Genomic DNA, 134483 nt, shown 5'->3' with positions numbered 1-134483 from the left:
AGTGAAGCTTTTTTGTCCCGATCAAACCTCCACACAATTGGTAAACAATGATAGTAATCATAGAGGCAACAAATCAGACAATTAAAGTTATTAACTGAGACAATCAACAAATCAGACAATCAACAAATCAGACAATCAATGAAGAAGACTGAGACAATCATATAGTCAGACAATAACTCAGACAATCAAATACTAATTGTTTGTCAGATCAGTTAGAAAGGAAACTAAAAAAATCAATCAATCCGAGTATGCAAAAGAGATTATGTGGCATCTTTCATGATCAAACAAAGTCTTAGTACCAATTGCAATAAGAACGAAATTTATGTTTTAATTAACCGAACCAAACAATCTAATTCCACACAATTCGAAGGAAATTATCTGAGAAATCTTTAGATAAAAAATTGACTTAATTAACCGAAGTCTAATTGATAAAAAATCCTTTGTACCAATTACAATATCTATCGAATTCTAAAAAGAAGAAATACACATCAAGAACAAGATTGCATCTTGTTAGACTAAAAAATTATACAAAGACATGAAACTTACCAAGTCGTGTTGGGCAACCGTTTGGGAGAGAGAACGGTCGTAAATTTTTCACGGCCAGGCATCGTAAGGAGTTCTCTCAGAGATTGCATTGTGTCATCATGGATTTGAGGTTGAGGCTCGTAGTTGTTACCTTGAAAAGATGGTTGACTATGACCATGAGAGTGAGGTGGAGACAGCAGATGATCCTCCGGTTGATCCGGTGGATTGTTCTGAACTTCAGGTGTCGAAAGATGCGGCTGGGGAAGTTGATTGACGGAATTCTGGAAAAGCGTCTGTGGCGGTGGAAAGTTTCGGAAATGGGGTGTTGTCTGTTGGGGGTTAACACGTTGTTACTCTTGGGGTGTGTGAAGCGGAGGAATTGGAGCCGCCGCCGTAAAATTTTACTGAGGAGGAAGAGGATTGGTTCTTCCTACGGTTGCGGATGGGTTAGAGGGTCCAGCTATCTGAGAAAGGTTGGGTGCAACCTTTCTCATTTTCAACCTCTTAACCGCAAGATTCGAAGACATCGAATGATGAGAAAGAAGATGAATCAAATTATTGGTTAGGAAGATCGAAGAAGGACATGGGTTAGAGGTAGTTTAGGTTTAGGTTAAGATCAAAGAAAGAAGATGAATTAGAAATAAGATTTAGGATTAGAAGGAGGAAGAAATCGGAGATGTGTGAAGAAGGAAGAAATCGGAGATGGGTGAGTGTAAGTCGGCTTTTAGATTTAGGGTTAAAGAAGAAAGAAGATGGGTGATTTCTGGTTAGGAAGATCGAAATCGGAGATGGGTGATTTAAGGGTAAAAAAGAATTTGGGCTGCAATGGTTTTAGACCCAAATTTCTTTTGGCCTAATAATATTTTCGATTTTACAGGATATAATTTAAACATTTTGGTACTTATCTCAAAAGAGAAAGTGGCTGAGATGGTTAATGGAGTCCTCAAACTTGGGTTCGAGTAACCTCCGTGTTAAATGTTTTTTTTTTCTTTCTTCAACTAAAAAAAGATTTTGTAAACATGTCTGAAACCAAATATATTGAAAAACAGCTAGTAATTTAATATAGTTTGTAATTTCACATTAAATAAAAATTAAAGTACAGAATTTCTATTACACATATAGCTTAAAGCACCAATATGAAAATTTGATACTTTTAAATGTGTAATAATATCCAAAACCTTATATAAAAATTTACCCTTTATATTTATATTTCACTAAATAATATAACAGAGTTTTAGTGATCATATTGGAAGAAAAAAAATTATTTTTATTGGGCATTATAAAAATACAAGTTGTTATGGGTTTTTCCAAAAACTCATATGATCTTGACATGTCTCAAATCTTTCTAAAACAAAATTAGATATATACAACAAATTTAAAATTCTAAGTTAGTAACTCATATGATCAACTATATTTGCTAAATTCTAAATTAGTAACTCAAGCATTTACGACTATATTCGGCGACTACATACATTAGTCGCTAATTTAACGACTATTTGGGGACAATATTTTCAACTTCTTGGTTTCGTCGCTATTTAGTCGCCATTTACCGACAAATTTAGAGACTATGTTATTTTGTCACAATTTAACGACTATTAACCGACTACATTCGTTTTGTCACTACACAGTCGCCATATAGTAGCTATATAGTCGCTAAATTTGGTGACCATTGGTTTAGTCGCCAAATGTAGTCGAAAATACTTTGTTTTCTTGTAGTGATATGAACCAAGTTTTTTTTATAAATAAAATATTAAATTATATTTAAAAGAAAAATATATTGTTTTACATCTACATGTTTAAAAGAATTAAATAAATTTTCTACTTTTTCAAGAAAATTTTTTAAAATTTAAAAACCTCATAGCTTCGAGTGGAAAACCATGCCTAAAGCCCCAATTTGTAGCGGCAATTTCCCAAGGAAACAATAGCCAAGAGGTTTGCTCACACCTGCTTATCTATCCATCCAATCATAGTTATTTCTGAAATAGGTACTTTCCCATGTCGTCTTGTATTTCTCTTCTACCAAATAAAATGAATGGTAAGTTGGAAAGTGTATCTCATTAAAAACCATGTACTTGGTCAGATGGTCACTCTGAAACAGAAGCCACTAACTGCTGCTAGACTGTACAGAAATTATGCTGGTAGAGAGTCCATGCTATAGCAGACCAAACTGCAGCAGTGTATTGACAGGAGAAAAACAAATGTTCTCTAGTCTCAACCAAGGCAGAGCAAAACACACGGTTCACAGCACAACCATTATTCCAAAGTAACATTCCATCTCCAGTTGACAGTCGATTTGCACAGCTAGCCAAGTACAAAAAGAGTACTTTGGGATTGCACGAGCAAACCATACTCCTTTATGCCAAGCTACTCGGTTTGAAGTTATTCGTATATGGTTCCATTTGTCCAATGTAAAGAAATATAATATTTACCGTGTTTTATAATATAGAATGTTTTAGATAATTTTTTTCATTTCGTAATATAAGATGTTTTCAAGTTTTTATACAAATTTTAAATTAATTTAATATTTTATATTATGTAGTATTATTTTATGATTGGTTGAACTTTTTAAAAGTAAACAATTCTTAATCTGTTTGTTTTTAGTTAAAACATCTTATATTTTGAAACGAAAAAGTATACTATAATACTATTTGACATCGTTTTGACAAAAAAAAAAAAAATAATAGTATTTGACATCAAAATTTTATCTTTCTATTCTCCATTACTTAAAATAGTGCGCACCACGCGTGATCATTATTTCGTGCAAGAATGAATTATACTCAAAAGAGTTGTGGATATTAATTCCTGATTAATGATTAAGGAAGAAATAAATATATATTTCTCTTCTGTAGAAAATTGAACAACTTCTTAAAATGATAAAGAAAACATATATATATCTAAGATCCTAAAATTGATAATTTGATGAGAACAAGAACATAAATACTTTATTAGACTCCCATAAAAAGGAATTAAATACATAATACATTTATTTATATAGGGATGTATTAATTTTGAAAAATTTAAACAAATACAAATACAAATAGAAGAATATATTATAAAAATAAAAATAAAGATAAATTTCTTAAATTAAGACAATTTTGATCAAACTTCATTAAAAAAAAAAGATAATAATATATTTATTTTAAATTAATAAAACAAGTGAGTCATAGTAGTATATCCTAATTCTACAATCTACACCCCAATCTAGAAACAAGACTTTGGCGCAAGTCATCAACATATAGTCAAGCCGCCCCTACCTATCAAATTTATTAAAATCATATTAACATTCATTATCTAGATAACGTCGAAATTGTAAATACTAATTAAATAACAAAACTATCAAACTTATACGTAATCCCTTTACCTCTATATAAATTCCATAACAAATATTAACAAAAAGATCACACATATACACAAAATTGGTAGAACGAAAAAAATGGCAAACATCTCCCTCCCTACGTTCATATTCTCCTCACTTTTGCTCATCTCCACCGCGACGGCTGCCACATTCGACATCCTGAACCAATGTAGTTACACTGTATGGGCCGCTGCGAGCCCTGGAGGTGGCCGACGTCTAAACTCGGGCCAGTCATGGAGGCTAGATGTCGCAGCCGGCACTAAAATGGCGCGGATTTGGGGTCGGACCAACTGTAACTTTGACTCCTCGGGTCGTGGCCGATGCGAAACTGGTGATTGCAGTGGTGGACTACAATGCACCGGTTGGGGTCAGCCACCAAACACGTTGGCTGAGTATGCTTTGAACCAGTTCAACAACTTAGACTTCTACGACATCTCACTTGTCGATGGATTTAACATTCCTATGGAATTTAGGTAAGAAACATTATCAAAAATATTTTTCTTTACTGAAGCTGGTATTTACCCCATTTAGATTAGAACCGTACAAGCTCGATCCTGATATGTTTTTCTGTTATGGGCGATCTATCTCCAGCCCAACTAGCTCAAACTGTCACCGGATAGTATGCACTGCGGACATAAACGGACAGTGTCCAAACGTGTTGAGAGCCCCGGGTGGATGCAACAACCCTTGCACGGTTTTTAAAACGAACCAGTACTGTTGTACCAACGGTCAGGGATCATGTAGTGACACTGAATACTCAAGGTTTTTCAAACAGAGGTGTCCTGACGCCTACAGCTATCCACAAGACGACCCCACCAGCACTTTCACTTGCACGAACACTAACTACAGGGTCGTGTTTTGTCCTAGAGCTAGGGTCGGTGCTACTGGATCCTACCAGCTCCCGATCCAGATGGTCACCGAGGAAAATTAATAGACTCGCGAGTATGTGTGTGTGTGAGTACGCACGTAGATATGCGTACGCGTGTGATCATGTTTACGTGACTGTATATTCAACGCGTAATGGATAATAACGAAGTAATAATTACATTGGTCGACTCACGTAAAAGTTAATTGAGTGATTTTTAAATATTTTTTCTATGCCATTCGTTTCATAATGTTTATTTTCAAAAATATCGATTTTTAATATATAAAATGATTAAATTCTAAATTCTAAACCCTAAATATTAAACTTTACCATTTAAAAACTATATCTTAATTATAAAATTGAGAATCCAAACAAAAAATAATAATTTTAAAAATTAATTTAACATATTGTAATTGTGTAAAAAAAGATAAAAATGAAAATATTAAAAAAGGGATATTTTTGAAAAATGTATTTATAACAAATTCTCAAGTTAATTTTAAAACAATAATACTTGGAGTATGTTTTGACTAGGCTCTTATATGTCCTAGAGGATTTTGAAATTTTTAATTTTAGAATTTAATCTATCTAAAAAGAAATTAAGTGTTATCTTATATATATCAGAACAATGAGACATAATTAGCAAAACCATCCTATAATTTTCAAAAGAAAATGAAAAAGCATTATTTCTGCCTAATAACAATTTTACTTTTGACTGTTAATAATCTTCCATATATAAATTTAAGAAAAAGGGAAAATTTTGGACTATTACGAAAAAATTTTTGTGTTTTAGTATTTTTATTTTCTTTTGTTATCATTGAATTGATAAGGTCTGCTCCATGGTCAATTCTTACTACGTAGGATAACGCGATTTAATGGAACAAAATTATGGCGGAATCGATTATAGAGATGGTGCGGTAATCAGTTGATTAAAAAAACTTCCCTTGTGTTCTAGTATTTGTGGATGAATAACGAATAAAACCTCTGAAAATCTTAATATGGTGGATGGGGCATCAGTGACGGTGCTATTTGTTTGCTATATTTTGCGTTGGAATCTACTGAACTCATTAGTCACTGATTGTTCTAGTCATGACTCATTTCTCAGATTTTGTGTTGGTTTGAGATAGCTATTTTGAATTCGATAAGAAATGCGAAAATATACATACATATACAGAAACACAAATCTAATCGATCGCTACTTTTCAAGTCAAAATTATACAATAATGATTATAAGTTGTTGAATAAATTGACTATTTAATAAACAATAATAGATCCTAAGGCAATTCAATGTCGACTTGCGTGTGAAAAATCATGTAGACCAATTCGTGGCTGCTTTTAGAAGAAACACGTTACTGAAACTAATATATTTTAGCATCATGAAGTAAATTTTTAGGCGTAGTGAGGTTAACATATTTGATCGGTCTCCAATGAATCAATTAAATATTAGACGTAAAAGTATATACCACCGAAATATACAGTTCCGTAGACCTAAATAGACACACGATAACTAAAATACAAAGAGGTTAATTTGTAAACCAGCGATAGTCCTCAGTAGGTGCAGACCGTGCAGGACCCTTTGCTACACTGGTCCGACCAGTAAGGTCCATGGTAATTAAGTAAACTTTGGGAAGTCAAAGTTTTCCATAGGATGGGTGTCATATACCATATAGCACAGCGAAGTCACGAACGACAGACCCATGCGGTCACACTTTTTCAATTTCCAACAAATGTAACACATCAAGCACCAGAAAGATCTTCACCAAAACACCATCTTGCATGCTAATCCATTGGAACAGGGATGGATCATTGATTCATTGTGTCCGACCATCTGGCTAACACATCTAAAATATTGTTACTTGATACACGATATATATGTTTGGTTTATATACATTCTCATATAAGTGATTTTATTTAAAAAATGACTCAAATGCCCATGTTTTGATCTAATAGTTTAGTTTACTTTAATAGATCTTACCTTATTTCTTACCTTATTCATCCATCTCAATTAATTTCTTACCTTATTCATCCATCTCAATAAACTCATTTAACTACAAATCTATTTTGTCTAGAAATATCTTGATGGTATCACAACATACGAAGATATTAAACTTTGATGGCATAAACTTGATTAACCATCTAAATATAAATTAACAATAATTATATATCAAATAAACTAATTATAAACCATAGTTAGAAATTTTACAGTTTGCATTGGAATAATTAAACGTCCAAAATGCCTTGAGATTGAGTATTCGACAATAGTGTGATTAGGGAGTGAGTAGATTCATTTTCTGTGGTTTATTAAAGAGTTTCCACAATATATGACATTTTAGTTTGATCCCAAACTTTGTTTAACTGTTGATCGATCGTCCAAAAAACTAAAAATAAACAAATCAGGTAATTTATCCTAATTCTACACACCAATCTAGAGAGAAGACTTTTTTGTTAGTTATCAATAAGTACAGTAAGTCTCCCCATCGACAAAATTGGTACGAGTAATGAATGATATGTGGTTTTGAAAACCACGAATTGAAAAAATCTACGTTATTCAATTTGTCTAACGTATATCTAAGATTCGATTCATATCACTTTGAATATTCTCACATAGGTTCAAAATTACAGAAATAACCCCTTACCTCTATAAAACCCATAACAAATATTAACAAAAGATCACACAAGAGTAGTAGAAGCAACAAAAATGGCAAACATCTCACACTCTACATTCATGTTCACCATTATTATCCTCATCTCGACCGCGAAAACTGCCACATTCGATATTCTTAACCGATGTAGTTACACCGTGTGGGCTGCGGCAAGCCCGGGAGGTGGCAGGCGACTTGATGCCGGCCAGTCATGGAGGTTAGACGTTGCCGCCGGCGCCAAAATGGCACGGATTTGGAGACGGACCAACTGTAACTTTGACCCCTCCGGCAAAGGTCGATGTCAAACTGGTGACTGTAGTGGTGGACTTCAATGTACTGGTTGGGGGCAGCCACCAAACACGTTGGCTGAGTACGCCTTGAACCAATTCAACAACTTAGATTTCTACGACATATCACTTGTCGATGGATTCAACATTCCTATGGAGTTTAGGTAAGAATATCATCATCGTGTATGTTTCAAAAATTTACCAAAAGTAAATAAGTAGACCATAAACTTAAGAATCTAAATGTTGAAATTTCAACCTAAATACACCTACCTATGTTTCGAATCGAGAACGATTAATTTTTGTTGGTGTGTATCGTCTCCAGCCCAACAAGCTCGAACTGCCACCGGATAGTATGCAACGCAGACATAAACGGACAGTGCCCGAACGAGTTAAGAGCCCCGGGTGGTTGCAACAACCCGTGCACGGTTTATAAGACGAATGAGTATTGTTGTACGAACGGACAAGGTTCATGTGGCAGTACTGGGTTCTCAAGATTCTTCAAACAGAGGTGTCCCGACGCCTACAGTTATCCACAAGACGACCCGACTAGCACTTTCACTTGTACTTCCACTAACTATAGGGTCGTGTTTTGTTCTTAAGGCTATATAGCTCGGTGCTACGAGTCCCACCAGCTCCCGATATAGATGGTCAGCGAGGAGCAATAAATAATTAAGTGACTTTTCTTTATTTACTAGAAAATTACCCATGCGTGGGTTATAAAATAAAATATTTTGTATGTAAAAAAAAAATTTCATTAAATTATATATGAAATTTACATGATCTTATTTATATATGCCTTGAAATAAAATTTAAATATATACATTCATAAGTTTATAATTATGAAGTGTGCATGTTAAAAGAAGGACAATTTTCACAAATTGCATAAAAATAAGTTTTCGTTTTAAATTTAGCACATCATTTCTTAAATTATAAAAATACTAATATAGCATCATACTTTTAATCTTATACTCTAAATACTAAATCATATCTCTTCAACATTATATCCTAAATGTAAAATAGAAATTCAAACCAAAAAAAAATATAGATAACCATTGGAAATAGTGTAAGTTTTTTTTGGCATAATGACGGATGTAGCAAGGGTTACAGGAAAATAGACATGAGGTATGATTGGCAACTCAAACAATACCAATGTGATATAAAAGTAGTCTTGCTTTTGTACAAGTTAATCTACTTGTTAATTTATACCACTTTTAACGATCGACATATATCTATGATGAAAGTATTGAGATTACAATATGTATATATATATATATATATATATATAATATTTATAATAGGTTTCTGTAACATTTTTCCATGTAATGCGAAAAGATGTTGTAAAGTTTGGGAAGTGATTCCAAAGAGGCATAAAGAAGTACGTGATCTTTTGACCATGTATATTTGTAGTACACGGTAAAATTAGGCAAAGTAAAATATTTTGTTTGTAATGAGAATAAAAAACTTTTAAAAATGAAAACAAAGCAAATTTACGAAACATAAACTTAGAAATATATTGTAGTTGAAAATCAGAGGACTTAAGAGAGAAATCTAAGGGACCTACAACTATAATATTATGAGTGAATGTTCAAAGCCAAAGAGATTGTGCTTTAGGAGTCGAGCATTGGGCTCACCTTCGTTACTAAAGACTTCCAACTGTAGTTTGAAAGTTAAAATACCATGGGCAATGATGAGAAAAGAAAGACATATAGTGCATGATCGTTTTCTTCATTATTAGTTTAACAAAAGTAAATTACAGAGTTTTTTGCTATGAAATAATACTAAATAATATTGACATGTGAAACCGATAAAAATAGTTAATTAATAAAGTTACGGTTGTGATAAAGAAATTTGTGAAGATTTTATAAATCGTAAAAACAAAATAAAAGAAATATATTCTTTTTAAATAGATTACTTTTTCTTTAACAAAAGTAAACTATAGAGATTTTTGCTATGTAATAATACTAAATTAAAAACCAAAAATAATTAAAGATTTGGTAAAGAAAGAGTAAAGAAATTTAAAGGAAAATTAATGAGGAATTTATAAATTGTATAAATTAAAATAGATATATTTTTGTTAAATAGATTACTTTTTTTTTTACTAAAGTAAACTATATAGAGTATTGCTATGGAATAATACTACACAGTACAAATCCAAAATAATTAAAGATTTGGAAGAAGAAGATAAAAGAAATGAATACCTTTTTAAATAAATAAATTTAAATTTAAAAGATCAAATTTGAAATTAATGTAAAGTACAAAAAATAGAACGTCCAATGTCGCATCAATAGATAAAATTAGAAAAAAACTGGTCATATTATATAAGATATGTGGGGCAATAAATAATTAAGAGACTTGTCTTTACATATGTGGCTGTGCATGTGTGAGTATGTACGTAGATATGCGTACGCGTGTGATCATAATTACGATCAACAGCTTAATGGATAATCTTGTGACGCAATAATAATAACGTTGGTTAATTATGTGATGGACTCGTTTGTCTCTTTCCGGCCATACTTAACTAATTAGTAAAATAAAGAACACTCTCGGTAGAACTTTTCTTAATTAAATCAAGATCTTCAATAACAGATGATAGATCACTACTTTCAAGTCAATGAGGTGTTGATAATTTCAAGGCTTTATAGTAGACAGACAAAGTAAAAACAAAAAAAAAAATGTAATGGGAACATTATTGTTCAATTTCTTTGACAATTGCTTGTGGGGTTGAAGATGGCATTATTCTGATTTTTAGGGGATTGACTATAATGTGAGAATACAAAGAAAAATAATGATAAATTTGCCACAAAGATACAAATGTGTGTGTATCATATGTTTCTAACGCGTCCAAGCGACCAGGGCCCGCAGTTTAACTAAGAAGGGATTAAAAATTAGAGGAAACAAACTTTTAACAACAATTTATACAAAAATATGATAAATAATAACATATGATTTCTATTCATGAATATTGTTTACTCCATACTGGTCAAATACGAAGAAAAGTAATAAATCAAAATTAACCCCGAGTTAGATGAAAGGTTGGAAGATTGCATAATATGTGAACCTTCACATCACAATTATTGATAACAAGATCGAAAAAAGATTTTTACTGCGTCGTTGAGAAACTATAGATTGATAGGAGCTTGTGATATAGACCAGACATCAGGACTTTAGTAATGCATATGTAAATCGTATAACATCTCCTTCATTTTGAAAAAAAATATTTATAAAACATTGTATTTTTTTCTCGCGATATATAAAAGTTTGGTATGTATATACAAATTGGAACCACTCGTACGTGTTTGAAACAATAAATGTACTTTAGACTTTACCTGTACTAGATCAACTCAAATATTTAGATCCGTTTACGATGAACATAAAATTTAGAAAGAACATCTTGTGTGTTCTTTTAGAAATTAAAGCTATGTACTGTAGTAGAGGCGACCGGTCTTGGACAAAATGTAAACTATTGTGATGGATGTGGGTAATCAATAGATTGAAAATGTAAAACAAAGACACAAATTTGCGTGGTTTACCGACGAATTTATTGAATATGCCTAACGATTAGAACGAACAAAATATTTCTAGAAAAACATTGACTCGCTAACCATGCAATTTAGAATGCAATTGCTTTCTTACACCTTTAACTAAAAGCACCTCTCTATTCACTAGAAGTTCCACTTTTAATTAAGGGGACTTTCAACAAAAGTGAATTGTCTTTGTTTTTTAATTAGGAAGCAAACCATATGTATAAAATTATGTGGTGATAGATCCATCGACAAGAACTAAATCACTCCTATTGACTCCAAATTTGTGGTCAACGCCTATATATATATATATATATATATATATTTTTCAGATTAAGATTTTTTTTGGTTGAACACCGGGTGACCAAGGCCCCCCAAAATTAAATTAACTTATGAAAAAAAGAAACTACAATCGGACTCGTCTAGAGCGTGAAAGCCCCAAGAAATCATCCCCCAAAAAAGGTTCAACAGCATCTGAAACAACAATAAATGTATGCAAGCCTAAAAGTAACGAGAACGCATAGATAGCTAATCCATCAGCCAGACAATTAGTCTCTCTATACACATGCGAAATCCGGACTATCCAGTCCCTTGAAAGAAAGTCATGGGACAGCTGCACCAGGAAGAACAGCGGGTGACAATCACTTATCCCTGCCGTCAAAAAACCTACCACTATTTCAGAATCAACCTCCAATGCCACCCTAGGTACTTGCTGCTCCCAGGCCAAGCATAAACGGTAATAAACTCTCTATAGTTCAGCTAGAGGTGCAGAACATCGCCCAATATTCAGATTAAGATATTTTACATATGTTTCCAACTATTAATTTTCCATATGATTATTGATTTGCATAAGACACAGGAGCTCATATTAAACAAAAGACTGTATATTTCTTATGATGCATTTTTTGCCTTAAATGAAATAACTTCAATTTTTTGAGGAATTTTGACATGGTATAGCGTTAACAAATTTGATGAAAGTGACTACGCATTAAAACACAGCCTCTCAATTGTGGCAAGCTAAGCCTCTAGCGATCAAAACTAGCCGCACTACTTATAGTAGTCTACTATAATTAAGAAAATTCACTTTCTTCTCAGCGCAAAGCTTGCCTCGTTTAGATCGACTTCTTTTTTCGAAACAAGAACTCTTCTGCTGCCCAAGAGGTGGTAGGCGAGTGGTAGGGCCAACATGGGTGAAAGAGTGAAACTTCCACATTCCAAGTTTGAACCTTCTGTGTGTTGTTCACAACATAAAGTCTGTCAATAGGACCCCAACCCAATTGGTTTATTTGATAATGAGAAATGTAAGCGGTCTGACTACCTCAAGGCATTAGTTGGAAAGCAAAAAAATTAGGATTAGGCAGTGTGGTAGTCCAACACCTAGGTGTTAGCGACCAGTACACATGGTAGTACTTTGGTGTGATCCCCTAGGGCAGACTGGATCAGCCGATCGGGTATATATAAAAAAAAGAACTCTTTTGCTTGAGTTTCTCCCAAGTCCCAACGTATTAGAAAATTACTTAGCCAGATGGTTTCGTTATTTCTAACAGTAAAACATCGAAGCGGGTTCCACGATGCTTTTTATTGCTTCACAAGAGTTTCTATTTCCCTACTTGCATGTATCTTCAATTCTTTCAATCTCTATGTTTTGCATTGTAATTTTGAAATTATGTAGCAAGATGAATAAAAGTATTATAAATATATAAAAAGGTCATGAGAGATGGGTGAACCTTACAATGTTCATGTATGGGTGTGTTGCTACGAACAAGAAGAAATTTTACGTATTCAAGCTTAACAAACAATGTACGCTATAAGGTTGCAAGTATATGATTCTATATGCTTTGATGATTATTGTATAGGTATATGTGATGGACTTTACTGAGTAATCCTCTTTTCTTTCTTTGTCAAGTTAAGATGAGAATTCTGAATAGTTATGTAAATCTTCATCTCACTGTGTGGTTCAAGGACTCCAGTTATTATTTGAGACCTGTTTTAGTATCTATATTGGTTTTATGACGACGTTTTTAAGAGTAGTGACTTGTGAGGAAGACAAGTTTAACCTAGTGGTTTTCAATGAAGAAAGTTTCTGAAAATAAGATTTAAAAAGGCATGTGGCATCCCATCTCTGAGGTAAAAGGAGACGGATGTCACTTATTTTAAGACTGATGTTTGTTAAGATTTCAGAATGTGTAATCTCAATTTTGTGTGGATCTTAAAAAAGTTCTGAAACTTTATGTGGTTTAAGTTTTGATCTAGAAACTTGGTTAAACCATAGATCCATCACCCCCAAAAACCAAGAAATCCACTTGTCATTTATCTTAGACACACCAATCTAAAAACAAAACTTTTGTGTTCGTCAATAACATAGTAAAGTCTCCCAATAGACAAAATTAGTACACATAAAGGTGTATGTGGTTTTGCATTATTGGAGCACAAATTGACTTAGAAGAAGTTACCTTAACTGAAGTCTTTGTATTCGGGCTTAGCCTAGTGGCTAGTGGACACAATGGTCCATATATCCCACTAACATCATTAACGAATGAAATCCAGGCTAGCTAAAATTTCTAACGTATAACTTCAGCTGGAATCATACAGTTTGAAAAATTTTACGTAGTTCAAAATTACAGAAATAACCCCTTACCTCAATATAAAACCCATGATAAATATTAACAAAAAGATCAGACACACACACATAAAAGTAATAGAACCAGCAAGAGATGGCAAACATCTCTCACTCGACGTTCATATTCTCCATCATTTTCCTCATCTCCACTGCGACGGCTGCCACATTCGACATCCTTAACCGATGTAGCTACACCGTGTGGGCAGCCGCTAGCCCTGGAGGAGGTCGGCGTCTAAATGCTGGCCAGTCATGGAGATTAGATGTTGCGGCCGGCACTAAAATGGCGCGGATTTGGGGTCGGACCAACTGTAACTTTGATTCCTCGGGTCGTGGCCGATGCGAAACCGGTGATTGTAGTGGTGGACTTCAATGTACTGGTTGGGGCCAGCCTCCAAACACGTTGGCTGAGTATGCTTTAAACCAATACAATAACTTAGACTTCTATGACATCTCACTTGTCGATGGATTTAACATCCCTATGGAGTTTAGGTAAGAGAATATATCATCATAAATATAAATATGAAAAATTTCCCAAAAGCAATTTTCTTTGTCTATATTTCAAAATGTTTCATTATGATAATCTTTTGTCGGTGTGTTGTATTGTTTCCAGCCCAACAAGCTCGAATTGCAAGCGGATAATATGTAATGCGGACATAAACGGACAGTGTCCGAACGAGTTGAGAGCCCCGGGCGGTTGCAATAACCCGTGTACGGTTTATAGGTCAAACCAGTATTGTTGTACGAACGGGCAAGGTTCATGTAGTAGCACTGGATTCTCAAGATTCTTCAAACAGAGATGTCCCGACGCCTACAGCTATCCACAAGACGACCCGACTAGCACTTTCACTTGTACCAACACTAACTACAGGGTCGTGTTTTGTCCTTAGGGCTAAGCCCCGTGCTCCTGGTCTCACCAGCTCTTCTTTGCTTACCAAGGAGCATTAAATAATTAAGAGCCTCGTCTATGTTGTATGTGTGTATGTACGTAGATATGCGTACGCGTGTGATCACTATCTACGATCATGGATAATAATGAAGCAATAATAATCACTCTGTACTCCAAATTTTATGGTCTACGTCTAGAGATGTTTGTCAACTGTAACACTCCATCTAGGCTAAAAGAGTAAAAGTATCCCTTTGGTTACAAAATCAACCTCAAATTAAATCACTTTTACAAACCACAAATAACAATAAACAAGAATCCGTGGTACAATAATCACTGATAACTAAGGAGAGCAGTGAAGCAAATGCTATAAACAAAGATGTTTACTCTGAACTCTTAAACGAAGCCCATAGAGAGCCTAAATCAACATTACCTCCGGAGAGGACAATTCCTATGTTTTTGCAATCACTCAAAGAAGGATTGCTACGGAAACTATTTGATAAAACAGCTGCTAGACCAATAGCCCCACTTGGTTCTATAGAGACCTTTAGTATCTCATAGCACATTCTCATTGCTTCAATTATTTCACAATCTTCCAAGGTTATCACATCATCTACCAGGTCTCTCACCACCGGCCTGATAGCATATAAGACGTTTTTAGAAGGAATGATACAGATTTTGAAACAATTTAGCCATTTAGGTTATAAGAGTAAGAATTAATTTACCATGTCAAATCTCCCAGAGAAGCTCGAAGGCCATCGGCTATTGTATTAGTCACAGGTAAAGTGATGATTTTACCAGCGACCTTAGACTGAGCCGCATCATCAGCTCCTTTAGGTTCAGCGGCTACAATTCGGATGCTAGGCTTAATCGACTTGGCAGCAAGCGCCACACCAGATATCAATCCACCACCGCTTATCGGCACAACTATAGCATCAATCTCTTGGATTTGCTCTAGCAGTTCCAATGCAATTGTACCCTGACCACTGTTACAAGAACCATAACCTGAACTAAATACTCACCATAATGCATTTAAGGCAGAAAAATGAGAGTTATCTCGTCAAAGAACAAGGAATCCCATATTAAAACAGAGATGATTCCTTCAACATAGTATTATTCCTAATATGCACTTTTGTGTAAGAAAATTGAAATAACTTTTAGAGGATATAGTTCCCTGTTGTGTGAATGAGCCCACTCAAGAGATTCAAAGTTCTATCTTTCTAGCAAAATAAGGCTTTAGTGAGTAACATACATTTGAGAACTGAACATATAACACCAACATAGAGAAGCAGAATACCTGATAATGCGTCCATCATTATATGGGTGGATGAGAACTGAACCTGTTTCCTGCAAAACTTTTGAAGCTACTGTCTCTCTAGAAGACATAGTTGATTCACTCCATATAACCTTACCACCATAACGGATCACATTATCAACTTTGCACTGTGGAGCACCTTTGGGTACAACAATATACGCCGGGATTCCCTGCATCTTCGCAGCCAAAGACAACGCAGCAGCATGGTTTCCACTGATAGAAGAAATCAACAGTAAGAGAGATGAACACTACTAAGTCTATCAGTTTCTATAAGGCACAAACGATATCAGTAAACAATAAAAGCATTAATCTTTCATAGTATGGAAACAAAACTCTTACAAAACCTGCTGTGTGTTACAACCCCTTTGGCTGCTTGTTCAGGATCAAGCGACAAAACAGCATTGCAAGCTCCACGGAATTTGAAAGCTCCACTGATTTTCACATTAAACAGAAATACAAAATGATCAAATATTCGAAACAGAGGAAAATGAGAGAATCTCTTCACTGAAATTAAAGCATTGGTGCTAAGTCAGCCCCCTCACCCTTTCTGAAAGCACTCACACTTAAAGAACAAGCTTCTTCCGGAGATTATATTCAAAGATTCAGATGTTAACACCGGAGTTATGTGTATATAAGGCTTAATACGCTCATGAGCTTCCTTTATGGTAGATATATCAGCAGCATACTTCTCTCTATTTGCTTCCATTTCTAAAAATATACAAACAAACTTCATCATCACTTAATCAACATCCTACTTATCAGAAACAACATATTCTCGCTCATCCAACATTACTTCAAATTTGAGTAAAAATGTTACCTTGAAACTGCAAAAGTGGTTAATTACAAAAAGCTTCTTGCTTGCTTACAAAAAGACTGAAACTTTTCAATGTCAAAAGCGTTTTGCTTACAAAAGACTGAAACTTTTCAATGTCAAAAGCTTTTTGCTTACAAAAGACTGAAACTTTTCAATGTCAAAAGCTTCAGCATATGACATTTGCAATTTACAGTTACAGTTTCGATTAATAAACCCTTAAGCATCAGAAACACACGAATTGAAAACAAAGGAGAGTCCAAGTCCCCAAACCTGTAAGTAATTGAAACGAAGAAAAGAGAAAAGAACAAACCTAGTTTCTCAAATTAGGTCTTAGAAATTGGGAATTTTCAAATTTTCCCAGTTTCAATGGAGTTACAGATTCGAGAGGACGTCGACGTTTCTTCAAAGACAGGACGATGTTATGGAACTATAAAATAGAACGTCATGCTGGTTTTTGTCACAAGAAACGTCATGCATTGTCTGTCTATATTAATAAAACTATCACACACTGTACATATTTTATAGTCCATGTGCTTTTTACGTTGACTGCTCTAGTAGAATAGGTGAGGAGACAACAAGTGGGAGAAGAGATGAGATCAGCGGAAATCCAAATCTTTCAAATTTCAATCATGTGAGTTAGGAAAAGAATTTGTTTACATTTTATATTGATCATCTGACCAAATCATTCAATCTCATATGATTTAAGTTGACTATTTTCTTCACTAAAACATTTTATATCCGTTCTAAACGGTTAACTGTCTACAAATTTTTTTGTTACTATGGTAATTTTACATACTTTGAGGCTTTGAGCAGTTCAAAGCATGAATGTTGGAAACTGGTATAATGAACTAAAATATACGTTTTCATCTTCTTCATTGCATGGAAAGAACTAAGGATCATAGGATGTCTTAAGATTAGGATTTTGATGGGACAGAAGTTAAATCGTTGTATGGGAGTCCATAAAAATCTAAAGTCCCGCTTCCTTAATATATATATGCATGCACACAAATGTATTTCGGATGATAAAATAGTCTCTTTAATCATCACTAGATTTTAATATGTTTTTTTGGATATTACAAATAATAGCTTCAAAATTCAATATTTATTTAATTGGTAATGATTTAATTATGTATATCTTACAAATAAAAAATTACTCTACCGAATGTATTCTGAATTAATAATATGGAAATTTTATTTACTTAGCCTAGTACTACAACTATCGGTGGAAATTTATATCCTATGAGCTCTGAGCTCAATACGTAAGTCAAACAAACTCATGTGACATCAGCGTTTTTCTAGGATCTTTACCTTAAATGGTGGATCAAATTGTTTCTTTTAGATATGCATGCATGAATGAAGTCTTGACCTTTTTGTATACGCCTCTGCATTTATTTCGGTATAATAATATGGTTTTTCATCTTTAATATATATTTTGTCTTGAATCCATCTCATCCGATCAACAAAAAGAGGGGAAAGAGTTGACCTTTTTTCTCTATGTTAGGTAGTAGTTCGTGTATATATATGCTGGTTTTGTAAAATTAGTTGTGTTAATGAATTTTAATTCATTTAATAATTATAAAAGTATCAACAAATAAATTTTCAAAATGTTCATAACATTTTTAACACTTTTATTTATTCAAATTATACAACACCAAATGTTTTAATTTACATAAATATTAATCATATTTACCTATCTCTTGAATTTATTCACTTTTGTTGTTAAATTTTGATAATAGTTTTTAAGTATTTTTGAACATTGAGGTAAAAAATTAGTGATAGAAATCAAAATATACTAAAATATTCAAAACCTTTAGTCTAAGTTGTTCATATAAACTAACACATTACATAAAATATCTTTTAACTAAAATTCAAATATTTTATATGTAACAAATTAATATATTTCCCATAAAATCATATGATGTACAATCAAAAGGTAACATTCTTAATCTATTTTATATTCCACTTAATTTAAGTTATATTGCTAGGTTTAGTTCTAATGGTTTCATCTTTACAGTATAAGCTAGACTGGAACTACAATATCAGATCGTTTTTTCTTTTAATTTAATTAAGAAAACCCTTAAACCACAAAATTTAAAGAAAATAAACATATAATGATTTTAATTAAATAAATGTTGGATCACAAAACATTGCAGTCAATCATCTTTAATCTCAGTTAAAATCCCAGATAAAAACGAAAACTTATTTTTCGTATATTCAATTGGAATAATGGAAAGAGAAAATAATCAAATTAATCAAATATGCCATGTATTGTATTATTTCTCAAGATAAATGCCATTTCAATTTAACATTCTCTAAAATGTCAGAGACACTTTGATTCACTGAACATGACAAAATTACCCTTATATTATCTTTCTTCTTTTCTCACATCTCGATCTCTCATATCTCTCTATCTTCTTCTCTCCTCTTTCTTTTTTCAATAACAAAGAAATCATTTCATGGATTTGAAAAAAAAATTCTGATGACCGTTTCATCAGAATCACTTCACGAGAGAGAGATAGGAACTGAATTGTAACAGCAAAGACCGAATCAGTGAAGAGGCGTTTACAAATGGTGGAGCAACAACGATATCCCATCTCTCACACCTTCAACTATTCATTTTCTTCCATCTCTCTCTCTCTCAAAACCTTCATATCTCTTTTAAGTTTCTTATGTTTGTTTCCTTCTCTATACAACTTTAATGGACCAGATCTTAAATCTGACCCGTTATTTTTTCTGATGGAACAAATTCGATGGACTAAAGAGTTGTATAGAGAAGGAAAGTAACAAAAAAAAATGTGAAACCCGCAGCAATCTACAACCAAACCAAACAGGGTTTAACACCAAGAACCAAATTCAATCAAACAAAAAAACGGACAAGAGAGTTTTCTCTGATTGATTAGTTAGAAACCCCAACTGATCACGATGGTTACGATCAGTGTTCTAGCGATCATGAGAAGGGCCATGAATATAGTTATGCTTGTTGTGTTGCTGCCTGGGAGGATCCCTGATAGAGCTAGAGTTGTTCTGTCCTTGCCTGAGAGTGAGAGTACTATAGTTGTAGTTCTTTCCAAGAGTGTTTGGATATTGACCAGGGTTATTGTTGGCATAGAGGAGGGTTATGGTTACGGCGAGGATCCCTTTGCCTGTTCTGTCCAAGGGTGTTTAGATATTTACCAGTGGGTTGTTGTTGGCTTAGAGGAAGGTTCTGGTTCTGGCGAATGATTTGCTTGTTCTGTTTTGGACCACCCTCATGAGCGTTATTTCCAAAGTTGTTTTGCCTTCTTTGATACTCGGAGTATGAAGCATCAAGCTGGTACATATAATGTTCAGGCACAATAACACATTTAAGCAACACATAAAACAGGAGACTAGTGGTGATACGTCTGCGGTAGTGAGACTACTACGGCGCTTGTGAGCATCATGGTGACCATCCATCTAGACATATGTAAAATTCAAATTACCCAAACAATTTACATTTCCAGACAGAAGCAAATGTTCGGTAATGGTACTAAGATGGCAGCGGCGGTAATCATCATGGCCATTCATCTACAGCATATGAAAAATTTCAGTTTACCCAAACAATTCCAGACAGAAAATGTTTGAAACCATAATCCTAATCTAGGCAGTAGTTTGTATATAGATATGCTGATTTTGTAAAATTAGTTGTGTTAATGAATTTTAATTCATTTAATAATTATAAAAGTATCAACAAATAAATTTTCTAAATGTTCATAACATTTTTAACAATTTTATTTATTCAAATTGTATAACACCAAATTTTTTAATTATATAAATATTAATCATATTTACCTATCTCATGAATTTATTCATTTTATTGTTAAATTTTGATAATAGTTTTTAAGTATTTTTGAACATTGAGGTAAAAAATTAGTGATAGAAATGAAAATATACTAAAATATTCAAAACCTTTAGTCTAAGTTGTTCATATAAACTAACACATTACATAAAATATCTTTTAACTAAAATTCAAAGTATTTTATATGTAACAAATTAATATATTTCCTATAAAATCATATGATGTACAATCAAAAGCTAACATTCTTAATCTATTTTATATTCCACTTAATTTATGTTATATTGATAGGTTTACTTCTAATGGTTTCATCTTTACAGTATAAGTTTGACTGAAAATAGAATATCAAATCATTTTTTCTTTTAATTTAATTAGAAAAACCCTTCAACCATAAAAAATTTAAAAAATAATCTTATAATGATTTTAATTAATTAAATGTTGGATCACAAAACAAAATACAATGATGAGTATGCTAAAAATATATATTACAAATTTTGTTGAGATAACAATTTAAATAGTTAAATATTGAAATTTTATGTGAGTTGACAAAAGAATAGTTGTTTGAGAAACTTCAAATATAAGAAAATACCACAAATAATAGATTTGCAAATGATTTTTGAAAAATGCAATGTACAAAAATGTCACTAAACAATCAATATTTTTAAAAATAGTTTTATAGTTCTCAAAAAGACACCAATAAGCTGTTTCGAAATGTGGTTGGTTTTGGCAGTGAGGCTTCATAATGAAGAAAAAAAACAATATCAATAATGGAGATGGTAATTTAACTTTTTACAATTTTAATGTTGTGTTCTTATGTAGGAAAGTTGATGCATTGTCGAAGATGAATAGTCCAAAAATCAGTATGCCTAATGTGAGGAATAATACATTGATTTAACATCCAACATTGTAGCCAATCATCTTTTAATCTCAGTTAGAATCTCATATAAAAACGACAGCTTATTTCGTATATTCAATTGGAATAACGGAAAAGATAAACGATTTGAAAATCTCTAACTTTTATAGCAACCCAATGTATATTATTTGAATTCAATACATGTATAGAATTTGTTTGATTAGCTTGTAACCCGAATCCATACCACTTATGAAAAAGCCGAAACCATTATCATAAAATAATTTTAACAAATTCCACCCAAAAAAAACAACAACAAAAAAAATCAATATTTTGCCATTGTATTTATATATACCATTTATGGAGGAATTATAAGTAAGGAATACTGTTAATCTATTGTCTTCAAAAATATAAAAACCTCTAAACCACTAGATCTGAATTAAATAATTATTATAATTATTTTTATATAACTATATGTTGGATCACAAAAGCTAAATCTAATGATGAATATACTAAAAATATATATTAGAAAAAATTAAAGATAAGAGAGAGTTAAGGATATTTTATCTGATAAATCTATTACATTTTTTTTTCAAAACATTGCATACTTATAAATAAAGAAACCATACATTAATATGTAAGAAAATAATAAAACATCCAAATTAAATAATAGTGGTAACTTCTTTATCTTGATTTCTTTATTGTGTGCATAATTAATATTTTTGAATCTGCATAGTCTTAATATTACCATCAAAATTGTATAATTGATATGTAACTTAAAATTAAAAGATATTGAAAAACAAAGAAGAGTGAACTATAAGAAGCCTTACTATTTTATATATAACTCTGTTAAAGAATTATTCTTTTCTTTGTACTTATTATTTTCTTCTATATACTTTCAAAAATTAACTATAGGTTGAGGTACACCATATCGTATTTATAACTCATGTCAATATATTAAGGCACACCATATCATATTAATTTATAAAATTAATATGCATTATTATACATGTATACAATAAAGTCGGTTCTGATTTTTTCCAAGATGAGAAACATTTAAGAAAATCCCAAGAAACTGTGTCTACCCTTACTTGAAATCTAAGTTGGTCTTTCCATAATTATTTAATTTTTCTCCACAACTTAGACATAATACTAATGAATGCATATGCATGTGCAAATAATATTATAATGTAGTATATAATTTCAAGAACCTTTTATCAAGATTGAAGTTGTGAGCTTGATTCTACTACAAGTTTCTCTTCACTTCAATGTGATTCTTCAACAGATCAAACAAAGTTTTCGACAAATTCAAGAGAAGAAGATCGACGGTCATGATGATGAGCAATCTAAAACTTGGCGTGGACGTGATCGGAGCACACAATCTCTTCCCAAAAGACGGGCAAGGTACATCAAACGCTTACGTCGAGCTTTACTTCGACGGTCAGAAGCACCGAACAACGATCAAAGATCGTGACTTAAACCCGGTTTGGAACGAGAGTTTCTTCTTTAACATCTCAGATCCATCTCGTCTTCACTATCTCAATCTTGAAGCTCAAGCTTATAGCCACAACAGATCTACAAATGGACGTTCCTTCCTTGGCAAGGTATCTCTCTCAGGGACCTCTTTTGTTCCTCATTCTGATGCTGTTGTTCTTCACTTTCCCATGGAGAGACGTGGTATCTTCTCTCGTGTGAGAGGTGAGCTAGGTTTGAAAGTTTACATAACCGACGAGGCTTCTTTAAAATCCTCTGCTGCTTCTAATGATCATCAAGATAATCTTGATCCGGGGCTCCCAAGAGGTATTAAATTCAGCTCTGATGATACCATTCGTTGATTGGGAAGGGCATTTGATTTTTTTTTTGTGGTCCGGATTTTGGTTCTTGAGAGTTGGGAGTCAAATTAAACCTTAGTGCTTTCTCAAAATTTTCATGAATTAGAAATAATTTTTATAAACAACATAATAAATACGAATTTCATGATTTTGTAATCAATTGTAATTAAATAAGTTAAGAAGTGGTGGGCATTTAAATAAATCTTTAAAATATGATTCTCCGTTTATTCAATTGTATTTGCTTACACTAAATTTTGGATCTTGTTTAATTTCGATCCGGTTTGTTCTGCTATAAAAAAATATACTAAAATAAGTGGTAATATAAACAAATACTTATTCAATTTAGATGTAAAATTTGGTTCAGTTTAGTTTGATTTATTTGTTTGTTACGATTGTTTAGAACAACAGTGTAGTTTACTTGAACTATTTTTTTTTAAATGTGTAACAGTTTCAGCAATGAAGGTAGAACATAGATCCGACAAACGACATGTCTTTTACAATCTCCCGAACAATGCTCAAGAACATCAACAACAACAACATCCACAAGGGTCTAACCAACCCTCTTCCTCAGCCGCTGAACCGGATCATAATAATGAACATCATAACCATTATGTGCCAAAGCACCAAGTAGACGAAATGAGACCCCAACCACCACCACCTTCAAAGCTAGTTCATGCGCATTCTATTGCTTCGGCTCAGCCAGCAGATTTCGCCCTTAAGGAAACAAGCCCGCATCTTGGTGGTGGAAGAGTCGTTGGTGGGCGTGTTATCCACAAAGACAAAACCGCTACGAGTACTTATGATCTTGTCGAGAGAATGTATTTCCTCTATGTCCGCGTAGTCAAAGCTCGTGAACTACCAATAATGGATATAACAGGAAGTGTTGATCCTTTTGTCGAGGTAACTAATGTATCATTAAAAAAAACTTTACTCAAATCAAGAATTGTTTTTTCTAAAGATATTTTGTTTTTATAGGTGAAAGTGGGGAACTACAAAGGAATCACAAGACATTTTGAGAAGAGACAACATCCGGAATGGAATCAAGTGTTTGCATTCGCGAAAGAGCGAATGCAAGCCTCGATGTTGGAAGTAGTGGTTAAGGACAAAGATCTTTTGAAAGACGATTATGTCGGGTTTGTTCGGTTTGACATTAACGATATCCCTCTTCGTGTGCCTCCTGATAGCCCTCTTGCTCCGCAATGGTATAGATTAGAGGACAAGAAAGGGGAGAAGATCAAGGGCGAGCTAATGCTCGCTGTTTGGATTGGTACACAAGCGGATGAAGCTTTCTCTGATGCTTGGCATTCTGATACTGCAATGCCTGTTGATTGTTCTCCAGCCATCTCTGCCGTTCTTCGCTCAAAGGTACAATGACCTTGATTTTATATTTTTATTGTTTATATTTATAGTGATGCATTCTTTTCAAATTAAAAACCAAGATTCTAATGTAAATTGTAAGCGTAAACACCAAACTCATATGAAAGAAAGAAAGAAAGAAAGAAAAAAAGTGTTTCCCATAATTTATCTGATAAAAATGCCAATGTTTAATATATTTATTCTGAATATTTAACACGTAAATTCAATGTAGCTAGATATTAATTTTGTGATTACAAATTTTATTGATGTCACGTTGCTTTTGTTGAATCTGAAGCAAATAATTTAATAGTGATTGTTCTTTGTTTAAGAATAGGTCTACCATGCGCCTCGTCTATGGTACGTGCGTGTGAACGTGATCGAAGCACAAGACTTGATTCCGACAGACAAAACTAGGTTCCCTGATGTTTATGTCAAAGCGCAGCTAGGAAACCAAGTCATGAAGACCAGGCCCTGCCAAGCTCGAACCCTTGGTGCGGTATGGAACGAAGACTTTTTGTTTGTTGTTGCGGAGCCCTTTGAAGACCATTTGGTTCTCACTGTCGAGGACCGGGTGGCTCCAGGAAAGGATGAGATAGTTGGTCGTACTTACATTCCTTTAAACACAGTAGAGAAGCGAGCTGATGACCATATGATACATGCCCGGTGGTAAGGCTTCTACTTACGATTCTAGACGCATAATAGATAAAATTTAAAGGTTTTATATATTTTGTGGTTTTGATAAAAATGTGTTTTGATAGGTTTAATCTAGAGAGACCAGTTGTTGTAGATGTGGATCAGCTCAAGAGAGAAAAATTCTCAATGAGGATTCATCTCCGAGTTTGTCTTGAAGGAGGATACCATGTTTTGGATGAGTCAACTCATTACAGCAGCGATCTCCGCCCATCCGCTAGACCGCTCTGGAGACAACCGATTGGAGTACTTGAGCTTGGGATTCTAAACGCTGTTGGACTTCACCCGATGAAAACTAGAGAAGGAAGAGGAACCTCTGACACTTTCTGCGTTGGAAAATACGGCCAAAAATGGGTTAGAACGAGGACAATGGTGGATAACTTGAGCCCCAAGTATAACGAGCAGTATACGTGGGAAGTATTTGATCCAGCTACGGTTTTAACCGTTGGTGTGTTTGATAATGGACAGATCGGTGAAAAGGGAAACAGAGATGTGAAGATTGGGAAGATCCGTATAAGGTTGTCTACTTTAGAGACCGGAAGAATCTACACACATTCTTATCCGTTGCTTGTTCTTCACCCTACTGGGGTAAAGAAGATGGGGGAGCTGCATATGGCTGTGAGGTTCACATGCATCTCGTTTGCAAACATGCTTTACCAATACACAAAACCGCTTTTGCCCAAAATGCATTACGTAAGACCATTCTCGGTTATGCAGCAGGACATGCTTCGGCACCAAGCAGTGAATATAGTGGCTGCACGGCTAGGCAGAGCAGAGCCTCCTCTAAGGAAAGAGATCATTGAGTTTATGTCGGACACAGATTCACATCTGTGGAGTATGCGTAAGAGCAAAGCCAATTTCTTCAGGATGATGACAGTTTTCTCTGGCGTCATCGCGGTTGGGAAGTGGTTTTCCGACATTTGCTCGTGGAGAAACCCAATCACGACAGTTCTCGTTCATGTTCTGTTTCTGATGCTTGTCTGTCTCCCAGAACTGATCCTACCAACAATGTTTCTCTACATGTTTCTCATCGGGCTTTGGAACTACCGTTTTAGACCGCGTTATCCACCGCACATGAACACGAAAATCTCTCAGGCTGAGGCGGTCCATCCAGACGAGCTTGACGAGGAGTTTGATACGTTTCCAACCACCAGAAGCCCTGACATGGTGCGGTTAAGGTATGACCGGCTTAGAAGCGTGGCCGGGAGGATTCAAACCGTGATTGGAGATCTTGCAACGCAAGGAGAGCGTTTTCAAGCACTTTTAAGCTGGAGAGATCCACGCGCGACCGCAATATTTGTTATATTTTGCTTTCTTGCGGCCATTGTTTTCTTCATAACACCGATTCAGATCGTTGTAGCGTTGGCTGGTTTCTTCACGATGAGGCACCCAAGGTTCCGGCACCGGCTTCCTTCTGTTCCAGTTAACTTCTTCCGCCGCTTGCCTGCCCGAACGGATAGTATGCTTTAGCTCTAAAAGTCCCCTTTTATATTGGCTGCATGTATTTTTATTCTAATATTCTCATTGGTGAATGATAGATATATGCTATTTTATTTTGAATTTCGATTTATTTTAGCTACAAGTTTGTTCATTTGAAAACGTTCTATAGTTTATTTAATGGATCGTATTCATGAGTGTGTTTCCTTTTCAAGAATAGTTTTAAGAATCAGAAAGCATCAACGTGTCCAAGATTCCCAGTTTGGTACGTACAGGAAACGAAATTCGCCTAATTAAAGTTTGTCTTCTTTATTTTTTTTTTTTTTTCATTTTTGTGAGCTTCTAGATTCGACTATTTAGATAGAGAACTCCAAATCCAAGTATATATATATATATATATATATATATATATATATACATTTTTTTTTTCAGATGTGAAGCATATTTTATATTTCACACCTATCCGGTCTAAAAGAAGTTCATATATATTTACTAATGCACAAAAAAATTAAATACGAACAACAATAAGAACATTTAAGTTTTTCAAAAATATAATATTTTTAAGTTTTATCAACGAAAAGTATAATTTAATTTATTTTTTTAAAATCATCAAAAAAAATTAGTTTTTAATTTTTCAAAAATAGTACAAACACAAAAGTTGTTTTTTTGTAGGTTTAGAAATTAATTTTTTGGATTTGTATTAAATTTTTTAAAATTTAAAGTATAATTTTAAAATTAAGATTTAGTGTTGAAAATTTAGCTTTGGTAAACAGTATTTTTGAGAAACTCCTCTTTTTAGAATTATGCAATAAATATCTGGGAAAAAATAAAATAATTAGTGGGCCAAAATTGAGGACCAGCGTTCACATAACACACCGCCACAATAAACGCAACCAATGACGTACGCGCACACACACACCCGAGTGTTTCCGACTAGTCTCTCCAACGTGGCTTCCTCATATGCATACCACGTGTCTATTTCATTCTCCAACCACTGAACGGTTCAAGCCAAAATAAAAATATCTAAAATCCTTGTGAAAAAAACGAATCTTCACTTTTCCGCAAATGTTTAGATCCTCCGTTCGTCTTCTCTATATAACCAGAATCAGTTCTCCTCTGCTTCGACGTTCATCATCGCGTCTTCCTCTGTTTTCATCTGCGAAACCTTTTCTCAGTTCTCATCGGATCACTATTACTTCTCTTCCGATCTTCGCAACGGGAGCTAATTTTTCTAGATCGGAGCATTCCATGGCTGCTTCTTCCGAATCCAAATCTATTTACGATTTCACCGTCAAGGTTTGTTTTGATTCTCTCTTACGATTGAATTGATTAGGTTTGTTTCTCTGAGTTTAATTTTGTTTGGATCCGATTTTTTGAATTTTGAATTCAGGATGCTAAGGGTAACGATGTTGATCTAAACATCTACAAAGGGAAGGTTCTATTGATTGTGAACGTTGCTTCTCAATGGTAACACTTTCAATTTTTTTTTAAAATTTGATTTTTTGATCTTTTAGGTTCATTGGTTTTAAGTGACTTAGTTTGTTTTCGTTTGCAGTGGATTGACTAATTCGAACTATACTGAGCTTGCACAGCTATATGAGAAATACAAAGACCAAGGTATATATATATAACTTTGTTGCTAGTTTGTTTGTTTGCTTGTTCGTAATCATGGTTTTGATGATTGTGTTTGTTGTTTATGGTTACAATTTTGGATTTTAGGTTTTGAGATTCTTGCGTTCCCCTGTAACCAGTTTGGGAATCAAGAGCCTGGTTCTAATGAAGAGATTGTTCAGTTTGCTTGTACCCGTTTCAAGGCTGAGTACCCCATTTTCGACAAGGTACACTAACGCAAGAAGTTAACTAGCCTTCTCATTGTGTACTATCTCAAACTCAGTCAGCCATTATATTTGAGAATTGTTGCAATCTTTTGTAGTATCAGTGAATCATTTTTTGGATCATATTGTTGGAACTAATAGCTTTTTCCTTTGAAAATGGGATGATGATGACTCTTGTTTTGAACTGTAACCGAAGTATTCAAGATCTTTTTTAGGAAAAGTGAATCATTTTCAAATCATATTGTTTTTTTTTTTTTCAAGTATTATTTTCTCTACCTGGATTTGATTCTACATTTTGCACTTTGAAATGAAGGTTGATGTGAACGGTGAGAAAGCTGCACCAATCTACAAGTTTCTGAAAGCAAGCAAAGGCGGGCTTTTTGGAGACGGCATCAAGTGGAACTTTGCCAAGTTCTTGGTTGACAAAGATGGGAATGTCGTCGACCGTTACGCGCCAACTACTTCTCCTCTCAGCATTGAGGTAATGTCTCTTGTCACTTAATCATCATCAAAATACTGTAGTCTGATTCAGTAGCCAGCCACATAGTTTTCTAATTGCTTGTTAAATCTTCATTGTTTTCGCAATTGCAGAAGGACCTGAAGAAGCTGTTGGGAGTTAAAGCTTAAAACAAGGAAAAAAAACAAACAAATAAAAGCTCATTAGTATTGTTGTATAACCAATACTGTGTAGTAAGCTGAGTTCGTGAGTGTCTGTAATGGTTATTTCCTCGTACTATAGTCCGGTTTTTAGCGGGCAAACCATGTAATAATCATAAAATCGAAATAAAATCAACAGTTTTTTTAGGGTAAATGGAAACCCCCAGCGTAAGGAAACTTATATTTTCGTAAAATTTGGCTGTGTTGGAAAGAAAGCTATGAGATCTTTCTTACTTGAAGTGTCTGTCTATGACGACCCAATAATCCAATAGAATTACTGAAATTTAGCAATGTGATTGTCAATAAATGGGAAATTCAACTTAAGGAAAGTGTCTACAATAACTAAAGGAAAAAGAAAACTAACAAATTTTAAAAAGTATATTTACTTGCCGTTAAAGAACTAAATAGACTAAATAGTTATGCTTCTAAACTTGAAATTTTGGAATGTGTACAAAATAGTTAGGACTGAGGTTTTTTTTTTTTTTTTAGGGATTAAATTTAGGAGTTAGGACTACAATTTCGTCATTGTGAATATGCAAACGTAAAAAATCACTCTCTTTTTTTGTTTTGTTTATTTTTTCAATAGATCTTCTTGATCAAGCTTTAACGTGGATTCAAGAATCTATCAATCTAAATTGTTTTTCTATCTTTTTCTCTCTCTCTTTTTTTTTTTTTTTTTAAATTTGTATGTAGTTGCAACGTGATGGTGAAGGCTAACAGCTCAAGAGAAGATTCAGAATGGTCAACTCTGGATAGAAACATACTTGCCATTATCTTCGATAAGCTCGACATAATGGACATTATCATGGGAGCTTCACGTGTATGCATCTATTGGTTCCTTGCCTTTCACAACAAAATACTGTGGAACACCATCGACCTCACCAAGCTCAATCACAAGGGAAAAAACGTCCTCTACAAATACCCGGTCGACAAAGAAGCCCTAAGCTTTAGTAATCTTTCAATTAAGATGAGCCGGTTCTTCTTTAACTTTTGTAGAGTAAAACACACAAAACTCAAGAATCTAATTGTTGAGATCACTAAGTTGAGCCGCACGGCTCCGTGTAATGTGTTCTTTAGCTTTAATTCCTATTTACAAATGGAGCACCTCATGTTTGTTGCTAAGAGGTAAATCTCATCTTAATATCTAAATAATAGAATATATATATCGCTCATATGTATGTTTTTTTTTTTTCCAGGATGGCAAACATAGAGAAACTTGCTTTACCAGTTTCATGGTCACTGTATAAAGGGCTGGACTCATTTAGGTTTGCGTTTAGTCAGTGGAAGAATCTTAAAACACTGATCATGGCTAATGACTTTACCTGGGGCTCATTCGAGATTCGAGTGTTGGGAGAGAGCTGTAGTAACCTCAACAACTTAAAACTTATAGGTTTTTATATTTTGGGAAACGACGCTGCTGAAGGAATCGTGCATTACCACCAGAGCCTCACTAGGTTGAGTTTGCGATGCTCTTTCATCGATGTTGAAGTAGTTATCCTGCTAATCAGAGGTCTTCGAAACCTCACAATCCTTAACTTGACACATTGCAAAATCTTGCGCTGGTATCTTATGATGAATGATGTTGTACAAGCTGCAACTCAGAATCTTGACAAACTTATCACATGTTCAGAATACGATTGTCAAGTTTGCAAAGATCGACCTCCCATGTTCCGAGAGCAGAAGTTTTACGAGAAGCATTGCCAAAACGACGAGATAAAGGAACTTGAATTCTGAAATTTTGAAAAGTTTTGTTGATGTGGTTTGAGAGAGTTATCGTATTCTATTTTCACAACCTTTATTATTCTTATATGTGTTGTTCTTCCATTTGATAGATCATAATATGCTTCATTTAATATGAACTGGAAATCATATAAAGTTTTTCAGCGTTTGATCCAGCGTTTGATTTAGGCAACATTGACATTGATCCAGCGTTTGATCCAGGGTTACTGGATAGTTACACTCTATTCATTTCTTTTAATATTGTTATATTAAAAGAAAACATTTCAAATACTATAGTCTATAGGTATGATGCATGAAAGCATGAAATTAAAGTGTCTTCCTTACAACAACCTAACACTCTCTACATAATCCGAAAATTGCTTTTGTCTCCCGATGCTTGAACTTGTAGTCTCCGTGTAAGTTAACCTTGATTCCTCTAAGCCTATTCGTGTCTGGATTGTAAAGGAAAACATAAAACTCATTATAATAGCACCGTGGTGCCAAAATTAACTCACCTCTATGAGTTGTGCCTCTGATATCTCCCAAATCATAATGTTTCCACTTCATCCCAATTTTGATACTGAAACTTTCCTTCATCCATCCTAGAGTCTCGGCTTGCTGATCCAAAACCCACACTTCCAAATCCGTCCATCTGGTAGTGGCTAAAGCTACTTTCCCCTTGTAGCTAATCAAAGTTGAAAGATATAGAAACGCAGTTGGAAAGTCCGCGGATACACTAGTAAAAAGATCCAACGTTTCTGACCCCAAATCGAATCTCATTAAGCTTAACCGCGACAAATTATCTGCCGTAAAAGCAAGATAATACAAAACTCCATCTATGCACACACTGTTAAGCACAGGACCATGAGGAGTTTTGTAATCAATCATTCTCCATACTTTGTTTTTATCTCCCAATGTGACTACTTGGTGTTCAGATGATAGTTGTAATATTCGATCCTTCATGCACAACACTAATAGTTTGTACTCATCATTAACCGGATCGTACCCGAAAAAACTATGTGCGACCGTACTGCTGGTTTCGACTCTAGGTATAGCTATGAATGTACCAGTACTAGGGTTAGCTACGCATTTATCTAGACCATATCTTAGGTTTATCAAACCATTGACATAATGAGAATGGTAGACAGACTCTGGAAATGGACATGTAACACTTGATAGATAAGACGTTGATGATGATGTAGACAGCGAGAAGAAGTGCCAAAATTCGCAGTTCCGTTGTATATCGAAGTCAATAAACGCGACTAGTAGACGAGGCTGCATCATCGAAGAGTACCTAACCTGGAAAGACGTGATGAAATCTCGACTCCGTATCACTCCGGTCCAAAACTTTGAGAGTAGGAGACACCTAGCTACGGATTTCAAAGGCAGTCTCATAAATATATCCATCGCTAGTTCCAAAGGAACATCATCGAAGTTCATCTCTTTCAAGATTTCAAGAGAATTGTTCTCAGTTTTACTCTTCTTCGATTGACTTGTCGCCATGATCCTGACCCCCGCTCACTCTTGTTTAGAGAAACCCTAAATATCTCTAAGTCTCCCTTGATGTTCTTAAGATCTATATAAGTTGAAATAGAGAGGCAACAGGCCCATATAGTCCAATATACATGGGATATTTTTGGTATTTGAACTTAATTGAAAAAAAAAAAACCCTAGCTAGTTAACTTTTTCACAAAACAAAATTTCCTCTTAGCAAGGTAGTTCTTCTAGGTCTATCACCTTGCTATAGATTATGTGACTTATTACAATATATTGTTTTTTTTTATGATGCTTTCGCTCTGGCTGTGCTCTGTTTGTTTATTGTTTTTGTAGAAATTTTTTTAAAATACTTTTTTCTAAGTAAGTGCTTACAAGAACTGACTATTCCTGATACCAAAAATTTTATTGATACCAAAAAAAAGAAAAAAGAACTGACTATTCGAATCTTTTTACCCTAACATAGCTTGTTTGGTTTTGTTTTTGTTTCTGTTTTTTTCCTAAACACAAAATTAAGTTAAAGATCGTGAAACTAGAGTTGCAGTTTTGGTGTTGTAAATATGTAGCATTATTTAGTAGGACACTATAATGTTTTGTTTCTATATGTTACCGTTGACATATTCTTGTTTTGTTTGATAATGAAAAGTACTCTATTGATAAGAATGTCCGCAACCGTACGAGCACACTTGAGGATGGAGGAGATACTCGCATTCAACTGTGGTTTGCCGCCAGATTTTATTCCAGATGAGTCAACATTCAGTTCAAAACATTTTTACATAAAGTCACAAATGTAACAAACAGTTTATTTTTTTTTTGAATATAATTTAACATTAGATTCAAAAAAACAAAAAGTACTCTATTTCTCTTATACAAGCTTTATGTAAATTCAAGAATCCACCCATCAACATTTTTTTTCTTCTCCTTTTTCCCCTTTGTATGTAGTTGCAACGTGATGAAGAAGGTAGAGAGCTTAGGAGAAGTTTCAGTATGGGCAGATGTAAACAGAGACATACTTGAACTTATCTTCAGTAGGCTCAACTTGATGGAGATTACCATGAGAGCTTCACGTGTCTGCATCTCTTGGTTCCTTGCCTATCACAAAAAGCTTTGTGGAACACCGTCGACCTCACCAAGCTCCAAGAATTAGATGTTTCCAACAGTTTTTTCTTTAAGAGTAAAGTACGACCAATCTTCTTTTACAAGCACCAGGTTGACGACAATGGAGGCCTTCATAAGAATCTTTTGTCTAAGATCATCTCCAGGTTCTTTCATGACTTTTTTGACGTAGATGGCGGCATAAGTCTCATGAATCTATTAATTGAGATCACCAAGTTGAGCCACATGGCCCCGAAGACATTGTTCTTTCACTTCAATTCATACAAGAAACAGGTCTCAATCATATTCGCTGCTGAGAGGTAAATCTCATCAATCATCTACTTAGATTTTCTTGCATGTGCATGGTGTGCCTCTCATACGTTTATATTTTTCTTTCTTGTGATTTTGTTTCTCAGCATGCCAAATATAGAGAAACTTGCTTTACCAATCTGGTCCTATCAAACCGAGAATTCATTGCGGTTTGCTTTCAGTCAATGGAAAAACCTGAAAACATTGATCATCGCTCATGAACATACTTTCACCGGGATATTTAGGTTTCAAACTGTGGGAGAGTATTAAATTCGGGTTTTAGTGTGGGCTTCCAACTCAAAACCAATTGGCAATAAGTAGAGAGGTTCTAACCCTTTATATATTACTTAAATCTCTTCACATATTTCTGATGTGGGATATTTTACACTAACACCTCCCCTCACGCTCAGGCATAACCATCTAAAGCGTGGGCATATGTGGGAACAACATCCACGGGGTGGCCCAATAATCAATCTGCTCTGATACCATATTAAATTCGGGCTTTATTGTGGGCTTCCAACTCAAAACCAATTGGCAATGAGTGGAGAGACCCTAACCCTTTATATATTACTTAAATCCCTTCACATCTTTCCGATGTGGGATATTTTACACTAACAGAGAGAGTTGTAGTAACCTATCCAACCTAAAAATATTTGGGTTATTTGGCATAATACAATACCAGCGAAATGGTACGTTACCTCCAAAGCCTCAAGAGGTTGAGTTTGCGATGCTCTTTGGTTAGTATGGAGGTATTTAACAAGCTAATTACCGGCCTTCGAAACCTGACGATTCTTAACGTTTCACATTGCAAAAATTTGTTTAGTTTTCTTCCTATCGAATAATCTATAGAAAAATTTGTAATAGCCGCTGCAACTCAGAAGCTTGAAAATTTTATCTGTTGTCCTCAAGATTGTATGATTTGCAAAGATAGATGTCGTTATTCCTAGTCGTATCTCGCTTAGGATTGGCTGAACGACGAGATAATGGAACTTCAATTCTGAAATATATGAGAAGAATTGTTTGGTGCTGATGCATGGTTTTGTATGTAGTGTGTGTTTATTTTCATTAATTTAAAATTTAAATTTGTTACTCAAAGATAACTTGAAAGTATATATAGTTTTCTGATCCTATTGTGTTGAAGCTTTCAATTTATTTCTGTAATTGTATATACACTGTATATGTACAATTTGTAAATAATGTATTTCTGAATGTAAAAGATTCACACTTTAAACTCCATTTATACATGACGATCAAAATTATGTGTCATGTACTTTTGTTACACACTTAATTACACTTAGACCATGTCTAATGGAGCAACCCATCTAAGTTGCTCAAAAATAAAAAGTACATTAGTGTATTAGACACTTTTTGAAAAATAATTGGAAAATAAGCAGTTTTTGTTAAAAAATTGAAGAATATACACTTTTTAGATTTTGTGAGATAGATAATTTGTGAGAGATTATAAGAAAAAAATAAATAGAAAGACTAATATACCTGTGACCATGTGTCATAAATAGAGAGTTTTAATTGTGCTCCCAATTTTAGAGGAAATAAGAGTGAAGATGTATTGGTTTGTCTAAAGTAGTGTCTGTGTGATTAAAGACGTGATACAGGATTGTTGTTGTTTTATGTGCGTGAGAAGTTTCTAGAAGGTTTAAGAAGGCAATATTGAAGGACAGTTTGAGGATGAATTGAAGCGCAAAACTACTATTTATTGGGTTGATAAAATTGGAGTTTTACAAGGAAAAGGAAAATAGCAAAAAGGAAAAAGTCATTTTTTAATGGAATTTGGAAATCTTCTCCTATGGTGATTAGGAAGTCTTGATGGATATATAAGGAGGTGTTGGGCACGTCCTAGAGAAGTAAGAGAGCTGAGAGATAAAGATAAAAACCCTAGAGAGCTTTTTCATTATGTGCGGCTTGGTTTCGCGGTTTGGTGCTTGTGTTGTTCAAGCTTCTTTGTTCGTCGGTGTGACGTGTGTGTGAAGGTTGCTCAAAAGAGTTGAAGATCTGAAGTCTAGGCTCAGGGGGAGTTTAGCCCAAGGTTAGGTTATCTTGGTTTAAATCTAGGCTTGGTGTGAGTTTAGTTAAGGGTAGAGATTTATCCTTAAGATTTCATGTTATAGAACAAAGCGGTGAATTAAGAGGGTTGTGCTTGATTTACGCATTTGCGAATAGGTTGTATTTGCTTTCTTGTTCTAGTGATCCCGGAGAGTAGGAAAAACCGAACCTCGTTAACAAAGCTCTTGTGTTATTTACTTTATGCACTTTATTATTGCCTCATCCGCATTTACAAGTGGTATTAGAGCGGGTTCTCGATAGAGATTAAGTCTAGTTTCGGGTAGATCACGGGTGAGGGTAGTTCAGGAAGTAAGACAATGCTTTGCATCAGTTGTGATGACTTCATACAGAGAAGGCACGTCTATGTCAAGACCATCGTTGCTTGATTCAACGAACTACGAGTATTGGAAGGTTCATATGCAAGCGTTTATTAGTAACCTTGATGAAGATTGTTGGAATTCGATTGAGCTTGGTTGGGAGCCTCCTAAAGTTTTGGATGAGAAAGGGGTTGAGAGTCTTAAGCCCAGAGATAAGTGGACTGCTGCAGAGAAAAAGATATCAAGTTGTAATTTGACAGCCAAGACAACGATTTACAATGCTATTGATTCAAGCCACTTCAAGTTAATTTCTCAATGTATATCAGCTCAGAAAGCATGGAAGTCATAGGAGAATATGTTTGAGGGTACTTCTAGTGTTAAAAGAACAAAGCTGGATATGTTGGCATCACAATTTGAGAATCTAAGGATGGAAGAAAAAGAAACTGTGGCTGAGTTCAGTGCTAAGTTATGTGATATATCTAATGAGACTTTTGCTCTTGGAAAGCAGTACAAAGACAAAAAGCTTGTGAAGAAACTGAAGCGATCTGTTCCTACAAAATTTGAGTCAAAAATTTCTGTAGTTGAAGAAGCTCATAATTTAGATGAGATGACTTTTGATGAGTTTGTTGGGATTCTAAAGGCTTTTGAATGAAGCAAAGCATATGAAGCTGAAGGAGTAAAGAAGAAAGATGATCAAGTTATGGAAGCAATAAAGAAGGAAGTTGACATTGGAGTAGCTCTTAAGGTATCATCTTGTGAAGATTCAATGACTATGTTATCAAGACAATTTGCTAAATTTCTGAAGCGTAAGGGCGAAGAGAAGAAAAGTAGAATGGGTGAAGAGATGAAGACTTCATCAAAGAATGTTCAATGTTTTGAATGCAAAGGATATGGTCATGTACGGTCTGATTGTGCCAATCTACAAAAGCATAAGAAGAAGGCTATGAATGTTGTTACTAGTGATTCTGAAACTGATTCAGATGAAGAAGAAGAACTGAAGAATTTTGTGGCGTTTACAACTTCTGAAGATAGTTCTGAATCAATGTCTGCATCAGCGTCTGCATCAGTGTCTGCAACTACTTCTGAAACTGCAACAAAACCTGCAACTGTATCTGAACATGAATATGATAGTGATAGTGATGGAGAGGATATGAGTTATAAAGAACTTGGTAAGAGTTATGAGAAGCTGTATGCACATTGGCTTAAGGTAGTTGATGATAATTCAATTTTGATTAAGGAAAAGCTTGAGTTAGAGGCTAAAGTTGTTGAAGCAGAGAAATATGCAACAGAGAAGGGAGAAGAAGCATTACAAGCTAAAGTGCAGCTTAAAGAAACTCAAAAGAATTTGAGGATGCTTAATAATGGTACAGAGAAGTTGGATCACATTCTAAATATTGGCAAGATTGATAAGTGTGGCCTTGGATATGAAAGAAAAGTCTCAAAATCGGATACGGTGTTTGTTTCAAGTGGAAAAATCACGTCTACTTCAAAAGATATGTTACGCGTGGGTTCAAAACCTAGTAACTATAAAGAATAAAAGTTCTTTTTTCAAAAAATAAACAACTTTGGTCTAAAGCAATAATAACTATATTACTGAAAAATATTATAAAACACAAAACTTAGTTTTTGCAAACAATCCCGCACGTACGTGCGGGTCCGGATCTAGTAGTAAATAAATGGAGAGAGAGATCAAGAGTAGAGGGGAGAGAGTTAAACAATGATGTTCTTCTAACTATTACTCTTTCTTCTCTTCTTCTTGTCTTCTGTTATTACATTAAAGCAAATCAACGTATATATAGGAAAATTAAGGATTAGAAGATAAGTTGTATTGGATTCTAATCTATGAAGATTTTTGAAGAGTTCAACAAAATCATTAAAAATGAATAAGTAAAAAATTGTTAAAAATTGTTAGAGAGTTTTGTTGATTAGTTTTCTAAAATCTTGTAAAGTTCTCCAAACAATCCCTATATTTTTATGATACTTTTCATGACTTTATTTTGTAAAGAAAGTGTCTAAAACCATGAACCAATAACATAATAATTGAATTTATTAACAATCTTAGATTCTTTTGTTTTAATTGAATAACACAAAACTTTTAATGATTACAAGTATAAATCCAATAAACCAAATTTGTTAAGATTTTCAGACTTTTTACAAATCACAAACTAATAACACTAAATTTTAACAAAGTTTAACAAAATCTTGTTTTAATAACAACAATTCTACATAACATTTAAAATCTTTAAAACTCTATTTAAATCTCAAACTAATAACCCCCTAAATACTACTTGAAAGCAAAGTTACTTAGAAGGGAAGTATGTGATGGATAAAACAAAAGTAATTATCCATTTTATAGCAAATGTAAGTTTCCTAAGCTAAAATAATTAAATGTAAATTATACATTTACTATTTTAGGAAAATTTCCTAATTGTCATATTGACAATATCAACTTGTTTGAAGATTGAAGAAAAAGTGAGAGACTCTGTGAGGACTAGAGGTTTCGAGAAGGCTTCGAAGCAACTCAAGAGACTCTCTTCTTGGGTTTTTCTCTTTTCTCTTCTCCTTCTTCTTCATGCTTTTAAGCTGTGATTCTCGTTGTTGTTGAGCTTCATTGAATCATTGATCTTTCATACAGATCTGATTTGGGTTTGTAGTTTCTTGAATTGGGTTAGATCTCTTCACATCGACGGATTGAAGGAAAACAAAAAAAGACTCTTGTTTTTACTTCTTTTGATTTGTTGTTGGATTGATTATGAAATTGGGTGAGTTGAGCTATTACACAGTTGAGATTTTGTAACATACTCAGCCATAAAAATGTAACAAAAATTATAACCTTTGTGTTTTTTTTTTTTTTTTGTCTTGCATAGAAGGTGTTCGACAGATTGCTCAAGAGAGATATTAATCTGTTTTGTATAGTGGTTTGAGAGTTTTACATTTCAGAGTTTAGTTTTTAATGTTAGTTACGATGGAGAGATCAGACGGTCTCAAGGGTCTACTTGAACATTCACTGCCTACGACAAATTCTACAATTCTTCTTTCTCGGAATTACGTTGTTCAACAATTTCCAAGGTTTGTTTAGGGTTCTTGACTTACTCTTGTTTTGCTTCTGTTGTGTTCAATCTTTAATGTGAATTCAAGAATCAATCTATCTAAAATGTGTTCAACCGTTTATTACTCTGTTTGTAGTTGTGAAGTGAAGGAGAAGGTAGACAGATCAAGAGAAGTTCCAAAGTGGGAAACTTTGCATAGAGACGTACTTGCTGTTATTTTCGATAAGCTCGAACTGATGGACCTTACCTTGGGAGTTTCACGTGTATGTACTTCTTGGTTCCTTGCCTCTCACAACAAAACTCTGTGGAACACTGTCGACCTCACTAAGCTCAAACAAGTGGACTTCTCCTATTTTATGGAGTTTGAGGATCGAGTCCGACCTGTCATCTTCTTTGAGCACCGGGTTGATGAAGAAGAAGTAGCGAAAGGCCTAAGCTTTAGGAGTATTTTTATCAAGATTAGTAAATTCTTTTTTGACTATAGTGTCGTACACCTAACCCTTATGGGATTACTCGATGAGATCACCAAGTTGAGCCGCATGGCCCCGAAGAATTTGTTCTTTCACTTCAGTTCCTATGTAAAAACGGAGGATCTCATGTTTGCTGCTGAGAGGTAAGTCTCATCTTTTTATGTAAATGAATTATAGTTGAAGTCATGTACAAAAAGGAGGATCTCATTTTTTTCTTTTTTGTTTTCCTTAGGATGCCAAACATAGAGAAACTTGTTTTACCGGTCTGGTGCTATAAAACCAAGGAGTCATGTCAGTTTGTGTTCAGTCAATGGAAGAATCTGAAAACACTAATCATTGCTCAAGATTATCAGCTACGTATCGGGACATTCGACTTTCAAATCGTGGGAGAAAACTGCAGTAACCTTACAAACTTCAAATATTTGGGTTTTTTGCAAGACAAGAATGTTGAGCAAATCGTGCGGTACCTCGAAAACCTCAAGAGGTTGAGTTTACGATGCTCTTACGTCACAATTGATGGAGTTATATCGCTAATCACAGGCCTCCAAAACCTCACAGTTCTTAATCTCTCACATTGCATATACTTGGCTTTGGATCCTGACACGGTGCCTGATGATTATTTTGTACAAGCCCCCATTCAGAAGCTTGAAGAATTCATCAAATGTACTCCTGATTGCAAGATTTGCAAACGTCGCTACTCCTGGTCGTATCTCTCTGAGGATTGAATTCTGAAATATTGAAAAGCTTGGTAGACGTTTTGGAACAAATGATCAGACATTTAACATATATGATGAATGTTGTCTCACAAGTATAGATTGTGACTGAATCTTGTGTTGCATAGTTCCTCCTCGAGACAGCTAGCTTATATGATCAAATCAAATGATACGTATACACACATAAAGTATAAAGAGTATAGGTATGAGTGTGTACATTTGTATTCATCACAAAATCTAGTGAATTCAATAGTTAGTCAATTATACATATTACATAACCCAACATCACACAATAACAATGTAAAATGTAAAGATTAAAAGTGCAATACCAAGCCCTGCAACTTTAAATTGAATCTTCGTCTATATACTGTCATGATCTCCATCGACTTCAGTCCCATAAACATGAAAGACTTTTACTGAGCATTACCCCACATTCTTTTATCTTTCTTTCGCTGCAGTAGATTTTAAAGTCAACGAGCAGCTCGTTAGATGTCACATCTCCTTCAAACTCAAAGATGTACAAATGCTCAGTAAAAGAGTGAGATAGGGAGTAGCCAATAGGTCTGCATGGAACATAGACGCCAGGATTATGTTTTTCCATGATGAGATATGTTATTCTCATCTCTTTACTACCAAACACCTTCTCCTTGTCACCACCTTCATCAACCAGCAAGATACAAGCCTTAAATCTCGAGGTTTTAGAAAGAGGCCTTTTTTCAAATTTACCACTACGGAACTTCCAGTTTTAGCTCGGTAAGTGAAGTTTGCAGGCACTTCTTCACCAGGTAAGACCGTACATCGAGTACTGGTCTGAACAATGAGTTCCCTTGCTTCTTTATTCAGTCTGAAACAGTTAGTAAACTGAAGATACTTTAGATTGTGAAAGAAGCAATCGAGTCTCACTAATGACTCGCAACTTTCTACCCTTAGATGATCTAAGGAATCTGGAAGCTGTGGGATTGATACTAGCTTCTTGCACCCTATGAGTATTAGAAACTGAAGACGGGAGACTTTATTAACCCACGGAGAGATCTCTTGCATTTCTTTATCTTCAAATACCAACGATGTGATGATATCAAGAGCGTGCGGGAACTCCTCAAGGTTTTCATGGAATGACATGCCCAAGTAAGAAAGGTTAGGCCAAGACTTTATCGACGAAGGCACTTCTTTTATTGCAGTTCTCGCGAGAATTAGGAGCCTAATATGTGTGGAAATCTCAGGAAAACTTTTCAGCATAAAACAGTCACGGAAATTAACTTCATCAAGAGATTCCAAGTTGATGTTGGTAGGAAGAACCTCTAGCTTTGAGCAACCTATTGCAATCAACTTTTGCAATTTATGAAGATTCCCAATAGAGGAGGGCAACTCTACAAAACTAGTGCACATATCAAGCTGCAATGTTTGGAGATTAGTGGCGTTTCCAATGGAGAACAGGAGTTCTACCAGACTTGAACATCCCATGAGATTCAACAAGGAAAGATTATTGGCATTTCCAATCCAGGACGGAAGCTCAACCAAACTTGAGCATTTGGAAATGTCCATTTTTTTAAGATTAGTGGCATTCAAGGACGGGAGCTCCACCAAAATTGAGCAGGAAGAAAGAAACATATGTTGAAGATTAGTGGCGGTTGAGAGGTCAGGTAGTTCCTTTAGGTTTTTCGAAAGACTCAAATTCACCCACTTGAGGTTACGAAGGGACTGTACAAATAAGCAAAGTAAAAACATTAAATTACTAACAGAGTGCTATAGATCAGACCTTTTTAAAACCTAACAAGTGTAAGAAAAAAAACTTACCCGATCTCCTTCCCACAGCTTATGCAGTTGGCTATCTACCATATATAATTCGACAAGGCACTCCGTACAAAAATTGGAAGGCAGACATGTCATTGGAAAGCGATCCCAATGTAGTAATCGTAGTTTTTGAGATAGATGGTTCAAACCTTGTGGTAAGCTCAAATTATGATTTTGATTACCATTCATACACTTGAATCTTAAGAATTCAAGATTAGACATCCCTTCAAAAGCTCTTCAACTTATACTTAATTCGCCTGACAACCCAGATGAGTCAAAATGTATGCCTATAACATTTTTACTACCCTGAATATAAAGAACTAGAGATGGTTAGTCATCAAAAATATTTTAATCTAATGGAAGCTTAAAACTAAAACTAACCGTGTCATTAGTGAATACTTCACATATATCTCTAGCATCAACCAAAAACTGACGCTTCCCAGGTTTTAGAATGGATTGGTTCCCAAGCTCACGACGGACAATTTCTTTACCCAATTGTACTAGCAGATTGTGCATATATACACATCCATTTTCAACAGATATGAGAGATTTCTCAGATAAAATGCGAAATTGTTGCCTCACATCCAAGAAATTCTTTCCGAGATGATCTTCCACTAGCTCAATCATTTGATAGTTGAAAAGACAAGCTATATGAACAAATAAATCTTTATCTTCATCACATAACGCATTGTAACTGAACATTAAAATGCTTTGAATGCTGGCATCAAGGCGAGTTCTTAGCCTTGGTAGTGCATCTATCCACTCCTGCTTAGACATTCCTCGGAAATGGGAGCCCATGACTCTTAATCCCAATGGCAGTTTACCCAAAAGGTTTGTAACTTCCCATGAAAGCGACTCAAAACCATTTTTGGGAAACTTTTGATCAAAAGCATACATACAAAAGATGTGAGAAGCTTCGTATACTGACGGGAAATCCACCTTGTAAATATGGTTGATGCCATGTGACTTCAAAAGTTTTTGGTCTTGAGTTGTGATGATAATCCGACTTCCATGACCAAACCAGCTAGTCTCTTTTGCGATGGCATCTAATCGTATATACTGATCAATGTTATCAAGAACAATCAACACTTTCTTGTCGTTCAACCTGTCTTGTACAACTCCAAGATGAGGAGTCTCAATATCCTTGTGGTTGAGTATCTGGGACAAAAACTGTTTCTGTAAGTACAACTTTGCACTATAGTCATCAGAAGACACTCGCCTTGTAGAGGTTAACTCTTTGATATCCTCCATAAAGACGCTCAAATCGAAACTGCTAGAGAGTTGGCTATACAAATATCTAGCTATGGTGGTCTTCCCAATCCCAGACGGACCCCAAATCCCAATCATCCTAACCTCATCAGATTCTAAGCGTAACATTGGTCCCATATTTTTCATATGAGCTCCCATTCCAACTAAGCTGTTGAAATCTCTTGATGGTGTGGAATTATTCAACTTATTTGAAACATCCATAGCTATTTTTTCTATTATGGCAGCTTCACTAACCCTATAACAACAAATAGAGAGAGCACTATATTTAGTCATGACAGATTTTCATACATGTGTTTGTATCAAAAATGAATTAGTTAGCGCAAGTAGAAGTTAAGAGGGCAAACCAGTTGCGTGAATGCTCTCCGGCGATTGTGGCCACGCCCTCCAAAGCTAATCTCCATCTCTTAATCTCTTTCTTTGGTTTACCTTTACAAGTTTTGTTGAATACTTTCCCAAAGGCTCCCATCTGTTTCTTGACGTCAGTTGGATCTACATCATAGAAAATGGTCATCACGATTTGACCCAACTCTTCTCTACACTTCATGATCTCCACCAACTCATTCAGGCACCAGGACGAGGAAGCGTAGTTCCTCGAAAGCAAGACGATGGCGATCCTTGATCCTTTGATAGCTTCTATGAGCTCAGGACCAATTGTTTTACCTCTCTCGATATCATTATCAATGAAAGGATCAATTCCTTTTCCTCTGAACTCTTTAAGGATGTGGGTAAGAAATGTTTTTCGGACATCTTCCCCGTGGAAGCTCAGGAAGACATGGTGTTTCCAAGTTCTTGACAAAGACGATGGAGGAACTGATGAAGAAGATGAGGAAGAATCTACTTCTTTGCTGTTTTGTTGGAATCTGAGTTTTCTAAAAAGCGTGGAAATGGAAAAAGAAGAATCCATTAGTAAGGTGAAGAGAGGATCTAGATCTAGAACATGATGGAGAAAGGATTAACAAAGATTGTATAGAACTATATTGCATACTAAGCGTTGACTGACGTTGTTGGTGAGCCTTCGTTTAATATTAAAAGGAAAAACAAAAATTGTGTTTATTAGGACACGGTTTGTCGGAAAAAGAGAGAGAGAGAGAGAGAGAGAGAGAGAGAGAGAACTAGATAGTTTTCAAAAGTAGAATTAGAAAATATGTGAAAATTGTGTGCTACCTCAAGAGGTTGAGTTTGCAATGATCAACGCCGCTACTCCTGGTCGCATCTCCTCTGAGGATTGGCGTAATGATGAAACAAAGGAATACGAATTCTGAAATGTTGTGATGTTTTGGAACAAATGATCAGACTTCAACATATATGATGAATGTTATCTCACAAGTATACAAGTCTAATGATATTTTAACGTATACAAACATTAAAACTAAGTAGGAACTAAGTATATGTATGAGTGTACATTTATATTTATCCCTCGTTTAAGCTTCTTCCAATTATACACAGAAACTAAAACATGTCGTGAATTACACGAGGAAGAATCCAAATCTCATAAGACTGTACAATATAACAGAAGATCACTTCCATCAGAAGATATCATCAACTGCTACAGCTGACGAAGGCCGCTCATGCTCATCTTCCTTTTCCATCTCCAATTCCGGTTCGAATTCCGTCAAATCCGTATCTGCAAGTTTCTTCAAATCAATAATCGATAACTCGTCTAGTCTTCTTACCACCAGCTCAGCTGCACCAAGCTCATAAATCGGGTGTTTACTAGCCACAGCCACACATTTCATCCTCCCATCATGAGCCGCTTCAATGGTCTGGTTCGAGTTTCCAAACACAATGCAACGTTCCGGTATGAAATCAAGAAGCTGTGCTGCGTAAATGAACATCTCAGGATCCGGTTTACCTCTGTAAACATCTTCAGACGCAACTATCACACTGAAGAACTTCCGTATACCAACAGATCCAACAGCATTCTCTAATGTCTCCCGAGGACGAGTAGACACCAAAGCCATTGGGATCTTATTATTCATCAAGACATTCACAAACTCCTGTGACCCGTCTCTTAGTCTATACACACCTCCATGTAAAGCTTTAAAGATCTCTTCTTTACGCTTAGCCATCCTTCTCACTTGAACAGGATCTCTCGACCAACACAGAACCTCTGAAATCGCCTGCTCGTTTTTCATCCCTTCGACACGTCTGAGCATAAAAGCTGGAGGAGGAGACTTCCCTTCTTCCTGAGCTAAAGTCAGCCATGACTTGTTATCAAGATCAGGGTTATCTTCAATCAACACTCCTTCCCACTCAAATATAGCACCTAACCAACCACAACCCATACGTTCCTGCCTAAGTAAAGGATTATGCAATGAAGGCTTATCAGCTTTGTTCTCAGGTGGCCATACACCGGGTTTATCATCTGCACCGGAATCAAGATAGTTCCAAGTTTTAGGTAACCTCTCGTCTTTCTTCTTCTTATACGCAGGCATCTCTTTCGTCAGTTCCATCGCAACAGCCCTGATCGGTAACACAGACCACATTCGACTCTTCATCACACTCTTCTGCATCACCAAACGATTCGCACTAAAATCTAACTTCACCGGAAACTGTGATCTCTGCGTTTTGGATTCGTTCTTAACCGAAACCCTCACAATCGAAGGTCGATGACAAACCAAAGACACAGCTCCAATAGCATCCACCATGGTTAACAGAATCAAGAAACTCAAATTCAATTCCAAATCTCTACCAACCTATCAAACCCTAAAACCTGTGAGAAAGCTGCAAGAGAACCTTAATCAAAGATAGAATCCAAGAATCCAAAAACAGCTTTCCCACCGCTAGAGAACACAAACCCTAATCCAATCAATTACCCAAAGTATCCATTTAGAAAAAAGAGAAACTTTAGGAAGTAAGAAACCCTAAAAGATTAAAACTTTACAAGAAACTTGAAGATCCGATCTATGTACACAAACACAAGAAACCCAAGATCAAAATCCCAAAATGTAAAAAGAGGGAATTTTCGATTGAAACCTGTAAAATGGAAACAACCGAGAGAGATGAATAAAAACCAAATCTTTTTTTTTTTTTTTTATCTTGTATTGAAAGTTTAATTGTGATTCTCTTTAAATTTTAATGAATTTTATATTTATTTATGTGGTATATAATAATTCACACATAATCCAGATATTTCTCATTTTATATTTTGACGGTGTGTATGATATCCACGTGGCAGTAATCGGAGGTGTCTACGAAAAAGTTTATTCTACGCTGGAAAATAGCGGTACAAGAGAGGAGATTACTGTTTTGCCACGTCTCTTCAAACTTTACAGTCACGTGTCTTTTAACGCAACACGTATCAGTTTTTTTACAATGCGAAGTCTAGGCCCAGTGTCGGTCAGGCCCATGTAGAAAATATACAACTCGATTTTAAAATTTTAGAGAGTAGAGAGATTTTCAAATGTCATTGGTACATGCAAAACCTCGAATTTGATAAGAATAAAAACTTTGGTCGAGTTAGAATGGGATGTTTACTGGAATGAGCCTTTGTTGGGCCAAAAATTTGAGATCGAGTATTATAGTCCAAACTCTCGGTTTTAGACATTTTAAAGACAAATGAAATGATGCTTTTAGCCCTATTTATATCTCCGTATCATCTTCTTCCTTCTCTTAGTTTTTACTTTATATCTTTTATTCGGCCGATCTTAAAAATTCATGGATTCATCTAATTTGTTTTAGATGAAAAAAAAACTAAACCCTAAATGATATTATCTAGAGAACCCAAGGGTTTCAATCAGAAACACTTATGGATTTTCTATTTCTTTACCATCGTTGGTTTATGTTTCTCCACCAGAAACTCCACCTCCAAGGTCTGTCGACCATTTTGTTTAGTGAACCCAAAAGCTTCAAATTCATCTTTTTCGGAAACTCTTATGATTCATCTTAAAATCGAATCCAAATTATAAATATTTTACATGTTCTGCGATTCACAAATCCAAAAAAAAATTAGTTGGTAATTGGTTCAATCGCTTAACGACGATAAGCTGACCATCATCAAGGTGGAACATACCATCGATGGCTGCAACTCCTTCTTTAATCAGAGATTTGAAAATTTGAAAAAAATTGTTCACGGCGCAGGTCGCAGAGAAAGAAAGAGAGTTAAGGGTTAATGTGAGAAGGTTAATTTAGTATTTTTGGTTGATTAAAAAGGCCTTAATCTGTAAGTCTGGACTATAAGTCCTAAATCTGTAAGAAACTTAGAAAAAAAAGCCTAATTCTGTAACTAATCCAGTTAGAATCCATCAACGCTTTCCTTTATAAATATTTTTATTTACAACATTAAAACACACTAGTCCTTCTTCGTAAGGAAAAAGGACGACATTGCAATTTTTTCTTCTATAAACAATTTCATTTATAACTTTAAAACACACTAATATTTTTTCAGTGAAAAGTGCAAGTACAAGTGTCTATGAATGTAACCAAGGTGGTGAAGTGATTTAAACCCTATGAAAATCATTCGTATGAACCATTCCACAGTGGCTATGGACAATCCTTTTTGATGCCTTTTAATCTCAGCATAAAAAGTCTCAGTTGTTGCATACTCCATGAAGAGCTCATAGACGTTATCCTTTTCACTAGTCTTGTGTATTGATTCTTCCATACACTGCACAATTCCAATTACACCTCTGAGAAAAGATAACATCTCAATGTTGCAGTTGACAACAAAGAAAACTCGTAAACTTTTATGTTCTTAATTTCTGGATTTACTTATCTTGCAACAAAAAGAGCAAATCGGTGTGAGCTATAATCCAATTTACAACAAGAATAATGATAGTTGGACAATAATTTTGATTAATAAAATTTGAATATTTTGGAGTAATTACTCACTACAAACATAACTCATTAGTGAAACGACCTGACCCGTTTTTTTTTGAAAATAATAATATAATAATAATAATAATAATAAATAAACTACGATTAGTGGTCCCATATCCACTAGCCACCTAACCACAATCGCAAACAACAGCGGAATAACAAATACCAATTAAATAACCAACAAACCAATATCCAATAATAATCCATAGTAGAATAACCAATAACCAACCCTAACCATTCCAATGTCAATACAACAGGAAACAAGAAACCGGCAACCTAGCAAGTTCTAGATCCTTCCTAGCTCCAAATCTCTCAAGAACAGCCAAGAAATCTCACCAATTTCTCTCAAAAACTCATGAACTCTCTTTTCTCCCTTTTCTCTCAAAAACCACAAAGCGGCAGACAAAATAAACCTCCAAAACCCTTATGGTCGACAATCCACTTATATAACCCGGTCCAATGGTTTTTCCTAAACCAAACCGGTTCAAATCGATAATTAAATCAATCTGGTCGAACCAGAATAAGTGGTGTCGACCGATACCAACATGGGTGTCGATCGACACCCACCCCGAAAACGCAGAGTTTTGGTTCGCGGCGTTACAATTAGTTATTATTTTTTATTGACAACATGCATTATGCAAATCAAATATATATAGTGGCACAACAAAGAATTTAACACAAATCACTAGACTATGTTATGGTCCAAATAAAGTTTGTGTAATACAAGTACACACCTTCAACTTTTTCCTTCAGAATTTGAGGAAGTGATCTACATAAGTTATCATGTTTGGAGTCTGGTCATACCATTGTACATATATGCGACATGTTCTCTTCCATTGTCATATCTGGTTTTACCAGAAGGAAAAAAAAATCAATACTATTCATGAACGTTTCCAATATTCTAAGGAAATAGATTTATTATAGTTACCTCTTTGAATACTATTCATGAATGTTTCCAATGTGATTGAGTGATGACTGATAAGTAATATAAACCATATGAAGATGGTGCTGTCACAATAAACCAAAGCAAAAAAAAAAAAAAATTGATCTCGATCCACACATGATAACTTCTAAACCAGTAACTCTAGCTTAAGCTGAAATATAAAAACATAAATCCATATTAGTATTTTTGAACTATATTTTTGAAATAAAACATCATTTTCAAAAAAATTACAATTTATGTCATTGCTTATATCCATATCCAAATAACTTTACAATAATTTATCTCTGTCATCCATATAACCCAACAAAATTAAAATATATTAAAAAGATATACAATGTTTTACAATTAATATATATATATTTAGAAGATATTATCACGATTTATTATTATGATTTTTCTATTATATTTGTTTGATTTTTTTTAATTGTTATGGATCACCATATAATACATATATTTAATAAAAATCTATAAAAACAATTTGAACATATTGTGATTTTTTTAACAAACAAATATTACTCAGTTAATATAAAAATTGTCTGTTTAACATCCACACATTGACTAAAATGTATAGAAAATGATTCAGAGTCATATTATACATAATATCAAAAATGAATTTAAATCTAAAGAAGTATCCAAATTTCAAGTTTGTATATGGTTTAGTTCGGTTTTTAGTTGAATTTTATAATTTTACCGTATATATATTAAAATTTAATTTTTGAAGAAGATAAAAATATTATATTTGATATATTTAAACTTAATAAAAAATTGAAATTATAAATATGTAAACATATGGAAAGTTTAAAATAACATGGACATGTTAAATATCGATATAATAAAGAATTAAAATATCATTAATTCGATACATCAATATGGGTTAAATCCTTATTTTTTGACAACATCAATATAAGATATATCGAATCAAACTAAGTTAGTTAAGATTGTGCTAAAATTTTTTTTTAGGCAGTATACCATGAGTTAAATTGTAGTAATAAGTCAAAAGTTTATACATATACAAATGTTATCATTTTAAAAATTTCTCAAATCATCACCTATATCTATAATAGTATTTTTGCATCAGTTTTTGCTCAAAAATGTTTTTTAGAAAGGTTTTACATTGAATGCTATTTAATGCTTATATTCATATCCAAACAAGTTTAGTTAACTTTCTCTACTATCCTTATAACCAAACACAATTAAAATATTTTAAATATTCATATATATTTTTCTATAATTATTGTAAAAAAAATGTTCTATAATTAATATAGATATTTAGAAGATTTATTCCAGATTAAAAAATATATTCTCCTATCATCTCAATAAAATATAATTTTTATACATGTGTTAGACAATATTTTTAGAAAATTTAGTTTTAATGATCCATATATCCTTAATTTCTATTTTAGAAACTAAGGATAATATAAGCTAATTCATGTATATTAAAAAGTTATATGTTTTTACATAAAACTTCTTTATCTAATTTGCTAGTAAAACCTCTAAAGTCCAAACTTAAGTAAACTAATTTTATAAGTAGTCATTATAAATAGGCAAACGCAGAGGAACCCTCATTACCTCAATCTGAAAGTAATAAAATTAAATAAATAAACATTAAATAAAAAAAATCCAATTTTTTGTATAAATTTACTAATATTTTTTATTTTCCGATTTCTCGAAGAAGAAAACGATGGTGTTGTCTCGGCGATTCGCTCAAGTGTCGAGTGACGAAGACGACGATGTACCGATCACGAGGGCTAAGGGAAGGAACTCGACGAGTTCTGAGGAGATTTTGGGGAAACGGAAGAAGCGTAAGACGGTGAAGCTCTACGAAGAGATAGAAGTGAAGGAATCGGAGAGGAAGAGGAAGAGAAAGGGGAAGAAAGGGGATGACGATGATGAGGATATGATGATGGAGGAGGAGGAGGAGGAAGAAACGCCTCCGGAGGCTGAAGAAGAAGAGGAAGAAGAAGAAGAAGAAGAAGAGAAGCCTGATGATGCGAGTCCTGTTGGTGATTCGGTTAAGGTTACGGGTAAAGGAAAAGGGAAAAGAACTCATTTTTTGCAATTTGAGTATGATGGCAACAAATATGATGTGGTGAGTTGTTGCGTTTTATCTCTAGGGTTTCTGATTTTGATTGGAGTTTTGATGTTTTTTTTTGGGTTTTAGATTGATGTGATCAAATTGAGCTTGTGGGTTTTGTTGTAAATGTTCTGATTTAATTTTGTAGATTTGGAATTGAGAGTTGGTTGAGATTTTTTTCGTTTTTGCTTTGCTGTTGTTACATTGTTGTGGACATTGAAATCTAGGGTTTTAAGGAATTTTGATGTCTGTATGACATTAGAATGTGTTAGCCGCGTTTAGTTTACTGGGAACCTCAGATGATGTAGAGTGTCAGCAATAGATGCTCTAGTTATTAGGGTTTATACTACTTGAACAGAAACTTTTGTTAAAAACTGGCCTTGTACGCTTATGGTTGTTGTCATTTGTTGGGCACTCATCGATGTGTCACTGTGTCAGAGGAATGTTTCTCTCTCGTTTTTTGGTGTGTTCTGACTGCATAGTCTAGAGACTCTGGAAATTTTACTTTCACATCATGTTTTTTTCTTGCACCTGAATGTTTAGGATTGTATACACGTTTGTCATGAGTGTTCATATATTGTCTGGTTGATTTAATGCTCGGGACCTTTGGGACATTTGCTTCTAGTCTCGCTTACACTCCCTTTTTGTGTAGGAGGATCCGGTGTTGTTGGTTCCTGAGGACAAAAGTCAAAAACCATATGTTGCAATTATCAAGGTACTGGTGTGTTAAAATTTATATTCGGTTTTTTAGTTTTTGTTGTATCATCCACTTGGAAATAAAGCTCCGGTTTTTTTGACAGGATATTACGCAAACTAAAGATGGAAGCATGATGATTCTGGGACAGTGGTTTTATCGCCCAGAAGAGGCAGAGAAAAAGGGTGGTGGAAACTGGCAATCGAGTGATACACGAGAGCTGTTCTACAGTTTCCATCGTGATGAAGTGCCAGCAGAGTCTGTGATGCACAGATGTGTTGTTTACTTTGTCCCGGCCCATAAACAACTTCCGAAACGCAAAAATAACCCTGGATTCATTGTCCGGAAGGTCTATGATACTGTTGAAAAGAAGCTGTGGAAGCTGACTGACAAAGACTATGAAGACTCAAAACAACATGAAATCGACCTTCTTGTCCAAAAGACGATGTCGCAATTGGGTGATCTTCCAGACCTTGAATCTGAGGAAATTCTTTTTGACCAGGAGAATATGTTGAAGGCGAAAAGATCTTTTCGAAAAGCTAACATAAGTCCTGTTGATGTTAGAAGGGAGGAAGATGCCTCTCTTAAGGCTGAAACGCCTGGAAGTGGTGCGGGTATATCATCAGAGCATTATGCTATCTTAGAGAAGTTTGATTCACTAACAGGTGATGCTCATCGTGACAAGTGTTTGGGGAAGCTTCTGGAGGCTGTCCAACACGTATGTTATATTCCTGAGAACAAACCAGCTGGCGACGATGCAAAGATGGGTTCAAATGGATCCCATCTTGAACATGATGAGAAAGATACGAAGTCTGAAAATGGAAAGGTATTAACTAAACGTCTCAATCATTTTGATCACCCTAAATATTCTCCCTCTTCATACAGTCACCTTTCACATTCTTTCCTACCAGAATTGACCAAATTACATATTAAGAATTCAGTAATTGCTGGAATAACTCTTTCGTTTAAACTGATTGGCAGGATGAGAATTTTCTCTGGCCAGATGCTGCTGTTCCTCCAGTGTGTGCTCTTGAGAATGCTTCACATGCTTCTCTTGCATCGGATTATCAGAAATATAACCAAAAGATGAGGACACTGGTTTTCAATCTCAAGGTTAGAATCTGCATTCATGCCATTTCATTACTTTTCTCCCCCAACTGACTGTACTGGTAAAGTTGTACATGTATGCTCCTTATTCATGAAAGTTGATGTATGAATTTATTATGACATGGTAAAATTTCAATATGTAATGATTGGTTGATTACTGGACTTCTCATCCGAACAGTAATATGTTTGTTCATATTTGAGTCTTTGTGGAGGTTCTCAATTTGCTGCCTTAAACATCACTTTTGCGTTTCTTCTAAGTATTTAATAGTAATTTGATTTTGTTTTGTCTGCAGAACACCGCACTGCTGGCTAGACGACTGCTCAATGGCGAGTTAGAGCCTGCAAAGATTTTGAACATGTCACCCACGGAGTTAAAGGTTACAGACTTTTTCTGTTACATATATGCACATATATTATTATCTCCCCCTTTTTTCTTCAGCTTCCTTTCTTAATTTCACTCGCATAGATTTCATTTCAGATTTCTTCTGAATGTTTTTACTCTGTTCCATAGTAAGAAAGTATTAGTGAGTATATCTTGCATGTTAAAATGACTAAAAAGTGAGTTTTTTTCTGGGATTCAGGAGGGTCTAACTGCTGACGAAACAACAAAGAAGGAGCCTGATGAGGCGGATCGCATGCAGGTCTTTTATTTTTCTGAAAATTTAGTTTTCAAATTGGTTTGCTGGATTTCAGTTAGGAATTGTCTATGACTATAATATCATGTGTTTGTTCCGGATACAGATGACTGATGCAAGATGCTCGAGATGCAATCAATTGACAGTGGGCCTGCGGGATATCATCCAAGCTGGGCATGGAGACCGCTATCAGGTTCTTATGCTTTTCCTTATTACGCATTCTATATCCTTGGATAAAAGAGAATTTGCTAAACCTAAATTGAAAAGAGATTATGTTGTATATAAGCGAAGGACATCATATACCATGATCTTTTTCTCTTACTGTACCCTAATAATCACATTCTGCTTCTGTTTTGCATCTAGCTGGAGTGTGTCGACTGTGGCTATTCCTGGTACGCCTCAAGGGATGAGGTTTCAACTCTGACAATAGGCATAGAGAAACCTGCCCAAGGCACAGAGAAGGAGGATACTGAGAAGAATTTGACCAGTCCTCGTGAAACTGAGAAACCAAATGACGAAGCCTTGAAGACCAATGACTCAAATGCTGACAACAATCCAGAAGCCTCCAAGAAACCAGAGTAAAGGTGTTCCAACTTTTAATAGTATGTTTAGAGTTTCAGATGTGAATTCGAACTGGGTTTCACTTTTAACAGTTTGGTTAACCGTATAGATAAATCGGATAATAAAGCTTATTATGACAACCAAACTAAGACTGGTTACGGGCATATATCAATTGTCAGTTAGCTTTATTTTCCTGTAGTTTTCTCAACAGTTGTCTATCTTATAGAACTTTATTTCCTTGGAACATCTTTCTCAGTAACTGTCTCTTTGTCTTTGTCGACATCTTTCAATGTTTGTCGACCATACACAGTCCGATGCGGGGAAGTAGATAGAGAGACGCAACTTAGTGCCACAAGGCCCATATTGTCTCTATTTTGTGCTCAAAGCCTAACTTATAACCGGGGTAGGGTTGAGATGATGATCCCGGGTCGCGTTAGGGTGGAAACCCGAGAAGAATATTAGAATTCCTTTATATATATATATGGTATGTGGGCTTAGGCCCAAAGATGAACCATACTATAGCATGCAAGTTAAGGTCTAACGAGAAGCTAATAAAAATTTAAGGTTAAGATCTAAAAGAAAAGGAAGTCCAAAATTTGAAAGTAAATAGTGTCTACAACGTGAGTATATCGTCTAGAGGTAACTTTCATAGGTCGGTCGGAGGAAGTGCGGGCTGTGGAGACGGTCGAATGAGAGTCTTTGGCTGATGGTCGTTCAAGATTCGAGGATGAATCTATGTTGGTTGGTGGAGAATTGTAACATCCGTGTTCCGCGATTAGAATATGGGATTTGTTGAATAAACCAAAAGAGTGGATTTTAATTAATTTCGGTTTAATTAAATCCTGGTTTAATCTAATTAAACTTAAAACCCTAATTCCTCCTTAGGTCTACACCACCTCTCCTCTCTTTTGTGTGTTGTGATCGACATTTTTTTGATCAAAGAGAAGGAGAGAAAAAGGGAGAGAGAGAGCTCTTGGTTTTGGTGTATAAGACAAAAGAAGCAGAATCGTTAGGGTTTGGGAGGAAGCGATTTCGACGTATCAAATCGCTCTCGAAGGTAACAAAATTTGGTAGAGTTATATCCAAGTGTTTCATCGGGATTCTCCTTATTACGGAAGTGGGTTTGGATTTAAACTCTGTGAGTTATTGGTAGTTTTGTGAGACAAGTTCTCAAAGTTGCGAATTGAGATTAACGAGTGTTGGAGGCTTAATTTCAGGCTTGTCTGAGATCTGATTGTTACAAAATTTTGTTGGAAGCTTCAGGACGTCTAGACCGTGGTTTTCACTGAAGAGATTGGAAGGTTAATGAAGCAAGTCTGAATGTTGCTGGCAAGTGGAGAACCTCTCTTTTAGGTTTTATTTGGTATTCGTGAATCACCTTGTTGAGGTGAATGCGTGACCATGAGCTTATCTGAGGGATTGGGTTGTATGACTTGTTTTGTGTGATGACGTGGAGGCGTGGTAAATATGTTATTGGATGTTCTGTTTAATGACTGATTTGTTATGTTTTTATTAGTGGTGATACTCTTGTTTGCTTGTGTTTATAGCTCTTAGATGAGAGGATCGCCTCACCGAATATTTCTGGTAATACTCACTCATCTTACTGTGTTTGTGGTGTAGGTAAAGGCAAAGTCTGACTGTAGGATCATGACAATGAAGAGGAGGATATTCTAAGAACTTCATTGTTATGCTTTGGTTTCTGCTAAAATTGGAATGTTGATGTTAGAACTATGGTTTAAGTCGTTAGCTCTGTTTTACGATTCTGATTTGATTCTAGATATTTAAATAAATATTTTGGAGTTGTTTATTCATTATTTTATTATTTATTATTTAATATTTGATATTTATTATTTAATATCTATTATTCATTATTTATTATTAAAAAACGTGTTGGGTCGTTTATTGTAAACCCAAACCGAAATATAAGTTCGTTCTAATTGTAAAATCTATATCCTAGCCACCTCATTTGTAAATCTAAACCAACATATAATTTTTGTTCTAATTGTAAAATGTAAACCCTAACCACCTCATTTGTAAACCCAAACTGACATATAATTTCTTTTTAATTGTAAAATCTAAATCCTAATCACCTCATTTGTAAATCCAAACCGACACACAATTTTGTTTTAACTGTAAAATCTAAACCTTAATTCTCATTTATAAACTCAAAGTGATATATACCTCGTTTAATTGTAAAATCTAAACCAAGATAATATTTAATTTCCAATCATTAAAAGTATACAAAATTTAATTGTCGCAAAATGTTAATTTGAATATGTAAAACAAGGAAATGATGTGAAGTGATCTTAGTGCAGTAGCCAATAGTAAGTCCTTAATGTATAAGGCACCATCACACCAAGGATCGAGTCATGGTTCCTACGAATGTACGAATGTTAATATCCTTCTATCTACAATATATTAACATTTTTGAAAATATTTGATGTTCTACCACCCTTTAAGTTATACTTAATTACATAGTTAATACCAAAGTTTCCTCTAAACTTGCAATAATACATATTTTCACAACATCTCTAAACTTCTAAAAATAATATCATATTTCAAAACTAAATTTTCAAAATTAAATCATAAACTCTACTATCTTTGTTTTAATTTAGTTGTCATTTTGGGAATTAAATTTTGTAACATAATCGTTGCCATTTTATATTTTGAATGTAAATATTTGGTAAATATTCCAAATTTATCTCTGCTGTTTAATTTTTTTTACCAATAAAAAAAATAGAAAATATATTAATAAATGAGAAAATATAAATTTGATAGTTCTCTTAGTTTGTGTAAGAAAACGTAAAACGAAAAGGTAAAAGAATGGAGGGAGTATCTACTAAACTATATCCTCTCAAAACTATATTCTAAATATAAATTAAAGAACACATCCTTAAAATCTTTTTTTTTTTAAATCAAAATATCACAATCATGTCAAGTAGTGTTATTTTTAAAAATTTGTTGAATATATATGTTATAATTATTCATAAAACTTGTTTTAGTGCTATTTTAGGATATTTTTCATTGAACTATATTTTTTGGTATCTATATTTTTTAGTAGTTTATTTTTTAAATATATTGATCGGTATATTTTGTGCTTGTCAATTTCACATATCCTTCCTTCTTTTAGGAAAATACAACATCAAATCTTTTTACATTAGGACCGACACAATGCATTTAAAAATTGATATAAATTAAAATCAACAAATATCACTTTTTGATATCCATATATATCCATATCTTTCAAAATTCTCATTCACTATAAATATTACACCATCTCATATTACTTTTCCCAATCATGATATTCAACTGCCTTTTCCAAACGATTTGTTGATTGGTGGTCATTAGAAGGATTCACTTTCAAAAGAGACGTTTGATTGCTTCCAATATAGACCCATAGTAGATAAAAAAAAAGGAAAAAAAAAGAAGAAGTTTAAAGTAAATTTATAATAGTGTAACCATGTGCTTTGATTAATAAAATAAAAACTATGGTTTCACTTTTGTTTAACCAAATTATGTTCTATATCTATTTCCTTTATATTTTTTTCAGCTTATATCTTTGTTTCCTAAATCAGACAAACCAAATCATACCATGTCATTATAAAAGCTAAGTTAGAGCATAGACAAAATGAGAGAATCAATGATATCAAAGAGCTGATGTGTTTTATGTTGAAGTTTCAAGTATCTTCATGAATCATGATAAAATGTGAGATGCATCCAGATCCTAAAGCGGAACTAAGATAGAATTTATATATCACTGGTTTAGTATATATATAACCGGTTTAGTTAAATGTAATCAGCTAATTCTGAATCCTTAAATCCCACTGATTTTATCAGTTCACTACTTCACATTAAAACAATATGACAACAGAACAGAAGCATCACTCCGGGTCAAACCAAATTATAATATCAGTCACCTCAGCAGAGCAGAGGATCTAAACATGTAACAGTCACACCATCATCAGCTAGATAGAACAAGGAACTGTTTATACCAAACAACGTCAAGCCCTCAAGCTTTAGAGAAACAAGAAGCAACATGACAAATTTGGAGTGTAATAGTTGTTATGAGATTCGAAGTCTCTTATTGCATAGCGAGAGAAGGCATTATCTAATTGGTTCACATTTTGTATCTAACTTTGCTTTCATTTTTCTTTTTCTTTGGTGTTATGTAAGTAATTATATGGTACTTTCATTTTTCTTTTTCTTTGGTCATGTTGATGAATTTTAAAATTGTTTTTCTCCTGATAGTCAATTTCTGTCCTTAATATAGTTATTTAACTAATAAACCATAACCAATAATTTGATTTGTTATCGAATGACTACAAAGTTTTATAATTAAGTAAACAAGACTTTTAAATAGAGAGAGAGAACGAGACTTGAAAGGAGCATAACCTTGAGATCTCAGATTCAACAATTCCTTCTACTTCTTTCTTCTTCTTGAAGTATACGAACATGGAATCTGAGGGAGTGTCACTACCGTTGATCCACAAGCATGTTATGATGCCTTTGAATGATTCGCGGACAGCTGCTTGCTGTGGACGCTTTGGATTTACCACTGGTGGCTATTACTGCGAAATATGTGAATTCTTTGTTCACAGGAAATGTGTTGACGAGTCTCCTGAATATATTGAACATCCATCTCACGCTGTTCACACTCTTAAGCTTTAAAGTAAAGCCAACCATTCTTGTGATTTATGTGGCAAGAAGATCGAGAATCTATGCTATCGTTGTGAGATCTGTGACTTTGATGTGGATCTGTTCTGCGCCAAGTACCCACCACCAGAGGTTATTGATATTTACAAGACGCATCACCACAAGCTCACCCTTCTCAAGGAAAAGGAGATGATCAAGTTCGAGCGTGGCACTAAATGTCGTATGTATGGTTGTTACGAGTTTCGTTACAAATGCCATGATTGTGATTTAGAATTCCATCTGGATTGCCTATGGAATCCGCCCGAGGCAAAACACCTGTCAGAGGTAAATCACACTTCCCATCCCTTACATCCTCTTAAGTTCCACACAGGTCAAAAACCAGAATATTCTGATGGAAAATGTCGTCTTTGCACAAGAAAGATTAATGATATGTTGTTTTATCATTGTTCTTCTTGTAACTTCAGTTTGGATATGGTATGTCTTTTATCCCCACCACCACAATCTGTTCTTGATTTGAAAGCTCCGGGGCGCTCATACTGTCCTTGTAGTCAAGCCGGTATACGTGTTGAAGAAACAACAATTTACATGTTTTTCCGATATGAAGTTAATGTTATCTACGTTAATGAATAAAAATATCACAACGTAAAACCCTTTTTAATCACTCATAAACAACTGTTAGATATTTTATACACCAATACATATCTTTTCTAAAAGAAACAAAAAATACACAAATTCTCAGGAGCATTTCTGAAAGGAAAAAAAAAGGTTTATGCTCGTGGCAATATTCATAGCATTGGTGTTCATAAGTAACATGAACGTAGCAGCAGGAAAAGCGATTGGCTATCCAGCAATACGACGTGTTTCTTGTTGTAAAATGTATGTATATGTAATAGAGAACTGACTAAAACAAGAGAAGATGTTGATACTTTCATATATTCACTAGATGAGGACCCGCCCGATGTGCGGGTTTAAAGTTTTATAAATAAAATTAAATTTATTAAAATTTGTTGTATGTTATATATAAATTTTATTTTTGTTATAATACACTGATTTATATCAATTTACAAATTTTATATGTATGTTACTTTTAAAAGTATATTTTTTATACCTAAATGTACTCTTGTATGTTACAAAAATATTCTTTATCACCATTTAGAAACTGTCCATATAAACACATGAAGCCAAATATATTACTTTCACTTTTGCATAGTTTTTTAATTACTAAAATTGTTGGCTCAAAAAACATTGTGAATAAAAAATATATTACATAATATACTAACCAATGATGTATCATCACAATAATGTATAACCACCATGGAGAAAACATCGGCTCCGCCTTCATCCCTTATGGAGAGAACCTTGCGTCCAACCTCCTTCACCATGGAGAGAAATTTGACTCCGCCTTTCTCCCTTGGAAAGATAACCTTGCGTCCAATCTCCTCCACCTTCCTCCCTTGCGGAGATAACTTTGTGTCCAACCTTCTCTACCATAGGGAGAACCTCGGCTCTGCCCTCCTCCTATATGGAGAAAATATGTTCACGTATTTTTGTTATCTCAAAATGGCTTGTTCCGACAACCAATGAAAGTAAAAACAATTTTCTAACTTCACAAAAAAATCTTTTGATAGTAACTAATGTTAGATTTTCCAATGTATTCGCGATAGTAACTATGCCAAAGTGAAAGTAAAATAGTTGGCTTAATGTGTTTATAGATAACATAATATACTAATCAATGATGTATCATCACAATAATGTATGACCGCCATGGAAAAAACCTCGGCTCCGCCCTCATCTCTTATGGAGAGAACCTTGCGTCCAACTTCCTCCATCATGGACAGAACCTTGGCTCCATCTTCCTCCCTTGGAGAGATAACCTTGCGTCCAACCTCCTCCACCTTCCTCTGTTGGGTAGATAACCTTGTGTCCAACCTTCTCCACCATAGAGAGAACCTCGGCTCTGCCCTCTGTGTGGAGAGAAAATGTTCACGTCTTTTTGCTATCTCAAAATAGCTTGCTCCGACGACCAAGAAACGTCAAAACCTTTTTCAATCGTCACAAAATCTTTTGATAGTAACTAATGCTAAATTTCTCAATGTATTCGTGGAAGTGTCTTTGACACACCATGATGTAGCCTCTGTCTATGTAACGCTTCAACCGCCACATTGTTTAGCGAGCCCATGTCTACTCTCAGTCCATGGGCCCACCTTCCCAAATGGGCTCTACATCTATTCCCGGCTTGTGAACCAACCCATATTCGATGGCTGGTTTGTTACGTTTATAAGTCTTTAAAAACTTGATTACCGACCTTACAAATCAACAAATGATATTTTCTTGTGTTTTGTCCTCACTCGCACAATTTCGACAATCACTTCCAGAAAGATCACCCATCATGAAGTTCTCTCAAGACCCTTGACTGAAAAAATAAGTGCAATTTGGTGACGTATGTGGCTAAATTAATTCTTTTAAACATTTCCGCAAAGCAGGATGTCAGAGTCTTTGAGCTCCTATAGATCTATCAACAACGATTTATTTTTTTCCAATCTATCTATCTATGTTTGTTGTACGCTTGTGTTTGATTAGCCTATTTTATCAATTCATCAGGTTGATGAGCTTCTATTCGTTATCTCCCTTTGAGATTGAATGAATAATGGTAACAATTATGTTTTCCCAAAAAAAGAAGGGTTTATGACCAACCAATCAAGGTTGAGAAATTGAAAGAAAATTAATTTGGCATAATTAAAGAAACAATAGATAATTATAAGCATGTTAATATATGAATCCCAAATCATTCAAAGATTAAAATATAAATTAAAACAATCTAAATATACAGTAAATTTTAAAATATACTACAATATACTGAGTTGAGTTAATCAATTTGACATCTCTAAATATACTACAATAAAATTTAAAATACAGTATTAGAAAAAGATGACTCATATATTAATCTTTTTTTTGGTCAACATATTAACTTACTTATTCCCAACTGAAAAAAAAAGAAAGTAGTAGAAAATTTTGGGTTAAGAAAATAAGAAAAAATTACCTTCCCATTAAAATGTATTCCCAATTAAACAAAGTTGAAAGCAATGTTTTTTAATAAATTATTTAAATATGAGGTGATCTTTGATTATATATAAGTGTGTACAAAATTTAGAATTAATAATTAAAAGTATATTTTCCGTAATCTTTTTTTCTATTTTTTTAATAATTAATCACTTAAATTTAAAAATAAATAAATCATATTATAATTTCGAATTTTGATAACTTGACACATGTCAAAATCTTGTTAATGACTTACTTTCAAAACCCAACTTTATATAATAAGATTACACTGCCCGTATATATTTAAATACCATTGGTTAACGAGGGTCTAAATCTGTGATCGATACATCATTGGTAGAACCGGGAATAGACATGCTTGTGGATTGTTCACTCCTGTTTGAGAGGCAAAAGCCGGGTGCTCGAGGCACAAGTAAAGTGGCTGTGTTACTAGTGAGCATCATGATTATTCCTGGCAACGTTGGTCGATCAGCGGGATCTTCTTGAACACATAAAAGTGCAATATGGATGCATCTAGTAGCCTCAATACAATTATAGCTTTCTCCTATGGCTGGATCCACCAGTTCTAAAGGTGACCCGTTTCTCCAAAGCCTCCAAGCCTAAAACAAGTGATAAATTGAAATAATATATTTTGGCTGAAAAGATTATACTCACATGTGTGACCAAATTGCCACCAGAATCATTAATGTCGCTGAAGCTGCGGATCATTTTGCCACTTATAATCTCCAGGATCAATATTCCAAAGCTATAGACATCAGATTTCATGGAGAAATGACCATGCATTGCATACTCTGGTGACATGTAACCACTGAAAAATAAAGAAACACTCTTTAGGTAGCCTACTTGAATTATTAAACAGTTTTTTTTTTCTAGTTATTTTTTGATAGAGAGTTTACTAAGTTCCAACGATTCTTCTTGTGCTGGCTTGACTCTGATCAACTCCAAATATCCTTGCCATACCAAAATCTGCGATTTTGGGATTCATATCGGCATCTAAGAGAATGTTACTCGCTTTGAGATCACGGTGTATGATTGTAAGCCGTGAATCTTGATGAAGATATAGAATTCCCCGAGCAATGCCTCCAATAATGTTGTACCGTATTCTCCAGTCTAGTTCTCCTTGCTTCTCAGGATCTATAAATTGCTTAGATATAAATCAGTAGCTACAGAAAAAACTACTCGAAACTTGCAAATATCAGTTTAGCTCATATCATACCCAACAAGAAATAGTCCAGGCTTTTGTTTGGTACAAACTCGTAGACGAGTATCTTTTCTTCTCCTTCCAAACAAAATCCAAGAAGCCTAACCAGATTCCTATGCTGAAGCTTTGTCACAAGAACAGCCTCGTTCTTGAACTCTTGCGTGCCTTGTCCTGATGTTTTTGACAGTCTCTTTACCGCTACTTCAGTTCCATCTAAAAGTGTTCCCTAAAACAATTAAGATGAATCAAACACCATATCCGCTTTACTTTAACAATGTATTTGTTAAACTTCATACAGAGTAGTTGCAAACAAAAAAAAAGATAACAAAAACGTATATTACCTTGTAAACTTCACCAAATCCACCTTGTCCAATCATGTTACTTTCCTCAAAGTTATCAGTTGCATCTTGAATTGTCTTAAAACTGAATTGCACTGAGTGTGTGCTTGTGATCTGGTCACCAGCTGCACAAATAGTGAAATCATCAAATTTTCTTCCACAATTTGTATACTTATGGTAGCTAAAAAAGAAGAAAGGAAGAGGAACCAACCTTGAACTTCAATTGTTTGGTATGATTTTTTTCTCCTGTAAATGGCAAATCCCACAAGAAACAGTACCAAGATTACAATCGTAGAGATAGTAACTGCAACAATAATCCCCGTCGATTTTTTTTTTTTGTCTGAACAAACATGTGACTTAGTTTCAGTTTTCAACAGATTCTTACTAAGAATTATTATAGTCAAAGGTGATTACCTTTTCCAGTTGTGTATTTGTGCGACCGCTTACCGGTGGCTGAGGTAAAACCGGTGGTGGAGGAGGTGAAAATTGTGGTGAAGGTGGTGGCGGTGACAATGTAACATTTCAAAAGCACCAGCAAAAGGATACAAATCCCACCGGATAAAGCAAAATGGTCTTACAAAAGCACCACCCTTATTACCGCGACAACATTTCTTGTAATCAACAACAGTTTTCTTCAGACAATACTCACAATCCCCTGAAGAAACGTCTGGCGTACATTGCACCATAGCGTACATAGTTTGGAAAGTTGTCAATGAAGCAACCTCAGCTGCATAGTACTTATGACCAAATGATGATGATTCATGAGTGCTCGAAGAAGCTGCTGTTATCGTACGGGACATTAACTCTTCCCAGACTCTATCAAATAGTGTCAAATCAACATCGATAGGTGCAGGATCGGACACCGGTTGAGAGGGTTCCATAATGAGTGATCCTGATCCAGAGAAGGAAATGTTGGAATAACGTACCATACAACAATCTGGCCATACATAACCAACTGTTTGGTTAGGACAGCTTCGTAACAAGCCGTCTGATGAGCCTTTGATACATTTTGAACAAGCCTCTGGTTCAGTTCCAGGGATACACATGCCAATGATGAAGAGTTGGTTAGGATTTTGGCCGATGGTGGTGTTGTAGAAGCCGCTGTGAGTTGTGACGTTAGAAGCAAGATTTGAGAGAACTCGACGACGGTTTAGGTCAAAAGTACTATTGGGTTCAAAGTATCCATTGAAGCAAGTTTGTGCAGAAAGGGTGTCTAAGTTTATGAGGAAAAACAAGAATATTGGTAAAAATAGAGTCTTGAGCTTCATTCTTTCAAGATCAGATGATAGAATCAAGAATGTCTTTTTTTTTTTTTTTTTTTTTTTTGGCAAAGAGAATCAAGAAGTTAAATTAAGCTTCATTCTCTCAAAATTTCGAATTTTCATGTCCATTGAATTTTTCATGTTCAATGAAATACCGTGTTCATTTAATTTTCCAAATCCTAAAAGACGCCAAAGACATAGACTTTTACTCTGAATGATGGACCCATACACTCTCAATGGATCTCATCAAGAACTTGAAAGAGGTGGTTGAGGAAAAGTAAGCAAAATCAGATTGTGAAACGACGTATCGTTTGAAAATACAAAACAAGACAAAAAAAAACAAAAAAAAAAACAGAGGAATTAGCAGAGTCAACAATATTAAGTTTGGCATCAATGGTAAACAAACAAACTTTTGAACCCTAAGCATACGTTTACTTCGTTTTCAGTTCATACAAAAAACATCAAATTGAATTCAAAAATAGCGAAACGCAACCTTAAATCGCACAGTTTTCTTTTTTATAAAGTGTCAAATTATCTATAATACTATTTTAGACTTTTTAAAAACTAAATTTTTTTATATCAAATTACTCTCTCGGTTCCAAAATATAAGAGTTTTTGGCGATAAACACAAAGATTAAAAACAATAAATATTGTATTATTTAACAAAGATCAACCAACTGAAAAAATACTACAGAATTTAAATAATTAAAAATATTAAATGAATATATAAAAATTATATAGAAACTTGAAAACATCTTATAAAATATAACAAACAAAAAAACCCAAAAGATCTTATATATTGGAACATAGGGAGTATAATTTTCAATTAGAAAATCGTATTAAATAGGTATATATTGTTTGAATTTTGATGTTTATTAAGATAATCTTATTTGGATTTGGATTTAATTTGATATAATTTAACCGACATAGGACACTGAACACATAATTGTTGTTTTATTAATTAACTAATACATGTTCATTTTAAAATTTGAATCACAACAAATGCAGAAAATTCAGATTATTATTGAAATTTCTAAATTGAATCCAAGGCTTTATCAATCTTTTTTTTCTCAAATTTTATTTACTTCGAAAAATGAATTTTTAAAAAATGAGTTTGATAGTTAGGTCAAAACATGATCTAATACCATGTAAATGGATAGTATTGTATTATTGAGTGGAAGGGTACAAGATATAATCATTTAACATAATCAAAGGACATAATTAAAAAGATTACACAGAATAATATAATTAATACATACTAGAGTGTTATATCGGGTTGAAAATCATAGGTGATATGATGATGCACTTTTTTTAATAGATGGTGACGAAGGCGGTGGCGATGTAACATTTTCAAAAGCTCCAGCAAAAGGATACAAATCCCACCGGATGAAGCAAAATGGTCTTACAAAAGCACCACCCTTGTTACCACGACAACATTTCTTATAATCAACAACAGTTTTCTTCAGACAAAACTCACAATCCCCTGAAGAAACGTCTGGTGTACATTGTACCATCGCGTATATGGTTTGGAAAGCTGTCAATGAAGCAACCTCAGCTGCATAGTACCTATGCTTAAATGATGATGATTTATGAGTGCTCGAAGCTGCAGTTATCGCACGGGACATTAACTCTTCCCAGATTCTATCAAACACTTTCAAATCAACACCGATAGGTGCGGGATCGGACACTGGTTGAGACGGTTCCATAATGAGCGATCTAGAGAAGGAAATGTTGGAATAACGTACCATACAACAATCTGGCCACACATAACCAACTGTTTGGTTAGGACAACTTCGTAACAAGCCGTCTGTTGAACCTTTGATGCAATCTGAACAAGTCTCTGGTTTAGTTCCAGGGATACACATGCCAATAATCAAGAGTTGACTTTGGCCGATGGAGGTGCTGTAGAAGCCGTTGTGAGTTGTGACCTTAGAAGCAAGAGTAGAGAGAATTAGACGACGGTTTATGTCAAAAGCACTAGTGGGCTTAAAGTATCCATTGAAGCACGTCTGTGCAGAAACAGAATCAAAGGTTATGAGGCAAAACAAAAAAATTTGTAAAAGTAAAGTGTTGATCAGCTCCATTTTCTCAAGGTCAGAACAAAAAACTTGTGTTTAGATGTTCGAAGCTAGAAAGATAAGCATCAAATACCGTGTATATCCTCTTTGAAGAAAATATGAAATTTTATTGACAGTTTCGTTGAATTTTCCATACACCCTAACGTGACAAGAACAGTTTGAAAGAGATGGTTGGGAAAAATTAAGCAAGCTGAATGTGAAATGGTTGTATTAGCAAGTTGGTTCATATTAATATAATTAATATAGTCAACATTTAAGAACTTTTTTAGTGGTTGTATTAGCAAATTAAATGTGGTAATTTATATTGATGTAGTAAATTTGTAGGTGTAGTAGTTTAGGGCTGAGCAATAATACATGTTATCCATATTAGACTCATTCAAGAATATCCAATGTTTTGTTTATATTATTCATGGGTAAAGATCTAATATAGAATATTTAAAGGGCATTTTCAAAAATACTACTTTTGTCTATGCCATTTTTCAAAAAAAACTTTTTATGTTGTCAATTTTCAAAAATACCCATTTTCATATATAAAATAACTAAATTCTAAAACCTAAACATCAAATACTAAATCTTATCCCCTTGAAAATTTACCCTAAATGTAAAATACAGAACTCAAAACTAAAAAAATATCTCAAAATGGACATTTCTAACAAATTCTCAATATTTAATACCCATTTGTTACTTGATCTGTTACCTCTTAACTATTACTCGACTATAATACCCGCTTTATTAATATAATAGAACATATACCTATTTTATGTAGTCTATCCAATTTACAAATGTCCATATATTATTTACAAACATAATGTAACATAAGAAATTAATGGATACAATTTTGATCACTATTTATAGTTTTATGGAGTAAATACATAATATATTGTAAAAATAAAGCGTTTAAGTGAAAAATGTGTTACACCTAGTATGTGAGATAGGTTAATATTGTGAATAAAGGATTAAGTAACATAATGTCGTGTGTTTTATGTCTATAAATTCATACAGATTTAGTTTTGATTGTAAATATGTGTTTTCTTAGTTTGGAATAAATCTATATTTGGTTTTAGTAGAAAAAGTTGTGTAACATTTATATATATATATATATATTTATATATATATATATCACAATATATTTTAAGAATGAAGTAAAGTATAATTTGTTATAGATAGACAAAAGAGGAGGAAGATATTAGTATCTTATTCCAATGAATGAAAGATCCTTTACATAGGAGTACAAAGAAAGAGTTTTGCTTGATGACAAAGTAAACCTAGTTTACGAGTAATTCTATAGACTTCTAGAAGATGGGCCTTATAACGGGCATCCATCTATTATTCATAACACTCCCCATTGGATGTACATTATAATAATCTAACTTAGAATGCGCCAGAAATGCTGCCTCGTTAAAAACCTTACCAGGAAAACCCAATGGGAAAAACCATGGTTAAGGGAAAAAGAGTGCAGCGCGCAACTACTCCCCCTGATGAGTACACATGTTGAGATTTTTGATACGACGTAATCCGAGATGATAAACCAACTTCTTGAAAGTAGCAGTAGGTAGCGCCTTGGTAAATAAGTCCGCCAAATTTTCACTCGAACGAATCTCTAAAACGCATACATCGCCATTTTTCTGCAGGTCGTGTGTGTAGAAAAAATTTGGTAGAATATGCTTTGTTCTATCGCCTTTGATGTATCCGTCTTTAAGTTGTGCGATGCATGCAGCATTGTCTTCATACATAATTGTTGGAGCATCTTTCCCTGCACATATACCACAATCTTCTCGAATATGATGAATTATGGATCTTAACCATACACACTCGCGACTAACTTCATGAATGGCTAAAATTTCTGCGTGATTAGAAGAAGTGGCTGTAATAGTTTGCTTCATAGAACGCCAGGAAATAGCATTACCTCCGCATGTGAATACATATCCTGTTTGCGATCTTGCAGGTAACGAAGTATATGTTTAATCCCATTCCAGTGCCTTCGAGTTGGGCATGAGCTAAATCTTGCTAATAAATTCACCGCAAATGATATATCAGGTCTTGTATGACTAGCGAAGTACATTAATGCCCCTATTGCACTTAAGTATGGTACTTCAGGACCAAGAACTTCTTCATCATTTCCCGAGGGCGGAATGGATATTTTTCACATCAAGTGTTCTTACAACCATTGGACTACTTAAGGGGTGTGCTCCATCCATATAGAACCTTTTAAGCACATTTTCTGTGTATGTCTCTTGATGCACCAAAATACCATTTTTTAGATGTTCAATTTATAGTCCCAAACAAAAATTTGTTTTCCCGAGATCTTTCATCTCAAATTCTCTCTTCAAATATTCTACTGTGAAAGAAATCTCTGTAGGAGTTCCCATGATATTTAAATCATCGACATATACCGCGATTATAACAAATCCTTTCTGAAATCTCCTTATAAATATGCATGGACTAACAGGGTCATTCTTGTAGCCTACTTTTAGTAAGTACTCACTAAGGCGATTATACCACATACGCCCTGACTGTTTTAATCCATAAAGAGATCGATTTAATTTTATGCAGTATTGATCTCGAGAATCAGGTTTCACTGCTTCAGGCAGTTTAAATCCTTCTGGTACATTCATATAAATATCATTTTCCAATGGTCCATATAAACAGGCTGTGACTACATCCATTAAACGTAAATCAAGTCCTTCTTTTATTGCCAGACTAATGAGGAACCTGAAAGTAGTTGCATCCACCACAAGAGAGTATGTCTCTTCATAATCAATTCCAGGTCTCTGTGAAAAACCTTGTGCAACTAAACGTGCTTTATACCTCACAATTTTACCACTTTTATTCTTCTTTCGTACAAAAACCCATTTATGTCCCACTGATTTTACCCCTTTAGGTATACAAACTACTGGTACAAAAACTTTTCTCTTTGCAAGAGATTTTAATTCTGCATCTATTGCTTCATTCCATTTTGGCCAATCACTTCTTTGTGTATACTCTTCAATAGATGTTGGTTCATGATCCTCATCCATAAAATCAACTGCTACATTGTATGCAAACATATCATCGACGTCGATTTGCTTTCGGTTCCATTTTATTCCAGACAAGACATAATTAATTGAGATCTCTTCATTATCAGGTACCTGAATTTCTTTCCTTGTCATGTCTGTCTCTTCCAGAGATTTTTCGTTCATAATTATATCCTCTGTTTCACCATTGCTAATTTCTGCCCCTTTTCTTTTCTGAGGATTTTTATCTTTGGAACCAACAGGTCTACCACGTTTCAAACGTATCTTAGACTCATTAGCAGTTTGATTTTGTCCTTCGGGGATATTTATTCTTACCGGAGTATTTACAGCTGGTATATATGATTTGATTACACTTTTTGGGTCAGCAAACGTGTCTGGCAATTGATTTGCTAAACTCTGTAAATGAATTATCTTTTGGACTTCTAATTCACACTCTTTAGTCCGAGGATCAAGATAAGTCATTGACAATTGATTCCAATTTACATTTTTATCCATCTGTTTATTTTCTCCCCCTAATGTTGGGAAAACAGACTCATTAAAATGACAGTCTGCAAATCGAGCCTTGAATAAATCCCCTGTGGATGACTCAATATACTTTATTATTGATGGAGAATCAAATCCAACATATATTCCCAACCTCCTTTGAGGTCCCATCTTAGTTCGCTGTGGTGGAGCAATTGGAACGTATACAACACATCCAAAAATTTTAAAATGAGAAATATTTGGTTCCTGACCCAGAACTAATTGTGATGGGGAGAACTTATGATGACTTGTTGGTCTGATGCGAATCAGTTCTGCCGCATGTAATATAGCATGTCCCCAAGCAGATATAGGGACCTTTGATTTCATTAGTAATGGTCTAGCAATCAGCTGAAGGCGCTTGATTAGTGATTCTGCTAAGCCATTCTGTGTGTGAACATGTGCTACAAGATGTTCAACACTTATCCCTATAGACATGCAATAGTCATTAAAACCTTGAGATGTGAATTCACCAACATTATCAAGACGGATTTTCTTCAAAGGAAAATCTGGAAAGTGTGCTCGTAGTCTAACCAACTGGGCAAGTAATCTTGCAAATGCTAGGTTTCGAGTTGATAACAAGGATACATGTGACCATCGACTAGATGCGTCAATTAAGACCATAAAATACCTAAAGGTTCCACATGATGGGTGAATAGGCCCACATATATCTACTTGTATGCGTTCCAGAAAGTTAATTTGTTCTGAATTTATCTTTGCTGGCGAAGGTCGTATAATCAACTTGCCTTGTGAACAAGCAACACATGAAAAATCATTAGGAAGAATCTTCGGGTTCTTTAATGAATGACCACATGAATTTGTTATTATCTTTTGCATCATTGTTGTACCGGGGTGACCTAACCGGTCATGCCAAACTTTTAAAATTTCTGTGGACTTCTGGTTTACTATAGCTTTTGCTTCAATTGTATTAATTGTTGTATAGTAAAGCCCAGTGGCAAATGCAGGCAGTCTTTCCACAATATTTTTAGAGCTTTGGGTATTATTTGTGATTTGAAGGTATTCAGTGCTACTTTTGCTCATTGTCTCAATATGGTATCCATTTCTGTGGATATCTTTAAAACTTAATAAGTTTCTATGAGACTTAGGGGAGTATAATGCATCAACAATTTCTAATTTTGTTCCCATAGGCAATGATATATTAGCTCTTCCAGAGCCTTCAATTATCTTTGCACTACCAGTTACGGTACTTACACTTGCTTTTTTCATTATTAAAGAGGAGAAATAACTACTATTTTTTTAAATTGTATGACTAGTTGCACTGTCGGCCAAGCATAAATCTCCACCATTCATTGTTCTTCAAATAAGTAAACAAAAATAAATTAATCTCATATAAGTATTACTTAATTAAAAATATAAGTAGAAATTCATAAATAAATAAATATCTTTATAAATCAACTTTAACCATGTCTCAAATACATAAATGCATAGAATAAAATAAAATAAAAACTGAAATCCAAATAACTAAAACCCAAAGACAATAAAATAAGAGACAAGGTTGAATAAATCTAGCTCGATCAGTTTTTCTCTTCTTCAGGAGGGAAAAGATCGGGAATGTCTAGGTGAGTGAAATCACCAAAGTCAAAATCATCTTCTCCCTCTTCAAACACCATATTTGTCTCCACTTTCCTTCATTGATTGTTGGTAGAGCTCAACAAGATGTTTAGGGGACGACAGGTACGAGACCAATGGTCTTTTCCTCCACAACGGTAACATATATTCGGATATGTTGATTTCTCTTGTTTGTTATCACCTTTGTTTTCCCACTTCTGGTGAGAATGGTTCTTAAACTGAACCCCACGGCCACGGCCTCGACCGTATCCACGGTCTCGACCACGACCACGACCTCGACCGTATCCACGGTCTCGACCACGACCACGGCCTTGACCATTATTATTGGTCTTATCATAAGATGTCACATTCGCTTCAGGGAATGGAGTTGAACCAGAAGGGCGTAGTCCATGATTTTTCAACAACAGCTCATTTTGTTTCTCAGCTACAAAGAGACAAGAAATGAGTTGAGAATACTTCACGAATCCCTTCTCACGGTACTGTGTCTGCAAGACAATGTTATTAGCATGAAAAGTGGAGAATGTTTTCTCCAACTTATCTGCATCCGTGATTTTCTCTCCACATAATTCCAATTTGGAAGTTATTTTGAACAAAGCTGAGTTGTACTCACTTACAGACTTAAAGTCTTGTAATCTCAGGTGAGTCCAATCATAACGAGCCTTAGGTAAGATCACAGTCTTTTGATGATCATACATTTCCTTTAGATCATGCTAAAGCATTTGTGGGTCTTTCACACTCAAGTATTCATTCTTGAGATTCTCATAGAGGTGATGACGAAGGAAAATCATAGCTTTGGACTTGTCCTTGCTTTAAGTTTGATTTCCTTTTTTGATTGTGTCAAGGAGATCTTTTGAATCTAGATGAATCTCAGCATCTAGTGCCCATGCCAAGTAGTTGTCTCCACTGATGTTAAGAACTCCAAATTCAAGACTAATGAGTTTTGACATGACTGAAACAATAATTAAATTTCATAAATATATAACTATTAATCAAGATGAAAATATGCACTTATTAGTGTGCTATATAAATAATTTTTAGAAAGAGCTTAAGAATGAAGATAAATAATAAACAATAAAATAGTAACCGAACGCAATTGCAAAAATCAAAATTGACGTAGAAAAAGCTCAAACAGCAAATTAAGCGTACGTTCATTAATATTTTAGTACACGTAAGTGCATAATTATATCAAAGTCATATATTAAACATTAGATTGACCAAATCAAGACGTAGATGAGTAGGTTATAGTAACAAAATATTGTATTTGATGTAAACTATAAACAGATCTTATATATTCAAATAATACACATAATTATATTTACCAAATAGTAAAGATTTAGATAAATTCTAGTAATAAAATATTAAATCTATAAACAGATCTTCTGTATTTAAAATAAAATAAAGAATAAAATATTATGTAATATATAAGTAGTAATAAAATATATTCAATATTATTATAATAATAATAGATTCTCTTCTTGTGAATCATTGAATCATAGTATGATAATTAAAGAATCAAACAATAAGCCTGATTCTCTTCTTCGTTGAATCATTAAATCATGCTTCACCGATCTATATAATAATAGTCATCGGTTTATGTGTATTGTTTGTTTCAATAAAGGATTGATACGATGAACCATGAGTTGATAATAAACATGGTTCTTAATATAGAACGAAGTAAATAAATAAGTAAGTGCTGATAACATGTTATAGATAAATAAAAGAGAAGAAAAATATTAGTATGTTATTTTAATGAATAAAAGATTTTTTATATAAGAATACAAAAAAAGAGTTTTGTTTGTCTAGTTTACGACTAATTTTATAGACTTCTAGAAATTGGGTCTTATAATAGGCATCTATCTATTATTCATAACATAATTATGTATTTTGGAACTATTAATTTTATGGGGTTCCAAGTTAATTATATGGGACCATTTTGAATATTCCAAATAAGCTAATAATACCTTACAATCTTACACGTCCCAAAACCTCGTTTATAAGTATAAATACTAAATGGGCCAAATGTATTAAATCTATCACTAAACGTTGGGGTTTGGTTTTACACTCCATTATAAAATAAGGTTTGGATGATTTAAATGTAATTAGTGAAATAAAGTAATACTTTTTTTTATGGATATATTTTTGTTTAACAAAACCCCTAAAATAAAGAACTGTAGACGACATCTTCTTAGTTATGATCGAAGAAGCCATGTCTTGTCGGCAGCAATACACCTATCTGTTCTTTGATTTTTTTTTTGATTCTCAAAATTATTAGCAATCAAACGAAGAAGCGCATATGACTCATCTTCATGGGAAGATTCGTGAAACTGTCATCCGAAATTGACTTAACTCTCTTATGAATTCGATAATGAGATTATCCTATTCTGCATATTTGAGTTCTATGTCTGAATTGTTATTTTCATTTTCGTTTATTTTCATATCTTCTGGGTTTTCAATCCTCTCTGTAAATATTGAAAGAACCGTCAATTTATACTTTTGATTTGAGAGATAGATGATTACTCAAATTTTCTGTTGGACTTCGAATTTTACTCCGGTTTGGTTATTCTGTTTACATCAATTTCCATCTTCGGTTATTTGATTTGGATTCTGATTTTTTTTTCTCCGGAACAATAGATTACCAGTTTTGGTTAAAGATAAGAGGTAAAGATATAATCAATTAGATAGGAGTTAAATGTGAATCTCCTTATCTTATTTGAAACAAAGGTTGTCCTTCGTTTTTTTATTGTTCTTTGAATAGCGTTCTCTTTGATTTCATGTAAAATCTGTTTTTCTTTTAGATATGATGGTTAGTATTAAATTAATTCAGATAAAAAACACTATTAAGTTAGTTAAATACCTGTTAATAGTCCAATAAAGAGAAAATATACTAAAAAATGTTGATGACTCTTGAGATAGGTACGGGTCATCACTCAACATATACAGAATTGATAACACAATTTTCACCTAGAGTATCAATTCTCTATGCAGTTGTAGTACAAATGATTATTAATCCAAATAGTTGTTATGCTAGCAGATGAGATATGATCAGAACTATGCAAGTCAAACCAAATAACCAATGAGTTTGATCTAACAATCCTAAACTAAACAAAAAGAATCAAATAAAAAAGAACCACACGACCTAAGCATTCGATGCAAGCATTCGAGTACAGGATCGGGTGGGGTGATCGAGTAGACGAGATGAGTATAAACAACTCGAAGGTATACTCGAAGCAGGTGATCGTGTACCTGTTCTGGTAAGGGATCAAGTTATGAATTAAAATGTAAGCAATCAAGATGCGAAAGCCCCTAAGGATGGAGTAATCGACTCCTAAGCGTTCCTAACCAGTATGGATGTCCTACATGCCTCAAGCAAATATTCCCTAAACAATGAATTTCTAAAATCTTGTTAAAACACTCTCGTGATAGAAACAATCAACCTTGATCACTCCCCTACCCAACTCTCGTTGGAGAAACATGACCAAGCAGGCAATACAAACCGATTCATTATTGTCAATAAACTCCTTACGCATCTAATCTCTTAGGCTAAGTGAGTAACCCTAGATCTTGTAACATCCGCGAACCAAAATTCTGCGTTTTAGGGATGGATGTCGATGGACACCAAGAGTGTTGTCAGTCGACACCACTTATTTCTGGTTTGACCAGATTGAGTTTTTAATCGATTTGGTTCGGTTTGGTTTATGGAAACCATTGAACCGAGTATTAAACGAGGAAAATCGACCTAGGTCGTGTTTTTTTGTTGTTTACGCTGCTTGAGAGAGAGAGAAAGAGGAGAAAACAGTTTCTAAAGGTTCTTGAGAGAGTTTGTGAGATTTCAAGGTGTTTTCGGTGAGATCTTGCTGTGGGAGTGAAGATCTAGGGCTAGGAACATGTTAGAAGGTTGCTGGGAGTGTAGGTTTCATTGTTGTTGGTCTAAATCTTCCTGTAAAGAGGTGAGTGCATGACCATGGCTAATCTAAGCCTTTGATTTCCTTGTTCTTGCTTGTTTGTTGTTGTTTTGTGTGTTTTCTTGCTGGGATTGGTTGCTACAAGTTCCTATGGACGTTTTTAGCTTGGGTTTTGAGTATTGGACGATTTGGAAGAGGTTGGGGAGCGAGATTCGACTCTCGGCTTCGAGCCGATCGTGGTTGCAGAGGGAGTGTCGATCGACACCACTTGGTGTCGGTCGACACCAGCAAATCAGGCATCGATCGACACTGTGGGGTAGTTTCGTTCGACACTTGGTTGGTGTCGGTCGACACTTGGTTGGTGTCGGACGACACCTCCCTTCCAGCGAGATGATGTTTGTTTTCCTGGTTTGTATTTTTTGTTTGTTGTTTGTTTGGAACATTGGAATCACTGTTGCTTGTGTGTATAGCCCAGTAGATGGGAGGATTTCCTCACTAAGTGTTATCAAATACTCATGCATCTCAATTTGTGTTTGTGGTGCAGGTAAAGGCAAAGTGTGATCGTGGAATCAAGGCAATGAAGAGGAGGATGTTCTAGAGACTCGATTGGTTGTTGTCTGGCATTGTTAGGTTGGGTCATTAGAAACATTGCTAGGTTGCTGGTTCTATGTTCCCTAATGTTTGGTTATTGATTATTGGTTATATTTGAAATATTGGTTATTTTATTATTATGGGATAATTATTGGATATTGGTATTTGTTATTCCGCTGTTGATTGTGATTGTGGTTAGGTGGCTAGTAGGTATGGGACCACTAGTTGTAGTTTATTTATTATTATTATTATTTATTATTTATTTAAAAAAAAACGGGTCAGGTCGTTTCAGATCTAATCTCAACCTCTCGGTCTGTTGATAGCATTAAGAACACCAATCTAGAAGGGAATTTATAAAACATAAACAACCAAGCTAAGACATCCTAACCGATCAAGAACACAAAATCGTCTATCCCATCCCTAGAAACTTTGTTTCACTACTCAGATCTCATTACAGAAAACACAAAAGCATAGATAAACGGAAATTGCATTGTATTGAGAATAAGATAGAAATAAAAGAGTACAGAGTATGAATCTAAAAGGATAGCAAAGAAATGTAAAATAAATCCTAACAAAGTGAAAAAGTGTTTGAGTCGCTCAAGATCTCTCTTAGAAGCTCTCGCTCTCTAGTTTTTTTTTTGTCTGCGGCGTGATAGGGCGAGAGGAAGAAGAGGGGGGGGGGTTTATATATGGAAACCCTTTCACCCTAGATGCCCAGTCCTGCCTGAGGGTCTGATACAAGACTCGGTGGTGAGTCTTATATTGGGATAGAGATGATGGCTTCACAAGCTGGCGGTCGCTTCTCTCTTGTGAAGGAAAGATGGTCGATGGTGTAGATCTGACACGATGGCGGTCGCTTCTCTCGTGTGGGATCGATAAAGGGGAAGTGTTGGCGGAGCGAAGTACACCACAGAGATGTGATTGGTCTCTGATACAGTACACGAACTTAGCCCTGTGGAATCTCACACACAAGACAAAGAACAAGCTTATTCTCTTAAGAACACTTAAAGAGAAGAAGAAGAAAATTCAGAGTTTTATTAATATCAAATGTGAAAAATCGTACAACTGCTGCAGGGGGACTTTATAAGAGTCCTTCATCTAGCCCTAAGGCCGAAAAAGAAATGCAAAATAATGCAACAAAGGAAAGCAAATAAAATCAAACACAAACCATTATTTTTGGAAAGTAAATAAACTAATTAAAGAAAATACTAAGCAAACTTGATCTCTCTTGATGAGCACGCCTTCTAGCCGTTGTTGGGGTTGGTGGAACCTGCAAGGATCGAAAATATTGAATAGGACTTACCTGGATGCGATCTAGGCCCAATAGACGTTCAATGAACCACTTCTTGTACTAGTCGATGAACTACTTTAGGGTTCTTGTCTTGTACTGGCTTGTTGGCTTGTTTACTGAAGTAGGGGTCTTCCTGGAGTTCCTCTAGAGTATCTTGATCAGCCTCTTGATGCTCGTTCATGTCCTTTATGTCTTGATCTGGATCTTCACTATCTTGATTTAGGTGTAGCTTGTATCACACGTCTCTTCCAGATCCAATGTCTTCTCTTGGATTCTTGAGGTTCATTGACCTGCCAAAAGAGGTTTCATACCTGGGGAACTGGTTTGATCCAGGCTCATTTGAGTGAAGGCTTCAGCAAGCTCTACCTCAACAATGTGGTCATCTCGGTTGTGGTGGCATGATGGTGGTACAGACCAGTTGACGTCCTTCAGCTCTAGGGAGCTTACAATGTCTTGAACAGCTAGGTTAAACCTCTTCCTTAGCTGTTTAGCCTTTGATCGTGTCACAGGACCTTCTCGTGCTTTTGGTACATGATGTGGTACAGGATCTGGTTCAACGGTTTGGACGGTAGGGTTGATGTCCGCATCAGGGTCTGCTCGAGGCGGTGCTCGAGGATGTGGTCGGGTACTCCTCCACCCAACCCCAAATAAACATTCTTGCCACCTATCTTTCAAAACCGATTCTATTAGCTAGTCCAAATGATTCTAAACTTAGCTAGAACAGTTCTTTGTCGTTCTCAATATTCTCAAGGTTTCACAACCTATAGCGGAATGAAAAGGCCTCACTCAACAATTCACAACAAGATTTGAATGAAAGGTTTGGGCTCAAGGGTAGGAAAATAGAATCGGGTTAAACGAAAAGATTGGTAAAAATTGAGTGTTAACCCGATTTTAGAGTTACCATGAGCAAGTATTCAAATTCAATAAGCAAGACAATTTAATTTCAGTTTAAGTCCAATAATATAGAGATGATTCAATGTTCAAGCAAGTGGAGGAAGCTTTCAAAAGACGCAAGGTGTTAAACAAAGATTTTTCATTTTTTTCCTAAGATTGATCTAGCAACAATGAACTGTGATTAAGGGCTATAACTTCAATCCTACGGTTTGATTTTTAAACAAGGTGGTTTTAATCATTGTCCCCTAAAATGCATATGCAACAATCCTATATGAAGCAATCTAGACTCAATCCTAATATGGAAATGCAACTACATGAACACTCCTTTTATATATATATATATATATATATATATATATATATATTTAAAAATTTTAATTTTTTGGGTTTTTTATGCAAATAGATGCAGACTCTAATGAATAAAACTAACATGCAAAAATTTGAAACAAAAAATAAGAAAATAAAACACAATGTTATATACATTCTCAGACCCTCCCCTAAACTTAAATTACACAGTCCCTTGTGTAAATAAAAGTCTGGAAAAAAATCTGAGAATCACACAAAATGAATCAAAATAAAATGCAATGGTATTAACAATGGTTTGGATGAAAATGGTACCTCATGGGTTGGTGAAGAAGCAGGTTATTGCCGCCTCCATGCTCGCCAAGGTGTACCCAGGGTCGTCACCGACTTCAACAGGCGCCGGTATTCGCTCATCAGAGAGCTCGGTTATGCGCACAGACGATCTGCTCGGACCAGCATCCGAGGGGTTGATCGTGTATGTTGTCGCGTAGGTTGAGAACACTGAGGAAGGAAAAGACTCAAAAAGACGTAAGTTATATTTACAACTCTGCCGTTGGGACTTCCTCCCAAGGGAGCTTGTTTATAGTCCCTAAGCTTGACTTTTGACTCTTATCAGACTGGTGCGGTATCAGTGAGATACAGAGATGTCCCCACCTCTGTGCTCTCATTCGCCATGTATTTCTCCACTCTCTGCCCGTTAACGGTAAACTCAGTCCCATCCTTCCCGAGTAAAGTCACTGCTCCATAGGGCATAACCTCTTTAATTTCGAAGGGTCCTGACCATCTCGACTTGAGCTTCCCGGGGAACAGTCGAAGCTTCAAGTTGAACAGAAGAATTTTGTCTCCAGCTCTTAAATCCTTATGTTGGATCTTTTTGTCATGAAAGGCTTTGATTCTCTCCTTGTAGATCTTCGAAATATCATAAGCCTCCAACCGTATTTAATCGAGTTCGTGGAGATCCATTACTCTTCTTTCTTGAGCAGTCTTTATGTCCAAATTCAGGAGTTTGGTTGTCCAAATCGCTTTATATTCTACCTCAACTGGTAGGTGACAGTTTTTTTCCATAAAGAAGCTGGAAAGGAGTTCGCCCAATCGGTGTTTTGTAAGCTGTCCTATAAGCCTATAACGCATCATCTAGCTTGAATGCCCAATCCTTTTTTGTGATTCCCACAATCTTGGCCAATATTGCCTTGATCTGTTTATTGCCTTGGTTTGCGGGTGGTAAGCTGTTGCAACTTTATGCTTGATCCCGTGCTTCTTTAACAAGCCATCGAAAACTCTGTTAATGAATTGGGTTCCTCCATCATTGATTACTACTCTTGGGATTCCAAATCTTGGGAAAATGATGTTTTTGAACATCCTCGATACGATCTTGTGATCATTTGTCGGGCTGGGAATTGGTTTGACCCATTTTGAGGCATAGTCTACGACTACCATGATGTACATATTTCCATTCGAGGGTGGGTTGAAAGGTCCCATGAAATCTATTCCCCAAACATCGAAAACTTTGACTTCTAGGATCGGCTGTTGAGGCATCTCATTCCTCCTACTGAAGTTACCCATTTTCTTGCATGGATGACACTGGGTTATGAAGAGCTGTATATCTTTGAACATGGTTGGCCACCAGAGACCAGCTTGAAGTATCTTTTGGACGGTTTTGAAGGTAGCGAAATGACCTCCATAGAGTACCAAGGTAGCTTAGCTGTCTCGATTGCCATGAATTTGATCGACCCTATTGGCTCGGGGATCGAGTGATCTATCGTGTGCCTGATCGTATGGCTCATTTCTTCCAAGAATTCGATGTGCTCTTCGGGCATCGAGTCATCTATTGGAACTGGATCCTCGATTCTCATTCTAGACAAATGGTCTGCCACCCCGTTCTCGATTACTTTTTTTATCCAGAATTTCTATGTCGAATTCATGTAGAAGAAGTATCCATCTGAGGAGCCTAGGTTAGGTGTCCTTTTTTGAGTAAATGTACCTTAGGGCGGCATGGTCCATGTAAACAAGTACTTTCGATCCAACCAAGTATCTCTGGAACTTCTCAAACGCAAAAACCACAACAAGGAGCTCTTTTTCAGTTGTCGCATACCTCGTCTGGGCATCGTCCATGGTTCTGCTAGCGTAGTACATCACATGGAGCTTTTTATCATTCCTCTGGCCTAATACTGCCCCTACAGCGTAATCTCATGCGTCGCACATAATCTCGAAAGGATGATCCCAATTGGGTGCTTGAACTATTGGTGCACTCACCAAAGCTTCTTTTATCTTGTTGAAAGCATCCAAACAGTCCTTGTCGACTATAAATTCTGCTTCTTTGCAAAGGAGCCGCATTAACGGTCGGGGATCTTAGAGAAGTCTTTAATAAATCGCCTGTAGAATCCTGCGTGACCTAGGAAGATTCTGACGTCTTTCACCGATTTAGGATGTTGCAGTTGAACCATCACTTCTATCTTAGCCTTGTCAACCTCTATCCCCTTTTCTGAGATCTTGTGGCCCAGGACTATCCCCTCCTGAACCATAAAGTGGCACTTTTCCCAATTTAACACAAGGTTGGTCTCCTCACACCTTTTTAGCACCTTGCAGAGGTTTGAATGACAGGATGAGAAAGAGTCTCCATACAATGAAAAGTCATCCATAAAAACTTCCACCATCTTTTCTATCAAATCCGAGAAGATGGACGTCATGCATCTTTGGAAAGTTGCAGGAGCGTTGCACAAACCGAAGGGCATCCTCTTATAGGCAAAGGTACCATAAGGGCAGATGAATGTCGTTTTCTCCTGGTCGGCAGGATGTATAGGGATTTAGAAAAATCCGTTATACCCGTCAAGAAAGCAGTAGTAGGGGTTGTTTGTGAGCCGTTCAAGCATCTGGTCGATGAAAGGCAGGGGAAAGTGATCTTTCCTAGAGGCCGCATTAAGCTTCCTATAGTCAATACACATTCGATGCCCTGTGATTGTCCTTGTGGGAATCAGCTCATCTTTCTCGTTCTTGACAACAATGATTCCTCCTTTCTTTGGAACGCAGTTCACCGGGGACACCTAAGTACTATTAGAGATTGGGTAGATGACTCCAACATCGAGCAACTTCAGAATTTCCTTTTTCACTACTTCCTTCAGGTTCGGGTTTAGCCGACGCTGAGGTTCTACACTGGAATACGATTCATCCTCTAGGTTTATTCGGTGGGTGCAGAGATCAGGGGATATACCCTTGATGTCGTCTAGAGTGTAGCCTATTGCCCCTCTATAATTTCTTAAATGAGTGCAGAGCAATTTCAGCACTTTTTCAGGCATGCTAGAATTGACGATAACCGGATAAATCGAGTTAGGTCCCAAGAAAGCGTACCTTAGCCCAAACAGGAGAGGTTTGAGTTCTACTTTAGGTGCCTTCAACTCGGACCAATCATCGATGGCTTGTAGGTGTGACTCGGAGTGGTGCTCGATCACCTTGCTCGGTGTATTGGTCGTGGTAGTGATTGGGCTGGTGATCGGGTGGTCTTGTGTTAAGCAGCTGCATGACATGACGGAGGAGATGACAACCGAGTTGCTCAAGCTTTGGTTGTTGAGCATCATCCTCTCCTTTTAAGGTTCCTCCGTGTCTTCACTTAACTCCGGTTCGATGACTTCCCGATAGGTATCGAGCAACTCCTTATAGAGCTCCGTTTCTTGGTGTATGAATCCTTCCTTGCTATCTTTTGTTAGCGCTGTTTGTAAACAATCGTTGATTTGTACTTCTTCAAACGCCTCCTCACACAGTTTTTCTAATTCCTCTATCTAGAAGGTTTGCCCTGCGATTGTGGGCTTTTTCATAGTTTCCCGAATATGAAACTGCATAGTAAGGTCTTCCCCGAGCTTCAGATCGATCTTCCTGTTCCTCACATCTATCATTGCTCCTTTGGTGGCTAAAAATGGTCGTCCTAATATAAGTGGGTCCCTTGGTTCTACATCCATTTCCAAAACCACGAAGTCGGTTGGTACGTCTACTGATCCTACCTTAACTGGCAAGTCTTCCAACACTCCACTTAGCAACCTTGTAGTTCGATATGCCATAACTAGTTAGATATCGGTGGGTTTGAATTTCTCGAACCCAAGGCGTTTGGCTATAGTTAAAGGCATTAAGCTGACTGATGCCCCCAAGTCGCAGAGACATCTTCCAAACTTCAAAGGTTTAATCGAGCATGGTAATGTGAACGACCCGGGATCGCTCAGTTTCTTAGGTGCAGTAGTTCTTTGGATTATAACACTGCACTTGTGGTTGAGTATGACCATTCCTTGAACCTGCTTTATCCGTTCTATCACCGCATCCTATAAGAATTTCTGGTAAGGGGGTATCAAGGTGAAAGCGTCCATGAGAGGTATGTGGAACTCGAGTTCTTGCATCTGTTTTTCGAACAATGCCTTGTACTTCTCGAGAAGTTCCTTGCGGAACCGTCCAGGAAATGGCAAGGGTGGCTGGTAAGGTGGAGGGATTAATCGTCTCTTTTTCTGTTTCTCTCCTCCCGGTTTGTCTGTGGGTGGTGGGATTGCCGGAATGACCACCCGATCATCAGCCCGGGTGGTGTGATCTGGTAAAGGGTCGGGTTGCTTTATTGAATGGTTTGGTGGGTGAGTAGGAGTGGGTGGCTCACGGAGTTCCTCCCCATATAAGTCATTGCTGTCCGTAGGAATGGTTGGCGGTGCCTTCCGAGGTGGTAAGTGGCGTCCACTCCATAGTGCAATTGCGAGCGCAGACTCCTGACTTGTTCAAGTTGAAGTTGATTTATCTGTGAGCAGCTGAATTCGAGAGCTCAAAACATCAAACCGGTTGTGTAGTTGCTGATAATTGGTCGATAACCGTCTGGCGAGGTCATCGAATCATGTATAAATTTGTACCACAACTGTTTTCTAAGTTGAGAGGACTTGGTGCATCAATGAGATCAAATCGGGGGATGAGGAAGTGTGTGAAGTGGTTGGACCTATAAGGAAGTGTGTGAAGTGGTCAGATCTAATCTCAACCTCTCGGTCTGTTGATAGCATTAAGAACACTAATCTAAGGGAATTAATAAAACATAAACAACCAAGCTAAGACATCCTAACCGATCAAGAACACAAAATCGTCTATCCCATCCCAAGAAACTTTGTTTCACTACTCAGATCTCATTATAGAAAACACAAAAGCATAGATAAACGAAAATTGCATTGCATTAAGAATAAGATAGAAATAAAAGAGTACAGAGTATGAATCTAAAAGGATATCAAAGAAATGTAAAATAAATCCTAACAAAGTGGAAAAGGTGTTTGAGTCGCTCAAGATCTCTCTCAGAATCTCTCGCTCTCTGGTTTTTTTTGTCTGCGGCGTGCTAGGGCGAGAGGAAGAAGAGGGGGGTGTATATATGGAAACCGTTTAACCCTAGCTGCCCAGTCCTGCCCGAGGGTCTGCTCGAGGATGTGGTCAGGTACTCCTCGGATAGGTCATCGGGTTGTTCTTCTTGCCCTTGGATCCTCTTCGATCGGGTTGAGGTTCGGACTGTTCTTCCCGCTCCATAGCTCCTTCGGGTACATGCTCGGATTTGACCTTGTTTCTTCTCATTTTAGGCTCTAAAGCACGTGTTTTCATCCAAAAAGTTCAAATGCAAGAATGCAACTCCCTAAATGGCCTAACTGCGAATTCTTACAGTTAATGACCTAAAAATGCTAAGGTTAGGGTAAAAACAATGCAAAATATGGACAAAAAGGAAGCTTAAAACATGTAAATTAGAGAGTTATCAAGAATTCATCATGTCCACAACATTTTGAGTCATGAAACTAATATTGTATCGATGACTTGTTGGTTCAAATTGACTAATGGTAAAACTCAAGCCAAAATTTTCAACTGATCGTCGTTCTCCTGGAGTGACCTTGTTCTCGAACTGGTTCATCAGATCTTTTTTCACAGAAGCATGAATCTTTGTTCCCTGAACATTAGGTTAGGATTATGAACATGAATATCAAATGTGTATGTATAGAACAATAGAAAATCTTTGTACGCACCTAAACACCAGCGATTACCATGCCAAAGGTTTGACCAAACATTGTTGTATATGTTTTTTAGGTATAAAACTCACCTGCACTTTTTCCATGAAGTTTTGAAAGGCTTCACGTCTCGGAGAAAAGTGTAGGAAGCAGCCATTGCAAGGTATGTGTTTGAAAGCTTGTATTTGAGAAATGGTGAAATTGTGATGATTTGTTCTATGCGTTTGATGAGTATATTTATAGGTGATTCACGTATTAGTGTTTAGGTTAGAGTGATTAATGATAGACTTTGTGTGCAAGCACAAAATCTTTGATTTGTTTAATTGAAAAGGTATATTCGTATATTTAGGAGTGAGTTAAGGGAAGTTGAGATTATTCTATTCTAATTTTAAAGGAATTTTAGAGATTACAATTATATTTTGGAAGATTGATTAAGCGCTGATTATGCAAATTTGGTTTATTAGATTGTTATGATTTGTTTAGAAATTTATCTAATAATGATCTTCCATTGGATTAAGTGTCGAAAGAAGGCCAATATTTCCGAAGTAATCGTTCATTGGGTTTCGGAAGCCCATTAAGGATATCAATTAATCACCCGAGATTTTGTCGGGTCAAACGTGATGAGGTCCACCGGATTAACGGATAAACGGGTCGGGTAATCGATTGCTGCCTAAATTTTTACCAAATTACCCTTTCCAATTTCAATAAACTCTCTCCTTCATAACTAATTGAGTGGCATTCTTGAAAATTTTGTGCAATTTTCAATTTTGTACTGTTTTTATTTATATATAGAGATATAACTAAAAGTATTAAATTTACATTATTATAAAAATATTAAATAAATATATACTATAAACTGTCCATGATATTTTTATTTATTAATATTGATTTAAATATGTTCCATTTTATAATCCTTCCAACAATATAAACTGTCCACGTTATTTAAAACTTTTAATATGTTTCAATATTAATATACACTATATAATATTAATATTCATTATATTTTATTTTTTTAAAATTAATTTTAAATATATCAGTCGCATAATATTTTAACTTCCTAAGATTTTAAAAATATACTATATAGTAAAATTAAAGAGTTTAACTAAAGACCCAAATTAAACCATATATAAACATTTAAGTTTGGGTTTTTGTTAAGTTAAGCATCTTTCTCATTCGGTTTTGGGTTCATTTTGATTATAAATATTTATTTAAACATTTAAGCTGATGTGAACGTTGAACATGTATATTTTTTTATTAATTGAGTAATATATTCCCGTTTTTAAAAATTCAAATCAAGAATATATGACAAATAAATTAATAATAAGGCACAACCAGAACTACAAAGGTGCTATCATACGAATTATAGATGGCAAGGACACGGGAAGGAGGGTAATATTAAGGGTGTGTGTACAAGGGTAAAGCTAGTGGAGACTGGAGAGGCCTCTCAAGCGGAAATCTAAAGGAGGGGGGAAGCACCGAGAAGAGATAGTTTCTATTGTTTATATGAACATCGACATGTGTTCACATATTAATTACGTATAAAATCAACTAATTTAAATTTAACTATATTAGGTATAAAATAGCATAAGTCCTGGAGGGTCACCCAAGTATTTTTCATCTAGGAAAGAGAGAGTTGTTTTTTGTATACAAGTTAGGGACATATCATATAACTTTATGATCTAATTTTCTTGCTGTGCAAATCCAAATCCTTGGATCCTTAGAATCGCATTCTACTTATGTCGAAGAATACAAGGTTATGTTCAGAATACGAGGTTGTTCTTGATCAGGCCCGATCCAGAGCCAAAGCTGGTGAACCTAGTGCTTTAGGCATCAAGTCAATATTTTAAATCTGAGGACATCATTTTTAACGAAACATTCTGTAGTGTAGTGGTTTATTGGTTGATATAAGACCTTACTTGTTTTTAAGGTGCAAGGTTTGACTTTTGGTACACTTGCAAAATTAGACTACAAACTTGAGTCAATTGGAATGTTAGACTCTTCTTTTTCTCTCTCCAACATTTGCCACTTTTTTCCTATTAAATTCTTGTCCACTGTATTCACAAAAATGCCATTATTTCTGATTTATTTGAATTTCTTGCAAAAATGTTTATTACATCCATATCCTCATCTTCTTCTTTTATTTATGGTTGTGCCACCTCTATCAATTTTCCAACAACCATGAACAACTAAATTTGAAGCTCTTAAAGCTTCAACAACCTGAATTTGTAAGCTTAAATAACACACAATGCTATGAGAACTTCATTTTCTTCCATCTGCTCTCCATTTTAATCCAAGAAAATTTGCAACTGCATTCATCTTGTTATATGTCATGATTCTTGGATAGTGATTAAATTGGTGCTGGGTTTCTTCCGTGGTGACTAAAGACGACGTCCTCCGTGCTTGACATTGCGAAACAACCACCAAAAAGGTTATTTTCTGGTAGATTTCGTGATTTTCCTTGATTTTTTTTGCGAAATTAGACTTCATTTGTTAGTCTAACCGTCATAATTTCATGTAAAGTCTACTATGTGGTCAATTTAGCAAGTTTCGAGCCCGTAGACTGAAATTTCAGTCTTCTTAATTTCATTTGAAAACAAAAAAATATGGTTCAGACTGCATTATAATCTTTCTGTCGGATACTTCGTTTCCAGTCTACTAAGGTGTAGTTTTGCAATTGACCAAATTCTTGACTTTTTAGTTATGACTGCCGGACGAAGTCTTCTTCCGATAATAAAAGAGTAGACTTCTATAGTGGCTATTTTTGGATTTGACCAAAATATAAAAACATTAACGGTAATATTATTGATATAAAATTAATTAGTTGACTGTAAAAGAAGTCTACTAGTTAAAATATTAAAATGTTGGTCAACCCCAAAAATGACCACGGGAGACTGCAAACGAAGTCAACATTCCTGGAGACTTTGTACGTAGTCTACTTGGTGAAAGTCAAACTTTGTCAATTGCAAAACTAACCACAACGAAGTTTACTTTATCTAGTTGACGGATAGATGAAGTCTACTTGTTAGCTAGAAGTCTACTGCAAAGTCAATGGTTTGGTCAGTTGCAAAAATAACCAGGGTAGACTGTAATCGAACTTAACTTGTTGAAACTTTCTAAGAAGTCTACTCTGTTATATGTTTTTAATTGCAAAACTGACCAAAAAATTAACAAAGGAAGACAACAAAAGAAGTCAACTATCCTAGTAGACTTCATACGGTGTCTGCTTTATTAAATTGTAATTGCAAAAATAGACCACACAAAATAGACTTCAAGGGAAGTATCTTTATAGAGGATAGTTTATGTCTACAATGTTGACATCAACATGAAGTCGTCATAATTTGAAAACCAATTTATTGCAAATTGGTGAATAATTTTTAAGATTTTCTTGTTGTATTCTTTGATATATGTTATGTACTTGCTTCTATATGTTTTTGACATGATTATATATCATATATGTGGAGAAATCAAGTTTTTGGTTTTCTTAGGCAGTTAGGTCATTAACTTAGACTTATTTTGGAAGTCAACGTGTTGGAGTTCTGTGTGAAGTCTGTATAATTGAAAAAAATTTTAATCGTCTTTTTTTTTTCTTTTCTTTCTGCGTTCTTATCTATTTTTCAACTCTACAAGAACCGATTATTGGTTGGTTTGTTTGGTTTTGTTTGTATTTGGAAAAATGAAAAAGAAAGAAACTTTTACCAGGATTAGAATATTGTTCTAACAGGATTAACTCATTTACCTTGAGTATGTAAGCTGAAGAAACAAAAGAGACCACTAACAACTAGACATGTGTGGAAGATGGTGATACTCCTCTCGCTTATTCGGTGGAAGAAGAGAACACGTCGAGGCAATAAAGAGAAGTGGGAGTGATTCGCTGTCGATTACTTGGGATCCTAGAAATGGCCCATCACCTCTCGCTACCTCAAACTCAAAACCTCGGTACCACAACCCAATGTGTAAACGTTCCTTTCTTCTCCACTTTTAGTATTTTGTTTCATATGGTATGCTTTACTTTCTATATGGTTGTTTTTTTTTTGTATTTGATTTCATAAAAGAGTAACAATGTTTTTGTATTAACTCAACATACTCTAACTAACTAATCATTAAATCAAGATATTTTCTAAACAATAACTTGTTTATATTGTTAAACAAAAAAAAAACAAATGACATGATTTTTTAGAAAAGTAACACTTCTAATAGCTCCTTCCCATGGCAGCAGGACTCTCAACAATCCCCGTAACACTCAAACCACTTACCCGTTATTCTTTCTCTTCAAACCAACCTATCTCCACCGCCATTTTCCCACCATCTCCACGACTCAACAGCTTTAAACAGAGAAAGATTCTCACCGTTTGTTTCGTCGTTGAAGAATGGAAACAGAGCTTTCCCATGGACGAGGACAAACCAGAACATAATATTAATAAATTACAATATTTCCGGTAGACTACTATACTACTCACAAGTTACTGAGATCATGTCGCCACATTTACTTGGATATGCTTTTGATAGCATATGAGGCTCAGTTGCAGGTGTGATTGTAGCTACCTTCCAAGATTCATCTCCCTCGAAGCTTAGACTAGAAGCAGAACAAAAAAAAATATATATGTGGATGAGTAACAAGAGTAGAGACAAACTTAAAAACATGATGAAAACCAAGTTGGAAAACCGTCTTAAATCCCTAACCACAAATAATTCATAAATCTGTCCTATACTTAACTTGAAATGCAGAGTGCTTGCTAAAATTAAGCTAGTCGGCCATAAACAATAATCTTACCGTACCAATGTCAGCCTTCCATTAAGCTCAACAACAATCTCACCAGACATGTGGTCATCAATATACTCAAGCTCGCCGATGTAACCTAAAAAATCAAAACACAAAGTATCATCATTACACTTGAAACAATATATATGAAAGCAAGTAACCGAGTCATAGCTACTAGCTCTGCAAAAATCACCATAACTACTATATCAAAGTATGAAACTTTCATTGGAATAGTGAACATGTTTCATTAGTTGTAGATGGAGATTAGAGATAAAAAAAGGTTTCACCTTTAGGAGGACAAGTAACATCACCAAGTTGTTTTAGGATGATCCACAGGGCCTGAAACAAACATATGTAACGAGACGTCAAGAAATCAAACGAGTAAGTAAGGAAAGAAGAAACAAATTCAAGTATCGGGACTTATACTTACACATGGCATAATAAGTGTGTTGTCCACTGTTCTGCGATAACTTTGCCACACAAGCTAAATCATCATTCAATAATATCCACATCTGAATAAAGGATTTAACTTCAAACAAGTTGAGAAAAAGAAGAAAAAAAAACAGGAATTTGAGATCAGTTCACCTCTCATATTGTAAAGAAAGCAAAAAAATATTAATTTTTACATGGAGATTAAGAAAAAAGAATATTAATTTTCGATTCCATCGTTCACCTCTCATATTGTAAAGAAAGCAAAAAAATATATATATAAGTCACTCATTCCGATCTAAATCATAACAATGGAAAAAAAACAAACTTTCGGATTTGTTAACTCACTCTGTTCTCAGTGGAGCGTAACTTGAAGATCTGGGAAGACCGTGTTGAGCGAGTCGGGGCTCTATCAAACAGACCATCAAGCATCCATCAGGTTGCCTATATAAGAAATAAACAAATCAATTAAAAAAATACAAACTTGAAGATCTGGGAAGACCGTGTTAAATGAGTCGTTGTTCCAGGTATGTGTGGTGCCTGGAAGAAGGCGTGGATGCCCCGTAAGAAGGCATCGGTCACAGTCTCAATCTCAGATCCAGAATCTGAATTGGAGAGAAGCGGAAGGTTGGTATCTAAAAGGTCGATATCTACAACATGTTTGACAGAGAGAAGAGCTGTAGATGACGAAGATGATGAAGAAAGGTGATTATGATGAGAGACAGAGAATTTTTCGGTTTTAGAATCGCTTATCGCCAGAGATAGAGAGGCGGAAGGTGGAAGAGGAAGAAATGAAAGTGACTAGGATTAGGGTTAGTGAAAATTAGGTATATATAACTCGGTTATGCTCCGCCGAACCGAACCGAATCGGTAACCGAATTACCAAATTAATTTCGCCGATCGGTTTGTTGATCCTCTCACAGTTGTTGCCGAAAACTGAACATCTTGGTTTAATCGGTTCGGTTCTCTTGGTTCTGACCGAACGCCCATGAATTAATAGTTGATGGCATAACAAAGTCAACCTCCAATAGTCTATAGAGAAGTCTACTTAATCAAACCTTAAATCAAATAATTTTAACATCAGCCTTTCCTCCATTAATTTGACTCGTTTATATGTAAATTTATTTTATTTCAATGCAGAAAGTCTATGTGGTTTTTATTTAGTCCATAGGTTTATTAAATTATTTTTTATAATTTTTTTAATTAAAATTTAAACTATAATTAAGGAGTAGACATATTGTTATGTCTTCTAGTTGACGTTAATTTGCAGACTTCCTCCGGGTTACATCTGTCATTTTGGTTTCTGTTTTTTTGTTTGGTCATAAGGAAGTCAACTGTCATTTCAGTACCCTTAGTGATTATGTTTCTCAAATATTGAATATATGGTCTAATATTGCATTCAAAGCCAAATAAAGGTATACAAAGTGCAATTGTCCCTTGACTCTTTGAAGGCACTTACATGTTTTTTAAAAGGTTTTTTTTTTGTAAAAATGTATATTTTCAAAACTTAATTGGATTTTTAGTACATTTACTATTGATAATTACAGAAATAGGTAGATTTTACTATTTGTGTAATAGATGGATTGTGAGATAGATGATAAAGTGGGATAGAGTGTAGTGGTGTAAAATTACAAAAAGATAGTTGGATCCGTACAGCTCATTTATTATACAAAAATACAAAAACATAAATATTTTTAATTTATTCATATTTAATGTACTTTATATCAGCTGTACAGATGAAAATTTGTATATTAATATACATGTGTACACTAAATTAACTGTAAAGCTTAAAATACATGTATTATTATTCATCTGTACACTTAATTAACTATACAGCTTAAAATATATGTATTATAAATAGTAAATGTACTAAATTGTCAATTATGTTTCAAAAATGTACTAAAACAACAAATATACTAAAAGTGATTAATTAATATTTTTTTTTGTGGCTTTTTTGCTTTTTGCTGTCTAACAAAAGTTTATATTGGTTCAATTAGATAAACTCATATGTCTGAAAAGTAGACAACATAGATTCGCAAAACATAAATAAACCTGTTCAATGTTGATACGAAATCGAAAATACAAAATCGAAAACCCAAATTGAAATAGAACCTTAAATCTTTTAAAAACTATATTTAAAACAAAATCCTAACAAAATTGAACCCATCAAAAACTCTAAATTGGAAATCCAAATTTAAATAAAACCCTAAATAGTTAGAAAACTCAATTTGAACCAAAACTCTAACGAAATTGAACCCATGTAAAGCAAAACCTACCAAAATTGAACCCATCGAAATTCTCATTGAAACAAAAAACCCTAAAAACAACAACTTTGAGCTGGACGAGGACTATGGCTGGAAAAATAGCAAAGAGAGAGTGAGATTACAAAGTGAAATCTGTTTTGTGTTTCACAAAAAAGTGGGATTTGGAAGAGAGATTTTTTGGACAAATGCGATAGATTTTATTGGCAAATGGAGGAAGAGAGAACGAAAGAGTAACAAATGTGAAGGGGAAGACAAAAAGAGTGACAAGCCGAAAAAGGAAATTGTAAAAAAATTAGTAAAAGAAACTTAGAATTTTTTTTGGTTGGAGCCAAAATTTTGATTATCATGCCAACCATAAGATAGCGTTTTAAACATATCAACCACAATTATTGACGTGACCTTGATTTGATGGAATGCAAAACTAAACCAACCGGGAAACCATCAACACTACACGTCAACGACTCACCTCTTCACGTGACACAAAACAAGTCAACAAACCTTCACAACCATTATAATCAGTTCTATACATTGACTATCATCCATGGTTTATGTAACGCCCCACTCCCATCGAAAGGATCAGTATGTTTTGATATTGGGTTACAAGCCCAGGCCTATTAGCTTTGCTAATCGAGGGTTGTTGTGTGGGTGTTTGGCATAGGGAGAGGGGGTAGAGATTCATGGGGGCTGGAAAGAAAGTAAGAAAGGAAAACCCTAACCGGTCTATGAGGAAAGGAACGCTGTTGATGATGATATATTGTTGTTGTTGTCGTCATTACGAAATACCATGATGATCTAAGACGTAGTGGAGTAGAAGCGGTCGTTCCAATCTCATTGTTACGTGGGTTGATGTTGTCAGACTTGTGGGACGTTAGAGGAGAGAAAGTCGAGGTGGTGTTGGCGTGTGAGGAAGAGGGATATTGACCCTCATTGTGTACTGCTTGTGCCGTAATGTAACGGTTTAACTGGAGAGTAAACTAGTGTCGCCGAGAAAGATAACGGCGGAGCCTAACCCTTGTGTATATGTTTTCATGATGATTAAACCGAGAAATTAAACCAGCTAGACTGTAACATCCAGACCACCACTTTTCAGTGGATTCCATGTCCACTCTTAGTCCATGAGTCAACCTTTTTTAGTGGTCCTCATGCCCTCTTATTAGGCCCGTGAGCTAACTTAATAGTTTTAAAGATTGTTTACCATCCCAACAAACCACCACATGATCTTTCCTGTGTTTTGTCCTCACTCGCGTGGTTCCGACAATCACTTTTCATAAGGTCACCAATCCCAAAATTACTTCAGCATAAGCACGATTAACTGTAGAGTTCTCTAAGGACCTTTGACCAAAAAGATAAGTGCACTTTGGTGACATATGTAGCCAAATCAATTCTTTTAAATCTCTTTGCATATCAGGGTGTCACAATTCACCTCACTAACAGATTGCAACGTCCTCGTTGTACACCAAGACCATCACCCCCGACGGTGTGAGCCTGCTCGACTAGGCCCGTGAGCCCATCAATATTCGATGGTTGGTTTGCTACGTACAAAAGGCTTTAAAGACTTATTTACCATCCATACACATCACCACATGATATTTCCCTGTGTTTTGTCCTCACTCGCACAATTCTGACAGTCACTTCTCGGAAGGTCACCCATCCTAAAACTACTCGAGCTCAAGTACGCTTAACTCTGGAGTTTTCTCAGGACCCTTGACCTAAATTTTAAGTGAAATTTGGTGACATAGATGGCCAAATCTATTCTTTTAAACCTCTCCGCATACCGGGGTGTCATAATTTACCCCCACTAACAGATCGCAATGTCCTTGCTGCGCACCAAGGCCATCAGCCCCGACGGTGTGAACCCACTTGACTCTACAATCGTCTCGATTCGGCTCTGATTCCACCTGTAAAACCCCGCCACCTCTTAGTGGATCCCATGTCCACTTTGAGCCCATGAGCCCAACTTTCTTAATGGGTCGCATGTCGTCTTACTAGGCCCATGAGTCCATCCATATTTGACTGCCAGTTTGCTACATTCGAGAGACTTTAAAGACTTATTTACCGTCCCTATAAATCACCATATGAACTTTTCTTGTGTTTTGACCTCACTCGCACAGTTTCGACATTCACTTCGTTGAAGGTCACCCATCTTGAAACTACTCCAGCTCAAGCACACTTAACTCTGGAGTTCTCTCAGGATCCTTAACCGAAAAAATAAATGCACTTTGGTGACCTAGATAGCTAAATCAATTCTTTTAAACCTCTACGCAAACCATGGTTTCATAGTTTTCTCCAAGTTGGATATTTAAAACAGTTATCATCAAATTCAGATTCATCCCAGAAATGAATGGAGGACAGCTTTTAAAACGTGTGAAGATCTTTTTGAATGGATGGTTATGCTGTTTGGTCTCTCCAATGTTCCTAGTATATTTATATGTGTGATGAATCAAGCCTAACGTCCCTTTATTGATAAATTTGTTGTGGTTTATTTCCATCTCAAAGGAACAAAGCCACGACCAAAACTCTATGCTTCTTTCAACACGATTACACGAACAAAGACAATAGCTATGCTTCTTTCATGTCTCTTTCTCTCCACTCAAAACTCTTTTTAAAAGATCCAAAGATGCTCTTACAAAACGTTGTAGCCATCCATTAACATTTATATTCGTTTTCACAGTTTATGAGAGTTAAATAACTAAATTAAGGACATAAACTGACTATAACTAGTAGGAGAAAAACAAATTTAATAGGCACTAGCCGTTGAGAAAAACAAAGAGACAGGCCGACCCATAATAATATAGTACATGGAAAAAAAGTTCCATTGACGATTTTTATATGTATGCAAATTTTATTCCCAATTTAATCACAAATTTTCATAAATATAAAGAATTCCTCTCAAGCAATCACGTCGATGACCTTGTAAGTACCTTTGAAACGTCCAATTTAGATGTACGTATGCAATGTCTGTATTAGCTAATGACATATGTATAAATCGTTTCATCGGAGAAAAACAACGAAAGCTTATTATACAATATCTCTTGAAATTTCCGTTGTCATTTGCCTCTGTAACTTTCTTGTATTACACGTTACTTATCGAGACCACATGTATTTTTTTTCCAAAAACATAATTATAATTTAGGGGAATTGGCAGAACTAACGCACAAAAAAAATATTTCATTAAGTACCCATTCTAACCAAGAGAAGGTAATATTCTCTGTATTTTCCATATTATTTACTTTGTTACCTCTGTTGCATGATCAACACTTGCCTACCCTCTTTCTCTCTCTTCCAACCAACGAAGGAGAGAGACTTCTTTCTGGGTTGTAGAAAGATTCGCTAGCGATTGACGAAGTGAGATCTGGGTGGACTGTGACTGGGTCGGAGGGAACGACAGCTAGACGGCTAGGAGAAACAGGGATTGAGTGCTCGTCTGCTCGACTATTACTTTCTTTTTTTCTCTCTAATCACAGAACGTAAAGTAAATTTTTTTTTTTGTTTTTCGGGATTATCTTCTCCGGCGAGAGAGAAAGAACAATGGACTCTCCGTTATCAAAAACGGATGCGACGAAAGATAAATTAATGGGTTCACCACGGCCATCAACAACGACGGCTGATTCAAATGCGATGAGAGGTTGTGGACTCGCTAATCTGACATGGGTGTTGGTGTTGATAAAGTGGAGCTTCGTCAGAAGCTTATGATGCATGAGTATCTCCGTCTAGCTATGCGTGACTGTATCAAACGAAAATATTCAACCAGATTTATGTTGTTTTCATTAACCCCAAATCTGGTGGTCGTCATGGTCTTGTGCTTCAAGAGAGGCTTCAACTGTTGATGAGAAGAACAGGTTCTGCTCTCACTACTCTGGATCATGTGTTATTCTTGTATCAACTTATTAAAGTATACCTTTTTAAGTGTCTGATTTATGTGTACATGCTTAGCTGATGTGTTAGACCTAGTTCTTTGTTTTGAATTTGGAAGCATGAGTTAAGTTCAAAGATTGAGTCTTTTTGGTGTTTGGAGACAGTGGCAGCAAAAAGAGATGAATGTGCTAAAGAATGCAGAGCAAGGTTGAAGATTATGGTGAGTACACACAATAGTATATTTTTAATCTTATGGTCTTTACGTTTTTAGCAATTAGAAATGTTGACAATAGAATTGGTTCGTTAGAAATGTTGACAATGCCCTATTTCAAATAAGGTTGTATGATTTTCGAGTAATGAGACTGAGGTCATCGACGGTACTTTCGATTGTGGCTGCATTAAACAGGCTGTCGATCCCATATTTGGTACAACATTCTATTCCATTTTCTAAATTTACGGTTTAGCATTCTATTTCATTTTATGGTTTTGCAAACAATTCTTCTATATCATGTTCCTTTGCAACGCTATTACCCAATTTGGTTCTGAAGGTAGTATCTTGTAGGGTTTAGTGAACCTTCTTTTTATGTGTCAAAATTCAAAATTGTTCTAATATATGTGTTATTTTTTTCAAACTTCCGTGTCCTGCCATTTACATCTATAAAATTTAAAAGTTATGTATATATACAAACATTAATAATTTTAAAATATAAGTGCAAATTTATTTTTATTCTTATGGTCCATTGCAATGCAATTTCAGACTTAAATATGGGTTTATACTATATCGCAGATATTTCTGTTCCACACACACAAAGTATCTTATACTAAAAAAATTACGCATACACACCTACAAAACTAGACTGACACGTCATCTGTACCCATTGCCACCACAACAGCGCGTGTATGCTATCTGAGAGTAGTTTGGTAAATTCATATTGCCTTACTTAATTTTCTAGATTAACCTGCTATATTCTTCATTTTAATTGTGATTTTGGCTAACCACCTAATTCACCCTATAATTTAAACATAGATTGCTTTTTTTTTATTTTTTTTTATTTTTTATTAAATGACATATTTTTCCATAATTAGTCAATTACAATACCATACTGCATATTTATCCCAAGTTTGACAGCAGTTTAGATTTTTTTTTCATCTTTAAAAGAAGTTAGTTTTGTAAGTCTATAGATTCATGCTATTTTTCTTCATTATTTTTCAGTCGAAAATTAGTTAGTAATATAACCTTGTTTCAGTATGCCAACAAATAATTTCATGAGAAGTCGTTAGTAAAGTCAGCAAACTAGAATATGACACCTAATCACTATAATTTTGCAGCTAAACTATAACAAATTAGTATTTTCTTTTCCACCTCCAAACAATGAAAAAAATCTGACACCTAATATTATGTACATAGAAGTAGAATAATTGGTAATAAAATTAACTATTTTCACATCTATATATATAGTAGTTAATTTATGTATAAAAAATCAAATCGATCTATGTATTTTCTACTTGTCAAGTTTTTGTATCCTTCATTCTTTAGTTTCCTTCTAAGTAAAAATAAAAGAATAAAAAATGAGATAGACTAACCAATAATCTCACGATACCATTGATTTAAAGATTTATATAAATTAAATTTCCTAAATTTCTTTCTTACTATTGTATCACTATTTTGATATGGTTGAATATGTTTTCAAAATATTCATTCACATATAAATATCACAAAGTGAAACCCTTTTAATGACTCATAGAAACCACTGTTAGCTATTTGATACACAAATAAATATCTAATCCCTTAAACACATAAGAAACAAAAAGAATAAAAATAGACCAACCAATAATGTCACAACACAGTAGATTTAAAAATTAACCAACCAATAATTTGAAAGACAAATACATACATATTAAAATAGTGATACAATAATATGAAAGAAATCAAGGGAATTATTCACTATAAATATCACAAAGTGAACTCTTTTTATCACTCAGAAAACAACTGTTAGCTAATTTAATACACAGATACACATAACACATCTTTAAAACATAAGACAAAAAAAAAAAGCACAACTCATCATGAGCATTTTGAAAGTAACAAAAAGGTTCATGCTCGTGGCGATGTTCATAGCACTTGTTGCTATAAGTAACATAGACGTAACAGCCGCGAAAGAGATTGGCTATCCAGTGATAAGAGGTGGCGATCGCCCACCAGGATGTGATCATGGCAAATGTCCACCCGATCAACCGGCGAATCCGTACCATCGAGGATGTGAAAAATCACATAGATGTCGTGGTCCACCTCCTCCACCAGTTCCTAAAACTATATAGAGAAAGAGAAAAAAAATAACAAGGTTGTTATGAATGATAATGTTGTTATATGAATGCCTATTATGGGTCCATTAGTATAAACTGTAAATTTTAATATTTTATCCCTATATATGTTGTATTCTCTGCAATAGAGTAATATATAAGAGAACAATTCCCTAAATCTCTTGTTATAACACGTTATCAACACGTTCTAATTAATTCTAGCCGTCTAAAAAAAATACCCTAACCACCTATCAGAAAAATCTACGTGTATTCGTTCTTCCGTTGTGTCTGTCTCTCGGAACCCTATTCGATTGTGTTTGTCTCTTATCTATTATACTTTTACGTTCACCGATCAAACCAACACACGGTTTATTCTACAGATAAGTTTTACCTCATGTTTATAATTATCGCTTAATGCTTACACATGTGCTCATACAAACCAGGGTGTCAAAATTCACCACACTAACATATTGCAATATCCTCGTTTCACACTAAGACCGTCATTCTTGATGGTATGAGCTCACTCGACTAGGCCCGTGAGCCCTTCAATATTCGACGGCTGGTTTGCTACGTACATGAGGTTTTAAAGACTTATTTACCGTCCATACACATTACCATAGGATATTTCCCTGTATTTTGTCCTCACTCGCACAATCCTTAAAATCACTTCCCGGAAGATCACTGATAACTCTCTAATTTACATGTTTTAAGCATCCTTTTTTGTCCATATTTTGCATTGTTATTATCCTAACCTTAGCATTTTTAGGTCATTAATTGTAGGAATTCACATTTAGGCCATTTAGGGTGTTGCATTCTTGCATTTGCATATTTTGGATGAAAACAGGTGCTTTAGAGCCTAAAATGGGGAGAAACAAGGTAAAATTCGAGCATGTACCCGAAGGAGCTATTGAGCAGGATGAACAGTCCGAACACCAACCCGATCCAAGAGGATCCAAGAGCAGGAAGAACAATCCGAAGACCTATTCAAAGAGCAACCCAAGCTCATCCTTGAGCACCTCATCGAGTAGACCCTCGGACAGGACTGGAAAGCTAGGGTTAATGGGTTTCCATATATAAACCCCCCTCTTCTTCCTCTCGCCCTAGCACGCTGCAGACACTCAAACCAGAGAGCGAGAGCTTCTGAGAGAGATCTTGAGCGACTCAAACACTTTTTCCACTTTGTTAGGATTTATTTTACATTTCTTTGCTATCCTTTTTAGATTCCTACTCTGTACTCTTTTATTACTATCTTATTTTCAATACAATGCAATTTTCGTTTATCTATGCTTTTGTGTTTTCTGGAATGAGATCTGAGTAGTGAAACAAAGTTTCTAGGGATGGGATAGAAGATTTTGTGTTCTTTATCGGTTAGGATGTCCTAGCTTGGATGTTTATGTTTTGTAAATTCCCTTCTAGATTGGTGTTCTTAATGCTATCAACAGATCGAGAGGTATAGATTAAATGCTTGAATCAATCAATGCTAGAGATTTACTCAATTAGCCTAAGAGATTAGATGTGTAAGGAGTTTATTGACAATAATGAATCGGTTTGTATTGCCTGCTTGGTCATGTTTATCCAACAAATTTGGGTAGGGGAGTGATTAAGGTTGATTGTTTCTATCACGAGAGTGTTTTAACAAGATTTTAGAGATTCATTGTCTAGGAATATTTACTTGAGGCATTTAGGACATCCATACAGGTCGGGACCGCTTAGGAGTTGTTTAGCCCATCCTTAGGAGCTTACGCATCTTGATTGTTTACATTTTTAATCATTTTTAATCATAACTCGATTCCTTACCCGAACAGGGACACGATCACCTGCTTCGAGTATACCTTCGAGCTGTTCATACTCATCTTGTTTACTCGATCACCCCACCCGATCCCGTACTCGAATGCTTGCATCGAGTGCTTAGGTCGTGTGGTTCTCGTCTATTTGCTTCCTTTTGTTTATTTTAGGATTGTTAGATCAAACTCATTGATTTCTTGGCTTGACTTGCATAGTTCTGATCATATCTCATCTGCTAGCATATCAACCATTTGGATTGATAACCCTTTGTACTACAACTGCATAGGGAATTGATACCCTGGGTAAAAATCCTATTATCAATTTGGCGCCGTTGCCATTTGGTTGAATTTAAATTTGCTACGTTTAAGATTTCAGCAGTTGCTAGATCAAGTTCTATCTTACATTTTGGTTCGGTACTGACTTGTTTACCTTCGTGTTTGTTTGTTTTGCATTTCAGGTAGAACCCGAGTACCCACCCGACCCGTCACTCGATCACCTTGATTGAGTTGACCTTCGTATACTAACTCGGTCAACTGCTTTTGCATGCAAACACGATCCAAGGGTAGCCAAAACTTGTGTCCTTTCATCGACAACATCGACAACATCGATAGACCTAGGTTACTCCGTCCACAACAAGTTCAACAACCGCAACCAAACACAATTGAGGAGATAATGAATAATCAAAATGGTCCACCAGCTCCTCAAGCAAGGACCAACATCGGAGCAGGAGATGCTCCATCTATTGACACTCAAAGAAATAGCATTGTGCCACCAACTGTCCAGAATAACAACTTTGAGATCAAGAGTAGTCTCATCCAGATGATACAAAGCAATAAGTTTCATGGATTAACAATGGAGGACCCATTGGACCATTTGGATGAGTTTGATAGGCTATGTAGCGTAACAAAGATAAATGGAGTTAGTGAAGATGGATTCAAACTCCGGCTTTTCCCATTTTCTTTGGGAGACAAAGCACACATCTGGGAGAAATCACTCCCCAAGGAGTCCATCACCACCTGGGAAGCATGCAAGAAGGCGTTTCTAGCCAAATTCTTCTCAACCTCCAGAACTGCAAGGCTGCGAAATGATATCTCCAGCTTTGGTCAGAAGAGCAATGAGACGTTCAGTGAAGCTTGGGAACGTTTCAAGGGATACACTACCAAATGCTCACATCATGGATTCAACAATGTTTCATTGCTAAGTACACTATACCGAGGAGTGGTCCGTCATATACGGACGTTGCTGGACACCGCAAGCAATGGCAACTTCCTCAACAAGGATGTCGATGGAGGTTGGGATCTAGTGGAGAAGTTAGCTCAATCTGATGGCCATTACAATGAGGAATATAATCGCACTGTGCGATCTAGTGGCGAGAATTATGCCATGTACAAGAGAGACATGAAAGCCCTCAATGACAAATTGGATAAGCTCCTAAGCCAGAACCAGCATGTCCATGCCATCTCAGAGGAAGAGTAGTTTCTGCAACAAGATGGGGAGAATGCTCAGCTAGAGGATATGAACTAAATCAACAACCAAGGTGGTTACAACAAATGGTACAACAACTACAAAATAAACCTGAACCTGTCCTACCGTAACCCGAATGTTGCAAATCCTCAAGACCAAATATACCCATCAGCAGTCCAAGGGAATCAGAGCCAGCAAAAGCCTTTTGTTCAATACAATCAAGGCTATGGTCCTAAGCAGCAGTATTCTTGTAATTACAGTCAACCAATTGCACCACCTGGTTTCCAGCAACAGCAAGGTCCGCAGAACCAATCTCAAGAAGCTGCTTTATGCGGACTGATTCAGCAGATGATACAGAGTCAACCCTCGGCTGCAATGGACAATGCCAAACGATTCACGGAGATGAGCAACAAGATTGGTTCTGGGTATAATGACCTGACTGCCAAGTATGACTCTCTCAACACAAAGCTGTGATACCTTGAAGGTCACCACAACACACCAACACCACCAAAAATCAACCAGCTTCCAGGTAAATCTGTCCAAAACCCAAAGGACTATGCCACTGCACAAGCCATCTTTCTTGATGATGACTTTGTGGACTACCTCACTGAAGACAATGATGTTCAAGATGGGGAGGATATGGATCATTATGGGACAAATGAGTACCCATACTACATATCTGAATATGAACCTGAGCCTTTACCTGAGGAATCTGATCGAGTTGATGATCGAGCACTAGTTCGAGAATCACAAACCGAAGAATCACCTGAGGCTGAACCTGATGATCCATCGGATAGACGTTCAGATGACAGATCAACCTAAACTGCCTACGACTGAACAAGGGGAATTAGAGGAAAGGTTCAAAGCTGCTCTTGACATCCAATTAGAGGCGCTTGTTGAGCGTATCTTCAAGAGAAAATCTCCACCTCCTAAGCTCTTGCCACCACACGAACTTCGAGAGGAAATCATCAAGGAGACAGCTCAGCTAGAAATTGAGGTTAAGGAAGCTGTCAAAGAGATTGGTAATGCAATTTTGAGGAGCGAGGTGTGTTTTGATCCTGAACTGAGTATTGAGGAAAAATTGGAGGATCCCAGCTCTTTTACATTGCCATGTTCAATAGGACTTCGGATTTTCGACAACTGCTTGTGCGATTTAGGAGCTTCAGTCAACATCATGCCACTTTCAATTGCCAACAAGATGGGTTTCAGCAGTTTTAAACCAAGTAATATGTATTTGGTTATAGCAGATAGAATAATCAGACACCCCATTGGTATTCTGGAAGACTTACCCCTCAGGATTGGAAGGGTGAAAGTTCCTACTGATTTCATGATCCTTGATATGGATAAGGAACCAAACGATCCTCTGATCCTAGGAAGACCATTCTTGACAACAATAGGAGCAGTAATTGATGTGAAACAAGGGAGGATCAGAATTGAGCATTTGGGAGCAGTTTAAAATGGAATTAGGCATCAAGAAAGGAATTAAAAGACAAACCATTGATGGTCAAGTCTTTTCCACCAAGAGAAAGCAAAAAAAAATTCAAGCATCACAAAGAAGTCAACACTATATTTGCTGTGGAACCTGGACAAGACCTAGGAAATCCAGTAAATCATCCTCCTACGGTGGGGAGGATTCCAAAACCTCTCCTTTCTAAAACCCATGCTTGAAGAGCATGAAGAGTTAAGCTTAGAGACTTAAAACAAGCTCACTTGGGAGGAAGTCCCAAAGGTATCTTTTATTTTCTTTTAATTTTATTATTATTAATCCTATCCTATTTTAGGGTTTTGCATATTTACATATAAAAAAAAAAAAAAATAAGTAAGAAGGGAAATTTTGGGGAACCCGAGGCAATACCCGAATACGTACCCGATGCGCCTGATCGTGTTCTCACTCAGGTGGCGAGTGGAGTCCGAATTACACAAATCCTAGCCCACTCTCGGAGAAGCCCAAGAAGCTAGCCCTCTCTATTTAAGGAGCCTCAACCAAACAACTTCATAATTCCCTAAGTTTTCTCTAAATCCTAAACTCTCTGTCTTCCAACCTTCTTACCTCTCCCAAGAAATCGAGTTTTTCAATCTTTGTGGACTAACCCTATTAATCGCGGCTTAGTCTCTGTTTTCACCTTCAAGGGTCCACCAATGGCACCAAAGATGAAGACCTACCAAAAGAAGGGGAGCAAATCCACCTTCGCCGCTGCTAAAACCGGAGGTGAAGCCGCCAAAGCTCACGATTCACAAGGAAGAGGAGACGTTCCGCATTCTCAACCGTTGTCTGGACGCTTTGCATCCCCAACCCGATGCTCAACCCGACCATCCACCCGTGCTATCATTCGAGCACCTGATCAGGTAGATACCCATGTTCTCTCTCCCGACCCAGTGGCAGTTACAATCCGCCGATCTCCTCGACGTAGGGACCTGTCTATGTTTGAGCGAACCGTTACTGACCCGATGGAGGTCGATTCAGATGCAGAAGGAGGAGAACCGGAAGAGATCCAAACTTCCAGGTTGAGAAGCAGAGCTGCAGTTGCGAGGGGGAAGAGACCAGCCTCTGAAAAAGCTGAAAAGGTAGCTAAGAGAGCGGCGGAAGAAGAGGATCAAGACACCGAGAGAGATAGCCCTGACAATGATGAGGAGCAGAGAGAACACACCAAGATAACATGTAGGAGGTTGAAGCAAAGGGAAGTGGAAACTCCAGCCAAGGTATTCAAGGTCCTCCGCAAGATGAGCTTCGTAGGAACCCGCTACCCCCACCGCGAGACGATGAAACAGTTGGGGATCGATAGAGTTGTCGAGTTCCTTTTCGACATATTCCACCTGGGCAGGATGATGCGAGCCAAACTTGAAGCCTATGAGGAGGAGACAGTTCACTTCCTTGCCACGTTGTACTTACAATTCTTTGAGGACCACCCGACCCTACTACCCGATGGGGGATCGGGTTCATCACCTTCTCCATGCGCAACAAGGAATACCGACTCACCTACAAGGAGATGGAGAAGCTGTATGGTTTCAAGGCTGGGAGTGGATAGAACATGGAGGTGAGCAAGGAGGAGATGAGATCCTATGGCTGACAATAGGAGATAAGCTCCCTTACAAGTCTACAAGCTCCAAATTCGCTCCAATAAGGAGCCCCGTTTTGAGGTACTTTCACAAGTTTCTAGCTTGCACCTTATTCGCTAGGAAAGAGACTGGGAACGTGAACGATCATGAGCTCCAGCTGCTAGATATAGCCTTGTGTGGGGTCTTAGATAGTACTAGGGATGGTAGAACTCTGGCGGGGGATGTTGCAGACACTAGCCTGGTTTTTGTGCTGCTTGACCAGTTTTTATACCTGAAATCTTGGGCAATGAAAACCGAGAGGCGAGACGGAGCTGGAGAAATCTCCATAGGAGGTTTGGTCACACCAATTTTGGTAGCTTGCGATGTGCCCCTAAAGGGGGTAGTTCATGAGCCGAGATGGCTAGACATCGACTACCTCACATTGGCGAGGTTCCTGGCTTATGAGAAGCCAAATGATATGTTGCTCTTCAAGTTTGTTCATTCGGCAGTAGGAGGTACTCATATGAACCTGCCCATCGTCGTGTGCACCAAAATCCGGCTAGGAGAAAACATAAACTTTATACCACCATTGGAAGAGCTCTACAACCTTGAGGGAGAATCATCGACTGAAGAGAGGGAGCCAAAAGAACAAGAACAAGGAGGTGAATTAGAGGATTACTATTTTGAGGAGTATGTTTGCTCTCAAAAGAAACTAGTTGGAGTAAGGGAGGCTCACAAGAGGATAGGGTGGTTGAAGAGGATGAACAAGTTTTTGGCAAAGAAGGTAAAAGACCTCACTGGCTCAGTGAAGGTAATGGGAGGACAGATCAAGGAGCTGCAAGACAAGGAAAGCTGTGCCTCAGCTCCCACCTCGGGTTATGCACCCACATGGATGGGGAGGAGCTGACCATTGGGAGGAATCCGAGGATTAGCGCCTCCAGAGCCCCACAGGGCATCCTCCTACGAGCCCCAAGCAGAAGAGGATGTCACCAGACCCGATAGATCGCGGAGAAGCCACTCTGATGCATATCCGACGCCTAACCCGATAGGTTACACGATGCCCCAGCCGAACTCCCAATCGGGTGACCACTCAGGTACCTTCCCTATGCCTTACCAGATGCCATATCAGATGCCGTACTCGATGCACCCTGCAAGTGGCTATACGGGTGATCATTTTGGACATCTCCCACCATACCCGTTGTACTACCCGATGCCCTAACCTATGACCTACGCGACACCTTACCCAATCAACCCCTCGGATGCGAGTCCGAGCAGATCGTCAGTGCGCATAACCGAGCTCTCTGATGAGCGAATCCTAACGCCTGCTGAAGCCGGTGACGATCCAGGGTACACCTTGGCGAGCATGGAGGCTGCCACAACCTCCTTCTTCACCAACCCATGAGGTACCATTTTCATCCAAACCATTGTTTATACCATAGCATTTTATTTTGTTTTGTTTCATTATGTGTGATTCTTAGATATCTTTCTCAGACTTTTATTTACACAAGGGACTGTGTAATTTAAGTTTGGGGGAGGGTCTAAGAGTGTATATAACATTGTGTTTTATTTTCTTATTTTCTTATTTCAAATTTTTGCATACTAGTTTTATTCATTTGAGTCTGCATCTATTTGCATAAAAAACCTAAAAAGTTTGAAAAACTTGAAAAAAAAAAGAGTTTTCATGTAATTGCATTGACATATTAGGATTGAGTCTAGATTGCTTCATATAGGATTGTTGCATATGCATTTTAGGGGACAAGAATTAAAACCACCTTGTTTAATGTCAAACCCTAGGATTGAAGCTATAGCTCTTAATCACAGTTCATTGTTGCTAGATTAATCTTTGGAAAAAAATGAAAAATCTTTGTTTAAAACCTTGTGTCTTTTGAAAGCTTCCTCCACTTGCTTGAACATTGAATCATCTCTATATTATTGGACTTAACCTGAACTTAAATTGTCTTGCTTATAGAATTTAAATAATTGCTCATGGTAACTCTAAACTCGGGTTAACATTCCATTTTTGCTAATCTTTTCGTTTAACCCGATTTGTTTTTTCCTACCCTTGAACCCAAGCCTTTCTTTCAAACCTTGTTGTGAATCGTTGAGTGAGGCCTTTTCATTGTGCTATAGGTTGTGAAACCTTGAGAGTATTGAGAACGACAAAGAATTGGCTCTTGTTTTAGCTAAGTTTAGAATCATTTGGACTAGCTAATAGAATCGGTTTTGAAAGATAGGTGGTTAGCATGATTATTTGGAGTTGGGTTGAGGAATAAAAGAGAAATTAAAGAAGAAAGTCCCTAAGGTCCAATTCAATAAGCTCTAATCTCTAAGTAAAAAAAAAAAGAAGAGAAAAAGATCTTGCTATAGTCTTCTAGAAAAGAAAAAAAAAATAATCTTGGAATATTATTAGGAATTTAGCAAAGAAAAAAAAAGAAAAAAAAAAGAGAGAGCTAGATGTTTAAAGTTTAGACCTTATGGATTATGAAAAAGGGAGTTAAAATCAATGATGTGGGTACTATTATTCAAGGGGTTTGATACAAAAAAAAAAAAAAAAAAAAGAGAGAGAAAGTGAATGTCAAAAAAAAACTCAAGCCTTCCTCAAGAGATAAGCTTTGTATGTCCTAATTGTTCTCAATCTTAGTTAGTTTTCACAACTCTCTACCATTCCATCTTTTGAGAAAAAACCACCCAAAGATATTGTTCGAAACCACCCTACCAAAAAGCCTTAGAGCTTGACTGGTTCTCCCGCTAGCTCCCGCAAACGCTGCGTTTGCGTTTGCGGGTGGTTGCTAGCGTTTGGGGCCAATCACACAAATCGCTCCCAATCGCTCCCAGTCGCTCCCAATCGCTCCCAACCGTTGAATTCCCAAAGCTGGTTTCCGCAAGCGTTTGCGGTTGCGGGCGTTTGCATTTTAAATTTTTTTTTTTTTTTTAGAAAAAATTTGAAACAAATCAATGATAATGAAATATATTTTATATATATTTTTTACCTAACTATTTTATTCATTAAGGATGAGAGAAAATGAAGTACGGATAAGATTAAAAATATTAAAAAAATAAATAATTGGAAGAAAATAATATTTCAATTAACAATAACCCAGAAAACTTGATGTAAATTTAATGGCACATCGCACATAAGTTCAAAAAAATCTAAATAAATATAACGTTTCATCAGAAATTTAAGAAAATAAGATTATTTGTGAAAAATAAAAACAAATCACGAGTGACTCTTCTCAACTCTCATTTGATCATTACTACCGATGCAAATACTGCCCCACAAAACTTATTGAGTGTGTGAGATTTAAGAAAGAAGATCTACGATCTAAAACATATGTTTTAGTCATTTATCAAATTACTTAATTAAAGTTTTGGTAAAAATCCAAATGCATAAAGTAATAAGTATTTCATTATGAAATTTATTTATTTTTTAATAATTATTTTAGTATTTTTAATGAATTTTAATTATAAATCAAGTTTAATAAAGTTTTTGATATTTTAAAACATTTATATAATTATATATCACATTTATTATGTTCCAATCGCTATTGCACCCGCTGGTCAACCAGTCGTAAACCTCCCGCAAATGCACCAATTTTAAACCGCTAAACCAGTCGTTCAAAACGCTTAATAACGCTTGAAACCGCAATCGCCCGCTTCCGCAATCTCCCGCAACCGCAACTGCAACCGCAGCGTTTGAACCAGTCAGGCCCTTACCCTTGAAACCGATTGAGCTTGATTCACCTTCCATTTGCAAGAATTCGCCAAATACTTTAATGAATGTGAAAGAGATGTTCTTTGGAATTGCAAGTCTTCATTTTTAGTTGGAGGATGAACTAGATCAATGCATGGTGATAAGCATAGAAAAATATTTGTAAGTATGTTGATTGATTTTAGCACTATTAAACTATCCTGAAGGACTATAGCTTGAATCCTTCGCTTAGCTCAAAAGGTTATAAATCCCATTTTTAACCTCTTCCTCCTACTTCTTTGCTAGAGGACTAGCAAGATTTAAGTTTAGGGGTCTGATAACTCTCTAATTTACATGTTTTAAGCATCCCTTTTTGTCCATATTTTGCATGGTTTTTACCCTAACCTTAGCATTTTTAGGTCATTAATTGTAGGAATTCGCATTTAGGCAATTTAAGCTATTGCATTCTTGCGTTTGCATATTTTTGATGAAAACAGGTGCTTTAGAGCATAAAATGGGGAGAAACAAGGTCAAATCCAAGCATGTACCTGAAGGAGCTATTGAGTAGGAAGAACAATCCGAACACCAACCCGATCAAAGAGGATCCAAGAGCAGGAAGAACAATCCGAAGACCTATCCGAAGAGCAACCCGAGCTCATCCTTGAGCACCTCATCGAGCAGACCCTCAGGCAGGACTGGGAAGCTAGGATTAATGGGTTTCCATATATAAACCCCCCCTCTTCTTCCTCTCGCCCTAGCACGCTGCAGACACTCAAACCAGAGAGCGAGAGCTTTTGAGAGAGATCTTGAGCGACTCAAACACTTTTTCCACTTTGTTAGGATTTATTTTACATTTCTTTGCTATCATTTTTAGATTCCTCCTGTGTACTCTTTTATTTTTATCTTATTTTCAATACAATGCAATTTTCGTTTATCTATGCTTTTGTGTTTTCTGCAATGAGATCTGAGTAGTGAAACAAAGTTTTTAGGGATGGGATAGACGATTTTGTGTTCTTGATCGGTTAGGATGTCCTACCTTGGATGTTTATGTTTTGTAAATTCCCTTCTAGATTGGTGTTCTTAATGCTATCAACAGGCCGAGAGGTTGAGATTAGATCTATGGTGGTTTACCATCGAGAGGTGTAGATGAAATGCTTGAATAAATCAATGCTAGAGATTTACTCACTTAGCCTAAGAGATTAGATGTGTAAGATGTTTATTGACAATAATGAATCGGTTTGTATTGCCTGCTTGGTCATGTTTCTCCAACGAGAGTTGGGTAGGGGAGTGATTAAGGTTGATTGTTTCTATCACGAGAGTGTTTTAACAAGATTTTAGAGATTCATTGTCTAGGGAATATTTGCTTGAGACATGTAGGACATCCATACTGGTCAGGAACGCTTAGGAGTCGATTACCCCATCCTTAGGAGCTTTCTCATCTTGATTGTTTACATTTTTATTCATAACTCGATCCCTTTCCCGAACAGGTACACGATCCCCTGCTTCGAGTATACCTTCGAGTTGTTCATACTCATCTTGTTTACTCGATCACCCCACCTGATCCTGTACTCGAATGCTTGCATCGAGTGCTTAGGTCGTGTGGTTCTCGTTTATTTGCTTCCTTTTGTTTATTTTAGGATTGTTAGATCAAACCCATTGATTGCTTGGCTTGACTTGCATAGTTCTGATAATATCTCATCTGCTAGCATATCAACCATTTGGATTGATAACCCTTTGTACTACAACTGCATAGGGAATTGATACCCTGGATGAAAATCCTATTATCAATTTGGGTGGTAAGGATAAAACCGTGTAGACCTGAGGTCCAGAGGCTCAGGGTTGCAACTATCTTCACTGTGTAGAGCTTCATAGTATCCGAATTTGACAATGTAAATTCTAGAATTAGTTGGAAGCCAAGCCAATTTATCCTTACCACCCTATTTGCTCGGTCTAAATATTGTCACCTTTTGTTCGTATCTCGGGATAATTGAAGCAATCTTCTCCAGATCCTAGTCTTGCGATCCTTCCTTTAGTAGGTATGCAACTTTTTTTTGTTGAAGTTGTTCACTTACTGGGCCCATGGGAGCTTCTGGTTTGTCTATTGATAGCCAAGGGTCCTTCCCAATGGAGGGTTGATTGCCCATTACCAATAAGTCGTCCAACATTGGCTTTTAGGAGGTCTCTTCCTACGCAAATACTTCTCCAACCATGTGATGCGTTATTTGGTATTGTGCTATCCAGGAAGTGAGAGTTTTGACAATACTTTCCAAGAAGACTTTTGCGAGCAGGCAAGATGGTTTTGAGAGGGGTCGCCAACCAATTTTTGCTAACAGGACATCGTTGAACTTCTATATGTCTTTGAACCCTAAACCTCCCTCATTCAAAGATTTTGTCATTTTCTTCCAAGAAATCCAAGACATCTTCCGCTTATTTGCAGGTCCATCCCACCAGAATCGATTTGAGGAAGGTTAGTTTGCCTGAAGTGGAGAGGAATTTGGTAGACAAGCTCAGAACCCTCTGTTTGATTCTGTCGATGAGTGAGGTGAACATGTCCTTCTTTTTGCGACCAAAAAATTCCGGTAAGCCAAGGCATTTGCCTTATCCTCCTTCATGGTTTATTTTGAGCTCTTGTTTAACCCGACTCTTCACATCAGCAGTAGTCCTTTTGGAAAAAGTGATTGCAAACATTTGAAAGTTTATTTTCTGTCCTGATGCATCTTCATACCTTTGTCGGACTGATAGGAGAGTTTTGCAACTTTGCTTGTCTGACAGTCAGAAGAACATGGTGTCATCCGCAAACAGGAGATGGTTTACATAGGGACAATACTTTGCCACTTTGATACCCTCTATAGTTCCTTCGATCACAGCTTTGGAGCATAAGCCAGACAGCACTTCACTGCATAGAATGAAAATGTATGGTGACAGGGGGTCGCCTTGTCGTATTCCACGTTCAGGTTTTACTAGTCCTTTTGCAGTTCCATTGATGAGATAAGAGTAAGATACATTGGTGATGCACTGCATGACCCATTGGACCCACTTCTGGTGAAAACCTATCTTAAGCATAACTTGTTCTATGAAATCCCACTCTAATCTGTCATATGCTTTGCTCATGTATGTTTTAACAGCCATGTAGCATCGCTTTTCTGCTTCTAACGGTTTCAGGTAGTGGAGAGCTTCATGGGTTATTAGGACATTATCACTGATGGCTCATTGGGGGACGAAAGCTGATTGGTTCTCAGATATTACTGTCTGTAGCAGCGGTTGGAGTCGTTTGGAGAGGATTTTTGCAATGATTTTATAGTACACTGAACACAGGGCGATCGCTCTATAGTCCACTACTTTTTTAGGGCTTGTTATCTTCGGTATCAGTCTGACATGTGTATGATTAATCTTGTTAGGTAGCATCCCTGTGGAGAAGAAGATTGTGATCTCTCGCACTATCATGTCTCCCACTGTGTGCCAATTTGACTGAAAAAGCTTGCAGAGAAGCCATCTGGTCCCGGGACCTTGTCTGCGTGGATTGCGAAGCATGCGTCTTTTATTTTCTTTGGTGAAGGTTCAAGGATTAGCACTTTGTTCATCTCGGGAGTAATGGATGGGATTATAGCGTCATTTACACATTGTCTTCTGTTCCCCGGTTCGGACTGGAAGAGATTGTTGTAGTAATCAGAGATGAGTTTCACTATCCCTTCTTCTTCATATGTAGGAATTCCTTCCTCTTCCTACAAGAAAGCTATATTATTAATTGCTTTTCTCCCTTTTGTTGCAGCATGGAAGTATCCAGTGTTTTTATCTCCCAACGCAAGCCAAAGTTGTCGACTTCTTTGCCTCCAGAATTCCTCTTCCGCTTGGTAGGCCAGCATAAGCTCATGATTTATTTTTGAAATTTGTTCAGAGTTCAAACAGTCACTACTCATAAACTCTTCAAGGTTAGCTCGGAGTTCTTCAATCTTCTTTTGGCTATTTATTTGTTGCTCCTTGTTCCATTGAATGATAACTCTTCTACATTTGCAGATTTTTTCATCAACAGTATCTTCAAGATCAAGGTTCCAGGCAATCTCGACCAGCTTCTTAACTTCTTTATTTTCTCGTAGCCTACGGTCGAATCTGAATAAACTTCTTTGTTTTTTCCTTTCAGGGTCAAAGGAGACTAAAATTGGTCTGTGGTCAGATCCTTCGAACCGGAGGTATTCACTTCTGTGTGATGGGTACGCTTCTGCCCATGCGCTATTGGCCATAGCTCTATCAAGTCTACATTTTACTAGGTGAGAATGTCTTTTTCCTCTCCAGGATAAGAAGTTTCCAGAGTAGTTGAGATCATATAGATCACAAACTGACATGAGTGTTCTTAGGTCCACAAAGGATCCCTCAGCCATAGGTGGACCTCCTCTTTTCTCTAAGTTATTAATGATGTCATTAAAATCAACGGTCGGAACCCACAGATCACTCCTTTCTTCACCAAGGGTACGAATTTGATTTTAGAGTTGAATTATATTTGCTCTGATAGGCTCGCGTATAGGAAGGTTACATAGAAGGTTCTTCCTTTTATTTTGACTCTGGTGTCGATGTAATTCTTGCAGGACGACAATATTTACACCTTAGTAGAGTCCTTCCAAAAGAGTGCAAGTCCTCCAGAACCTGGTGAGCTTGGTGGTATTATCAGTTTGGACGGGTATGTCATCCGTTGAAGCTTTTGGAGAACAAGGTCAGTAATATTCTTCGTCTCCATGAGGAATAGAAAATCTGGAGATATCTTTTTACAGATATCTCTTAGTCTTTAGACTGTTATGCGATTCCCCAGCCCACAACAGTTCCAACTCACAATTCTTAAGGAAGAGGTTTTGGTGGATTCTGAAAATCTACCAGTTTCTTTCTTGTTGTAGGTATGAGCTTGATCTTTGGATCCCCTTGTCTTGCTTCTATGGTACTTGGGTTGCCTTGAGGTTCTCTGCTACCGGATGGGCCTGCTTGCGGATTTAGGGTTGGAGACTCGCCTCTTGTTGTAGTGGTTTTGTCCACACTTGGTCTTCTCCTAGGTGAGCCTAAGGCTATGTAGATGTTTCTCTTCTGTGATTTCACACCAGAGATTCTCAGTGGGCTTTTACTTATCATCTTCTTTTGTGCAGGCCTGCCTTGTTTTTTTCTTTCCGGTTGTGTCTGAGAGCGCATTATGGTCTGGTGTTTCAGTGGGGGGTACCTGAGTGTGTGTCATTCCTCCCTCTATTTGGTTTTCCTCACGTTGCGTGTAACTCGAAACATTTTCAGTCGCAGCAGCAATGATCTTAGCCGCCGTTTCCGCCATAAGGTCTTTTTCTTCGCCTTGGATTACCCTTCTCCTTCTAGCATCACTCTCAGTAGGGTCCGCACAAGAAACATATTGGACCGTCACATCTCGTAACTCCCCCATAGTCTCCTCAAGAGTGGGAACGGTCACAGTCCTCAGTTGTTGATTTAAGAGGGGAGGAGAAGCCTTTACATTTCTCTCCAGCGGAGTACATCATGTTCTTTAGGTTTCAGAAGTGTCTGCTACATCATGAGGATTGGCATTTGCCTTTTCTCTCCATTGGAGCGATGAGGAAGTATTTTCTCTGTGGTACCAGCCTCTATAATAGGACTCGCCTCTTTGGCCCCTGGAGGATAGGTTTCTTGAGTGTGGATATTGTCTTTCTGTTGTTCTCCTCAGGTTAGGAGTAGTTTCTCTTGAGCCTCTTGAGTTTGTGAGTCTCATGTACCCAAAATCTCGGCTAGGGTGTGAACTCATGGGAGGTGAGATGTTTTCATATGAGAAACTAGTTCTTTTGTTGTGTTGTGTACCAGATACAGATCTACTCTGGGATTGTCTCTGACTGATATGCTTCTCGGCTATGTTTTCTGTAGAGGAGACTCTCGAAGGGAATTCCACATGATTTTCACTAGTATTCTATAGTCCAGGACAATTCTTTCTCTCGTGTGTCAACCAGAGGCAATTGTTGCAGTGATTTTTCAGGTGCTTGTAATCGAGAGAGACTAAAATATCGCTTCCGTCAGGGAATTCCACTACCGTCTCCTTTAGTATTGGTCCGAGCCCGTCGAGAAGAACTTTAACCCTTGCTTGAGAAAGCGTGATTTCGAGCTCTAGGATCTCTCCTATTTCTCCAGCAATGCTTGAGATCATTTCCGGCTTACAGTAGTGTTTGGGAAGTCCTTGGACGCTAATCCAAAAGGGTATTTTTGATGGAAAAGAGGCGGATATAACTGGTTTCCATCTTTGGAGGATAACCATCCATTGATCAAAGTGGTAAGGTCTATTATCCAGCACCTTCTGTAGATCTTCTTCATAGTCAAATCTGAATTGGAAGCAGCCATTTTCCGGATCTGACCCTATAGCTTTTCCTTTCAGATTCCACTTGTTTGAAATGAAGGGGATGAAATACCAGAGTCTCTGCACTGAGGGGTTAGTGAGACGTCCCATAAGCGTTAGCGAGTTTTCTTGTATCAGATCTGAGTTGTCCATCTCCGGGGCTCTTATCCGTTGCGTGGAGGTGGGGCAAAGTCATCCTCCTTACCTTTACCTTTCAAGTGGTAAGGTATTCTTTCGTCCATTTCCCGTGGTAGGTCGCGTAAAGGTTCTTCACACTGAGGTGAGAGATTTCAATTCCTTCAGGACAGATAGTTCCAAGAGAGTTCAAAGAGTTCTTCACACAGGGTGAGAGTGTTCTGGATAGGAAATCAAACAAAGCAAATTGTACTGGTAACAAAGGTAGCACAGTTTCAAAGGAGAACCTCTTGATCGTGCTTCGGAGTTCCAACACAGCTATATGAATGAGAGGAAAAGAAAGTAAGTTTACCAGTAGCGGGGTAGTCGCAGCTCGTCTGAAGTTGGTGGGGGGGGACATCAGATGTGGGGGAGCTGGACATGCTATTCATCGGACGCAATTTCAAACTCGCCGGAGTTGACATTTTGTACTATGGACCAACATGTATTTTTTGTAATAACTTAATTTATTGTTTTTGCTATTATCGAATCGTATACGCATGGTCTTGATATGAGTTATTGTAATTTCCAATTGCTTTGTTCGATGATTATTAAATTACCATATCATGAGATCTTTGTGTTGTCACAAATACATCATCAACGAATACATGTATAGTGGAATTTTATTAATTATTCTATTATTTCGCTTGGTCAGACATATTGTTTTGTTTGTCCATCGTTGGTTTTGAGACAAAAGTTTAGTATACCGGTATTCTGAATTATAATCCTTAGCGATACTTTGTATTTACTAGATGCTTCCTTGGCAACGCGTGGGTTGTAGTGTAGTTGACACTTTCTTGTTTTTTGGTTTTGATTCGCAGTCACTTGTATTTATACACTATATGTTTATATCATTTCGTTTGGATGTGTACAATTGTGGCATTTATATTTTACGAATTATGAGGATATTGTTTCTTGCTTTTGAGGATCCAATCTTATCATTGACTGATATTGTTCTCAATACATTTATTGTGTTTTAGATTATCTAATTAACTGCTTATGTAAACCCTTCATACGTTGATGTTGCAATAATAAGTTATTTTTAAAAAGTAATTATCTTCCATGTAAGTGATTATGTTTATATGCCCATGTTTTGGTCTAATATCAATAAGATCATTTCTGTTTTTCTTTAGTTGGCTTTGAAACCAATTTTGAGTTCAGTAAATAATGGGTCGAATTATGGTGTTAATAAGTAATATAAATTCTTATGTATATATATTGTATATATGTGACTATAAGTTTAGCTAACTAAAAAATTCTGTAATATTTAAATATAATCTTGAACATATATATATATATATATATATATATATATATATATATATTATTTGTGGGAGGAATGTATGGAATTATTGGATAGAAGTTATTTTTGAGTTAAATGACCTTTTATGCCTTTAAAGTGAGTTAAATATTATTAAATTTTTAAATGTGTCTTGACTTTTTTAAAAAGGAATATCATGTGTTTCCTTCCAAATTTGAAGTGACATAGTATTTTAGTTTTCTTATACTCCCTCCGTTTCAAAATATAGGATGTTTTAACTAAAGCACGCAGATTAAGAAGTCTTTACTTTTAACAAGTTCAACCAATCAGAAACAATACTGCATAATATAAAATACTAAACTAATCTAAAAGTTACATAAAAATTTGAAAACATCTTATATTATGAAACAAACAACTTTTCTAAAACATCTTATATTTTGAAACGGAGGGAGTATGATTTTATGAACTTCAGTGTAAAGGTTTTTCAAAGTAATAAGTACACTCACACTGATTGAATTATAAAATTTGGAGAAATATTTATTTCGATTAATCATATGCTCTTTTAATTATATTAAATAAGTATGTTGATGTTCCTACAAACAGGACAACATATATTATAGTTTAACCATGGAGTTAAGCAATGAAAATGGAACTTGTGATTGCAAGACAAAATGTTTATATATATTATGTTACACATTGATCGTTTAAAAATGAATAGGAACATCTAATTCTCAAATAAAGTTGATTTTTTTTTGTTAAAACCAACATATGTGAATTTAAATTTAATTTGCAAATTTAAAAAATAAATATTAATAGATTAGAAAGGCAAGAAATATAAAAGAAATATTTTATTTTTATATAAATAAAATAAAAATTGAAAACAATGTTAAATATATATAATACTTTCTAAATTAAAATATAGAATCAAACTCTTACAAGTTACAACATATATGAGATATAAAAACATTTTATATTGGTGGGAGAGGAGGAGACAATGATTACTAAAGATGGTAATCCAAATTAGATAATGGAGAGGAATCTTTAAAAAATAGAACAATGTAATATATATATATATATATATATATATAATACTTTCTAAATTAAAATATAGAATCAAACTCTTACAACACATATGAGATATAACAACATTTGATATTGGTGGGAGAGGAGGAGAGAATGATTACTTATAAGATAATAATCCAAATTAGATAATGTAGATGAATATTTTAAAATAAGAACAATGTAAAATATATATCATGTAGTCTCTAAAATTAAAATTTAGCAATAAAATTTTACAATGATATTTCATTTGTTTTTTACAACCAATACAACAAAAATAAGAAATCAAAAATAAAATAAAAACGAAAAATGATTTGAGGTATTGTAGAAGAGAATGAGAGAATGACAGAATGTGAAAATGAGATAGTAAAAGAATGCCAATACGAGAGAATGAGAGACTGAGAGAATGCTTATTTATATGATTAGAAATGATGGAAGTTACATTTAGAATTATGGAGTTACATATGTAATTGAAAATTAAAAATAATAAGAATACAAAGAAGGAAGGAAGATATACATAAAAACAAAGAAATAAAATTGTACAAATTATATAATCACATTCTTACTATGAGTTTGGAACCCATGCAACAACATAAACAAAACAAAGAAAAAATTTAGAATTTGAGATATGGTGGATGATGATGTGGGGAATGATTATTTATAAGATTTCAAGGGATGAAAGTTACATTTCTAAAATAATTTAATTAGAGGAGTTACAGTTATAATTTATAGTGTGTTTGAATGAAAATGAATGAAAAAGTAGTCAATTCATATTTATGTATTTTCAGTTACAATTTAGTAGTAAAGTGTAAATTTAAAGTATAGATTAATGTACATAATTATATTTTTACTTAATTAAAAATGAATATTATTTTTTAGAAATTAAATGCTAAATGGACCAAGGAGAGAGTGAATAATTGTTTTTTACAGCCACCAAAAATTTATAATACATATGTAATTGAAAATTAAAAATAGAAGAACACAAATAAAGAAGGAAGAAATACCTAAAAACAAACAAATAAATTTGAACAAAATATAAGAGAAATCTAAAAAAGTATATAATCACACTCTTACCATGAGTTTTGAATCCATGCAAGAACATAAACAAAACAAATAATATTTAGAATATGAGATATGGTGGATGATGATGTGAGAATGATTATTTATAAGATTTCAAGGGATGGAAGTTACATTTCTAAAATAATTTATTATACATATGTAATTGAAAATTAAAAATAATAAGAATACAAAGAAGGAAGGAAGAAATACATAAAAACAAAGAAATAAAATTGTACAAATTATATAATCACATTCTTACTATGAGTTTTGAACCCATGCAAGAAGATAAACAAAACAAATAAAATATTTAGGATTCTAGATATGGTGGATGATGATGTGAGAATGATTATTTATGGGATTCCAAGGGTTGAAAGTTACATTTCTAATATAATTTAATTAGAGGAGTTACAATTATAATTTATAGTGTGTTGGAATGAAATGAATGGTCAAATAAAATAGTCAATTCATAATTTATGTAATTTCAATTACAATTTAGTAGTAAAATGTGGATTTAAAATATAGATTAATGTACATTATTATATTTTTATTTAATTTAAAATAATTATTAATTTTAAAAATTTTAAATACTAAATGGACCAATAAGAAGAGAGTGAAACCTTACTTTTATATATATGATTCATCTGATTGTTCCCGATCATAGTTGTCACTTGTTTTATATTAATATATATTTGTTTCATGATTAATGATGTAAAAATTTAGCATGAGAATCCCTGTACGTATCACTGTATATAGACGTGTATGTGTGCTGTGAATGTATAATCTTTCGATTCATTGTAAATAAATTATGAAGTTTTGTGTTAAATTTTAGTCAATGATTGAATAACAGTTTGCTCCCTTTTTGAGATGAAGGATTTCATAGTGAAAACGAGTAAGCAAATGATCATTGGCCGGTGTTGTTGTCCAACCTCCGATCCTCTCACGTGGTTAGCTTTAATGCCTAGTCACTGAAGTTTGTCGAGCTTCTACTTTTTAATCTCCGATCACTCATCCTTAACGAGATAAGTAGTCTCTCATGCTTTAATCAAATCATAATTATTTTGATTCATAGATTTTCTGGTTCGAGAATCATTTAAGTGGGAATTAAAACAATTATAAATCAACACATAATAATAGTAAAAAAAAAAAAATTGTGTGTTTTACGTTATGAAATCTCACACACGTCATATTATTGCTTGTTCCATGATAGGTTAATGGTTCCATAGTTTCATGTGGGCTTAAAAGATAAAGAAAAAAATAAATTAATGTTTAACATTCATTTATATAATTGTTTATAATGTTTGTGAATTACTTTATTTGTTAAATCACAAACTTAAATCTAATTAAAAATAGATATTTTATTATCATGAAATATTTTAAATCATGTCCTCCAACTTCTATGGTGATAAATTGAAAATTTAGTAACAAATTACTAAATAATGATTATTGATCATGTCTTCTTGGCATCACTTATATGAGGAGATTTAAGTGCCTAGTTTTTTTTAGAATAATCTAAAGAAAGTAAATGGCTAAAAGTCTGTAAAAGCATACAAATCAACTTATTTCAATTATTACCAAAATTATAATTGAAAATAATATTTTTAATAGATATTAGAAAATACATAATTTACTTGTCACAAAATATTGTTGTTATGTAGACACAATATAGTGAAAAATGTATTTTTAAAAATATAAAATTTTGTTATTTGTGACTGAGTAAAATTATGAGATGTTGATGAATAATCATGAATCACATCTTATTGATTTGGTCTATTATTTGAAGTGAATATGACTTTATGCTATAGAGGAAAAAGAGAAGGCCACATCAGGATGAGACTGTTAGCTACAAAAGTGGTCAAGATGTGGATATGATATATAAAGTCACGGTCAATGTGGACTAGTTTCTCCACTAGAAGTGAATAATAAGTACAAGAGTTACTTATCTCATATATATATGACGATGAAAGAAGCTAGTGTGAGAGAATTTCCACTATTCTACTACAATATTAAGAAGTAGTAGAAAAAGTATTGAAAGCTCTTGAAGAGTATATATACTATTGTCTATGGGAATACAATTTGATATTAATGTGTTATAGTCTCCCAATTAGTCTCAAAGTCGAAATGGTCTAAGATATAATACATGCCCCAATTTGAGAATGTTATTGATTATAAAGTGGGATTCAAATCAGAGATTGATAGACATGAAATGTCATCATCTCGAGGGGAGAATTCATGAATCTCACACACAGCAAAGTGATTATCTCTGATTTCATGAAACAAATATAAGACTATGTTCACACCCAAAATGAGTTTAATCACTCATATGAAAGTGCAAATCTTGAGGATTTGAAACGTAATCATGTTGAGACAATAAGCAAAGAAAATACTTTGAAATCATAAGTATTACCCAAGACAAGAAAAACATTTTAGAGATTACATGCATTATCTAGAAAATAAATTGCGTATAATAAACCAGAAGGTTTAATGAAAATCTCACTGTTTGGCATGACTGGTTAAGTCATCCCGGTTCAGTAGTGATGCGAATAGATAATCAAAAATTTCTGTAAAGACTCATTAGAGAACCTAAAGAGTTTTCCTAGTGTTATGTGTGCTGCTTTACAAAGCAAGCCGAAATTATATGACTTTCACCGATCCCATGAATTTGGATAATGTCAATTTTCTGGTATGTATTCAAAAGAGATATTATGGACTGATCATCCACCATATATTATTATTATCAACTTTCAACCTTGAGTTTGCGAGAGATTTGGTTAACTGACAATGGTGGTGATACCATGCTAAGTAATTGACATAAATGACTCTATATGTAAATAAATTTGCATAGGCCAACAAATTATTATGAGTACTCCCCACTATAATTGGTTTGGGTCAGAAACCAAATAAATTCTATCGAAATATGTTTATACATGTTAAGTTGCTCCACCACAGTGATATACGATGGAATTTGAAAGATGTTCGAAATATGTTGGATATAGTTCTCTCTTGATGATTGAATATCTCGAGATGCAGAGATTGTTACTTCGATGAATCAGTCTTTCCAACATGAGGGGGAGAAAATAAACAGCTGGTAAAGAAATATATTGTAAAAAAATTATCTTGATTCTCGTACTAAGAAATGTGCGCTAGAAATTAGAAAGATAATTTATTGGCAAAGTTTGCAAACATGCTAAAAGCATGCAAGAGCCATTTTCTGACCTTGAGTGAAAAAGTCACATATATTAGTTGTGCTCCAATTAATGTCCTAGAAGGATAAGATCAACTCCTAGTAAGTCTATAGATCGCATGAAGTGTGATAGACTTTTGGTTCCAAATATAAGCATCCTCATAAAAGAAAAGGAGCATAATTTAATATGGCAACGAGGAAGGAAAGAGTTATGAAAAATCTCTAGAAGAGATTTAGACATGAGTAGAAAGAGATTCAGGTACCTGAGAATCATAATGAAAGGAAATCTGAACAAGTTGAGTCATGTCTAGAATGAAAAGGAACCAATAAGCAAATCGACGTCGTAATATGTTTGCATGTAGTATTGCAGTTGATGATTTTATTGATGAAAATCGAGGATCATAAACCGCGGTTAATAGAAAGTTTTATTGAAAAGTGTACACAAAGAATGATTGGTTTATCATTGAAAGAAATAGCTATGAAATAGTTCAAATCTCTTGAAGAGATAATATTTGGACTTGTAGTCCTTACACTTAAAAGTGTACAATGGGTGGAACATAAGTGGATCTGTATGAGAAATTAAGTACGTGTAGTAGTACAATGATTCTCAGAAAATACTTATGAGAGATGTATTCTCTTTGGTGGAAGCCACTATTTAGATCCCTATGAGTTCGAAAATAAGGCAAGACTTGATTCAGAGTATCCCTTTAAGGGATTATATTGTTAAAAGAAATATTTTATGGCCTTCGAGAACGTTCTAAAACCAAGAAAAGTTTTGTAGACTTTTGACACCTTTGAGGAGAAAAATGGTGAAAGTTTATGTCTATGAGAGAATCATGGGTGTAGATCATTGTTATTGATTTTAGGAATCTCATAATGGGTTGAAAATAAATCAGGAACAAGTTAAGAGAAGATCTTAGGTTGTGTAAATCCGAGATTGAACACTAATTGTGATTGTGTTCAAGTAATTTTCAAGAAATTTTGAGGACGTAGGCATTTGCTGAACCTCATTAAAAGAAAAATTGTATGTGTCTCTTGTCTCTTCTGCACTTACAAGTGGTTCTTGTTGATAGAAAGTTACAAGAACAAGTGCAAAATATGTTTATGAAGAAAATATTATCATATCTTCGACAGAGATTTCACATATCAAGGAATATATGGAGAAATAATCAATGATGAAATATTACTCCTGAAAGATGGAGAAATCGGATTGTATAAGATCAGATATTGCATGAAATTTCTTGAGGTTACAGATTTGACATCGGATGAAAGAGATGTTATCTCAAGATGCTTACATCATCTTACATAGAAAAATGGTCTTGCAGTACCATACTAAGAAGAAGAGTTGAAAGAGAAAGTTTTACAAGGAGAGTATCAATAACTCCTATGTATAAGATGATTGTTTGGAAGATAGTATGTAATAAAAGAATATTTGGGCTTAAAGTTCAAATAGATCTTCTATACGAAAGGGATTCAAATGAATTAAAGTTCGATGACCTAGTAAGATATATGATGATCATATTAGTTTGTACCTGAAAGCGCTGTCTATAACAGATCATTTATGATATATATGATCATAATGCATAACCTAAAGATGATGCTTTTAGGGGGGGGGGGGGGGGGAAATGATCATAATCAAGGTTGTACTCTTTTTTCGTTATCATGGTTTTTATCCCATTGAGTTTTTCCATGAAAAGTTTTTAATGAGACAACAAAAGAACATGCGAAAGATAAACACCTGAAAAGGAATATTATGATTCCAAAGGTGAAAGACTATCACCTTCAAAGTCTTTGACATACATTGATGAGATCGTGAGAGATGAAGATAATGATCAAGATGAGTCATCTAAGAGACCAACAGCCTGCAGAAGAATGGTGATGTACGGTGATATACATGTCGTACAAATTTGTTCAAGTGAACATTCAGCGAACCATTTACCAAAGCGTCTTCAACCACTACTTCAAGAATGTGACAACCCGGTTTCAGAGACTTGCCGAGAGGTTTAAAATAATTTATTTGTCCACCTATGTTACCAAAGTGCACTTATCTTTTCGGTCAAGGGTCCTGAGAGAACTCCAGAGTTAAGCGCACTTATGCTAGAGTAGTCTCAGGATGGGTGACCTTTTGGGAAGCGACTGTCGGAACAGTGCGAGTAAGGACAAAACACAGGGAAAGATTGTGTGGTGATTTGTAGGGACGGTAACAAGTATTTAAAACCTCCCGGACGTAGCAAACCGGTCGTCGAATATGGATAGGCTCACGGGCTTAGTGAGAGGACGTGAGGCCCATTAAGGAAAGTGGGCCCATAGACTGGGTTGGACATGGGACCCACTGAGTGGTGGCGGTCGGAGTGTTACAAAGAAGTTAGTTCATTATATTGAATTGCGTCATTTTGAAGATTTCAAGTGATGTATTCAAGAGGGGGAGTAAGCGTGATGCACTATTTTTCTCTTAACGTTTTTCCCACTAGGATTTTCTGGTATGGTTTTTAACGAGGCAGCATTTGGGACTACATTTTTATAATGGTCATCTAAGGGAGGTAGTGTTATGAATGAATATATTGTTATATGGATGCCCATTATCGGCCCATAAATATAAAACGTAAACCCTAATATTGTATCCCTATATATATAATGTATTTTCTGTAATAGAGTAATATACAAAAAAAACAATTCCCATTATAACAAATATCAATTTATAACTATGTAGAGCGGTCGTTGACATTTATAGGGCCACAAGCCCAAATCCAAAAAATTCTAATCCATATCCAAAAAGCATTGTATTTAAACACTTTTTTATGTTGTGGAAATCAAACTTGTTAGTTAGTTCCATAGTCAATACTTTATCGGTTGAACCAAAAGAGAATTTTGAGATATATGACCAAAAAACTTATAATCAATGTTTTCACGCCCGGTCCGACCGGTTAACCCGCGACCCGGACACTTCACCGGTTCGGGTATAGTGCTAATAACCGGTAGTAATAAACCCGGCAAAACCCATAAAAACCCGCTATTAACCCGTGACCCGGTGAACCAATTGACCCGGCCGGTTACCGGTTCAAAAAAAAATTACTTGATTTTTGGAAAAAAGAATAGGGTTTTACAGTTTCAATCAATTATTTTTAGAACCTTTTAGCTTAGACGGCGTCACAAGACTCACACACCTCCCTCTCGTCTTCAACTTCTTTACCATCTTTCATACTTGCGTAAGAACCGTTGAGTGTTCTATCTCTAATCTTTGTCCATTATTCTGAAAATTCCATTTTATTTTTGATGATCATGTGTTCAATTGATTTTGAATATTAGTATAATTTTTTCCAACTCTCGTGGCTACTCTGCTTTTCTCGTGGTACTCTGCTTTAATCGTGACTACTCTGCTTTTTCACATATAATACGTTAGTCGTTAGGTGTTCCTGTGTCATAATTATTCATCCTGATGCTTGCATATATATAAATATATATTAGCAAACGATCATGATCCTGTCCATATGTCTCAAATCTGTATTTTTTTTTCTCTTTCTATGTTGTGAATTTAACAGGAAATGGTAACAGAGGAAGATGAAAACTATGAAGAAATAGCAGCTGCAAATTGTTTAGTCCGAGGAAAAAGTGATATTGCTTGGTCGTATGTCATTCAATCAAAAGACGCAAGAGGAAAAACGATTATGGAATGTACCTTTTGTCACAAAAAAAAAAAAGGAGGTGGAATTAATAGGATGAAACACCATCTTGCTGGCGTGAAAGGGGATACAGATGCGTGTTCGAAGATTACTGCAGATGTGCGATTTAAGATAATGAACGCACTGAAAGAAATTGAGAGCAAGAAGAAGAAAAATATTGTTTTGGATGATACAAACTTAGACGGTCCTGAAATTCATGATGTTGATGGAGATGATATCGATGTTGGCCCAAGTCAAAAGAGGAGGAAACAAGGAATTGATCTACATGAATACTTTAAAAGAGGTGTGCGTGATCAGACTCAACCTACTATAAAAGCGTGTTTGCAGAGTAAAGAGATAATACATGATGTGGATATGTCTGTTGCATTGTGGTTTTATGATGCTTGTATTCCGATGAATGCTGTGAATTCTCCACTTTTTCAGCCTATGATGAGTAAGGTAGCAAGTATGGGTCATGGATATGTAGGCCTTTCATACCATGCTCTGCGTGTTGGATTGTTGCGAGATGCTAAGGTACAAGTTTCTTTGATCATTGATAAGTTTAGAAGTACATGGAGTAGTACTGGATGTACTCTTATGGCAGATGGATGGAAGGACACAAGACAAAGGCCACTGATTAATTTCTTAGTTTATTGTCCTAAAGGAATTACATTTCTCAAGTCAGTTGATGCTTCTGATATCTATGCAAGTACTGAGAATTTATGCAACTTGTTTGCTGAACTTGTGGGTATGATCGGTTCAGATAATGTGGTTCATTTTGTGACTGATAGTGCACCCAACTACAAAGCTGCAGGAAAGCTTCTTGTTGAAAAGTTTCCCACCATTGCTTGGTCTCCATGTGCAGCTCATTGTATCAATCTGATTCTGGAAGATGTTGTGAAACTCCCTTTTGTTCACAATTTAGTGCATCGTATGTCTAAGGTAACCATCTTTGTTTACAATCATAAGTCGACTTTGAATTGGGTCAAAAAAAGACCAGGTTGGAAAGAGATCATTCGTCCTGGAGAGACACGTTTTGCTACAAATTTCATTGCTCTACAAAGTCTCCATCAACATAAAGAAGATCTACAAGCTTTGGTTACAAGTACTGATCATGAACTTAAGCAGCTTTTCAAAACATCTAAAGCAAAGGAAGCTAAATTGATTATCTTGGATGAGCGAATGTGGAATGACTGCTTGATAATAGTCAAGATTATGACTCCTATCATCCGTTTGTTACGCATTTGTGATGCTGATGAGAAGCCTTCGTTGCCATATGTGTATGAAGGGATGTATCGAGCAAGATTAGGCATTAAACAGGTGTTCCAAGGAAAACGCCCTCTCTACAAGCCTTATACGAACATCATTGATAGGAGATGGGATCGTATGTTGTGTCATGATCTTCATGCTGCAGCATACTATTTGAACCCAGCTTTCATCTATGATCCTACATTTTCTGACAAGCCTGAGGTTATGAGTGGATTGATGAATTTATTTGAGAAACAAACAGAGAATAGTAAAACAAAGCTTTTTCAAGAGCTTAAGATGTATAGAGAACGTGAAGGCAGCTTTTCTCGCCCTATGGCTCTATCTTGCAGCAAAACGTCTCAGCCAGGTATCTTATACAACATTATTTTTTTTTTTGGTCCACATAAATTTGACTTGCATTTTGTGCTATATAGTAATCTGATCTAATTTTATGGATATTTAGATGAATGGTGGAGATATTTTGGTTTTGATGCTCCTAATTTGCAAAAGTTAGCAATAAGAATTCTTAGTCAAACCGCTTCTTCATCTGGATGTGAGCGCAATTGGTCTGTATTTGAGAGGATTCATACCAAGAAGAGGAATAGACTAGAGCATCAAAGACTTAATGATCTTGTTTTTGTGCACTACAATCTACGTCTGCAACATAGGTGAGTGTCACTATAATTTTTTATCTTTTATTTAGCTTATTTAGTTTGTACCATGTTACATGTTTCTTTAATGTACAGGTCAAAGAAAAAAAGATCATATGATCCTGTTGACTACGAATCTATTGATAAGACAGAGTTTTGGATTATCGAAGAAGAAGAAGCAGGTGAACTTGAACTTGATGAATTAGAAAATGCTCTTGCTGAAGAATATCCTAAAGATCATGAAGAGATGAACCCTGAAAATTCTAATGGTAACTTCTAAATTGTTGATTAAATTCTTAGAATTTTATTTTAGTTGTATTACTCTATATGTTACATTGACTAAGCTATGTAATTTTTTAATGTTTTAGATTTTGACGAAGACTTCACTATGCCACCTGAAGAGTATGAAGGAAATGATGGTGGAGATAACCAAAATTAGTTGTAGTGAATTTGGAGATGTTTAATTAGTGTTCTTTATTTTTCTTATTTGGATTTAAAAGTTTTAATCATTTTATTACTATTATTAAACTTCATACTTTGTTAAGCATGATATTCTTTTTTTTATAATATTTTAAAAAATATTTATTTTATATAAATATATTAAATATATTTTATTCAATTGACCCGTGGTCGAACCGGTTGACCCAATGACCCGGTGACCCGAGAGCTAGTCCGGTTCACGATCCGGTTCGGGTTTCAAAACATTGCTTATAATTAAAACTGGCCGGAACCACATGCTTCATCAACCTATGGTTTGGGCCGGCTCTGTAATGAATAAAAATAAAAGTTATTCTAGATATATTCCTATTATATTTTACAAATGATGAAATAAATAATTTTTATTGATGTGTTCTCTATGTCTTTATTTCATATATATACAGACCAAAAAAAACTAAATATTAAATACAGGTGAGGTTATACCTTTATGTGTGAATTAATTATCCTTATTCTAATAGGTTCAAAAAGTGTTTCTAGTTTAAAATGTAGGTAACAACTCGGATTATGTGCATAATACATCAATTTAAATAAAATAATTATGAGTAAAATTACAATCTAACTAATATCCATTTGTGTATCATAATGTGGTAATTAAAAAAAAAAAAAATTTCGTTTATTTAGTGTAAAAATACATCTCATCTGTGAAATCTTTGAACCTAAAAAAAGTTTTAACTTAGTAGAGAGATTATTGATAAAATGTTATTATTTATGGCAAGTTGGCAACATGTCTTATCTGTGGTTAAAATTTTGGAATTTTTAAGAAGTGCAATATACATTTTCATAAAATTTAAAGATATGAGTACTATTAAGTTCAAATTGGTATTTTAATTTGCTGATTTTTTGTTACACTCATTTCTTTTTTTTAGTGTTTGATTTGGTATATTATTTGATGAATATTGTTCGATGAATAACTATTTTTACTAATATTAGACGCTAGATTTCAAAAGTTTTTAAAAGTATACGATAACAAAGTATAGTTCACGTGGAAAACAAAATTAATATTATTATTTTTTGGTTAAAATATATAATGACATGTGTTGTAAATAGTATTACTAAATCGGGGTAAATTGCTAAAAAGTGTCTGGAGCTCTCTACCAACAACACCTCAGCATTTTTCTCAAATATTTTACTGTGAATATATAGGGAATGCACAGAATATTGATAAACTAGTTATCTCTATACCCTAAATTAGTAATTTTCTCAGGTCTTGTTCAATAGATTTGGACTCTTTTGTCCATACTATAATTTTTCTCTTTCTTTTTCTTACTTATGTTTGGAGGAAAATATTTGAGAGTAAAGGAAAGAAGAACAGATGAAATATTTGTATAAATGATTAATTACTCAATAATATATATTATACTGAGTTTTAAGTATATTAGCAGGTTATAAGTACATGTAACACATTACAAGGTTTTTATAAGGTTTTATACGATTTAATTAAAAACCTTATAAAACCTTGTAAAAACTTTTTAAATGGCTTATAAAAACCTTATAAAAACCATTTTAAAATATTTAAACACCTTTTAAAAACTTTTTAAATATTTTTTAAAAGCGTTTACAAGGTTTTTGTAAGTTTTTTTATAAGGTATTTTAAAGGTATAAATTTCAAAACAATTGGCGGGAAATGAACCCTAGGCCAACCACTGGGCCAATAGGACTTCCACATATAGTAGTGTTTAGTATATGTAATTCGTCTTTACATATATATATATATATATATGTGATATAGTATATGACTTAACATGGTAAATATAATTTCATCGTATAAATCATAACTTTTGTGATACAATATGATTTAACATGATATATTTACAAACATATTTGTATATATATTTTGTTATCATGGTAACTTAATAGATATTCATTGTAACATCCACAAGCTAATTTTTGGAGTTTTGGGATTAGTGTCGATCGATACCAAGGAATCAATTTTTGGTTTGACCGATTTATTTTAAATCATTGAATTGGAACGGTTTGGTATAAGAGAAACCCTAAATCGAGGTATTAAAGTCTGGAAATCGACCACGGTCGTCGGTATCATCCTCTTTTGTCGTTTCCTGAGAGAAATAGAGAGAAGAAGAAGTGCGGGTGAGTCTTGGAGAGTTTTGGAGAGTTCTTGGCCATTTTTTTAGAGATGTTTATGTGGAGTGGTGATCTGGGGCTACGAACGTGTTGGAATCTTGATGTGGTATTGGTTCGTCGATTTTTGGTCAGAAACTTTCTGCTAAAGAGGTGAGTGCATGACCATGGCTGATCCAAGCTTGAGAATTCTCTGTTTTCTGTGTTTTGTGAATTATTAATTGATTTCATTGCTGGCTTGTGGTTATTTCGTGCTCCCTATAGCCTTATGTGACTTCAAGGAGAGCCTTGGCCGAATTGGAGGTTTGGAGATGGAGATCTGCGTTAGAGATAGCTGGAAAACGATGCTCGGCATCGGTGTCGGTCAACACCAGTGCAATCCCATCTCTCTCTTTCCTTTTTACGCCCCCCTGCCGCCACACGAGAGGGACATGGGGGCGTAAAAGGGGATCCTATCAACTAGTTCTGACCTAGGATAATAAGCTTATGGGCTTGGTCTTACTTCACCGTCGAGAAACGAAAGAAGGCTCCTTTCTTCCGTGATTAACTGTTGGCACCAGTCCTACATTTTGTCTATGTGGACCAAGAAGAAAGGAGGCTCAGCGGGAAGAGGATTGGACGGCTCAAGGGCTCTAATGAGTGTCTGTCGACACCAAGTGGAGGTGTCGATCGACACAACCAGGGTTTTCGAGAAATGTCGAGCAGGTATCAGTCGACACCAACCTTCGCCAGATGGCAATGTTAATCGACACCATGTGGGTGTCCGTCGACACCAACCTTTTCAAGTGGGCTGATACTTGCTTTTCCTGGTTTGATTGTGGTTTTTGTTGTTTATTGAACATTAAATTCTCAATTGCTTGTGTGTATAGCCCAGTAGTTGGGATTTGGTGTTGAGTTGCTTTTCCAACAAGTTACAGTGGTGTCGGTTTTTATATGTACTTATTTTCCAATTAGGCTTTATATTAGTTTTCTATTTCTTTATGGGAGAAGAATATTCTCTTTGCTTTGAGGTTTCGTTTATGTTAATCTACATCTTTATAATTAGAGATTGTGGACTCCATTCTAGGACAACTTGCTTTTGAAATTGATAAAAGAAAAAAACCAAAAAAGAGGTAGTCTTTAACTACCCAAAAGAGCTTGTCTTAGAGCCCTGCAAGGAGGACTTGCACAACCCTTGTTGAGATCGATTCCTGGAAGAGATCCCAACTCTATCTCTTTTCTTCTCCACGTCTTATCATCACCATCGTCTACTCTCTCTCTCTTGTTACTCTGTTTTTCTCACACCAAAACAGAGCAACGCTCCACCTTTGCTCAACTAGCATCTTATCCGTCCAAACGCCGCTCCGTCTCTCTTGTTATAGCTTCCGCCCTTCATCACCGAGTGTTTATGACAATACTCATGCACTTCAATTGTTGTTTGCGGTTCAGGTAAAGGCAAAGTGTGATCGTAGAATCAAGGAAATAAAGAAAACGATTTTCTAGTTACTCGTTGATGTGTTGTCTGACTTCTGTTAGGTTGCACGAGTTGAGTCATTGAAATATTGCTAGGTTGATGGTTTGATGCTTCATGACATTGTTGGTGTATTTATTATTGGTTATTTAATTTATTAAATTATTGTCGGACAATTGATGGTTTAATGTTGGTTATTTCTGCTTTTTGATTTGAATGTCGTTAGGATTTTAGTGAGTATGAGATCACTCACTAATTTAATATTATATTAAAAAAAAACTGAGTCGGTTCGTTTCATTCATTTAACTCATAACTTGTTTAATTTTACTTGTGTATTTGGTGAATAATATATTCGATATCTACTTTATATGCGGAAAAGTATCTACTTTATTCCCTAAATAATTTGTTATATGTGAAAGGGTATATTTTTCAAACTTATACAAGTTGATGTTAGATAACTAACAATACATAAATGATTGGTATATTTTTAATTTTCCATTTACTTGGGTATATAAATTAATATAACCCAACTATGTATATGTAACTAGAAGAGGTTGTCCAATGTGCGCTATAAATATAAAATTAAACTAGAATTATGTTTTTGAATTCGAAAATATAATGGAGGATTTTTAAAAATCTATATTAACATTTTCACAGCAACTTTTTGAAACAACCTTGAAATTCTAAACTATTTACAATCCTATGTCATTGACATTTATTATGTTTTCACATATTTAGCAACAAAAAGTTAAGTCAATCATCCCAAGAATCTCTACCATATATATGCAATAATCGATTTCAATATATAAAGTTATGTGAAACCTATAAATCAGATATATTCGATTTTGTATGTCTTTAATTACTCACCACATTTAATTTTAAAATAGAAACAAATTCGAAAACAGAAACAAATTAATGGCTGATAAAAATATCAAATCACATAAATTTGGCATATTCTCTAAAAATAAATCTTATGCAATATTTAATCCCTAATTACCTGGTAACTAATTAAATATGCTGTGTATTAAGAGGTGAAAAAAATAAACATAATCAATTGCCTATAAATAATTGGTCCTTAATCACAAGTTAGCACCACCAACAACATCAATCATCAGTCTCTTCCTTCCAATACCGTCAATTGTTTGAATCTGCTTCCGATAAGAGCTTTTTTTTTTTTTGAAAAAGAGATCTCAGAGAAGTGTCGTGGAACAGATTCAAACCATTTTATATGATAAGATCGATTGTCAATTTGTGATGATGCAAAAGTATTCATACCGCTAAATATTTCACTCTCTTTTTTTCCTTATAAGTATATTTTTTAGTTAGAGCAATATATATGTTTCGCTTCTTAATGTCATTATCCTCTTTTTTTCAGTAGACTGAGATTATGTAACTAATTAATTTTGGTAATATATACATATTCTTGTGTGTAGATCATCAACGTGATTAGTGTTTGATTTGAATATAGGGGATTAAGTGATAAAATATATAAAAAGAAGACCAACACTTTAAGCAATTTGTAAAAACAACTCCTTACAAATTACACAAGTCTATTTGGAAAACAATTCCTCAAGCAGATTTAACAAGTCTGTTTAACTTTTTTTTTCTTCATATTTTACATTAGATCATACAAGAAACAGTTACCTTATAAATAATAAGATCTATTGGAGAAAACAAAGTCAACAACCCGAGAGAGTGTAATACAAGATGGGTTTGAAACAATATTACTAAAAAAATAAAATATCATTAATCTCATATTTCAACATAGATAAAATCTTCATATTACTATTTTTTTAACAATACCAATATAGGGCATGCACAATTAAACTGTTTTAATAAAAATTGGTATTATGCAATCTTAATAATTATTAATAAACTCCAACAAAATCTGTAAATTCCAAAAAAATGTGAATTCCAAAAAATAAATGTTTACACTGTGGGTTAAAATATAATAATAATGTTTACGGATTATAAATTTTTAAACTTTATAAGATTTATAAATATTTAAACTTTATATGAATTATAAATATATCATATAACTTACATATCCTGCGGTGTACCTCAAAAAAATAGATGTGTCATTTATAGAGTTAATCTCATAATTATAAATGTTTTTTTACTAAAAAAAAAATACAAATATATCCTGTTACACAATATAAATATTGAGTAAATCAAATTTAGTCCTATATGAGTAATATCAACAATGCTACTAACTTTATGATAATAAAACTAAATTTGTGTAAATACAGATTGTAGCAATTTAACATATGCACAATACTAAAAAAGTAACAATATTTTATTGAAATTTTTATTTATCCACGGGTCCAAACCTAGACTAAAAATAATCATAAGTATGTGATGGGGTACACTTATATATTTTTGCGGGTTGGTTAAAAAATACAAGAAAAATATCTTAAAACTTAATCTTATATAAAAAGAGTTATAAACCAACACTAATCCGCTCCATCACACTCATATAAAAAACTAATTAATTTTATTTTAATAACTAATAGGCTCTAGGGAAAACTAACTAATTTCAAATTGAGAATTTGTGAATAAAAATTAAATAATATTATATGAACTACAAAGTGTATTATACATATTAACAGATGTTTACTTTCACAACAACTAATTTCGATTGATTCAATTCCAAGATAAAGGAATTTATATTAATTAAATTCCAAACGAAAATAATAACTTGTATATAGATAAAGCAAATAAATTACAAACATCTCAATATTATTATAAAAAACTTGCTATATATCTATATAGATATATTTTTCAACTTTTAAAAATAAATATTTGATTCAACATAATATTTTTTAGTAAGTTATATAAAATAAATTATAAAAATAACATAATCCCACGCTATACCGCGGGTTAAAATCTAATATTAAATTAATATGTAAACTTTAATTTAATCTGTGTTCCTTCATGTTTTTGACGCATAATAAAATAAACAGAACCTCTCGAGAACAAAATTTGATTAACATAATTAAATATTTAGTTTGTATGCTATCTAATCCAAAAATTTTTTCCAAAATCGTTCTCTCATGAAATCTCCGAAATTATTTGCTTTTGTTTAATACCAAATTTCTTTGTATTACACGCTATTATTTAAAGATTGCATATATAACATCCGCTAA

At 35.1% G+C, this 134483-nt stretch overlaps 14 protein-coding genes, 1 long non-coding RNA gene, 1 other non-coding gene and 7 pseudogenes across 20 annotated transcripts; 14 read left to right on the top strand and 9 right to left on the bottom strand.

The window, feature by feature from the left end:
* The first annotated feature begins 3814 nt into the window (after positions 1–3814).
* On the top strand, positions 3815–4969 carry LOC104737164 (osmotin-like protein OSM34). The gene is made up of 2 exons (XM_010457275.2): positions 3815–4353; positions 4472–4969. The coding sequence occupies exons 1-2, from the start codon at positions 3959–3961 to the stop codon at positions 4809–4811; spliced, it is 735 nt and encodes a 244-aa protein (XP_010455577.1). The 5' UTR covers positions 3815–3958; the 3' UTR covers positions 4812–4969.
* Positions 4970–7416: 2447 nt separating this feature from the next.
* On the top strand, positions 7417–8460 carry LOC104737162 (osmotin-like protein OSM34). The gene is made up of 2 exons (XM_010457274.2): positions 7417–7835; positions 7994–8460. The coding sequence occupies exons 1-2, from the start codon at positions 7441–7443 to the stop codon at positions 8268–8270; spliced, it is 672 nt and encodes a 223-aa protein (XP_010455576.1). The 5' UTR covers positions 7417–7440; the 3' UTR covers positions 8271–8460.
* A 5356-nt stretch (positions 8461–13816) lies between these two features.
* LOC104737161 (osmotin-like protein OSM34) lies at positions 13817–14876 on the top strand. The gene is made up of 2 exons (XM_010457273.3): positions 13817–14301; positions 14423–14876. Exons 1-2 carry the CDS (start codon positions 13907–13909, stop codon positions 14697–14699), a joined length of 672 nt encoding a protein of 223 aa, XP_010455575.1. The 5' UTR covers positions 13817–13906; the 3' UTR covers positions 14700–14876.
* A 72-nt stretch (positions 14877–14948) lies between these two features.
* LOC104737160 (serine racemase) lies at positions 14949–17285 on the bottom strand. 2 transcript variants are annotated; one of them, XM_010457271.3, is made up of 6 exons: positions 17135–17285; positions 16553–16718; positions 16355–16441; positions 15993–16223; positions 15421–15681; positions 14949–15331 (listed from the first exon to the last, which is right to left on the bottom strand). In XM_010457271.3, the coding sequence occupies exons 2-6, from the start codon at positions 16714–16716 to the stop codon at positions 15079–15081; spliced, it is 996 nt and encodes a 331-aa protein (XP_010455573.1). In that variant the 5' UTR covers positions 16717–16718; positions 17135–17285; the 3' UTR covers positions 14949–15078. The 2 variants fall into 2 exon arrangements, with proteins under 2 accessions (XP_010455573.1, XP_010455574.1); XM_010457272.3 differs by having other exon boundaries at positions 16828–17228.
* A 5250-nt stretch (positions 17286–22535) lies between these two features.
* LOC104737159 (multiple C2 domain and transmembrane region protein 7) lies at positions 22536–27013 on the top strand. Its single transcript, XM_010457270.2, has 5 exons — positions 22536–23288; positions 23769–24220; positions 24296–24685; positions 25011–25342; positions 25435–27013. The coding sequence occupies exons 1-5, from the start codon at positions 22820–22822 to the stop codon at positions 26834–26836; spliced, it is 3045 nt and encodes a 1014-aa protein (XP_010455572.1). The 5' UTR covers positions 22536–22819; the 3' UTR covers positions 26837–27013.
* Positions 27014–27664: 651 nt separating this feature from the next.
* Positions 27665–29449, top strand: LOC104737158 (putative phospholipid hydroperoxide glutathione peroxidase). The gene is made up of 6 exons (XM_010457269.3): positions 27665–28099; positions 28194–28270; positions 28359–28420; positions 28523–28641; positions 28952–29119; positions 29230–29449. The coding sequence occupies exons 1-6, from the start codon at positions 27869–27871 to the stop codon at positions 29263–29265; spliced, it is 693 nt and encodes a 230-aa protein (XP_010455571.1). The 5' UTR covers positions 27665–27868; the 3' UTR covers positions 29266–29449.
* A 378-nt stretch (positions 29450–29827) lies between these two features.
* LOC104738383 (putative F-box protein At4g11580 pseudogene) lies at positions 29828–31029 on the top strand (annotated as a pseudogene).
* Positions 31030–31355: 326 nt separating this feature from the next.
* On the bottom strand, positions 31356–32517 carry LOC104737157 (F-box protein At4g11590 pseudogene; annotated as a pseudogene).
* Positions 32518–33460: 943 nt separating this feature from the next.
* LOC104737156 (putative F-box protein At4g11580) lies at positions 33461–34913 on the top strand (annotated as a pseudogene).
* A 1774-nt stretch (positions 34914–36687) lies between these two features.
* Positions 36688–37827, top strand: LOC147929848 (uncharacterized; annotated as a pseudogene).
* An 893-nt stretch (positions 37828–38720) lies between these two features.
* On the top strand, positions 38721–40636 carry LOC104737155 (putative F-box protein At4g11580). 2 transcript variants are annotated; one of them, XM_010457266.3, is made up of 4 exons: positions 38728–39052; positions 39158–39359; positions 39477–39953; positions 40043–40636. In XM_010457266.3, exons 2-4 carry the CDS (start codon positions 39244–39246, stop codon positions 40533–40535), a joined length of 1086 nt encoding a protein of 361 aa, XP_010455568.1. In that variant the 5' UTR covers positions 38728–39052; positions 39158–39243; the 3' UTR covers positions 40536–40636. The 2 variants fall into 2 exon arrangements, with proteins under 2 accessions (XP_010455567.1, XP_010455568.1); XM_010457265.3 differs by having other exon boundaries at positions 38721–39359.
* Positions 40637–40729: 93 nt separating this feature from the next.
* LOC104737152 (putative disease resistance protein RPP1) lies at positions 40730–44610 on the bottom strand (annotated as a pseudogene). Its single transcript, XR_015577956.1, has 4 exons — positions 43928–44610; positions 42696–43818; positions 42318–42620; positions 40730–42221 (listed from the first exon to the last, which is right to left on the bottom strand). The product of XR_015577956.1 is annotated as a putative disease resistance protein RPP1 (transcript).
* Positions 44611–44857: 247 nt separating this feature from the next.
* On the bottom strand, positions 44858–46657 carry LOC104737154 (5-amino-6-(5-phospho-D-ribitylamino)uracil phosphatase, chloroplastic). The gene has a single exon (XM_010457264.3). The coding sequence runs from the start codon at positions 46229–46231 to the stop codon at positions 45110–45112; it is 1122 nt and encodes a 373-aa protein (XP_010455566.1). The 5' UTR covers positions 46232–46657; the 3' UTR covers positions 44858–45109.
* Positions 46658–50902: 4245 nt separating this feature from the next.
* Positions 50903–54659, top strand: LOC104737151 (ASI1-immunoprecipitated protein 3). The gene is made up of 8 exons (XM_010457263.3): positions 50903–51433; positions 52071–52133; positions 52219–52938; positions 53094–53225; positions 53513–53596; positions 53801–53860; positions 53961–54047; positions 54218–54659. Exons 1-8 carry the CDS (start codon positions 51026–51028, stop codon positions 54434–54436), a joined length of 1773 nt encoding a protein of 590 aa, XP_010455565.2. The 5' UTR covers positions 50903–51025; the 3' UTR covers positions 54437–54659.
* Positions 54660–58867: 4208 nt separating this feature from the next.
* On the top strand, positions 58868–59698 carry LOC147929847 (uncharacterized). The gene is made up of 2 exons (XM_087480749.1): positions 58868–59062; positions 59120–59698. Exons 1-2 carry the CDS (start codon positions 58868–58870, stop codon positions 59696–59698), a joined length of 774 nt encoding a protein of 257 aa, XP_087336875.1.
* A 2661-nt stretch (positions 59699–62359) lies between these two features.
* Positions 62360–64974, bottom strand: LOC104738382 (cysteine-rich receptor-like protein kinase 34; annotated as a pseudogene). Its single transcript, XR_015578781.1, has 7 exons — positions 64079–64974; positions 63876–64004; positions 63668–63789; positions 63342–63552; positions 63022–63259; positions 62780–62933; positions 62360–62724 (listed from the first exon to the last, which is right to left on the bottom strand). The product of XR_015578781.1 is annotated as a cysteine-rich receptor-like protein kinase 34 (transcript).
* A 1094-nt stretch (positions 64975–66068) lies between these two features.
* LOC104737149 (putative cysteine-rich receptor-like protein kinase At4g11521) lies at positions 66069–67148 on the bottom strand. The gene has a single exon (XM_019234672.2). The coding sequence runs from the start codon at positions 67008–67010 to the stop codon at positions 66210–66212; it is 801 nt and encodes a 266-aa protein (XP_019090217.2). The 5' UTR covers positions 67011–67148; the 3' UTR covers positions 66069–66209.
* A 4924-nt stretch (positions 67149–72072) lies between these two features.
* LOC147929846 (uncharacterized) lies at positions 72073–73074 on the bottom strand (annotated as a pseudogene).
* A 22709-nt stretch (positions 73075–95783) lies between these two features.
* Positions 95784–96880, top strand: LOC109128381 (uncharacterized). Its single transcript, XR_015578782.1, has 3 exons — positions 95784–96389; positions 96570–96625; positions 96743–96880. It is a non-coding gene; the product is annotated as an uncharacterized LOC109128381 (long non-coding RNA).
* A 1405-nt stretch (positions 96881–98285) lies between these two features.
* On the top strand, positions 98286–98884 carry LOC109128380 (protein RALF-like 28). Its single transcript, XM_019234593.2, has one exon. The coding sequence runs from the start codon at positions 98473–98475 to the stop codon at positions 98722–98724; it is 252 nt and encodes an 83-aa protein (XP_019090138.2). The 5' UTR covers positions 98286–98472; the 3' UTR covers positions 98725–98884.
* A 2681-nt stretch (positions 98885–101565) lies between these two features.
* LOC147929845 (small nucleolar RNA R71) lies at positions 101566–101672 on the bottom strand. Its single transcript, XR_015579050.1, has one exon. It is a non-coding gene; the product is annotated as a small nucleolar RNA R71 (small nucleolar RNA).
* Positions 101673–114599: 12927 nt separating this feature from the next.
* Positions 114600–115172, bottom strand: LOC147929844 (uncharacterized). The gene has a single exon (XM_087480748.1). It carries the CDS (start codon positions 115170–115172, stop codon positions 114600–114602), a length of 573 nt encoding a protein of 190 aa, XP_087336874.1.
* Positions 115173–125295: 10123 nt separating this feature from the next.
* LOC104738381 (uncharacterized) lies at positions 125296–127749 on the top strand. Its single transcript, XM_019234592.2, has 4 exons — positions 125296–127027; positions 127124–127328; positions 127407–127579; positions 127679–127749. The coding sequence occupies exons 1-4, from the start codon at positions 125296–125298 to the stop codon at positions 127747–127749; spliced, it is 2181 nt and encodes a 726-aa protein (XP_019090137.2).
* The last annotated feature ends 6734 nt before the right edge of the window (positions 127750–134483 follow it).

Source organism: Camelina sativa, chromosome 13, assembly GCF_030686135.1.
Source record: "Camelina sativa cultivar CO46 ecotype springtype chromosome 13, ASM3068613v1".
NCBI classification, from domain to species: Eukaryota; Viridiplantae; Streptophyta; class Magnoliopsida; order Brassicales; family Brassicaceae; genus Camelina; species Camelina sativa.
The sequence above is the reverse complement of the archived record's forward strand: the minus strand, read 5'-3'. Positions and strand labels throughout refer to the sequence as shown.

Excerpts from the sequence above, each read along its gene's own strand:
- LOC104737164 (XM_010457275.2), top strand. The coding sequence starts at position 3,959 with ATGGCAAACATCTCCCTCCCTACGTTCATATTCTCCTCACTTTTGCTC. Across the intron at positions 4,354-4,471 it reads AACATTCCTATGGAATTTAG|CCCAACTAGCTCAAACTGTC; the intron begins GTAAGAAACATT and ends ATCTATCTCCAG.
- LOC104737162 (XM_010457274.2), top strand. The coding sequence starts at position 7,441 with ATGGCAAACATCTCACACTCTACATTCATGTTCACCATTATTATCCTC. Across the intron at positions 7,836-7,993 it reads AACATTCCTATGGAGTTTAG|CCCAACAAGCTCGAACTGCC; the intron begins GTAAGAATATCA and ends TATCGTCTCCAG.
- LOC104737161 (XM_010457273.3), top strand. The coding sequence starts at position 13,907 with ATGGCAAACATCTCTCACTCGACGTTCATATTCTCCATCATTTTCCTC. Across the intron at positions 14,302-14,422 it reads AACATCCCTATGGAGTTTAG|CCCAACAAGCTCGAATTGCA; the intron begins GTAAGAGAATAT and ends TATTGTTTCCAG.
- LOC104737160 (XM_010457271.3), bottom strand. The coding sequence starts at position 16,716 with ATGGAAGCAAATAGAGAGAAGTATGCTGCTGATATATCTACCATAAAG. Across the intron at positions 16,224-16,354 it reads GGGGTTGTAACACACAGCAG|TGGAAACCATGCTGCTGCGT; the intron begins GTTTTGTAAGAG and ends TTCTTCTATCAG. Across the intron at positions 15,332-15,420 it reads TCTCTGGGAGATTTGACATG|GCCGGTGGTGAGAGACCTGG; the intron begins GTAAATTAATTC and ends ATATGCTATCAG.
- LOC104737159 (XM_010457270.2), top strand. The coding sequence starts at position 22,820 with ATGATGATGAGCAATCTAAAACTTGGCGTGGACGTGATCGGAGCACAC. Across the intron at positions 23,289-23,768 it reads TGATCCGGGGCTCCCAAGAG|TTTCAGCAATGAAGGTAGAA; the intron begins GTATTAAATTCA and ends AATGTGTAACAG. Across the intron at positions 25,343-25,434 it reads CATATGATACATGCCCGGTG|GTTTAATCTAGAGAGACCAG; the intron begins GTAAGGCTTCTA and ends GTGTTTTGATAG.
- LOC104737158 (XM_010457269.3), top strand. The coding sequence starts at position 27,869 with ATGTTTAGATCCTCCGTTCGTCTTCTCTATATAACCAGAATCAGTTCT. Across the intron at positions 28,271-28,358 it reads GTGAACGTTGCTTCTCAATG|TGGATTGACTAATTCGAACT; the intron begins GTAACACTTTCA and ends TTTCGTTTGCAG. Across the intron at positions 29,120-29,229 it reads CTTCTCCTCTCAGCATTGAG|AAGGACCTGAAGAAGCTGTT; the intron begins GTAATGTCTCTT and ends TCGCAATTGCAG.
- LOC104737155 (XM_010457265.3), top strand. The coding sequence starts at position 39,244 with ATGTTAGTTACGATGGAGAGATCAGACGGTCTCAAGGGTCTACTTGAA. Across the intron at positions 39,360-39,476 it reads GTTGTTCAACAATTTCCAAG|TTGTGAAGTGAAGGAGAAGG; the intron begins GTTTGTTTAGGG and ends CTCTGTTTGTAG. Across the intron at positions 39,954-40,042 it reads CTCATGTTTGCTGCTGAGAG|GATGCCAAACATAGAGAAAC; the intron begins GTAAGTCTCATC and ends TGTTTTCCTTAG.
- LOC104737154 (XM_010457264.3), bottom strand. The coding sequence starts at position 46,231 with ATGGTGGATGCTATTGGAGCTGTGTCTTTGGTTTGTCATCGACCTTCG.
- LOC104737151 (XM_010457263.3), top strand. The coding sequence starts at position 51,026 with ATGGTGTTGTCTCGGCGATTCGCTCAAGTGTCGAGTGACGAAGACGAC. Across the intron at positions 51,434-52,070 it reads ATGGCAACAAATATGATGTG|GAGGATCCGGTGTTGTTGGT; the intron begins GTGAGTTGTTGC and ends CTTTTTGTGTAG. Across the intron at positions 54,048-54,217 it reads GGCATGGAGACCGCTATCAG|CTGGAGTGTGTCGACTGTGG; the intron begins GTTCTTATGCTT and ends TTTTGCATCTAG.
- LOC147929847 (XM_087480749.1), top strand. The coding sequence starts at position 58,868 with ATGGAATCTGAGGGAGTGTCACTACCGTTGATCCACAAGCATGTTATG. Across the intron at positions 59,063-59,119 it reads TTGAACATCCATCTCACGCT|AAGATCGAGAATCTATGCTA; the intron begins GTTCACACTCTT and ends TTATGTGGCAAG.
- LOC104737149 (XM_019234672.2), bottom strand. The coding sequence starts at position 67,010 with ATGGAGCTGATCAACACTTTACTTTTACAAATTTTTTTGTTTTGCCTC.
- LOC109128380 (XM_019234593.2), top strand. The coding sequence starts at position 98,473 with ATGAGCATTTTGAAAGTAACAAAAAGGTTCATGCTCGTGGCGATGTTC.
- LOC147929844 (XM_087480748.1), bottom strand. The coding sequence starts at position 115,172 with ATGGACAACTCAGATCTGATACAAGAAAACTCGCTAACGCTTATGGGA.
- LOC104738381 (XM_019234592.2), top strand. The coding sequence starts at position 125,296 with ATGGTAACAGAGGAAGATGAAAACTATGAAGAAATAGCAGCTGCAAAT. Across the intron at positions 127,329-127,406 it reads AATCTACGTCTGCAACATAG|GTCAAAGAAAAAAAGATCAT; the intron begins GTGAGTGTCACT and ends TTTAATGTACAG. Across the intron at positions 127,580-127,678 it reads GAACCCTGAAAATTCTAATG|ATTTTGACGAAGACTTCACT; the intron begins GTAACTTCTAAA and ends TTAATGTTTTAG.